General features: G+C 34.7%; 1 pseudogene; it reads right to left on the bottom strand.

Moving 5' to 3' along the window:
- Positions 1–22,054: 22,054 nt before the first annotated feature.
- LOC122748628 lies at positions 22,055–23,585 on the bottom strand (annotated as a pseudogene).
- Between the last annotated feature and the right edge of the window lie 120,594 nt (positions 23,586–144,179).

Raw genomic sequence — 144,179 nt, 5'->3', positions numbered from 1 at the left:
ATTAAGAGGGAAGGGAGAGGCATCCATTAGAGGCACTAGAAGGAAATTGCTTTTTTAAATATAATCACACTTGTCTAATATTAAAGAAACAAACCTCTTCCTTCAGACAATAATATGAGTTTGAAGTACTATGCTCCATTTTATAGAGTCTCAAATGAATCCTCTTAAGTAATCTCATAGGTGACCTTATCAAATTTAACACAAAAGCACATGCTGCTTATTGCTCTTCATTATGGTAATGAAATCAAACAAACAACTCCTAGCACAAAAATTCATTAATATTTATTTCTTAATGATTCACTTTCTTTATTATTTATAAGGCAAACATGCACACATATGCACACACACACACAAACACACACACACACACACACACACACACACACACACACACACACAAGCCTAAGCACTAGAAGAAACAGCCATGCCCTGGGGAGCTTGATATTTACTGGCTTTTATTTTTTTCATCAATCAAAGTGATGGCATAAGCGTTTTAGGCAGTATTTTAAATATTCACCACTATTCTCTAGGCACAGTGAATTCTGTTTGTAGCTTCTATAATTGTTAGGAATACCAGTGACAATCTGATTCCTGCATCCTGCATAAGAATAAATTACTGTTGTCAAATATCTGCCTGAATACTAGAACTGTATGGCAATATATAATTTCATTTAACAATTCTGTAAGTTGTAGATGATATTTTTAGGGGGATTTTAGCATTTTATGAACCTTTATGTAAATAGATACTTAATATCCTTTTCTATTCTCTAAGGGACCTGAGAAAAAATTCATTTGAATTATTTGTTTTCCATATGAAGAAATTGAATCCCAGAAAAAGAAAAGAAGACATCCCTAGAAGCATGTAGTTCCAAGGTTGAAAGATTGATTGTTGATTCCCACCTTAGTGCTGGTGAATGAATACTGGATGGTCACAACATAACACACACACATGCACATGTACATGCATACACACACACATGCACATGAATACTTGAAGTTTTAGAGAAATGCATATACATGGTGGCTAATTACAGTAGTGTTCTGGATCAACAAATATCTTTTAAATAATCACTTATCTAATAATTATCGAAGAGGTTGAAGTAGCTGAATCTATCTGTTTGGGTAAGTCAGTTTCAGGAATACTAGCAACCTCAATTATGGTTTTTAAAAATTATTCTTTCAGGAATAGTCCTAAAGATTAACAACACTGTTTCATTTTCCTTTAGGTGTTGGGAGTGTGAAAAAGGAAAAATGTGCAATGTTGATCTGGCTTTATTTTTACAATCATGAATATTGAAAACATAAAAAGTTGACAGCACAGGATATTTGCCTGAATTTAATAGTCAGGATTGAGGCATAGATAATATTTAACCTGAAGAAGGAAATTTTATATTCAACATGTTATTGGTAGGAAAAAAATGATGAGAGATTTTTTTCTACCTTGCCTCCACTTAGGATAGAGAAAAGGAAAATGGAATAAAGACTCTTGAGTTCCATTGTTGTAAAAGGACAACTTGGGGTGGATGTGGAATTGGGGGCGGTTATCTATGTGTATTCCTTAAGAGAAATGTACACAGAATGTATAAAATTTTATTTTTTGAAGAAAAGAGAATTGAGTAGAGCAACTCAGAACTGTTTCTAAAAGTGAAATTTATTGAGTAGTTTGATAGGGTATGGAAATGAGTTGTTAAAATAATGAATGAGGTCATTGAATGGGACTTTAAGAACATGCCCTTTTAATAGAATAGGTTACACTTCAAATTCGAATTATAAATAGGTAAGGTTAATAAAGGATATTATTTTTTTCCCTCTCTTCATTGCCTACTGAAGAACAAACTCCTTAGGGAATAAGTATCACTTCACAATATGCCTTCAACCTACTTTTCAAATATTATCTCCCATAACTTCTCCATATAAATCTTATGCTCCAAAAAATCTGGACTACTGTTTTCCAAATGTGCCATATTTCTATCTGATCCTTTATTGATTTCTTTGTTCTGTTTAGAGTGTCTTATTCACACAGCTTTACCTGTATAAGTCCTACCAGTGATTAAAAGTAGAGCCAAAATGCTATATCTTGGAGTTGTAATCAGAGGACTGAGTTCCAAATATTATCTTAGTCTGTTTCTCTTTTTTTGGAGGGGGGTGTGTGAAGCAATTGGGGTTGTGACTTGCCCAGGGTCACACAGCTAGTAAGTGTCAAGTGTCTGAGGCTGGGTTTGAACTCAGGTCCTCCTGAATCCACCTAGCTGCCCCTAAATCCATTAACTTTTAAGGGCTTTAGACCACTTCATTAAGACTAAAAGTTGTAAAGAAGGTACTGATACACATTGATAAATGAAGTTCTTTATCAGGAGCTCTCTATATCAATGGAATCATTGGGCCAGTACCTATTCTTATAATCACACTAATTACATTATAAGTAAAATAATAGAAATTCAAAATGTTAGAATCTTTTTAGATGTTTAAGCAATATAAGTGGATTTATAGAAAGGTTATAAGAACATACTATTTATGTGAAAATATATTGAATAAAATTAATTAGAATCTGAACCAACTGTCATGTAATCATTTCAAAACTTAAATATAAGTTCAAGATAGTTGTTACATCAACACATTTATATGAAAGATAGGATAAAGACTCAAAGAATGATGTACAATTGTATGATATGTAGTGACCATACTCCAGAGAATATAATGGTAGATATTTGACCATTTACTTCTTCAAGTTGTATACTATAAGAATCTGAAAAAATTCATGTCATTTCCCAATTGATAGGCATCTACTTTATTTTAAATTCTTAACTATCACAAAAAGTACTGCAATAAATATATGGGAACTTTTTTTTTTTATTATCAATGGCTTCCTTGGGGTATGATCTTAGTAATGGATTTGCTGGTTTAAAGAATATGGGCATTTTAGTCAATTTTTGCATAGTTACAAATTGCTTTCCAAAATGGTTGTACTATTTTACAGTTCTATCAACAATAACTTAGTGTTTCTGTCTTTCCACAACCCCTCCAATATTGACTATTGCCATTTTTAGTCATTGTTTTGCTAATTAGCAATGTGAGAGGTGAAACCTGTATAGTTTTGATTTGAATTTTGATTATTATTAATGATTTGGAGCATTTTTATGTGGTTGTGGACACTTTGTAGTTCTTTTGGGAATTGTTTGTTCATATCATTTCACCCTTTATTTTTTGTAGGATATTGATCTTATATATTAATTGTTTATATATCATGTATACCAAGCCCTTAATAGAAAAATGTGATACAAAGATTTTTCAGATTTCCATCTTCAACCTTGTCTCCTTGTGTACATTTAGAAACAAGTCTTTTTGGTCTCTTTGTTGTCACTCTATTTCTGGTGCTGTTCTTGGCTGCTATGTTTATCTACTTCTCTTTGTGTTTTCTTTTCTTTATTTTGGAGGAGTATCTGAAATGCAAATAATCTCTTCAATTCTGGTTTTCTTTCTAAAATGTGTCCAACTGTTCTTGAACATCCAAACTCTTACTGAAGATACATCATGTGTCCTAAATGTTCAAACTCAGATTTGCAGGGCAGGTCACCCTGGACTGCAACCTGAGTTCCATTGTTCTTCTGAACACATTTCTATTCCTTCCTTTTTTTTTTCTAGTGGGTTCAGAATAATCTTGTATTATTTGAGTATCCTTTCCTTTGTATTTGGAGGACTGTCTTTGGATGACTTGCAAAACTTCTTGTATCTGAATTGAATTATTAAATTTAACCACTCTGTGCCTTGGAATTTGTACCTTTGGTTGTTGTTTTCTGTAGGTGATAGGCTAATTATTTTCACTGGAATTTCATTTTCTATGTTTAGAAGTCATCAGCTCTTCAAGTTCAGCATGTTTTGTTTCTATGTTGAGCATACTTTCTTTTAATATTCTTGTTTTAATTTTTTTTTGCTTCTCTATTCTAAGTTGTTTTTTTCACTTTTGTGTATTTGCATTCCCAATCTTGCCTTTGTAGATTCAGGTTTTGGGGTTTTTTTTGTTGTTGTTGTTGTTGTTTTGTTTATTTATTTTTCTATTCTCCATTATTTTGCTGTGCAGAACATAAATTCTGCTCTCATAATTCTCATTTCCTTTTTAAACCACTCAGGACCAGTATTTTTGGATCATTTTTCTTAAATTCCTCAGGTTCCTCTGTTTCATTGAATATTGAATTATATTTCTTTATTTTACAGTACTTATTCATAGATGTCTGAATTTGTTTACTTGATCTAGACATCACATTTCCTTCTGTTTTTTTTTCTGTTGATTTATTTGTTTATGTTCAACAATTTTGAGTTTTCTTCTTCCTGAAAACTTTGATACTTTCAATCTTTCCCAAACACTCTTCCATGTGTGGTTTCCTTTGGAATTGGACTTCAAAAAAAAATCTCAGCCTCCTTCCACAATGAATATTCATCGTTGGTCAGCCTAGGTCTCTACCCCATCTGACTTTTGGGTAGTCAGAACTGGCTGGAGCTGAATGCTTTGTTCTTTCCCTTAGGCTCAGTGAAATGCTGCACAGCTCCCCAACACTCCTATACATACCTCATGCATACCATCCTGTCATGATGACCTGTCCTACTCTCTTTCTTGTTCAGTGGGCAAAGTTCTAGCGTTAAGTGCCTTTTGTCCAAGGCAATGGTGGTGCAGAATGTTATGGCCTCACTCCTAAATATCTGTGGCCATGCTGGTTTCCAAGGCCCTAGCAGATTCTACAGACTAAAACTGGGGTCTCTATAGCACCGTCAAGAGTGAGAGAACACCAGGGTGCTAATGCAGTGAATAGTGTAGGAAAGGAGGGGTACTGAGTGAGCAAAGAATGGGTCTAGTAGGAATCATTCTTGGGTTTGTTTTTTAAACTCCTTTTGGATTGCACATGTCCTACACCATAGAGACAGCTGAAGTCGCTTTGTTTTTGGTGCATAATTTTTGCTTTCTTAAGGTTTGAAAGGTCATAGCATTCATAGTCTGCCATTTTATGGTCACAATACCAGGAAGTAGAGGAGGAAGATAAGGTGCGTAGGAGATGTCCTTTCTGAGGAAAAGAAGATAGGCTAGTTGACTCTGGAAAGATTAGTAGAAGCCAGATTGCTGAAGGCCTTTAAACATAAAATTGATGATTTTTTTTAAATCAAAGAAGCAAAAGGGAGCCATAAAACATATCTATTGATCTCTCTATCGAGCTTCAAATGGAAAGATGAATTCTTTTTTTTTTTTTTTAGTGAGGCAATTGGGGTTAAGTGACTTGCCCAGGGTCACACAGCTAGTTAGTGTGTGTTAAGTGTCTGCGGCCAGATTTGAACTCAGGTACTCCTGACTCCAGGGCCGGTGCTCTATCCACTGCGCCACCTAGCTGCCCCCGGAAAGACTAATTCTTAGAAGCAGATAAAACCTTTGATTTTATCAACTACAGCATTCAGATTCAATTAAGTAGTAAAATATTACTGCATATATATGTGTATATACAAACCCTTGTACACATATAATATGCACATAGACTAAAATTAAAAAGAAATCGACTTTTTTAAAGTACATGAATTAAATGCAAAACATATTGAACCAAGATGCACCTGTCTGTCTGTCTGATAATTAACTTCATTTCTGCTCTGTAAGAGTTTCTATATGATAGCTAAAGTGAAGAGAACAAGGAAAATAATGAGAGGAGATTGAGGTCAGAGGTTAGTTGAATGAATGATTACCTTCCTTCAGCTTCTATGCTAATTGATTATGCCCTGGGGAATAGTGTCTTTTGAATATTAGGAAATATGTAAAAACCTGAAGAATGGAAGTTTTAAAAGTGTTTTTTCAATCAAAATTACTGACACAAAGATACAAATTCAGTTTTCAAAACCAAGTATTGAGTAGAACTTTGTGGAGTGTTTGTGTATGCTAATTAGTATTTTTTACTTTTATTTTTTTAGTGCATAACTAAGTGTCTTGTAGTTGATAAAATCAGGTTTAAAACCTTTATTTTTCTTCAACAACTAGAATTTCCAATCAAACTTCAATAAGGATAGAAGCAGTTTTCTTTTATAGTTCCCTGTTGCCTGGAAGGTAAAATATATTATTTAATGTCCTATAAAGTCCTTTGCTATCTGACTCTAGCTTGTCCTTTCACAATGTTTTCTCATTAATCCAGGGTACTTAATAGACCTCCTGTTCAAACTGACTTGTTTGTGGTTCTCCATATAAGATATTATATTTCTTCCTTGATGCTTTGCTTTCACTGATACCAATGTTTGGAAGAGAGAGAAAGAGAGAAAGAGAGAGATGAGAATGAGAATTTTTGGTGTCCTTTCAATACCATTAACTGTTTTCTACTTTCTAGTTTCATTTCACTGTTTTGAGAGGATTTTTTTTTTCTTTGTCACAATCACTTGTTATTCTCTCTCTGACTTTCATTTATCTGGTAATTTGCATGTGGACTACACACAGTGACTGTCATGAACAGTCACAGGGCCTGTCAAACTTGTTCTTCTATACTTATGAAGTTCTAAAAGATAGACTTCCTTCTGTTATAAATGTGAATCCATTGGCAAAATGATGCTATCCTTTTGTTAGAGCAACAAAGTTGACATTCATTTTTTGTGCTAAAGATAATGCTATTTTTGATTGTGATGGGTTGACTACAGCAAGGATGTTCACAAATAATGCCAATATGAACCAAGTATCCAGTTGTATTATGACTGGTTTCCAAAACTTCTAATTGTGACATAGGAAATCCAATAATAGTAGTCAGTTGGAGAAGCTAGGTGGTGCAGTGGAAAGAGCACTGACCCTGGAGTCAGGAGTTCAAATACAACCTCAGATACTTACTAGCTGTGTGACCCTGGGCAAGTCACTTAACCTTGAATGCCTCTTAAAACAAAGAAACAAAAATGGTAGTTGTTCTAAGATTGATCAACAAAAATGTATATTGGAGGTAGTATAGAATAGCGTGGATAAAGAATTGGTCTTAATGTCACAATAGTCTAAGCTCAAGTGCTATACCTCATACATATTGTTTGCTATTTAATATTAAAGAAAAACAGGTATTTGTATTATTCAAAAACATCTTCTCATGTCCATATCTCAATTCTAGGGATTTCCCTTGGCTTTCCCCCATAACTGGAATACTCTTCCCTTTCATCTACACTTTGATGGTTTCCTTCAAGATGCAGTTAATATCTTACTAACTACAGGTAGCCTTGATTATTTCCCTCTTAATTCTACTGTCTTTCCTATGTTGCTTATTTCCACTTTATCTTGTATATTGGATTTGTTTGTACAAAATTATTTGCATTTTTCTTCCTATTCATTTATGAGCTCCTTAAAAGTAGGGACTATCTTTTATCTTTCTTTGTATCCCCAAAATTTAACATAGCATCTGACATTAGGAAGTGCTTTATAATTTTTTTATTGACTGACTTACTTCCCTATATCATTAAAACATCCTTAGGAAAAGGTAATAATATATGGCAATATAAATTATTTTATCCATTTCCTGTTTTAAAAGGTGAGGTTGGAAGTAGTTTTGTTGTAGGCTATATCTTCATCTCATTTTCATTCTATTTTCTTATTTCATATTGGTTTTTATGTGACCTTTAACAAGCTCCTGGTCTCACTGTATGTATACACAGTTGATTAAGAAAGTACTCTTATGTTAATAACTAGTTTCTAAATGATTGTTAAGATAGAATTGACTTAGGGACAGCTAGGATAAAGCACTGGCCCTGGATTCAGGAGTACCTTAGTTCAAATCTGGCCTCAGACACTTGACACTTACTAGTTGTGTGACCCTGGGCAAGTCACTTAACCCCCATTGCCCTGCCAAAAAAAAAATGACTTTATCTTGTTTGTGTGGTATGATTTGATGCCCATGATTTCTAGTAGCTTCAAAGTTTTTGGTTTTTTCATTTTGTTTTGTTTTTAAATATAAATTATATATTGGTATGGGAACCTCAATGTATTCTATAATACTCTATCTTTTTTTTTTCATTTCTTAAACCCAGGCTATACTTTTAAACATCCTCTCATATGAAGAATTTTGCATTAAAGCAAACTGGTATTAAATCATATGTTAATTTAATTTTGAACATTTTAAATTCTTGATGGAATTTATTTACCTTTCTATCCCTTGCCTCAGTTGTGTGATGATTAAAAATATGAGAAACATAGTTTCTAAATAATTTAATCATTTTTATGGGAAAGTCTATTGGACATATCAGACCAAAGACCCCTAACGGTGGTAGGGTCATAGTTTATATATCCTTCTAACTGGAGAGGGTCCATCATAGAGCAATCAAATCTAATTGGTTGATGTGATTTGGAGGTGTGTTATATTAAAATGAAGTATGGGATACATGACTTTAGTCAGTCATATCTTGGGAAGAATGACATCAGAGAAAGAATAAGACTCCCCCCACCCAAGTTTGATCAGAGCACAATAGTATCCACCTAGGTGTAGGTATGCAGGCCAAATTTCATTAGCAAAGTCCTTCAGCTATCAAGACAAATTGATCTGTCTCTACCCAAGACTTCTTTAACCTAGATATATCTTACTTTCCAGGAGAACTTACCTTTGGAGTGTTGGGGAGAATAAGGACTAAGAAAGAAAGGGAGATCACTGGGTCCACCAAGATATCACTCACTAATAATTATTTCTCACAATTGTTGGCACATAACCTTCAAATAATTTTAGGGGATCTTTTTGTTTATATTAACCGTGGGCAATGCAATTCAAGGCAATGCAAGGTCATCAATCATTATTGAAGTTCTGACTCCTGTTAGCTTAGACATATGAGAAAACCAAGTCTACCAAATCTTTTATTTGCCTATCCAAGACAAATCTCTGTTATCTTTTCATTTAACTATTTTGTTTATCTTCTCAATTTATTTATAGCAATACTTTGAATATTGTTATGTCTCATTTCCTCAAATAACAGTGCTCTTCAGCTTCATTGGAGAAAGGTTCCATATGTTCAGTACAAACAATTCAGTTAATGTTTAAGAACAATCTAAAAACTGATCCCTGATAGCTATTGCCAAATTTTAATCCAACTTACCACTGTCACTGAAGAAGTAGAAGGGAGATGAATGGAACTGAGCATCATTATTTATTATTTTTTTATTGAATTGCAAAGGCCAAAGGTTTCATTGCCTGGTGTCTACCTTCTTGGTCAGGAGAGACTTTGTATTAAGTTAGGTGGGTCCTTGACAAACATAAATCTTGGTCTTTGGATTTTATTTGAAGACCTTATAACATAGTAAAAGATGATGAAATATAAAGCTTTGTTGGCATAAACTGCAGAAATTCTATCTCCATGACAGAAGTACTGGAAAAGAATTATTATAGGAAAATAATGGACATTATTAATATTATAAAATATTATATTAAGAGGATATTAATAATTACAGTAGTGAAAAGGGAGCTAAATTTAGAGCCGAATGACCAAGATTCAAGTCTAACCTCTTCTACTTATTAACAGTGTGACTTTCATCAATCCACTTAATTTATTCAGCTCTTAGTTATCTTATTTGTAAAATAAAAGGATTAGACTAGAACAGAGATGAAAAATATGTGCATTCTCAACACTCCTGAGGGCACCAAACTAGGTAAAAATGTAACTGGGAAATATTTAACAAAATAAATAAAAATACAATAGAATATAGATAATGTTAATATGTTTTCTAAGTCAATATGATGCCATTCATTTTATTATATGTTGGTTAATGATCTGTTTCTAACTGAGTGTAACATTAGTGGACTAAAAGACCTCTGAGATATCTTCTGAGGAGGTATGGTCATGTGAGCTATAAATTATTCACTTGTATGCCTGCTTTTTAATCTCTGCAAAAATTCTATGGGACTAATTCTTATACACAATTATAGTATACTTGATGAAACAAGGAAAAGGCAATAGTTTTGTGTGTTTTTTTTTTTGGGGGGGGGAAGCTATAGGAGGCCACATTTTTAAAGTCATAAATTAAGTGAAAGCTAAAAACAATACACAATCTCATCATACTTCTTGTTTATTTTATATGTATAATGTATATATATATATATATGTATATAATGTATATATAGACACATATATGTATTCATTTAAAGTATTTACTTAAATGGACAAAACGTCCTTGAAAAGGAATCTTCAAGAATTAATTAATATATAGTTCAATTATTTATATGTTCCCAGATTGCTAGCTCCAACTCTACTGAGAAAGATTAATAATTAGTAGACTAAGTATGTTGTAGTTGGAGAAATAATATTCTTAGTGATTGCATAGTCAAACCAGAATGAGTCACAGATTACTGTATAGATGATTTTTTTCCTCATCAACAAACATTTATTATTTTTTTCCAGTTACATGGTTGTTCAACATTCATTTTCATAAGATTTAGAGTTCCAAATTTTTCTCCCTCCTTCCCTCCCTTTCCTCCCCCCTACACAAGACTGAAACCAGGTTATATGCGTACAATCCACAAGTGCTCTTTTTATCAGTTCTTTCTATGGGGGTGTATAGTAAGCTTCCTCATTAGTCCCTTGGGATTGTCTTGGACCATTGCATTGCTGAGAGTAGTTAAGTCAGTCATAATTGCTCACTGAACAATACTGCTGTCACTATGCACAATGTCCTCTCAGTTCTGCTCACTTCACTATGCATCAGTTCATGAGTCTTTCCAGGTTTTTCTGGGATCATCCTGTTTGTCATTTCCTATAGCACAATACCACTCCACCACAATCATAAAGCACGGCTTCTTCCATTATTCCTCAATTGATGGACATTTCCTTGATTCTCAATTCTTAGCCACCACAAAGAGTTGCTATAATTTTTTTTGGTACAATTTTCCCCCCTTTTCTCTTTTTAATGATTACTATTGTTAACTGTTCCCCTTCGATCCTATTCCCTTCCCTATGATATTTATTCTATTATCCATCTTCTTTCATTCTAACTCTCTTCAAAAGGGATTTGCTTCTGTCTGTCCCCTTCCCCAATTTGTCCTTCCTTCTTTTGCTCCTCTCTCTTTATTCCCTTCCCCTCCTATTTTCCTGCAGGTTTAGAGAGATTACTCCACCCAATTGAGTATGTATGTTATTCCCTAATTCAGCCAATCCTGATGAGATTGAGGTTTTTGAGCAAATTCTGATGAGAGTTAGGCTAATTTACTGCCAAGAATAAATAGATTTTGGGGCAGCTAGATGGCACAGTGGATAAAGAACCAGCCCTGGAGTTAGGAAGATCTGAGTTCAAATTTGTCCTCAGACACTTTTTTTTATTATTATTTTTTTTTTTGCTGGGCAATGGGGGTTAAGTGACTTGCCCAGGGTCACACAGCTAGTAAGTCAAGTGTCTGAGGCCGGATTTGAACTCGGGTACTCCTGAATCCAAGACCGGTGCTTTATCCACTGTGCCACCTAGCCGCCCCCTGTCCTCAGACACTTAACACTTACTGGCTGTGTGACCCTGAGCAAGTCACTTAACACAAATTGCCTCACCAAAAAAAAAAAAAAAAGATTAAATAGATTACTCCACCCAATTGGATGTGTATGTTAATTCATACTTAATTCATATGTGTATGTTAATTCACAATTCAAGAAGATATTTCACATTGCCCTCTACTTTTTATTCATTTGGATTTGCTTTCTTGTGCCTTGGTTTCTCACAAAGTCACTAGCTTCCATTTCTTCAATCCTAATTCTTAGGCAATTATTTTTTGTCAGAAAGCTTTTTTACTTCCTTTTCCATTTCGCCAATTTGGGTTTTCAAGGTGCTGCCTTTGTTCTTATGCCGTTCCTTCATCACCTTCATTTCTCTTTCCATTTTTTCCTCTACCTCTCTAACTTTATCTTCAAAATCCTTCTTGAGGGCCTCTATGGCCTGAGACCAATTCATATCTTTCTGGGAAGTTTTAAACATAGGGGCCCTGGATTTGACATCTTCCTCTGAGGGTGCACCTCAATCTTCCTTGTCACTAAAGAAACTTTCTATGGTCCTCACCTTTCACTGTCTGCTCATCTTGCCTTTCTTTTACTTGACTTTTAGGTCCTCAAAGTGGGGTACTCTTTCCAGGCTTCAGTATCCCAAGCTTCAGAAGTCCCAGGTGGTATGATTTAAGGAGGAGCATGTTCTTCACTTGCCTGGCCTGTTCCCTGGTGTGTTGATGACCCCAGACCAACTTACTTATCAACCAACTTTGTTTGTTGTGGTTGTCAGCACTGAGGAGCCTGTGCCCCTCCCCAACCTGGGCCACTGCTATTCAAGCCTACCTTCTGGTTCCCAGCAGGGATGAAAAACCCAAGTTCTGTCTCAGCACCAGCATAGACCCCTGTAGTCTCCCACCTGCCATGGAATCAGCCCACTCACCAGACTGTGAGCTTAGTTCCAGATGACACTGTTGCTTCAGGTGATTCAGAGGCTTTCAGGGTCTCCTTCTCTGGTGAGGTCTTCCTGGGACTGGATCTGTATCAGAGTCACTGTGGGGTTGGGTTTCACTCCTTTCTCAGCACAGCAGCTCTCTCCTTCCGACCTTCTAAGCTGTTCTTTGTTAGAAGATGATTTCAGCACATTCTTCTGTGGGTTTTGCTGCTCCAGGCATTGTCCTATGGCATTATTTGGATGTTTTTTGCAGTGATCGTGTCATGAGTTCAAGAGCTCGCTGCCTTTCCTCTGTCATCTTGGCTCTGCCCTGGAAGTCCTGATGATTTTGTTTTAAAGAAACCCCTCCCCCCAAACAAACAAACAAACAAACAAACAAAACAGGGTATTGGCTAGGTGTTATAGAGTTAAGACATTGTATAGTCAAGTATTGAACTCCAATTTTTTATATGTAAAAGTCATCTGATCCTCTGTAAGTCATTCCATGTTTCAGTGCTCTAGAGAAGTCTAGGACTACAAGTCACAGGGCAGGTGTAAGCTTGAATTGGTATAGGGAGCTACCTTACCTAAGAGTTCCCTTTATTCATGAAATGATATGTCCAATCCCTACTTGTGGAAACTTTGACAAATCAGTCTAATTGGTATAGGTGTAATGATTCTATTATGGAAAGACTAAGAAACCTTGAAGGTGTCAGTAACTGCTGTAAAAAAAATCAATTGATTATTGATTACATTTGCCTACTTTAAGGAATTATATCTCTATTTAGAACAGAGACATTAGAATATTGAACTAAATTCACTTTTAATTTGATATCCTTTTTTAAAATCTTAAAATCTATTCATTGTAGTGATCTACAATACTGAAACTAGTCAATTTCCAGATGAGGAAATTGAGGCTTGAAGAGATTGAAGATCATAGATATAGTTAGTGTTTCAGTATTATGGATTTAATCAATGGGGATAAGACCAATTGTTTTCATTGCAGCAATGAAGTGGGGTGGTAGATACAGCAGTAGGTTTGGAATGCAGAAGATTTGGATTTAAATCCTGGCTCTGGTGGCTACTAGTTGTTTGGCCCTAGCCAAGTCACTTTACTTCTTTCAGCCTGTTTCCCCATCTATAAAATTAGGATAATAATAATATCAATAACACATACTTTGCAGTGTTTTGAGTGTTTTGTGAGGGTCTAACAAGAAAACATATGTAATATACTTTACAAACCACTATCTAAATGCTAGCTAGTCTTATATCATAAGTAAATTTAATTTTAATTGTCTGACTATCTGTAACTCTCATTTGAGATTTTCTGGGAAAGATACTGGAATGTTTTTCCATTTCCTTTTCCATCTCATTTTATAGATGAGGAACTGTGAGAAAACAGGGTTAAGAGAGACTTGCCCAGAGTCACACAACTAGTAAGGGTCTAAGGCTTGATTTGAATTCAGACCTTCCTGATTCTAAGGCCAGGCTGAAATCTTATTTTGAATATTAGTCACTGTTTTCCTTTAAAAAATTGTTTTAAGAAAGGCTCCATTGATTTCTATTCTTAATATTTTTTAAAAATGTATTTTATCCGAGGCTTTTCCTATATCTACTGAAATAATCTTGTTTTTTATTGTTATTTTTATGGATATGGTAACTTATACTGATAGTTTCCTAATAATGGACCAGTCCTGCATTCTTGGTATAAATCCCACCTGATCATAATGATCTTTATGATATATTGCTGTAATCTCCATGCTAGGAATTTGTTAAAATTTTTTTCATTAATATTTATGAGGGAAATTTGTCTAGTTTTCTTTCTCTGTTTTTCATCTCCCTGGTTTAAGTATTAAAACCATATTTGTGTCATAAAATACATTTTGTAGGACTCCTTTGACTTTTTCAAACAGTTTACATATGTTTGAGAATAATTGTTTCTTAAATATTGGGTAGAATTCACTTGTGAATATATCTGGTCCTGGAGATTTGTTTTCTTGGGGAGCTCCTTGATGGCTTATTCAATTTCTGTTCCTAATATAGGATTATTTAAGTATTGTATTTCCTCTTCTTTTAATTTGAGCAGCTTATTTTTTATTTTAAATTTTTTTTGCAAATGTTCATTGGTTTATCTTAGATTATCAGTTTTAATAGAATATAAATGGACAAAATAACCCCAAATAATCGCTTTGATTTAATTTCCATTGGTGGTACATGCAACTTTTTTTCATTTTTGATATTGATAATTTGCTTTTCTTCTTTCTTTTTTAAAACTAAGTTGACCAATTATTTATATATTTTTATTTTGTTCATAAAACCAGGTCTTAGTTTTATTTATTACTTCATTTAAAAAAAATCCATTTTATCAATCTCCCCTTTGATTCTCAGGATTTTCATCTAGGTTTTTAATGGAGAATTTTAAAATCATTTTGTTGCTAGCTTCTTTTTAGTTGCATTCCCAATTCTCTTTATTTTATTGGTGCATACATGTAGAGATATACAATTTCCCCTAAGTATTGCTTGAGCTACATCCCATAAATTTTTAAATATCATCTCATTTTTGTCATTCTCTTTATTGAGATTATTTGTTATTTTTATGATATGTTTCTTGACTGATTAATTCTTTAGCAGTAGATTGTTTAGTTTCCATTTAACTTTTAATACATGCTTCCACAGCTATTTCTTAAATATAATTTATATTGCAGTATATGAAAAGAGTACATTTAATATTTCTATATTTCTGAATTTGGTTGTGTGCTTTTTATGCCCTAATACATGTTCAATTTTTGTGCAGGTACATTGTTCAAATGAGGAGAAAGCTATACTCCTTTATATTCAAATTAAGTTTTCTCCAGAGGTTTAGCATATCTAATTTTCCTAAGATTTTATTCATTTCCTTGAGTTCTTTTAATTTTTTTAATTGGATTTATTCAGCTTAAAAAGGGGAACATTAAAGTCTCCCATTAGTATAGTCTTAGTGTATATTTCCTCCTACAAAACATTTAACTTTTCCTTTAAGAATTTGGATGCTATTCCCTTTGGTGCATATATGTTTACTATTGATATTACTTAATTTTCTATCATTCATTTTAGCAAAATATAGTTTCCTTGCTCATCCCTTTTATTTAGTTCTTTTATCCCCCCTGTTGCTTCGAAAGAGATGATGATTGTTACCCCTACTTTTTTTACTTCTGGTGAAGCACAATATTTTTTGCTCCAGCCCCTTATTTTAATTCTGTGTTTTTCTTGTAAGCAACTTATTACTGGATTCTGACTTTCCTATCTACTTCTGTTTTATAGATAAGTCTATCACATTTATATTCACAATTTTTAATTAACTGCATTTCCCTCCATCCTCTTTTCTTCTTTATCCTGCTCTCCCTTTTTAAATCCTTTCCCTCCTCTAAAAACTATTTTGCTTCTGACCACTGCTTTCTTTCCTCTTCTACCTTTAGTCACCCCTCCCCCCATATCATTTATTCACTTCTCCTTCTACTTGCCTGTTGAGTAAGATAGTAATGTTCAAATGTTTGCCCCTCCCATCTTTTCTTATACTATAAAATTTTTCTTTGCATACATCTTTTATGTGAAATAATTTTTCCTATTATTCCTCTCCTTTCCCCCTTTTCCCAGATATACATTTTTTGCCTATTTTTAAAATATTAAACCAACAAGATCAACTCTCTCATGTGCTATCTTTCTATGTAGAATCCTAATTTCCCTAATAATGATAAAGTTCTTAGAAGATAGCTGAATCATCTTCCCAAATGTAAACAGTTTAAACTTATTGAGTCCCTTATGATTTTTCTTTCATGTTTATCATTTTATGTTTCTTTTGTGTCATATACTTAAAAGTAAAAATTTTCATTCAGTGATGGTCTTTTCATCAGGAAGCTTTAAAATCCCCCTTTATCCATTTTCCCTTGAATGATGATACTTGCTTTTACTGGGTAGTTTATTTTTCATTGTATTCCCAACTATTTTGATTCTGCAATATCATATTCTAAGTTCTTCTCTCTTTTTATGTAGTTGTTGCTACATTTTGTATGATCTTAACTGTTGTTTCATGGTGTTTAAATGTTTTCTTTCTTGTTACTTGAAATATTTTTTTTCCCTTTGACTTAGGATCTCTGGGATTTGACTATAGTATTAGTAGGACTTTTCATTTTGTGATCACTTTCATGTGGTTATTGATAGATTCTTTATATTTCTATTTTACCTTTTGGTTCAAGGATTTCTGGGCAGTTTTCTTTGATAATTTCTTGAAAGTTGATGTGTAGGAATTTTTTATCATGGCTTTTAAGTAATCTAATAGTTGTTAAATTATTTTTCCTTGTTCAATTTAAAAAAATAATTTGTTTTTTCTAATGAGAATATTCTCTTCTATCTTTTTAGCATTTTTGTGCCTTTTTACAAAAGGCATAATTTTACATAATTTTTTACTTTTGCCTTCCTTTCTTTGCCTACTTTCCCTCTACCACTCCTATTTGATTTTGAGAATAATTTTTAATACTTCTAGGAATTCTTGTTGGGCTTGTATATAATTTACATTTTTTTCCCTTTGAGGCTTTACTTGTAGCATTGCTGACTTCATTGTCTTTTTCTTTTCTTTTTTTTTTAGTTTATTTCTTGATCGTTCCTGTCACCAAAATTGATTTTTATGGTTAGAATTTTGTATTTTTGGCTCATTTTCCCATCCTCTCTCTTGATTTTTAACTTTATGTTAATATTTGACTATGTTCTGAGAGGGGGTGGGGGTGGGGATGGTTGTACGAGAGAGGACTGGTCTTAAACTTCAGAATTTTTTGCACTGCTTTTTCTGATCTATTTCTGGGACTTTCTTAGTTTCTGTTCTTCCAATGTGGTATGATCTGGGGTCACTGCTATCTTGTTCTGCACTTTGGCCATTACCCTGATCCTTGCGATTGCAAGCAATATTGCTCCTTAGGGCCCCTTCTTCCTAGAGGCCAGAAATGATACTCTTCCTCAGGGTCCCTGATTCCTTGGGGGCTGAAGTCATATTGTCCCTCATGTTTTCCACTCCCTCTTAACTGAAATTGCTTCTCTCTGTTCTTGAACTATAACCCTCAAGAAGGTATAGGTGAAGGAGGTGTCAAAGAGCACCTGTCCCTACATCCAATGTTAACATAGGGGTACCATGTAATCTCTTTCTGACCATTTGTCAGCTCCTTTTACTGTATCTGGCTTGAGAAGTCCTGAAGTTGCTGCTGCTTCTGTTGCTACCACCTGGTTCTATTACTGGTGTTACATCTATATGTACTTCAGGCTAGCCTAAATTTCTATGTTACAGATCTGTCTATCCCACCTCCTAAGTTGTTTTGGGGCTTAAATAATTTATCTCTTTGACATTTTTTGGCTCTGAAAGTCTAGATTAAAATTTGAGGCATTATTTTTAAAAGTTGCTTGAGGAGAAATATTGGGATTGTTGAGTACTTCTCTACAATACCATCTTTGCCCTGCCCCTCCACCTGTCATTATTTTAATGGAAAATAGATAACCTATATGCATGTCTCCCTTTCCCCCCTCTTTTCTCCTATATTTTTTTACTAAAATTTCATTGCTTCTCTTTTCTCATCTCTGCCTACTTTGTGATATTTAGATAGGCTGCCATTCATGACTTCCTCACTCCTATTCTTGTCAACATCCCTGCTATTCAAACCCTGTTATTAATAATAAATAACACTAGATTCATATCCATAACAGCTGTTGATGGTACTGATTCAAAAGCCAATTTAGAATTATGATCGTCTCTAAACTCTTTTGAATTTTAACCTGGATCCCAGCATATCTCAATGCTTTATGAAATAAACTGCTAGAAATAAAAAAAAATAGTAATGTTAAACCACATGTAGTAAGTGCTTACATTTACAACATGCTACACTAAAAACAGCAATGGAAACAGCAAAAATAAACATGGTAATAATTCTCTTATTCAAATGTAAACAGGAATAGGATATTCAGAGGCCAAACTGAAAAGAGACACATTAACATGGTACTGAATGATAGTGAAGCAGAATACTCTAAAGTCCTGATTCAACCCTTGATTATGCACGTGCTACCTTATTAAAAGAAAATGTATCCTTTGAATTGGCTTTTTCCCCCTTTATATTTAGATGTTCTTTCACTTATTAGATCATGTTGAACATTTGTTGCAAGAATGCTTAAGATTCTACCTCTAAAGTGAAATAGCCATGTAGGTTCCCAGTTAGAGACACAAAACATCTGTTACATATCTGCTTCATTAGTACTCAAGAGCCAGAACTAGGCTTTTTATCCATCTGGGACATAAATAGTTTGGTACGGTTGGGCTTAGGCAATGTTGAAGATGATGGTTTTGCAGCAAGTGGGATTGGGTACAATCCAACTCTTGCCCCTAGGTATGAACAATAAGACAAGACCATCATGATTATGAAAACCTGGAGCAGTTGACTGCTCTACCAGGTCATTTCAAAGTATAGGACCTCTAGGTAAGTCTTCAGAGTGATCACCATGAGGAGGAAGTAAAGCATTTCAGTTGTTGCACCATGGTTAAAAGATCAGTTTGTCCTGTGGTAGTTATGGCTCTGTAGTAATCCTTGAATCAAACTATTGTTGAAAGGTAGGCATAACAAGAGGGAGTGTCATGTTGAAGAACATTTACTTAAAATTAAAGAATAATGAAACTTTAGCTTTTGAAAGGGACTTTGAGATTATCTAGCCTCAGCATCATTTAACAAATAGAAAAGCTCATTCACATATATACATGCATACCCATACATACATACAGATTGATAGATGATAAATGATAGATAGATAATTATATAGATAAAGATTATTATTTAAAAAGGAAAAGATCATAAAATTCTCATATGGGGACATCTCAGTGTCCTCATCCTTGCCAAATTCTTTTTTGGAATCCTATAATCTTATCATGATGTTACATCCATTCTTATTATAGTATTTTACTTTTGGTTGATCTGTAACTGACAATGCCCTGTAACCCATGGACAAAACACAAAACAAAACAAAATGAAACAAAACAAAAAAACACTTTATATACCCTCAGAAAAGAGGGGAGCTCTGAGATCTCTTCTTAGGGGGGGAGTCTCCACATGATCATGTTATATATTTCTTCTTGGCATAAAATTAAATTGGTTTTATGTTTTTGTCTATCTCTGATCTGGTTTTTCTTGTAGGAGATATCATGTTCTATGATATGGTTAGTAGGAGATTAATACTCTGATCTGTTTTGTAGGAGGATAGGTATGAAAACTGTAGGAGAAATTATAAGATTATAATTTCTCTGATCTGTTTAATAATTTTGTGAGAGATTAAAAATTATTTTCTCTGATCCATTTGTAGAAAACAAGCAGATACAAAAACTATATTTTAACATTCAACAATATGTAAATGTGTATATGCATATATACATACACACATACATGCTGAAAAATACCAAATAAATTAATATAGTTTAGGGGGGAAGGGAAAAAGTGCTTGGGAGCATTAGGAATAGCTTCATAAAGAAGGAAATTGGGATTATGCTAGGGAGGACTTTAACAGTCAAAGAGAGGTGTTTGTCTTTTATGTTAGAGACTCTGGGGAGACACCAGATTTTTTTTTTTTTGGAAGGGAATGATTCAGTGGCAGTGGGATGAACACTTAAATCCATTAGGTTAACTGTGGAAGATAGTATTGTGTGTGTGTGTGTGTGTGTGTGTGTGTGTGTGTGTGTAGGGAAGAATTTGAAGTAGGAAGATTAAGTAGGACTTCACTGCAATAGTCCAGGTGATAGGTGATGAAGGCCTAAGGGTGGTGTTTGTTTGAGCAATGAAATGGGATAGGAGAGATGTTGTAGAGATAGAAAAGGTGAAATTTGACAACTAATTGGATTTATGGGGAGAATAAATGAATAAAAAGTCACAAAAGACTCCAAGGTTGAGAACTTGAATGACAAAAAGGATGCTAATACCCTTTATAGAAGAGGGTTTGGAGAAAAAAAGAATGAGTGATGATTTAGTAATGTTGGATTTGAGATATTTATAGGAAATAGAGATTTAAAGTTCTACTAGGTAGTAGAGATAAGGAACTCAGAGAGTTCAGGCATAGGCTAGGGATCCAGCCATTATCTTTTTTTTTTTTTTTTTTTTTTTTTTTGCGGGGCAATGGGGGTTAAGTGACTTGCCCAGGGTCACACAACTAGTAAGTGTCAAGTGTTTGAGGCTGGATTTGAACTCAGTTACTCCTGAATCCAGGGCCAGTGCTTAATCCACTGCACCACCTAGCCACCCCCAGCCATTATCTTCATAGAGATGATAATTAAACTTTGTGGTTGATAGGGTCTCCAAGTGAGAAAGTTTGGAGAGACAAAGTAAGAAAGCCCAAAAAAGTGCCTCAGGAAAGAGTCTTGGAGAATAGCCATAATTAGGGAGTATGATATAGAAAAAAGATCCAAACAAAGGAAACTGAGCATAGTAGGTCAAATATTAAGTGGAGAACCTCAAAAGGGTAGAGTCACAAAATTTCGGAGGGAACATCTATTCAGCTGAATGTTGCAGGAAGGTCAAGGAACATGAGGAATATGAAAAGGCTATCACATTTGGAAATTAAGTAACTAAATATATATCCAGCAGTGAGTCTTCCTAATTAAGAAACATAATGTTGATTAAAAAATGATTCAGGTGCACAATCTTTTGTATTATTGCTATTGGAATTTGATGTGTCAACTACATACCTTCATGATACTTTAAAATATGATTCTGGCAAATCTAGAGATTTGGATTTTGAGGGAATGCCTTATTTTTTTTTTAAAGAACTCAAAATGTCTGTGAGTAAATCTAATTAAAATTAAAAGTGACTGTTTAGCCTTCAGTTCCTACCAGCAAATGTATTGGTAAACAATTTAAAAATGTGAGAGCTTTGATTTTCCTCTGAGGGCTCCTTATTGCTTTTGGTTACACATTTCCTCCTACTGGTGCTCATATACCCTCAAGGTACTACCATCTGTTCTATGTATCCCTATTTTTCCAACACACAAACCCCCTTGCTTATAAGCATTTCATCTGTACAAAATATTTCCCTTGTTGCTGCCTTTGCTACTGTTGCAGGCCATCCATTTTATTTCTGAGACCCAGTTTCACATTCTATGCAGACCTTGAGTACAACAAAGCTAACACCTTTAGGCAGGCTGAAACTACAGGAGCTATTCCTCTCTTCCATCCATGTGAGTAACACATCTTCTTATTATTTTGGGGAAATGGAGGGCCAATATAGGGATGAGGGAGTAAGTGTTACCAATCCAAGTTATGGAAAAGTTTTATTCTTTTCTCACATTTTACTCTTGACACCACTCCTTTTTAACTATGAATATCATGAGAAGACATGGACAATGTAGAAGCAGTTGTACCTGAAAGCAGTGATCTTTTTAAAAAAAATTATTTATTTTATTAGTAGAATCTTTTATTCATATTCCAATATGTCTCCAGAAAAAAAATTAAAAAAAAATCTTCCCAACTACACACAGGAAGGAGGTTCAAAAGGGAAGGAGTGGGGGAGCACCTGTCCATCCAACCTGGGCCCACCTTCCCCCCCTCTCCCTTGTAGTTTTGGCAGCAACAAGTGGGTGGGGGAATGGCCAAAAAAACAATGGTGAGGGAAATGGTGAAGAAGCCTTGGGGAAGAAGAGGGGAGCAGGGAAGGTCAGTATTGACAGTGTTGAAGATGAGAAGCCATTTCATAACACTTCTTGATCATTCCCGCCATGGATACCTTCCTTCCCCATCAGCAGGACTAGCATCTTGGCGGTCATGGTAACAGTGAGGTTGAACTTCGGAGCACCTCCAGTGCTCTTTGTCTGAAGGTCCATGATGGACTCCTCATCTAGCAGCAGCAAATCCCTAATCACTAAAAATTTCTGGCCCCCCAAGTGTCAGCCCATTCACGAAGAAACTCGACAATCATTGTCAACCAACACACCCACTTTAGCTGGCAAGATATTGGTGAAGGTTTTCCTGGGTACAGAGGCCCAGACCAAGGGCGAGTCCTTATATCCGACTATGGCCGTGTCCAGACAGGTCCCGTTTGCCATGAGGTTGTTGATATAGGCGTTCCAACCGGCCGTAGAGCTGGCAGTCTGGCTCTGCTGCTACTGCAGGCACGGGGTGGCAGAGAGCCCCGAGCACGTGGGGCTGTTGAAAGCAGTGATCTTAAAAGGTTCTTAATGATGGGTTGAGGAGCCAATGCTTTTCTGAAGTATGTTACCTGGTCTGGGAGGTTATCACTGAGGATGTTATAGGATTTTTCCTTGATTGCAGTCTTTTTTGACTTAACAACTAATCTCATTTAGACTAGAAACATTTCTAATTTATCCAGTTATGACATCCATAGGCAAAATTTTAGGCCCATAGTTAAAGCCAAGAGATTTCACATCAGTGTGGATAGACAGAACAGATCAACAACCTGTTGTTATGGAAATTGAACAGGATGAAGAGAACTGACTGGATTGCCTTTTGAAAAGTACAAAGTTCTTTTCATGGTCAAAAACATCCTGTGTAAGCAAAGGCCCATTTGTTTGATACCAACATTTGAGTCACATTTCTAAATATCACTTAGGCATGAGATATGTCAGCAAAGTACTGAAGTATTAATAAAATGGGAAAATAACAAAGAACAGTATATGTCAAGAAATTGTACCATGTAAGGGACTAAAATTCTTGCTGTGATGTCTAAAATCGAATGAATGGTCCCCTTAAATTAGAAGCTTTAGCAAGAGTTTAGACTTTTAATTATTTATTAAAGTGCATTAGAAGTTAGTGAAGAGAGAGAGAGATTGAGAATAGATTCCTTATAGAATGTAAAATCCTAGTTTAGATCTATTCAGTATAGCCAGAGAGGAAAACTTGCCTTTCCCTAACAGCCCACGCGAAGTTCTCCCTATTCTGCTTGCCCCTGCCACCTCTGCCACCAAGCCAAAGTCCAGAACCAAAAGGGGATCTCCACTAAGCAGTTTTTCCTAGAACCTCCTGTGAAACTGGAAACAGGGATGTCCACACACATAGCCCCAAACTAATTGGCTGGTAACACAGATTGACAGGACCCACGGGTGGCAGACATCACTTCCTGACACTGATCTGACCTTCAAAACCCCAGAAAGGCCACTTCCAGATTCCAAAGTCACATGGTCTCTTTTCAGGCCAGAGCTCACAATGTCCCTTACAGCAGGTGCTGTCATTCCAATTCTCACAATCATAAGAAAAGAATGTTGGCTGGTCATGGAGAGAGATAATAGGCAGACATCCAGAATACTCCATTAGTATTTAACAATTTCAGGGAAAGGTGAAGAACATGAATCCCATTTGCAGAAGCAAAGTAGAAAACAGACTAGAGTCTCATAGAAAGGGTAGAACAGGTTGGGTCATGTTCTCTATCAATAGAAGCAACTTTAAAATCAATGAGGTCACAGATCCATCTGAGTATTTGAGTGTTTTGAGTATATTTGTCTCACTAAATGTAATACTAATAGGATAAAAATGAATTTGGCTATTCCACTCAGGTCTGAGCAAGTAACTTTTCAATAACCTATGGCTTACTTTACCTAAGCTTAGCAAGGAAGGCAGAAATTAAACTTAAATGTAATTTTTGCGTATTCTCTAACTAATTCCTCCTTATCTCTTTCAATGCTATGTGGAAATATAGAATTCCATCGGTCTCATTAGATATAAATCATCTTTACCAACCATTTAACCATAATGGCAGATGGTCATAAATTCTGCTTTCTGCGTTTGAGAGCCAGTCAAATTTATTATTTTCACAGTAAGTAATTTTCCTAAAGTATGGTTCTAATCATGTCACACACATAACCTACTCTATATATTCCAATAGCTTCCAATCACCTTCAGTACCAAATATGATATCCTTTGTTTGGCATTCAAAGCCCTTGATTACCTAACCCACCCCAACTTTCCAGCCTTTGTACTCCTCACTCCTTGTCATATCATTGATTCAGTGACTCTGGCTTCCTTGTTTCACAAACAGGATACTTCATTTCTTCATCCTGAGCATTTTTCCTGTACTTTTCCATATTCCTGGAATGCTCTGTCTCTTCTTCACCTCCTAGCTTCCCTGCTTTCCTTTAGGCCCAAATAAAATTTCATTTTCTGCAAAGGTGTCAAATGCTAGCAAAACTCCAAGTGTGGGTATAAATATCTGGTCCACAGGGGGATCTATTTCTTTTTACATTTTGCTTCACTGTTGTATAACACCTCTTAAATGCCTTCCTGCTCTGTTAATTAATTCTGATTTTTTTCTTCATAAAACTTGTTTGCATGTAGTTGTTTTCTTGCTGTTTTCCCCATTAGATTGTGAGTTCCTAGAGGTATATTTTTCCAGTGCTGCCTGGCACATAGTTGTTGCTTAACAAATGCTTATCTATTAACTGGCTGAGATATGGGATTTGTTTCCATTATAGCCATAGGTTAATGCTCTTTACCTAAAGAAAAGCTATTTTGTCTGTTAAGGGAATAAAAGTGGGGGAAAGAAAATGAATACCAAATTATTTATTTACTAGTATTGTTTAATTATGCTAATGCATGCACATTCAAAATGGCCTTTACTAGTATTCTATAATTATAATCTTTCTCCACTAATATATTCCCTTACAGCAACAATTTCATTACATTTCTCAAACATTTATTGAGCACCAACTATGTTCCAGGCAGTCCTGGGGAATACAAACAAAGACAAAACAGAACAGGAAGGCAGAGAATTATTAAAGTTTAGAAAGGTAAGTATGATCCAGGTTGTAGAGGACTTTACATGCCAGGCTGAGGATTTTCCATTGTATCCTAGAGTTAAAGATATTGGAGTAGGTTAGTAATATGGTCAGATTTGTATTTTAAGGATATCAATTTGGCAGCTGTGTTGAGGACATATTGGAGAAGAGAAAGACAAGGCAGGGAGACCAATTAGGAAGCTCTTTGCTATAGTTTAGGTAAATGGTGAAAAGGAATTGAACCACGATAGAGGCTTTGTGGATGGAGACTCAGAATAAGATACATGAAACAGTGTGGTGGTTGAAGTGAAAAAATTTGACATCTAATTAGATATTAGTGTTAGTAAAGTATGATTTCAAGGTTTTTGAGCTTCCATAAATGGAAGGATGGTAGGCCTGTTTAAAGATATGGAGAAGTTGTAGAGAAAAATAGGATGAGACAAATGGGATTCTCTGCAAAATAAATCATTGTGAGAATGAAGGAATTGAAAATTAGCTTAAGGGAAATCAAATATTGTTAAGTTTTTAAGAGGGAGTAGGGTTCCAAATCTAAACATCAGAGGAAATATTATAATTTATAAATACTTGCAAATACATGTATTTTCCTGAGCATTTGTACCAGTGTGTCATTGTTTAAAATTTGCTTCATCTCTTATGTTCACTTGTGTTCATGGCCTTCTTGCTATTGAGAGTAATTTCTTTAATATCTAAAGAATATGCATCTGATCCATGGCTAGAGGTCAGATAAATTAAAGATATACAAAAGAGAAAATCTTTGTGAAATAATAAAATCTAGAAATTTTCAACAGACGACAGATGTTATGAGGTGCCTTCTGTGCAGTTGGCATTATGCCAAGACACAGAGATGCAAAAATAAAAATGACAGTCCGTGCTTCTGAGGGGGTGAAAAGACAAGTACAGAAATAAATCAGATATAAGGTTCAGTATATTAAAGGGAAAGAAAGGCTTAAAGAATCCCTGGCATTTATCTAGCCCTTGAAAGTTCAAAGCAATTTATAGCATTGATTTTATTCAAACTTACTAAGGTAGGTATTATAGGTATTAATATTCACATTTTGCAGATTAAAAAACAACAACAAACAAACCCTGAGGCACAGAGAAATGAAATGGCTACCATAGTTACACAAAGGTAGGAGGATTCAAAGTCTAGTTTTGAACCAAGTCTTTCTGAATTAATTTTTAACATTATACCACCTCTACTACACTAAGGAGAGCTATATGTCACTGTTGATAGATTTGGAATCAAGAAAAATTGACTTCAAAATCTGTCTCAGACTCTTATTAGCTTCTATGACCTTGGGCAAGGAATTTATCCTCTGTTTCCTTATCTGCAAAATGGATGTAGTAGTAACTCTTACCTCAGTGGGTTGATGAGAGGTTCAAAGGAGATCATATATTTAAAACACTTGGCAAACCTTAACATTCTATATGAATGAGTTTTTTTATTATAATTGTTATGAAAAATCTGAGAACAGAACTATCACTTCCAGATGGCATGCATGAAAAGACAATGTTGGAGGTGACAATCAATGCCAAAAATCCATATGCCCTCTGGAAATCACGCCAAGTACATACAATGCAACACTTTCTAGCACTGATGCCCAAGTAAAGACAAGCAAAATTAAATTTAGATTAAAAACTTCAATCTCCTGTAAGCAAATTCTTCTGCAAATGTTTGAAACAATTGAAAAAATACTTTAAACAACAGATTAAATTAGTTTTATGTTAAATTGTATCATTTATGATCAGAAGAGAATAAATCTCTGAAGTTACCATCTGCACTATAAATCCAAATAACCAAATGATCAGCACACTGGGACAAAGCATGGTTTAGTATCAAATAACATGCTTTTATTTGAAGACTGAGAAACATTTCAGTAGGAAAATACTTAGAGAATGTATGTTTCAAGCACAGGAAGAAAACCCGTGTGAATAAGTAAAGGCAAAAGAGGACAAACAATGATTGTCAGATAAATAGTGGTCTAGTGTAACTGGAAGGCAGAGTGTGAAGTAATATGGAACTTTGGAACAAAGCTAGAAAAGTAGGTTTAATACATATCATTGAAAGTCTGAAATAAGACTGCATATTTGTTGTTGTTTCACCAGGCCTGTAATTCCATTGATATAGGGAATTCCCAATGAAGAAAGGACTTCTGTTTATACAGATTGGCATCTAATGCATAATTTATAATCTTCAAGAAATGCTTGGCCGTGGAAAGGTTAAGTGAGAGTCCAAGCCTATTAGTGTGGTAGTAAGAGGCCTGCTTTTATGGGACCTTGAGGGGTTAATGGAACTCCTTTGGACTGCAAGTTCTCAAGGCTGGGTCTTTACTGAACTTTGAAATGACACTGTAGTAAAAATGACTCCTTTATCTATCTTTAGAGTTAACAAAATGAATTACTGGTACAATTAAGAAAGGATTGTCTTCCAGCAGCTCCAAGTCAGTTTCCATTTCAAAGAGACTAAAAAGCACAAGGTAATTAGCATAGTGCCTGGCACATAGTACAAATTTAACAAATATTAATTGATTGAAAGTGTTGACACAGGGAAGATGGTGCAGAGAAGGCAGGGACTCCTATGAGCTCTTACACATTCTCCTCCAAACAACTTTAAATAACCCTTCAAAATGAATTCTGCAGTAGTAGAACTTTAAAAGGACAAGGTAAAACAAATTTCGAGCCCAAAACAACTTAGAAATCCAGTAGGAAGTTCTGTTCACCAGAGTCGGTATGGACAATAGTCTAATGCAGCCAGCACACTAGCAAGCCAGTAGTAGGTCTTGGGGATAACTAAATTGGCAGCAGTGGCTTTGGGAACTCTCAGCCCATAGATAGTAATGGGGTCAGACAACTGGTTGGAAAGAGATTACAGAGTCCCTTTGCTGTTATTAAGTGAAGGACTCTCTTGTATTGCTCATACACAGATCCAGGTCAGTCTTGGGTTGCAGTCCCAGAGCAAGGAGGAACACTAGCACATCAGAGCTGGCAGCTGCATGGGAGCAGGAACCCAATCAAAGTTCCAGTGTGGAAAAGAGTCACTCTCAATCAATGGGACCAAATCTCCAAGAGGCACCAAAGGTAATGTTAATATCCTCCAACTAGTGGTTAACAAATTTTTATTCAGAGAATCCAATACACTATTCACAATAGTCTGCAATTATTTACTGCTTAAGGCTCCATGTAAGAATTTTTAGCATAAACCACTCAGATGTTCATCTTGAACTCCCAAGGGGAAACATTGCTCCAAAGAAAGATACAAAGTCCTAATCAAAGGTTTGATAAAACTAATCAAATTGATTAGTGAGCTTTCTTGATCACTTCCCAATACCTAGAGTACTTAATTTATAAAGTTGTTATGACTAAACTGAGAAAATGAATTAAATTCCTTTAGAAAATTTAAGTCTGATAAATTTTAACTCTCATGGAAATGTCAATATGTAGTATCAATAGGACTTGATAATTGATATGTTCTTCCTAGTACATATAGAGAACTTTACAGGATCTCAGAGTTGGAAAGGGGATTCAAAGGTCACCTATCCAAAAACAAAAACCCCTTCTATACCATGTCTGGACAAATGGTCAGTCAGGCTACAGTTCAAGATCTTCACTATCAAGGAATCCATGACCTCCTGAGATAGCATATTCTACTTCTAAACAGATTTAATTTTCAGAACTTTTTTCTTAAATTGATTTTCTTAAATTAATTAATCTGAATTATTGCAACTTCCATGCATTCCTTCTAATTATATTCTCTGAGACCAGATATTTTCCATCCAAACACTATTCAAATACCTGAAGTTTCTAAGGATGGATTTGAGTGAAAATTAAACTGAATTTGAGGAGGAACAATCACTTAACCTCAGCATTAATTTACTAATTTCTAAATATGGGGATGATACTTCTTGTATGACCTACCTCAAAAATGTGCTTAGTGGGTCAAATGAAATAATATGTATAAAACACTTCAAGTTTTAAGGGGTATGTATACATTGGCTATTGTTGCTTAAAAATGTGATACCCAAAATTGAATGCAGTGCCACAGATGTGATCTGACCATTCTATTCTTACTTCCCTTGTTAGAGAACTGTTTCTATAAATATAGCTCCAAATTAGATTATGGGTTGCAATGTCATAATGCTGACTTCTATTGAACTTGAATTGCCATAAAGTTATCAGATCATTTTCAGGATAATCATTGTCTAGCCACACTTCCCCTATCTTGCATTTTTTGCACTGGCTTTTGAACTCTAGAATTGAACTTTACTTTTATCTATATTATTTTTTCCTTAATTTTATTTGATCTATTGTTTTTATCATGTTTAGACCTTTTTGATTCCCAACTCCAATGTATAAAATATACTTTATTTCCCTGCTACCTACCCCACTCTGCTGGTCTGTATAATCTAATTGGTTAAGCATTTGTTTCTTCTCTTATTCAGTAATATAAGTGTGAAGGACTAAGAGTCAATAACAGGTTTATAGGTCAATCCATTAGTGGATGGGTCCTATAGCACATCTCTCATTCTCCAAGGTTATTCAAGGTTCTCTGACAGTGATGTAGCAAATGTGCATATCATCCCTTTTCCTTACTCTGGGATGTATATAGTATATGTCTGCCTGGTCACCTGAGCTCATAATTCCCTTTTTCAAAACCCTTTAAGACCTTTATGTAACTTCTCCATTCAATTACAAATTCCTTGTCTGACACGTGAGGTTCTCCATAATGTTCTTCCAAACTTTATTTCTAGATTTGTTCACCTTTAAGATTACACATTATATTCACCCCCATGTACTCTGTGGTTAGTGACTCTGGTTTCCTTTATCTTTCTGGATAAGCCCAGCCATCTCCCCAGGCATTTTCACTGGCTATCTTCCATGCTTAGAATTTTCCCCCTTCTCATCTCCATCTCCTAGTTTCTTTGGTTCCCTTAACATTTTAGCTAAAATCTTACTTTGTAGGGAAAACCCCCCCCACAAACTTTTCCCGATCCTCTTTAATGATATTGACATCTGCCTGTTGATTATTTTAAAATTAACCTCGCATAACTTGTTTTTATTTTGTCTTCTCCAAATTACCAAATTTGATGATACGGGTTATCTTTTATGTTTGCATTCCCAAACTTTCTCACAGTACCTGGCACAGAACCAATAATGCTTTTTGAATGACTGATGATTCCCACCAGATTTGATTAGTTCTTCTCTAAACTTGACATTCCACTTCCCACAGCTATATGCTTATTTAAGTTGTTTCAAATGATTGGAATACACTTGCTCTAGGAATTAATCTTCCTTTAAGCCTCATTTTAAAGGCCTTCCAGTCTGTAAGGCCACAAACTTTCTTTTGTTTTCTTATGTATGTTCACACTGCATTTCCCACCAACCCAAGAAAGAACAAGAAAATAAAAATTGTTCTTTGTAAATACAATAAACTTCTATAAAATCATATTTAGGGAAATGATTGGAAATGACCTGTTTTAGGCTGTGTGATTCTGATGTCATTTGACATCTCTAATAAATGCAGTAAGATCCCAAGTTGCAGAGGAGTTGCAAACCTGTACTGATAGATTTCCCTAATTTAGTGAAATCATAGATCCAGTCTCGATTACCCTACCTAAATCTTTTGATGCATTTTGTTTGAATACAACAAAGACCTTGGAGTAAATAATTAAACAAATCCCTTTATAAAGTTTACTCACTGAAAACAAGCCAGTTAGTTTGCAGTTTGTTAACAGAATAGAAGAATGTGTTCTTGAACTTTTTTTTTTCCTTTTTTTTTCTTTTTTTTTGCAGGGCAATGAGGGTTAAGTGACTTGCCCAGTGTCACACAGCTAGTAAGTATAAAGTGTCTGAAGCCGGATTTGAACTCAAGTCCTCTGGAATGCAGGGCCAATGCTTTATCTACTGGGCCACCTAACTGCCCCCATATCCTTTAACTTTGACAGTTTGAACAATAGGAACAGTTCCTGCTCTTGAGTAGAGGTGAGAGATTAGGATTCCTTTACTTTTCTAGACCATCCCTAGGCTCTCACCTGACTAAATCACAATTATGTTGCTCATGTGCCAGGATTTGGGAGTGAAGGGAAATGACAATTATTTCTTTTCTTGGTTTCTTTATTGGCTTGAGTGTACAATTCAGGGTCAAAGGGGTAGGGCTGGGACAAACCACAACTTATGCCCTCACTGGGCAACAATACTACCAAGCTTGTCCCAATTAAAAAACAAAACAAAACATGGCATGTTGGATGGATGAGAGTGGTGTTGACATGGACCTTTGACTTTCTAATTACCTGCCTGCATCAGCCAATCTCATTATTTTTTTGCCTAGACACCTTCCTCAATGATTAGACATCTCAAATTATACAAAACTCATTACCCTTCTCCACCAAATCTTCCCCCTCCCAACTTCTTTATTACTCTTTGAAGACACAACCTTTTCAATCTTCTTATACTTAGTCCTCTTTGCATACTTTCTGATCAGTCTAAATTGATCATTTTGCTACTTCTCAAAGTTGACACTACATTTCTGGACTTTGTGTCTTTTAACTATTTGTCTCCCAGGACTTGCCTCCTTGTTTCTTTAATTTCCTTAAAGACTCAGCTAGGCTGTGCCTCCCCATCCTAAAGGGTAATACTTTCCCTCTGAAATTACCTTCCATTTTATCTTTTCTTACATGCACAATCTTTTTTCTTGTCATCTTTCCATTAGATATTGAACTCGATGCGAGACCATGTTTTTGTCTTTCTCAGTATCCTCAGAATTTAGCACCATCTTGCCTGACATATCATAGGTACTTAATAAAGTCTTGTGAAACCAATTGATTTCCATTTACCCCTTGGTAAATGAGTTCAACTATACATTATTCTTTACTCTTGAGTAATTACTTTCCTTGTGTTATCACCAATTATGCTTTCCCCAATCACAATTCACACTTTTATTCCTGTGTTGCTTAATTGTTGTTGTGGTTTGTCCTTCATTCTTGGAGAGGACCATGACATAAGGGTAATGGCATGACTTGCAGTGAATTGGATTTAAGTGAGGGAGAGCTATGCAAAACACCAACCTAACTCTCTTCTCCAGAGACAACTGAGTTCAGTGGGAAGATATAGATTAGAATGACTGGAGATGGCCTAGATGTTTGAGGCAGTTGGGGTTGTGACTTGCCCAGGGCCACACAACCAGTGTCTGAGGTGAAATTTGAACTCAGGTCCTCCCACCTTCAGGGCCAGTGTTCTATCCACTCCTCCACACTTCAGGAAATCATTATACTACTATTGCTGGTTCAACTACAAATTTATGCTAGCTAATCTAATATGAGCCCTCACTAAAGCAAGACAATCCTCCTCTACTAAGACAAGACTTCCTTCTAATAACTTCCCTGTCCCACTTACCATATCATTTGTTCTAGAACTTTCCTTTTCAATTTAGACCTCACCACTCCTATACTATCTGCTGAAGAATTTACCTTATAATTAACCAGATATTTGAGGGAATTCATCCAGAATTCCCTCTTTCCATTCTGAACTTTCCTTTATTTCACATCTCTTTGATATTGTCACCTCTTCTTTTACTCATCTTTCTTAATGAAATGTCCCTTGATTTCCTGAAGACCAATCCTTCTACATACCTTTCCGTCTTTTTCAGCAGGTTGTTCCCATTATCTCTTTAATCTTCAATCTCACCTTATCTGGTTGCATTTCCTCTGCAGTTTTAAAATGTAACCTTCATGGGGCTGAGGCTGTTTTTCTTTCTTCTTTGTATTCCTAGTGCTACCCAAAGTATCTGTTTCATAGTAAATATGTAATAATTTCTTTTGATTCATTGAGAGATTTGTACTAATATTATTTGTTTGATCATTTATTTGATAAGGTTTCTTTTTGTTTTCATTTTGTCTTTACTTACCTTGTGGTTTTCATGTATTGTTTTTTAGCTCTGCATTTTTTTTTACTCTGCATCAAATTTAGATGTACCTTCCCCCATTACTCTTAATTCTTCATCTTTATTGGTGTATCATACTATACCATTATATTAAATTACCATAATTAGTCCAGAAATTTTCCAAGGGTTGGTCATAAATTTTATTTTGAGTTGTTATGATGAATATCATGTTGCCATGGCGTTTTAATAAGAATCTGCATTTATATAGTACTTTAAGGTTTGTATTTAGCACTTTTCAATGATTCCATCCAATCATCACGCAATCATAGAAGGTTGGTGCTATCATTTTGCCCAATTTATAGATTAAGACATTGAGACAGACAAAGGCTAAGTGACTTCCCCAGAGTTACACAGCTAGGTAGTATATAGGGCTTTATTTATTTATTTTTTGTAAGGCTATGAGGGTTAAGTGACTTACCCAGGGTCACACAGCTAGTAAGTGTCAAGTGTCTGAGGCAAGATTTCAATTCAGGTCCTCCTGCATCCTGTGCCAGTGCTTTATCCACTGGGCAACCTAGCTGCCCCCAAGGCTTTATTTTAATTCAGGTCTTTCCGACTCAATGTTCTGTGCTCTCTCCACCACATTTGAGGAGTCTAACGTATGTCATAGCTTATTTGCCAGTAACTCCTGAGCATGACTTGATTTGTCAATATATAGTTAGAGAAACTGAATGTTATTCCCATAGATTATCAGATATGTGTGAAAATTTTTTTGCTTTTCAGTAATGCATATAGATCTGAGGAAAAATACTTTGAAGTGCTGCACGCAGTATTGTAAGAAGAATATCCCCATTTTGGAAAGACAAACTAAAAAGATGTTGAATAGAAGTTTGTAAAATTATGAAAGAGGTCAAATTAGTTATTACCTTTACAAAGTTGAATTTTGCCATTTGTTAACCCCCATTTGGTTCACAGAGAAAGGTTCTGCAGAGCAAGTGGAGTTTGAACTATATTTTCATATACAGAATATCTATATAGTATCAAGAAAAATTGAGGACTGGGGGAGCTAGGTGGCACAGTAGATAGAGCAGCAGCTCTGGATTCAGGAGGATGTGAGTTCAGATCCAGTATCAGACACTTGACATAACTAGCTGTGTGACCTTGGGCAAGTCACTTAATCCCAATTGCCTCACCCCCCCAAAAAAAATTTAAAAAAAGAAAGATTGAGGACCAATTAGACTGGGTCAAATATATCCAATTGCCTTAGTGGCAGGGCAGTTTATTGTCTTTAGAGAGAAAGAACAGAGATCAATTGACCTGCTAATTCCTTGATGGCTTTGTTGACTTGTAGTGGACTGTTTCTGTTTTCCTTTGTGTTGAGCCTTGCAAAAGAGTTGGGGTCTGGGAAAACCTCGACATAAAGAAGAGGATATGCCTGCTCATTTTATAATGAAATGGATGTTGATTTTTTAAAAAATAGAGTTATTCATAACACTAATGGAAAAATCCACAGATATTTCTCTCTTTCGCATGAATGTGAAAATTCATGAGAACTTGAACTTCACTTTTAAACATAAAAGATTATTCTAATTTACATGATTACCTTCCTCACAGTATATATGTGTGCTGAATTTTTTTAATGGCATAAACTTGATTCTGAGTAAGAGAAGTTGAGATCAAGACTTGCCTCTTATAATATATGACATATGCAAGTAATTTAAATTATCTAGACCTTTTTTCCTCATCTTTAAAATGAAAGGGTTGGGGGCAACTAGGTGGCACAGTGGATAGAGCACAGGCCCTGGATTCAGGAGGACCTGAGTTCAAATCTGGTCTCAGACACTTAAGAATTACTGGCTGTGTGACCCTAGGCAAGTGACTTAACTCCAATTGCCTCACCAAAAAAAAAACAAACAAAAAAACAAAGAAAGGGTTCTACTAGATTGCCCCTAAAGTCTCCTTCTTAACCTAAATTATCTTAAAGAATTGTTTACAGAAGTCCTTTTTAATTCTAGTTTACTTTTATTTTGAAAAATGCTAGTGTCTGATGTAAAATTTTATTTCCTATTTTGTATATTTATTTGAGTATTTGCTTTTGTTCATGACAAGTTAGATTATAATATTCTTAAAAGAAAGGTAAATGTAAACATATGAAGAATATATCCATAATGGATTATGAAAGGATGCTAGAGGTATGTGGATGACATTTGGAGAGTTAAACTTTAGAGGTAAATGTAATTCGAAGGCAATAATGCATTTATATGAAATGTTCTTTAGGGCCACTATCAGAGATCTGTATTTGAGGCTGAAAGAAATACTGTATTATTTTGGAAACTCATCTTTAAGAAATGAAAAAATAAAGAAGTGAAGGAAGAAAAAGCTTGGGCAGTATTATATATGCAGGCTTGGGCAGTATTACATATGCAAGTATGTTTGTATTTCTGTATGTATGTGTGTATTTATGTATGCATTTTTGAGACTAGAATTCCCTCTTTTGCCCAGGCTAAAAGTACTGTGCCTGAATGCACTTCTGAATGGCAGGGAAGGTTTGACCTACTCTATTACCAACTTGAACTAGTCACTTCTTCTTGGGCAGTCTGGTGATATCCTGTTCTTGTTCCATATAAGTGCCAGACTTGGTGGAGACCCCTCTTTGACTTTACCACATTTGTAACTCAGAGCTCCTCAGTTCAAGTGATCCTATAGCTCAGGTTCCTCAGGAGCAAGGCCTAGAGACATGCACCATTGTTCCTAGTTAAGGGGTATTATTTTACATGCATAGATTATAGATTACTTGCAATGCACTTTGTGCCAAGTCAGATACATAGAATATCATGACCCCAGTTGAATTACAACTAAAAATTAAGGAAAAAAATACAGACAGTTTCTACATTGAAACTTCCAAGGAAAGTGAACAACTCTCCAATTACTAGGTAATTGATGTGGCATATCATTTTGATATTTTATCCAACCTTAGTCATTTCAAAGAGGAAATGAAATGAAGGCCTTGGTAAATTATCAATAAGCATTTGTCTTAGTTTATCAGAAAATTAGATTATTTCAGATTTGTTTTGGCCTGTGATAAGTAGAAATAATTTTCTTACTCCACAATCAGCTACATTAACTTTTATTTTGTTCTTACATCATTAGTATTCAGGTGAAAATGCTGCTAATTAGTAGACTAATGTTCAAAGGAACTAGCCCTTGGAAAATAAAAGAAAATTATGCCTTGCTCATGAATGCTGACTTTGATTTATTTTCATAGTGTAAAGTTATTGGTCAGATGGTAATTGAGAGAATGTAGTTTTTGGAAGGGATTTTGGTCACGGACACTTATGCTGTCTTGAATTCTTAATATCCTTGGTAACCATTCTGTCAATTTATTGCATTTAATTCTTGCTTCTGAGGAATGTAACTGTGAGTTTATGATTACCTCAAAGGAAGTTCTTCTAAGAAATAAATGACACTGTCTATCTCCTACACAGTCTCTAAATTTGTAGCCAGTGTTTTTGACTTATTTGCATTAAGTAGGAAGCCAGGTAGAGGCAGCTAGGTGGTACAGTGTATAGAGTACTGGGCCTGAAGTCTGGAAGAACTGAGTTTAAATGTGATTCAGACATCTACTAGCTATGTGACCTCAGACAAATCATTTCAACTCTGCCTGCCTCAGTTTCCTCAAATGTAACAGAATTTTTGTGAGCTTCAGCTTAGGATACTGTCAGGCACATAGTAGGTGTAGAGAATTTTTAGATGGTAAAAGAGAAAAGTTGGTACAAAACAATTGATAAAAATTCTCTCTTAAAATCTGTGACACTTTATCAAGGTAAATATTGAATCTATAGGAAAGGGGGCATGAGGTTAGAGAGTACATCAGGCCAACATGTAACTATTACATTCTCTAGTCCTTTTCTCCTACCAATCAAAGCTTATTAATCACCTACTATATACCAGGCATTATGCTGAGCACTAAATATACCAAAATAAAAACAAACAAAAAAAAACCCCACCAACCCACCAAAAACCAAACAAAACAAAAAATGACAAAAGACAGCCCCTCCCCTCACAGAGTTTACAATCTAATCTATTATTCTCAAGGTATTCAAGAAGTTACCTTTAAGCATGACGTAATTTCTTTACTAGGCTCCTTGTAGAGCTATATTATACAGTCTATCCTTTGTACCCAAAGCCATCAGCTGATGATGAAACCATGTGGGTCATTGATGGGAAAATTAAAGTTGCTTCTTTCCCCATAGGTACAATAGTAGGACACCAATAGGAATAATGGAAATCTAACATCTGTAGCTTTCAAAGCTAGAAGGACTTTCCCCAATTAAAGGGAGAGAATACTCCACTTCTATTCCTTCCTCTCCTTTTTCCCCTCTTCTCCCTTCTTTCCTCATCTCATCTTTTCTTATCTTTTGCTGTCATGTCTTTACCTTGTTTTATCTTTCTTTTTTGAATATACACAATTCATTTTTAAAAAAAATATTTTATTTTATTTATATATTTATGTATTTAATTATGTGTTGTTTATTTATTTATTTGCAGGACAATGAAGGTTAAGTGACTTGCCCAGGGTCACACAGCTAGTGTCAAGTATCTGATGTCGTATTTTAACTCAGGTCCTCGTGAATCCATGGCCAGTGCTTTATCCACTGTGCCACCTAGCTGCTCCACAATTCAATTGTATTAATTTTTATTATTATATTTATTTTTAAACAAATACAAAATGAGAAAAGAAAAGCTTGCCATGTACGCAGTAGAACATAGGAGAAAATCCAATATAAATATTTAAATTTCCATTTCAGGAAAACCTATATAATGAATTCTACACACTGTTTAAAATTTCTCTAGCATCCCTTTGCTTCCTTATTGTTTTTTGTTGTTGTTGTTGTTGTTCTCTCTTGGGTACATTTTATTCTATTTTTACATCCCTTCTCTGTCCTAAAGAAGGCTGTAATTCGGCATGAATACACACACAGACACATATACAAATATATACATATAAACTCATTCACATATATGTAATATTGTACTGTGCTTATTTCCACAGGATAGCATCTTCGGTCACAAATCCAAGTGTTTCCATGCTTTTCAAGTCAAGCAGCTTATCATCCCATTCCAGTGTAATCACATCCTATCTGAGATATTTTCTGTGAAAGTTTTTTTTTCCCAATTTTTACATTTCTTCTAATCCTGGCTACAACAGATTTATTTTTACAAGAAAAAAAGTGATTTAAAGTAAACATAATTATACATTTTATACCTCAACAGTATTTTCACCTTATAGTAGAGTTTAAGGTTTGCTACTGCTGAAACTATTTCCTTTACAACTTTTCCCCCCAGTTTCTTTGACATTCTTGACCTTTTTGTTTTTCTTTCTGGCATAGCCCATGCAGAGGTCCCTGGGTGCACAGCAGGGGGCATGGGCCCCTGGAGCCCTGGTTGTGGTATGCACAGGATGCTCGAGAGTCCCCCGCCCAGCCGCAGGCCTAGTGCAGCTGGTGGATTAGCTTGGTGTGTGGGGGGGTGCAGGGAGCCCCGAGGTTTGAGTGGTGAGAAGGAATATATATATAAAGGGAGAATGCCAAAGGACTAGGAGGAAGGTAGAGGCCAGAAGGTTAAGAGTTTAGAAGAGGAATGGACAGAAAGGGGCTACAAGGATGCTAAGGAGACTGAGGCTACGTAAAGAGAGGAGGAGATGGTACAGGAGGTTTGAGAAACGGGCGGGGGGGGGGGTGCGGTGGAGAGCACAGAAGTGGTCAGCACAGGGTACAGGTTGGAGAAAGTGAAGTTGGAGAAAACAAGGAGGCCAGGGGAATGCTGGAGCACTAGGAGAACACTAGAAGAATGTCTGTTGGTACGCAGGAGGAGGCTAAAAAATTTCCAGGCACAGTAGATGGAAAGAGACATTCCGGAACAAAGTCAGTTTGTATATTTTATTTCCCTGTATTCTTAATTTTAAATTGTATCTCATAAATAAACCCTCTGCTGTTAAAACGGAAGAGGCTTCTAAATCTTTTGCTTATCAATATGGGAGCACTGGGTGGAACTTTATAAATGGCCCATATAAACTGGCCCAGATAGCCAGTGAGTCAAGAGGCCACAGATTAGTACCCCAGTCAGATTAAGCCCCCCAAATTAACCCTAGTCATTTAAAATGTTTTCACATTTGAATGGTGACCCAGATGGGACTTATGGCCCAATTATAATTTTTATAAAATTATATTTTTTCATATACTTATAATTTTTCATATAACTCTTATATAATTTTTCCAGATTAGATTAGCTAATCTTAATTTTTTTTTTTACAATTAGTAACTCTGGAGAGTTAATAACGAAGTTGGAAACCAGGCATCAAAGAGTTAAGATAAAGATAGCAAAGCAAATGGAGGAACCTACTTTAGATGCCCTTCCCAAAGAGTATAGCCATAAAAGTGAGCTATCATTTAGAAGGATAATTAGTGGGATAACATTCCTGAGGTTTGGAGAGATTGGAGATTGCATTGGGGACAAAGTGCAGGATTTAGAGTTGTAAGATAGAAGAAGAGGTGGAAAGACAACAGCTTATGGAAAGTTAAAAGAATTTCAAACCTCATGAATATGGAAGTAAAATACTTATAGGTGATGTAACATCAAGGGTATGAACATCTTTCTATGTAGATGAAGTATATTGGAGGAGTAGCTCTCATGGAAATTAAGTTGATTAATTGGGAGGGTATTTGGAGGGATATTATACACACTCACCCATATATACACACACACACACATATGCACACATGTATACATATACATATGGACGTAGTGAGAATGAAAAACAAAGTGTTTATGATTAAATACAATTGAATTTTGTCAAGCATCTTTTCTGAATATTTTGTTCTAATTATGATTTGTATCATTTTACTTTTGTCGCCTGATTAGTACATATTTTGTTGTTAAAATTATATATAGTGATAGTCTTCCTAATATCGAACCAATCCTGAATTACTGTTAAGGTTGTAGCTTGTTCATAATGCATAATATTTTGGATGTTTCTATACCTTCATTGCTAATAATTTGCTGTCTGTATTTAGAACTTTTGTATCCCTATGAATATAGTATATTATCTAATAAAATGTTATTCCTCTTCCCAATTACTCTTTTAGTTAGGCATCAGGAACATAATTGTCTCATAAATTTTTTAGGATGTTTTCCTTTTCTTATTTCTGAAATTTATGTAATCTTGCACTTGATTTAAAGAAATATTTAATATAATTTGCTCATAAATTCACCTGTACCTCTGAGTTACTGTTGTTTATATTTATTGATTTTTTGTATGTTTATTTAGGAATTAACTTATCATTTGTTCCACAAGATTTTCTATGATACTAGTTTTGAAATTAGTTCAATATTCCATCTTCTGCCAATTCCATATGGGTACTGGTATCAGCCTCCTTGCTTTCTCATTCTTCTTTGACAATCATAAAATTGGAGTTAGCTGCAGCTTTCCAGGACAAAGTTGGTGAGAACCAGAGAGGCTCCACCAGGAATAGATAATTCTTGACACAGGATTCTTGGAAATTCCTTAGCTATGAAGGTTTTCCAAATTGTGGAATAGATCTGGTTCTCACTCTGGTTCAGATGAAACCACTGGCTTGTGGGGGCCAAATTTAATATAGGAGAATTAATTGAGTGGCTCACCATATTATTGGGGTCCCAGAAATAACGAGGGACCTCTAGGTCCAAACTTCCCTCCCCTCTGAACTGCCTTTTTAGATATTTCTCCCAGGCCAATAAGAAAGGAGCCTAACAGCCTCTTTTCCACAAATGAATCAGGTTTTATTAATGGGAATAAAATAAACAGCAAAGGTGAAATTAATAAAATCAAAAACAAGGGAATAGGGAAAAAGAAAATGGATAACCCCCCTAATTCTAACCTAAGTCTATACAATCCCCAAATTTGCTTCGAGTTCAGCTAATTCAAAAGAGCAGGGCTCATATGTGAACTCACCACCTGGGGTCTGTAGCTTCAATAGGAAACAGCTTTGCAGCCAGGGCCCGCAAGACAAAACTGCTAAGAAAGAACCTCTTTCTGCCTGCTCCTGCAGTGCACATCACAGGAAAGAAAGTGACTCCTGAAAGAGACTGAGCTCCCCTCAGTGAGCATTTACTCTCCCTCCCCCAAAAGGGGAGGTCCTTCAACCTGCCTGTAGAGAGTCTTTCTTCTGCTGACATCAGCAGCATACGTCACTCAGGAAAGGCCAGGTGTGGCCCATCCTAATCAGTCTGCCAAATCCCATTATTTTACCACAGGTTTCAGGATTCTGGTTGGGTCTTGTAGGGTCTTAAAGTTTGTATGTACTGCATGGCACTATCTTCCTGAACAGTAACCTATTAGGTTTACATGGCTCTGCCTTGTGTATAAGGTATGGAAGTTAATAGCTAACATCCTACTGTCTTTACCCTTTATTAACTGGGCCTTGTATACTATTTCCATTCACTGCCTGCATGCCCCCATTTTCAGGGCCCATGAGCTTCTGGTTATCTCCTTGTGTAGTCTTAGATAGAATAGAAGAACTTATTATCACTTTTTTCTGTTCTTCTTAATCATTGTTTCATCTGGTGCCTTTTAATTTTTTCTAAACTGTTGAAGTGCCCTTCATAACCCTTCCAAACAAAATTTCCATTTAAAATATATTTTGTACTTTGGGATCATTATCCCAACCCTCACTTGAACTGTTTGGTCAGATGCAAATAGGTTAGCCAGCTATTTCTTTCCTTGGGGTTTTTGCAGCAAAACTGCTGTTTTGTTTTGTTTTGCCTTGGTAGGTTTTATTTTGTAAATCATGAGCTTTCACCAATATTCCTTCCTCATGATTTATCAGTTGATATTAATTAACCAGGTAGCCTTAATTAGCTTTGTGGAATAGGTGTTTTCTAAATTGGTATAGTAAAAATGGTAGGAAGAAGGCATACCCCTGACATAGGGGCACATTCACTTATGACTATGTGAATTCAAGGTTAAAGGGGTTTCTTATTTAGAGAATAGAAGGGAAGGGGAAGGGAATAAAAAATTATATAGCACCTATTATGTGCCAGACACTGTAATAATATCTCATTTGATCTTCACACTAATCCTGGGAGGTAGGTCCCATTATTATAACCATTTTACAATTGAGGAAACTGAGAGAGAGAGAGACAATAATTGCCTCGCCCAGTGTCACACAGATAGTAGGTGTCTGATTTTGAATTTGAATTCATTCCTTCATCCCTGAAGTACATTATCCTCTGTGCAAGCTGCTACCTAAATTAGTAATTCAGCTCCTATTAGCTAGGGTTCTTTAGAAAAGTTTTTAGTCTCCTATTTCATTTAATATCCATATTTTCCTTTGAAAGATTATACATAATTTTGCTGGGTAGTACATTCTTGGTTATAATCCCAGTTCCTTTGCCTTCTGGAAAATCATATTTCAAGTCCTCTAATCTTTTGTAGCTGCCAGGTCTTCCATAATTCTTATTGTTGTTCCTTGATATTTAAATTGTTGCTTTCTGGCTACTTGCAATATTTTCTCATTTACTTGATCTTCTGGAATTTAGCTATGATATTCCTTGGTGTTTTCTTTTTGGGGTTTCTTTCAGGATGTGATTGTTGGATTCTTTCAATGACTAATTTTTCCTCTGATTGAAAGACATTGGGTCAGTTCTCCTTAATAATGACCTAAAATATGCTGTCTAGGCTCTATTTTGATCATGGTCCTCAGGTAAAATGATTATTCTTATATTATCCCTCCTTGATCTATTTTCCAGGTCTGTTGTTTTTCTGAAGAGATATTTTACATTTTCTTCTACTTTTATATTATTTTGATTCTCTTTTACTTCTTCCTGTTTTCTCATTGAGTTATTAGCTTCCATCTGCTCACTTCTGATTCTTTTTTGTTTTTTGTTTTGGGGCAGGGAAATGAGGGTTAAGTGACTTGCCCAGGGTCACACACCTAGTAAGTGTCAAGTATCTGAGCCTGGATTTGACCTCAGATCCTCTTGACTCCAGGGCCAGTGCTTTATCCACTGTGCCACCTAGTGCCCCACCCCTCACTTCTGATTCTTAAGGAATTTTTCTCCTTTACTGATTTTCCAATTTTTTTAAAGACTTTATTTCCTATTTTGAAGTTATTGCCTTTCTCTTATATAGCTCTCATTTCCTTTCCCAGTTTTTCTTCTACCTTTCTTATTTGGTTTATAGAATCCTTTTTGAGCTTTTCTAGGAGGGCTTTTTGGTCTTGAGACCAATTCTTCTTCCCTTTTAAGGCATTGCATGTCAGAGTATTTTCATTGTTGTCTTCCTATGTTTTGATCCTGTCACCATAGTAATGTCAATGGTGACAATTATTTTTTGTTTCTTCTTTATATTTATATTTTTATTTTAGCCTCTTTGGGGCCTTTTATGGCTGAGTTCTGCTCCTGAGGTACAGTGAACACTGTCTGGAGCTTCTTTTGCTGGGGGTCAGGGGCTGAGTCACCAACTCCCTGCTCTGACGAGTCAGTAGCTTGTGGCTTCTTACTGCACTGGAGTGGCACAGTTTAGTTGTCTTGTTGGGTAGCTGATACCCAAGCTTGCAGATTGCCTTCTGTGTTGGAGTTGGAGGCCTCACAACTCGCCTGCTGTGCCAATAGCTTGTTGTGCTAGGACTGTGGGTCCTCAGTTGCTGATCTATGTTTATTCGCCAAGTCACCCTCTCTGCTGAGCTGTGTTCCCCTTTTCCCCTGATGAAATAGACCTTTCCTGAAGTTCTTCTAGGTTATCTTAAGTCAGAAGATTGTTTCACTCTGTTTTTTTGTTTGCTTGTTTGTTTGTTTGTTTGCAGGTTTTACAGCTCCAGAATCTGATGAGAAGCTTAATTTAACCTTGTTTCTGAGGGGAAATTGGGAGAGCTTAGGAAGGTTCCTGATTTTACTCCACCATCTTGGTTCCATGTCTGGAACTGTAGCTGCAGTTCTTTTTTCTTTTTATAATGTATTCATAAAATTTCCCTTAAAGATGATGTGAATTTCTGCTAGGCTCAGAGAACCCTGAAGCTGTTTCACCTAGACTGTTTAGTTTTTCTTAAGCTTCTAATAATGCTGTTAACTACTGTTGATCCAGTTACACTGCTAGGATGTTGAGGTCCACGTCTTCAGGACCTTCAAATTCTGAAAGATCTCTCATTGTTTGTGTATGGGATGTTGGTGAAGGTGACAGTCTTTCCCTTACCCCCATTTCTCTCCCATCTCTCTTTGCCTCCCTTCAGGTGATATCCTCCCAGGATATTGGTTAAAATTATTTTCACTACTAGAGTGTCCTGACACTGGAATGCCTGAGTTTTCAAGCAGATTGCTATTTTATTTATGTCCTGTACAGCATGACTGGCTCACCTCAATGAAAACCAACTAATTTCCTTTATAATGTCATTTCATTCATCATTTATTAAATATATTTTTTAAAAAATTCTGAAGAAAATAAAACAAGCATTTCCATAACTATGTAGAACAGAAAAAAAGAGGATATAATCTGAAACTGTAGATTTATTATGTACAAGGTGCTATTCCTTTTAAATATACAATAAAGTTATCATGTAGCTTTCTTTTTTTCCCCTTTCTCTCCCACTCTAGAGATGACTACTATCAGATGCAAATATGTATATGTGTGTGTTCTTTCTCTAATAGCAAGTAGCATCTTTTTTTATTGGACATTTATAGTTAATTTGTGAATTCATAACAGAATGATTCAGGTTGCTCAATTTTTTTCTTAAAACAATATTGTTGTTACTGTATACAACATTCTCTTACTTCTGCTTATTTTACTCTTTATCGTATTAGGCATCTTTCCATTTTTTTCTAAGATCATTGACCTTATCATTTCTTATAGTAGAAGAGTTTTCCATCATGAACATATACCAAAAAGTTTTAGCCATTCCTCAATTGATGGGTTATTTATTGATTTTTCACTTCTTTGAAATTGATTAAGGGTTTCTTCCCACACTAAGTTAAATTACCTTAATTAATTATTTTATACAGGCATTTATACCTGTTAAAGGTATGAAGGCATAAAGCACCTTAGTTGCATTTTGGTGGATTCATTGATTCCATCATCTTCCACTCTTGCAAATGCCTTTCCATCTGGTCAAATCTGCTGAAGTTTGTATCCTTCTGGTCTTGATTTATGAATCACCAGTTAACTTCATGTTACAATGAGATAGCTGGCATGATTTTAAAATGGATGAAGCCATTATTGCTAAGATAAGAGACTTGTAGAGACAGAGAATCCTATAATATACCCTGTATCAAAAATGAATGATTTTTAGATTCAATAATCACTATTTTTATGATATACCATAACTGCCTTCCCTTTCATTAGATCAGGTAGATGGGCTGATTATATACCTAGATTAAGTGTGTTTTGATATTTAGAACTATGATTTTACATATTCATTTATTATCTGTCAGGTTGAGTAATAGAATTTCCCTACAATGTGGTTCTGTAACATACTTGCCTACATTTGTACCACAAAACTGCAGTTCCCACTACATTTGAAAGCTGTTTGTTTTGACACTGTTAATTGCAGATGCATTCCTAATTTTTGGTCCTAAGACACATTAGAATTTTGGATTTAAATAGTGTTATTACTAGTACATGATCCAGAATTTCATGAGAAGCTGTATCTTGCCACCAATTTTCAGTGTAAAAATAATAACTTCTATTTCAGAAGTGAGGCTTTAAAAATTATATACAGGTACCTACCTTGAGCAAGAAGGAAACATTCTAAAGAAAAATAATTCTCCCCCTCCAAATGAATGGCCTTTCCACATTATAACAGTTGTTTGGCAAGAATTAACTTTATATCCTCTATTGACCAGGCTAGAGTTTAGAGCCTATCAATATACTGGTTAGAAAAATAATGAGACTCCTACGAATTGATTTTCTATGAGGCTTTGTAGGAAAGGGGAAAAAAGTCTTTCATTTTCAAGTAGTTAGATACATGGAAAATGGAAATATTTGTTGTCAAGTCCCTTTGAAATGAAAACACACAGAGCCTTTTTGTGAAGCAAAGATAGTAGATATCTCTGTGCCTGGATTCATTTTGTTACAGCATTCTCAAAGCAGGGGAATACATTCCTTAGGTATTTCCCATCGCTATCATTCTATGATATGTTTTACTAGAACTATTGATAAGTCATTTTGTTTTGGCCCAAACAATAATGGAAGTCATAACCTCATATATATCTGTCTATTGAGTCCATTTAATGCCCATCTTTCATTCAGTCATTAATTGTAACACAGCCTAGTTCTTCCCAAACAAAAGAATATCTTAACATGCCCCAGATTTTCCAAGGCAAAATAATACTTGCCTAAAGAGGGATGCTTATTTAAAATGTTTTATCTTTAATGATGTAAATGCTGTATTTTCATAGACCTTCCTCAGTTTTGAACCTGGGAAGATGGCTTCCACAGAAAACTTTCCAACCTGTCTATAAACCAAAACTAGTTTAAAGGCAAGTCCCCCCCCCTTATTTTTTTTTGATCAGAGATGATATATGGTTCATTAACATTTTTAAGTGATAGAAATATCTTCCTATTCTTCTAGTGAATATAATGGTAACAATAGCAAGAATCTATAAATTAAACTATTGTCAATTTATAAACATTTATTCAGCAGTGTGACTATTATATATTTCATAATTTTTAGTTGCTCTGTATTTGGTTTAAAGAAATAGCATTGAATGTATCTTAAAAGTTATAACAGTATAACACGCAGGGCAGCTAGGTGGTACAGTGGGTAGAGCACTGGCCCTGGAGCCAGGAGGAATTGAGTTCAAATCCAGCTTAAGACACTTAACACTTACTAGCTGTGTGATGCTGGGCAAGTAACTTAACCCCAATTGCCCCACAAAAAAACAAACAAACAAAAAGTTATAGCAAATAGTCAAATCAGAATTTCTTTTTGGAAAGGTTTTGAGCCATGGAATCCCAAAAGTAAATTACTAAAACCAGATATTTGGGTGTTAAGTGAAAATAAAGTGCAGAATAAGGAACAGGGTACCCAAAGTGTCTACTAAATAGTAATAAAATAAAAGCAGTAAGAAATGGATGACTAGAGAATTATGGTGAAGACTTTCATTGGAAAGGAAGTGATGCCACTTTTTTATTTATAATGTGTTTGTAAAAGAAAACAGGTAAAAATCATTTTAGTTTATGAGCCCATATAAATAAATACATAAAGAACATAAGACTTTCATAAAGAGTTATGTTGTTCTCAAATCCAGAAATCTGACACTTTCCCATACAGCATAAGTAATAAGGAATATTTTCTGTCCTTGACCTGACGATGTAACTATTAAAAGACATGTTCCTTCTCAAATGAAAGTGAGCTTCACAGTCACTTCAGACATTGCTCATTTGAAATAAACATTCATTTCTCTCAATCATAAAATACAGGTCATAAGAATTTTCCAGTCCAAAGTAAAATACCCCCTTCTTTTGTATCTATTACTGGTCACAAATAACAGCCCACATACACATGCCTACATAGCCTCTTTTTAAATCAAGATGCAAACGTCTTCAATTATCCTGTCATCTTTGATGCTCCAGGATTTAAACAGCCTGAACAATATTTCATAGCAATATTATTTGAACTGAATACATCTGCAACCATCTTATCACATATATCCTAGGAAAGTACTGGATTTTAGTCTCACCAAATATGCTGTCATGCTTCGATTTTAGAGAAATTCAGCTTGTATTGTCTAGATCTTTATTAGTGTCAATCTGAATTTTAAAAAAATCCTTCAGAATGTATAGCATAAAATTTTAAGGAATTCTTAAGTAGGCTTTCTTTTTTAAAATAGTATTTTATTTTATTTTTTCCAATTACAAGTAAAAATAGTTATTCATTTTTATAACATTTTGAGTTCAAAATTTTTCTCCCTCCCTTTCTTCTGTAAAGAATTAATTGTTAGGGGGCAGCTAGGTGACACAGTGGATAAAGCACCGGCCCTGGATTCAGGAGTACCTGAGTTCAAATCCGGGCTCAGACACTTGACACTTACTAGCTGTGTGACCCTGGGCAAGTCACTTAACCCCCATTGCCCCACAAAAAAAAATTAATTGTTATTTGAGGTTTTTATGACCCCATATATTGACTAGAATTAAAAAAAAAAACCCGGCGTGTAATGGCCTGGGGCTCAGGTGGAGCACCTCTGCAAATGGCACGGTGCTCCATCCACTAGTTGTAGTTGTCACCAAGGTGCTGGCACCTCACATCATCATCACCCACCAAGGCCTACATGGGCCTCAGTGGGCTTTCAGTCATTATAATTTTGCCAGACCCACAACAAAAAACACAAAAAAGTGAAAATAGTATGCTTTGATTTGTATTCAGATGTCGTAGTTCTTTTTCTGGATGTGGACAGCATTTCCAATCAAGAGTCTTTTGGAATTGTCTTGGGTCATAATATTGCTGAGAACATCTAAGTCTATCAATGTTGATCATCACCCAATATTGTTACTGTGTTCAGTGTTCTCTTGGTTCTGCTTACTATACTCAGAATTATTTCATGTAAATCTTTCTAGGTTTTTTTTTCTGAAATCTACAAGTTCATCATTTCCTACAGCACAATAGTATTCCATTCATATAACACAACTTGTTCAGCCATTCTCCAATTGTTGGGCATCCCATCCATTTCTAATTATTTGCCACCACAAAAAGAGAAGCTATAAATATTTTTTCCCTTTTAAAATTAAACTTTGAATAGTGGTATCAATATTTTGAAATGCTAAGGCAGAGTCAGGATGGTGGAAGAAAAGCAGAAACTTGCTTGAGCTCTTCCAAATTTTCCTTCAAACAACATTATTTAATGCTTCAAAACAAATTGTGGGACATCAGAAAAAGAAAATAAGGGTGTGAAACAATTTTCCAGGCCACGATAACTTAGAAAGACTGCAGGAAAGGTCTGTCTCATTTGGGTAAAAGTGAAGTGTCTGGGCAAGTCAGAAAAATGGCTCCTAGCTTGAGGACAGGTGGGCAACTGAGGCCCTTTGGCTCTGGTGAAATAGACCAGTGACACATTATGCCAGCTTATGAGGCCTCCAGGCCCAACACAGCAAGTGAATGTCCAAGCCCAGGAGCCGTAATGCAGCATGTGAGCTACCAGGCCCAAAGACCACAGCAAAGCAAGCCAGTGACCAGAAACCTGGCACATTGACTATGAAACATCACCTGAATCCTGATAAACAGAGCTCAACTTTAAAAGTCACAAAATACACTGGAAAATGAGGAAAACCAGGCTATGAGTGGAAGCTAGGTGGTACAGTAAATAAAGCACTGGCCCTGGAGTCAGGATGACCTGAGTTCAAATCCATTCTCAGACACATGACACTTACTAGCAGTGTGACCCTGGCCAAGTCACTTAACCCTCACTGCCCTGCAAAAACAAAACAAAAATACAAAACAACAACAAAAAACAAACAAACAAACAAGCAAAAAACAGGCCATAATCATAGAAAGGTAATATGGCAACAGAGAAGATCAAAAAACAAACACCAAAGAGGACAACAATGTCAAAATGCCTATGTACAATGCTAGAGAGAGAAATATGAATTGGTCTCAGGTCCAAAAACAATTCTTGGACAACTCAAAAAAAGATTCTAAAAATCAAATAAGAGAAGTAGAAGAAAAATTCAGAAAAGAAATGGTTATGCAACAGAATCATAAAAAAAGAGTCAACAGTTTGGTGAAGAAAAAACAAAATTGGGGAGAAACAATTTTTTAAAAATCTACCAAAGAAAAAAGTTCCTAAAAATAGAATTGTCCAAATGGAAAAGTAGGTACAAAACCTAACTGAAGAAAATAATTCCTTAAAAATAGAATAGGGGAAGAGGAAGCCAATGATATCATGAAGCATCAAGAATCAGTTCATTTTTTTTAAAAGTACAAAATGTATAATATTTCATTGGAAAAAAACAAAAACTGACTTGAAAAATAGATTCAGAAGAGATTATTTAAGAATAATTGGACCACCCGAAAGCCATCATAAAAAAGAGGGTCTAGATATCATCCTTTAAGAAATTATCAAGGAAAACTGCCCTGAAATTCTAGAACAAGAAGGTAAAATAGAAACTGAAAGAATCTACCAATCACCTCCTGAAAGAGATCCCAAAATTAAAACTCCTAAGAATATTATAGACAAATTTCAGAACTCTCTTTTCAAAGATAAATTATTGCAAGCAGCAATAAAATGACAATTCACATATTGTGGAGCCACAGTCAGGATTATACAGGATTTGGCAGCTTCTACATTAACGGATCAGAAGGCTTAGAATCCAATAACCGGGAATGTAAAGAATCTTGGATTATTACCAAAAATCATGTTCCAAGAAAATCTATGTATACTCCTTCAGGGTAAAAAATGGATATTCAATGAAATAGGTAACTTCAAACATACCTGATTTGAAAACTAGAGCTGAACAGAATATTTGGTTTTCAAATAGAAGAATCAGGAGAACCATAAAAGTGTGACCAGGAAAGCATAAACATCCTCTTCAATAAGGTTAAACTGCTTATATCCCTTAATGGGAAGATGATATTTATAATTGTTAAGAACAGCATCATTATTTGGACAGCTAGAAGGAATATACCAAGACATATTGTGGATTTATAAGTTGAATTTGATGGGATAATATTGAAAAGTTAAGGGATGAGAAGGAATATTGTACTTGAAGGAGAGGGAAGGAAGAGGTAGGATAGGGTAAATTATTTCAAATGAAGAGGCACAGATGCCCTATTACAGTAGAGGAAGAGGGGAGTGGGGTTAGCAGTTCTTGAACTGTACTCTTCTTGGATTTGGCTCAAAGAAGGAATAACATACACATTCAGTTGCATATAGAAATCTATTTTATCCTATAGGGAAGTAGAAGGAGAGGGGAGCAATAAAGGGGGGGGGTGGGTTGATAGAAGGGATGGCAATTTGAGGAAGGCAGTGGTGAGAAGAAAAGCAATGGTGATTAGAGAAAGGCTGAAAGAAGAGAGAGAAGGAGAGAGGTATGGATGAAGGGAGGGAGGGGGAGAGAGAGAAAACAAAGGAAAAAATAGGAGAGAAATAAACAGTAATCATAAATGGGAATGGGAATTGGATGAACATACCCATAAAATGGAAGCAGAGAGTAGAATGGATTAAAACTAGGATTCTACAATATGTTATTTACAAGAAACACATTTGAACCTGAGAAATGCAGAGAGCAAAGGTAAAAGGCTAGGGCAAAATGCATTATGCTTAAGCTGAAGTTAAAAAAAAAAAGAGGGGTAACAATCATGATCTCAAACAAAGCAAAAGCCAAAAATATATCTAATTAAAGGATATAAGGAAGGAAACTGCCTCTTGCTAAAAGGTATCATAGACAATGAAGTAATTTGAATATTACACATATGACCCAAATGATATAGTATCCAAATGTTTAAAGGAGATGTGAAATGAGTTACAGGAGGAAATATATAGTAAAACTATATATAGTAAAACTTGGGGATCTCAATTTTTTCATCCCAGAACTAAATAAATCTAATCACTAATTTAAAAAGAGATAAATTAATGAAGTAAATAGAACTTTTGAAAAGTTAGATAGATAGACTTTTGGAGAAAATTAAAAAGGGATAGAAAGCAATATACCTTTTTATCAGTGGTACATGACAGCTACACAAAAATTGATGGTGTATTAAAGCATTAAAAACCTCGTAATCAAATGTAGATAGGCTGAAATAGTTAATATATCCTTTTCATATTATGATGAAATAACAATTGCATTTAATAAGGAACCATAGAAAGATATATTAAAAATTAATTGGAAAGTAAGTAATATAAACCTGAAGAATGTGTGGCTCAAAGCACAAATTATAGAAACAATAATTTCATTAAAGAGAATGACAACAGTAAGACAATCTATCAAAATTTTTGGGATGTAGCCAACACAGTACTTAGGGAAGAATTTTAAATCTCTATGAGCTTACATCAATAAAATAGAGAAAGAGTAGATTGAGTAATTAGGCATGCAACTAAATAACTAGAAAAAGAATGAATTAAAAATCCTCAATTAAACACCAAATTAGAAATCCTGAAAACCAAAGGAGAAACTAATAAAATAAAAAGTAAGAACACCATTTAACTATTAAATAAAACCAAGAGTTTGTTTCATGAAAAAAAAATAGATTAACCAGTGGTTAACTTGATGTAAAAAAAGAAGAAAGAAGAAAACCAAATTGCCAGAATAAAAATGCAAAAAATAACCAACAATGAAGAAGAATTTAAAGAAATAATTAGGAGCCACTTTGTTCAATTGTTTGCCAATAAATCTGACAATCTAAGTAAAATAGATAAATATTTACAAACATGTAAATTCCCCAGATTAACAGAAGAGGAACTGTAACACAACCCCATCTTAGAAAAATAAATTGAACAAATCATCAATGAATTACCTAAGAAAAAATCCCTAGGGTCAGATAGATTCCTAAATGATTTCTACCAAGTATTGAAAGAACAATTAATTCCAATATTATATAAACTATTTAATAAAGGAAATCCTTTTATGACACAAATATGGTACTGGTACTTAAACCAGGAAGAGTAAAAACTGAAGAAAAAAATTATAAAACAATTTATCTAAAAAATACTGATAAAAATTAAATCATATACTATCAATAATTTTATAGCAAAATATTACAAGAAGCATACATTATGACCGGATGGGATTTATACTAGGAATGTAGGGCTGGTTCAGTATTTAGAAAACCATCAGCAAAACTGAACATATCAATAACAGAACCAACAGAAATTATATAATTATTTCAATAGATGGAAAAAAATGACAAAATATAATATCCTTTCCTATTAAAAACAAGGGTCAGCATAAGAATAGAGTTTTCCTTATATATATTTACAGCAAGTGCCTCTGATAAAGGTCTGATCTCTCAAATATATACAGAATTGATTCACATTTATTTATAAGTATATGTCATTTCCCAAATTGATAAATGGTCAAAGGATATGAATAGGAAGTTTGGAGATGAAGAAAACAAATCTATATATAGTCATATAAAAATGTTCCAAATCTGACTTGATTAGAGGAATGCAAATAGACAGAAAAGGACTATAATAAAAGTTCAAGTTGATGTGGGAAAACTGGGACACTAATGCACTGTTGCTGGAGTTGTGAACTGATCCAACCATTCTGGAGAGCAATTTGGAACTATAGCCAAAGGACTATAAATCCTCAAACCCCTTTGATGCAGTAATACTACAACTAGGTCTGTATCCTACAGAGATGGGGGTAGGGGGAGGAACATTTTTTTTTTTTGTCAGTTCACTCTCCTTTATTCCCAACACTGGCAAACTGAAGGACAAATTTCAGCATCCCTTTCCTGCATCCCAAATCCACAAATACAATAGAATGTAGACAACAGTTTCAAATGAACTCTATCCCCTCCAAAGACCATAATCTGTGTACATATCATGCCTCAATTCTCTGGAATGCAGCTTGAGGTTCCTTCCAGGTTTCTTTGTGTCGATCAGACCAAATTAATAAAACAGGATCACTCCTAAGAGTAGTGGTGGCAGTTGGAACCAAAGCTATTATGCCCATAACTTGGGTCCCTTTAAATTGCAAGTATCAACTAGACAAAGTCCTCTTGTGACTGGGGCAAGTGGAAGAGATTCTGAGACATAGAGAAGAGTAGCTCAAGCTCCCAAAGCAAAGCCCCTATTCTGCATCAGATGTGCTACAAGGGTCATCCGGTAAAGTGGGAGGACCCACTTGTAGAAAAATATTTATTATATATGTGTGTGTGTGTGTGTGTGTGTGTATATATATATATATATATATATATATATATATATATATATATATATTTGTGTGTGGTGGCAAAGAATTGAAAATTGAGGGAATGACTATCAATTGGGAAATGGCTGAACAACTTGTAGTATATGATTGTAATGGAATTATTTCTGTGCTGCAAAAATTATGAGCAGGCTGATTTCAGAAAAAGCTAGGAAGACATATGGACTGATGCAAAGTGAAGTGAGCAGAAGCAGCAGTACATTGTACACAGTAACAGGAATACAGGATGAATCTTGATTTTGGCAGATGCTAGCTTTTTATCTTGGGCAATTCATTTAATTTCTCTCTGCCTGAGTTTTCATATATATATAATATTAGACTTCTTTTTAGGATTAGATGAGATAATTAGTGTGTAAAATGTTTTGAACCATAAAATAAAATATCTGCTTTAAATTTCCTCGAACCATAAAAGTAAAAAACCAAAAACCAAAAAAAAAACCCTTCTACTCTTTTTTTCTAGTTTCATTCATTCATTCCACAAGCATTTATTGAATGACTTTTGTGTATAAAACACTGTGCTGAACTGTATATGAAATGCAAGTTATATAGCAATTATTATTAAAAGCCTTACATACATTGAGAAGTATTATAGAAAAAAGCATAGTCTGTGCTTTTATGATTAGAAATGAATAGTAAAGGAGATGAGAAATATGCAAAAAATTAGAATCCAAGGTAGAATGTGAAAGAAGAATAAGAATAAGCAAAGGATCATGGATAGTTTTTATGGAAGAGATAAGCTTCAACCAAGGCCTTGAGACATGGCTTGGGAAGGAAAGGAAGAAAGGTAAAGATTTTAGAAAAGATCAATAAAGGGGCAGCTAGGTGGCGTAGTGGATAGAGCACCAGCCCTGGAGTCAGGAGTACCTGAGTTCAAATCCGACCTCAGACACTTAACACTTACTAGGTGTGTGACCCTGGGCAAGTCACTTAACCCCAATTGCCTCACTAAATTAAAAAAAAAAAAAGAAAAGATCAATATGAACACAGGGAAAGGAACATGTCATGAATATGTCATGAACAAAAAGAAATAGGAAAGCATATGAAGCATGCTTAGTGAATGGTGAGAAGATGTTTGAATGGAACACACTCTGCAAAAAAGGAAGTAGAGAGAGAGAATGGCAGATAGGTTGATGCCAAATATAAAAGGCTTCCAAACCTAGGCTGTGGAATTTGGACATTGTTCTGTAGCCAAATGGACCTATAGAGGTTTTGAAGCAGGGAGAGTATCTCTGTGCTGCAATAATCACAATGCATTGAAACAGAATAAAGAATTGATTTGAGGGGGAAAAAAGTCAAAAGGCAAGGAAACCCATTAGAAAGCTATTGTTTTGGTAATGAGTCATTGAAGTAAAGAAAAGGCAGCAGGACTAGATAGCAGGCAGTTCCGAGACATATTATTAATTCAGAACGGACAAAAATGATGATTAGTTTTGATAATAATGCTGCTCCCTGTTCATAACACCTTATAGTGAAGGAGAAATCCAAAGATGAAAAGAAAGTTTCTTCTCTCTTCTTTCTCTTCTTCTTTCTCTCAGATGCCTTCCGCTATTATTTCCTCCTTCACTCCTGTATCACATAATGAAGGGCCCCTACTTATTACCCAGTCTAGCATCTCTATTTGTTCATATGATCATTCCATCCTGTCTTCTCCAACAGTTTATCCCCTTTACCATCCCAACTCTTTCAATGATTTTCAATCTCTCATTACTGGTTTATTCCTTGCCGCCTAGAAACATGCACCCAAGGATGTCTCCCACATCATGAAAGAAAAAAAAATAACCCTCACTTCATCCTTTTATTCCCACTATAATCCTGTATCTCTTTTGACCTTTGAATCAGAAATCCTCAAAATGCCCATATACAATAGGATCCTCCACTTTCTTCATATTTTCTTATTAACCCCTCATAGCCCAGCTTCCATCCTTATCATTCCAGCAAAACTGCACTCTCCAACATTACTAATGATATCTTAGTTATCAAATACAATGGTCTTTTTTTCTATCCTCATTCTTCTTGACCTCTTTATTCCCTTATCTCCAAGTTTTGGGACACCACTCTCTCTTGGTTTTCACCCTGCAATCTTACCACTCCTTCTTTACTTCTTTTTGCTGAACTCTTTAACTGAACATGTCCTCTAACCACAGAATTTCCCCAGGGTTCTGTCCTTGACCCTCATTTCCCTTTTTTAAGTTTACTTTGATTTGATTTTAATTTTTTTCCAATTACATGTAAAGATATTTTTGAGTTCCAAATTTTTCTTCCATCCTCCCTTCCCTTCCTCCTCCTGAAGCCAGAAAGCAACCTGATATGGATTAGATATTACAATCATGTTAAACATATTTCTATAGTAGTTACTTTATAAGAGAAGAATCAGAACACAAGGAAAAAATGTAAGAAAAAAATAAACAAAAACAAGAACAAAAAAGCAGCAACAAAAGTGGAAATAGTATGTTTCAATCTGCATTCAAACTCCATAGTTCTTTTTCTGAATATGGAGAGCATTTTCCAAAATATGTCTTTTTGCATTGTCTTGGATCATTGTGTTGCTGAGAAGAGTTGAGTTTATCAAAATTAATCTTTACAAAATTTTGTTGAATCTGTGAACAATATTTGCTTGGTTCTGCTCATTTCACTTGACATCACTTAATATCTTTCCTAGTTTTTCAGAAAACTATCTGCTTATCATTTCTTATAGTACAATAGTATTCCATTACGTACATATACCACAACTTGTTTACATTCCCCAATTATTGGTCATACCCTCAATTTCCAATTCTTTGCCACCACAAAAAAGAGCTATAAGTATTTTTGTAGATGTGGGTCCTTTTCTCTTTTTTATGATCTCTTTGGGATATAAAACTAATAGTGTTATCACTGGGTCAAAGGGTAAGCACAGTTTTATAGCCTTATGGGTATGGTTCCAGATTGTTCATAGGAATGGTTTGATCAGTTCATATCTCTACCAGTAGTGCATTAGTGTTCCAATTTTCCCACATCTTCCCTAACATTTATCACTTCCTTTTTATCATATTAGCCCATTGGATAGGTTCAAGGTGGATAGGTGTTACCTCAGCATCATTTTAAGTTACATTTCTCTCATCAGTAGTGATTAAAAACATTTTTTTCATTTGGCTATAGATAGCTTGAATTTATTCATCTGAAAATTTACTTTCATATCCTTTGACCATTTCTCAATTGAGGAATGACATGTATTTTATATATTTGATTCAGTTCTCTCTATATTTTAGATATAAGGCCTTTATTAGAATCTCTGTCTGTAAAAATTGTTTCCCAGCTTTCTGCTCTATTTCTAATTTTGTTTGCATTGGTTTTGTCTGTGCAAAACCTTTTTAATTTAATGTAGTCAAAATGATCCACTCTGCATTTCATAATGTTCTCTATTTCATCTTTGGTCATAAATTCTTCCCCTTTATATAGATCTGACAAGTAAACTATTCCTTCCTTTTCTAATTTGCCTATGGTATAACTCTTTATATTCAGATTATGTACCTATTTTGGCTTTACTTTGCTGTATGGTGTAAGATGTTGGTCTATGCATAGTTTCTACCATACTATTTTCTAGTTTTCCCAGCAGTTTTTGTCAAATAGTGAGTTCTTATCCTGAAGGGTAGAGTCTTTGGGTTTACCAAACAGGACATTGCTATATTTGTTTATTGCTGTGTTTTGTGTTTCTAACCTATTCCACTAATCCCCATCTCTATTTCTTAGGCAGTACCAAATAGTTTTGATGATTGCTCCTTTATCATATGGTTTTAGATGTAGTACAGCTAGGCACCTTTTGTTTCATTATTTTTTATAAATTCCCTTGATATTCTTGATATTTTGTTCTTCCATATGAATTTTGTTATTATTTTTCTAGCTCTATGAAATTATTTTTGGCAGCCTTATTGGTATGGCACAGAATAAGTAAATTAATTTAGGTAGAATTGTCATATTTATTATATGATTCCATAGGGATAGTGGCCTACCCATGAGCAATTTATATTTTTTCATTTGTTTAGATCTGATTTTATTTGTGTGAAAAGTGTTTTGTAATTTTGTTCATATAGTTCCTGGTTTTGCCTTGGCAGGTAGACTTTCAAGTATTTTATATTGTCTACAGTTATTTTAAATGGAATTTCTCTTTCTGTCTCTTGCTGCTTAGCTTTGTTGATCATATATAGAAATTCTGATGATTTATGTGGGTTAATTTTATATCCTGCAACTTTGCTAAAGTTGTTAATTGTTTCAAGTGTTATTTTAATTGATTCTTTAAGGTTCTCTAAGTATACCATCATATCATCTGCAAAGAGTGATAGTTTTGCTTCTTCCTTGATTATTCTAATTCCTTCAATTTCTTTTTTTTATTATCGCTAAGGTTAACATTTCTAGTACAGTTGAATAATAGCGGTGATAATGGACATCCTTGTTTCACCTCTGATCTTATTGGGAATACCTCTAAATTAACCCCTTTGCATGTAATGCTTGCTGATGGTTTATGATAGTGTTTATCATTTTATGGAAAGCTCCATTTATTCATGTACTTTAATAGGAATGGGTAATATATTTTGTAAAAAGCTTTTTCTGCATCTATTGAGATAATCATATGATTTGTTTAGGTTTGTTATTGGCCTTCTTTTCTTAACCCTCTATACTACTTCACTTGGTGATATCATCAGTTCTTGTGGATTTAATTACCATCTCTATACTAATGATTCTAAAATCTACCTTCTTGTTCTGATCTCTCTGCTGATCAACCATTCTTGCATCTCTAATTGCCTTTTAGACAATATTAAAATCAATTTGTCCAAAATATGACTCATGGCTTTTCACTCTAACTCCATCCTCCCACACTCCCTGCCATTCCCTATTACTGTAGAGTGCAACACCATCCTCCTAGTGCCTCAGGGTCACAATCCAGAAGACATCCTCACTACCTCTCATCAGCTGCGTTCGATACTGCTGCCAAGGTCTGACACTTTTAGATTTATTATATTAGCAACCATTTTTAGGGAGTTCGGGGTGCTCTTTGGAGGACAAGAATCAGGGAAAGATTTCTTTAAGGAAAGTTGATAAACACAGCTACTTTATGCTTATTAAACAATTCAAAAATATTTAAGTACATACTATGGAGAAATCACATCAGAGTTTAATTTTATAACACATTTCCTCACAAGGGCCAGATCTGCTTGGTACAGTAAAACTGATGCTGAATTTAGAATCAGAGAATCTGAATTTAAATCCTAACTATTCTTTGAATCCAGCTTGCTACACATAAAACTTTTGTTATATGTGTTATGGGCACCTAGGTGGCACAGTAGATAGAATGTTGGGCCTGGAGTCAGTACTACTCATCTCCTCGAATTCAAATAAGGCCTCAGCCAATTACTGGCTGTGTGACCCTGGACTATCACTTAACCCTATTTGCCTGAGTTTCCTCATCTATAGAATGAGCTGGAGAAGGAAATAGCAAACCATTATAGTATCTTTGCCAAGAAAATAAAAAAATAGGGTCATGAAGAGTGGGGCATGATAGAAAAATGACTGAACTACAACTAAATTAGTTAAATTTCAGAGCCTCCATTTCATCATGTAGGCAATGAAAGGGTTAATATATATGTCTATATATTTCTATATATAAAATTATAATGCTAATAATTCTCACTACCTTTATTTTCCTGATAAGAAAAGTACTTAGGTTAATTAAATGACGCCCAGTGTAATTCAGCTATTAATAGTATTATATAATATATTAATAATAATTAAGCCCCATCAAAGCTTATTTGGTTTTCTATTTATTTGAGGTACAAAGGAAGGTGAAGGTACATGTAGCAGATGAAATGCTACCAAAAATGCTGCAATAGGAGTTCAGGAAATGACTTAGATCTCTAAATTTGTAAATTATCTATATAGAGTTGTGGGGATTAAAATTATCCAACCTACAATAAAAGAGACTGAGACAGAGCTCTGAGCCAATGGCGTTTTATTAAAGCATTTATGGTCCCCTCTACTGAAGTGTACCGCAGGTCTTCCACATGATATGAGATGTAACTTTATTCTAGAGCCTTACTTTTATAAATTTGATCTCATATTTGATACCTGAACACTCACAGAGGGTCACAGGTTGTGTAAAGCATGGGGCATTTCAAATAAGTGGTCATAAAATGTTGCTAAGACACTCATGATGGACAAGAGAGAATGATCTAAAGGTACAAAAATAAGTTGGAGGACTTTCCATGTCATTGATTTACCTCCATCACCCTGGGCTTGGTCACCATAACATGGATAAACAAGGGTGGGGGCCTCTGGTTAGTTTCCTATAATTAGGGCCCATTTCTGGACCCTAATATGCAGAACTTATAATCACTATCCCTATGGAATCATGGCAAACTTATTAATACTGGTTGAAATAGAATATGGGCCCAAATGACTTTTTCACACAGAGCTGAAATCATGGAAGTGGATGCAGTAGGTAGACATGTGTGGACAGAAGAGAATGCTGGATATAGAAACTTTGGGTGTAAAAATATTTATGGAAAAAGAGAATGAGTAACCAGGAAAGAAGAGAGAAGACAATGATACTCACATGAGAAAGGGATATGGCTAGTTTGCTTTTATATTCTTAGCTACCTTTATAATAAGTATATTAAAAAAAAAAACCTTGAGATCATTCATATTAGGGCAACAAAATGTTCAAGGGATTCAAAGATAATACCATGTGAGATTTATATGAGGGAACTAGATATGTTTAGCCTACAAAAAGAGAAGATGGAGGGAGGAGTATGGTATCTGTCTTAAATATCTGAAAATTGAAAAGGCCAAAAAAAGAAGTTTTGAAGTATTCCATAACTTTTTCCCTCTCATCTCAGAGGAATAATATATGCAAGTTACAAAGTAGCAGATTTAGAAATATAAAGGGGAAAAAACCCAACTTTCCCAATATTTCACACTATCCCAAAATAAAATTCCATACTTTTGGAATTTATGATCTCTTTTATTTCATTAGGGACTCAAGAACAACATGTTGGGTGCATCATTGAGGGTTTCCCTGGTCAAATATGATGTTTTTAGAACTAACATCAATTAATCAGTTAACAAGCATTTTTAAGTGCCTTCCATGTGCCTATGAATTTATTGGGCTCTGGGGATATAATGACAAAAGTAAGGCAAGATATGTTTTTTTTTAAGATATGTTTTTGATAAATAAATTGATGGAGATCAATTATGTGTGTATACATATATATTATATATATTATATTTATATAATAGATATTTGTTATTGTATAATAGATATATAATAAATATAATATATTTATAATATTTATATATATTTATTGTATGTATAATACATATATATGTTTATAAAATATTTATAAAAACTTGAAACCTGATGATTTTGAAGAGTAGGAATTAGCAGTTGGTTGGAATCAACAAAGGCTTATAGAAGATGGCAAGAGCTGACTTTTGAAGGAAGCTAAAATTTTAAGAGTGGGAAGTAAAGGTGGAACACATTCCAGATGAAGGGAATAACCCAAACCAAAGGAAATAAGATGGTTTTTCCTGTCAGAAGTGTAGCAAGTAGGTCAGTTTGACTGGACCATAGCAATGTAAAGGTAAGAAAAGAAGGATTTTTCAAGGGTATGAAGAACTTTAATTGGCAGAGGAATTCATATTTTATTCTAGAATGAATAGGCAGTCACTGAAGTTTATTGAACAAGGCAAATACATAAGGCCTGGTGTTTGGGAAAATAACTTTGGTAACTTGCAAAAGGAAGAGAATTGAGGTAAAAAAAGAAAAGAATTAGGTAATTTTTGTAATAGCCCCTAATACAGATTGTATGAGTACAAAGAGGGGAATGGATGTCAGAGACGCTATGCAGATAGAGGTGGCAAAATCTGGCAACCGATTGGAAGTGGGGTATTGAGAATGAGGAGTAAGGGAGCACACAGGTTGTAAACCTGGTGTTCTAAATGTAAAAAAAAATAGTTTCCTTCTCAGAAATAAAGAAGTGAACACGTGGACAAGTAATGGATGGGGGTGGGGGGAGAGATAATTAATTCTGTTTTGGATGTGTTAAGTTAGAAATGCCTATAGGGTTTACTATAGGATACCACGTGATACATGTTTGGAGGTTAAGAAAAAGCCTAGGGCTCTCAAATATAACAATCTGTGATTTATCAGTATACTGATAATGATAATTATATCTGTGGGAGTTATTCAGGTAATTAAGAAAAAAAAACATAAAGGGAGAGGAGAGGAGGGCCCAAGATAGCATGCCTTTCTATTGCAGCTAGTTGGCATAGTGGATATAGGTCTAAAACACAAGTCAGAAAGATATGAGTTCAATTCAAGGCTCAATCACTTGCTAGATATATAACACTAAACAAATTATTGAGCTGCCATCTGCCTTAATCCCCTTATTTATAAAATGGTAATAATAACTGCCTTCCCCAGTTGTTATAGGATAAAATGAGATATTTCTAAAATACTTTACAAATGTTAAAGTACTTTTAAAATGCTAATTATTAGTAGTGTTGCTATATAAATAATTGGCATTTTTATTATAATATTGATAGCCACGATTTATATAGTTCTATAAGGTTTGCAAGGAGCTTTATACAAGTTCACTCATTTGTTCCTCACAACACTCTGGTTTAAAATTGTGTCCTTGTATTAGAAAGATGGGCCACTGTGGGTTAAGTTTTCTTTGACTTTTTTGATTACTACTTCATTTGTTTGAGTTGTTTGTTCTCATAGTTTTCTGGGAGCTGGGCTATACTGCCTCATCCTCCTCACCCACCTTGGCTGATGAGCAATAATTAACTTATAGTAAGTCATTTGACTTGCCTAATATCATGATGTAGTTTGGGTCATAAATGGAATATTGAATTCTGATCTTCCTGGCTTTGAGCGTAGTGCCAACTCCATCCCACATTTGGTTATATGGTACTGTTTCTTTCTGCCAAGAATGGTTATTAAAATAATACTTTTTCCATATCTATGAAAAACAAGGTATCAAAGAATGCTTTGCAGTAATTTTATTCTAAGTTATTTTGCAAAGAGAGCTTCATGTTATTTTTAATTTGCAAACTATTTAATCCCTTGTATATTGGTGAGCTGTGGGATATTTCCTCTGTTTTCCGGTGTTATCTTCTTCATTTCCATGACTGATATTTCTTTTATTTTTAGTGACCCTTTTAAAAAATTTAAAAAATATATTACCATTTCTTTACCTTCTCCCTACTTGCCTGCCCATGAGGAGAATAATCTTTTTTTATTTAGCTTACTTCTGTATAAGTCAAATTTTATGGTCATCAGTCAAACATACTGCAATTTGAAGCACCTAGAAAAATAAAAATTTTGATAAAAATTGACAGAATCTTTATATGTCTTGTCAATGACATGGCAAATGGAGACCTCTGATTTCTATTTGTTTTTTACCTCTTTCTGCCTAGGGCTAGATAGAGTCTATATATATGTAGTCTTCACAAGTCTGATATTTCTACAATGCACCATATAATTGCCAGCATTCCTTACCTTTCTGCAGCATTACTGCTGTATTTCAACAGCTTTTCATTCTTAAAACATAAATCATAATAGCATTCAATAGAGGAGAGCCTGGTTTCAAATCTTTAAACTGTGCTCAATGCACAAAGCATACTGTTATCCTGATTCTTCCTCTGAGCTCTCCAACAGAGGCCAGCTCTCAGTATATCAAGCAATTTCTGGTCTAAGTCTCATGCTGACATATGTATCTTGCCCTGGATCCACTTTCCATCCATTTTATTTACTAAGGCATGTTTTTTTTTTCGTGTGTGTGTGTGTGTGTGTGTGTGTGTGTGTGTGTGTGTGTGAATACAATCTAATCTTTCTACTAGAGAGAAGACATTAGAAGCGGGTTATATTTCAGGGTATCTTTTACTGAAAATAAGTTTCAAAGATATTCTTTACCTCCTCCCCCCCCAACTTTTTAATCTCTTTCTTTCCCTCTCTCTCCCTCTATTGTTTCTTCTTCTTCTTCTTCTTCTTCTTCTTCTTCTTCTTCTTCTTCTTCTTCTTCTTCTTCTTCTTCTTCTCTCTCTTTCTCCTCTCCTTATTCTCATGGCTATTCATAAAGCTCAACTCTAGTGCCTCTGCTAAGTTTTTGCCTCTGGATAGGGAAAGAGAATATTTCCCCCATTAGAAATTTACACTGTGGTGCTATGAAATTTAGTTATTTAATATCTGCGGTAAAATTAGGCCTATAGGAATGATAGTGGGTATGAATCCAAATTATTTAGAGAGGGCAATTTGAACTTCCAATGATTTTTTGAGATATTCTTCATATTTCTTCTTACCACTGAATTCTGGGTCTTCATAAGGGGATATACCAAAAGTTATCTTATTAGGGCCCTGAAAATCAATCCTTCAATTAGGATTCAGTGTAAAACAGTGGAAAGCACACTCAACTTAGAGTCACAAGACTGACTCTAAGGAAGAACATGACTACCACTTATGACCTCTGTGACTTTGAGCATTTGATTTATCTTCATCAGCATTTCCTCATCTGTAAAATGAAAGGTTTCAATCAGATGAAGTCTAGAACTGTTCTACCTCCAGAGTTAAAAATTTCCACTTAACAAATATAAAATATAAGTAACTATTTCATGAAAGACATTGTGGAAGGCATTTAGGATCCAAAGATGACACAGATACATATTGTTCTTAAAGAACATTACAAATCATCAGAATTTGGACAGCAACCCTAACTTCCTTGCAATAGGAAGCATCAGTATGGAAACTTCATCACCAATACAAATGACAACCAATCTCTCATTTAGTAGATAGATAAGTAGCATGGAATGCCCAAGGCAAGGAGAAGTTAAATGAGCTGTATAGTTAGTAAATTCTAAAGGTGTGATTGGAACCTGCATTTTCTTGACCCTACACTCAACACTGTATGCAACATCGCCTTCTTATAATCTAAGAGGGAGGAAAAGAAATGTATACACATTACTGTGATATGTGGACTATTAATGGTGGCAAGTTCAGAATTCAAGCTTGCCAAAATCTTATGTGTATATAAGGAGAAAGAGATCATTTTTGGCTGAATAATTCAGGGAAAGCTTCATGAAGGCAATTGATACCTGAGTTCAGTATTTCAAGAGATGGAGGAGTGTCTGTAATTATTCCAAGATGACAGAGATGCAGGAGAGGGGATTATAGAAGATAATATAATCCAATGTTTTATTTTCCTATATGATTGATATGAGCCTCAGAATGGTCAAATGACTTTAGTATAATCCAGACCCTGTGCTAAGCACTAGGCATACAAAGGGAGAAAAAAAAATCCCTGCCCTCAAGTTTCTTGCATTCTAATGGGAGATACAACATGTAAAAAATTGTACCAACACCATCCTTGGCATTGGTATATAGGCCCCTTGGTAGAAAAGTTTTACTACCTTCTTGTTTGGATCCACTGGGAGAGTTGTCTAGATTGCCTGGGACAGAGACAATCGAAAGAGATTCATTATCTGCTTTGGGAATGGAAGGGTAGTTTCTATCTAAGTTTTGGAGGTTTCTCAATAGAAAAATCATAAATATATATGGTATATGGCTTATGTACCAAGGGTACCTTTTTCATCACAGGTGAATCACCCTGAAAGAAAGACTATAGGATTAGGGCTGGGGTCCTCCTGGGTTCAGGGTGGATGCTGTGTCCACTGTGTCACCTAGCTGCCCCATGATAACATCTTTAGGGTAAAATTGAGGAGTGAGAGGAATGCACTGGGGTAGAGGGAAGGGGAGAGGTAGCATGGGGTGAAATATCATATGAAAGAAACAGGAAAGGACTTATGGAGTGGGGGAAGATATGGGGGAGGAGCAGGGCAGTAAATCAACTTTACACTCATCAGAATAGGCTCAAAGACCTTAATATCATCAGAATTGGCTCAGGAGGGAATAATATACACACTCAATTGGGTGGAGTAATCTATCTAACACTGCAGGAAAAAAGGAGAGGAAGGGGATAAAGAGAGAGGAGCAAAAGAAGGGAAGGCAGATTGAGGGAGGGGGAAGTCAGAAGCAAATCCCTTTTGAAGACTGATAGGGTGAAAGAAGGGGGAGGGGAATAGGATGGAAGGAAACAGTTAACAATAGTAATTGTGAAAAAGAGAAATGGGGAAAATTGTACAAAAACATTTATAGCAACTCTTTGTTGTGGCTAAGATTTGGAAATCAAAGGAATGTCCAGCAAGTTGGGGAATGACTGAAGAAGCGGTGGTATATGATTGTTATCGAATATTATTGTTCTATAAGGAATGACAAGCAGTATGATTTCAGAAAAAACCTAGAAAGACTCATATTAACTGATGCATAGTGAAACGAGCAGAACTGGGAGGATATTCTACCGAGTGAGAGCAGTATTGTTCTATGAGCAATTGTGAATGACTTAACCACTCTCAGCAATACAATGATCAAGACAATCCCAAGGGACCAATGATAAAGCTTACTATCTATTCCCAGAGAAAGAACTGATATTGATTGAACACAGACAAAAAAAGGGACTTGTGGATTGTACATATGTAACTAGTATCAGATTGGTTGCTGTCTTGTGGGGGGGGAGGAAAGGGAGGGAGGGAGAAAATTTTGGAACTATAAATCTTATGAAAATGAATTTTGAAAACTACCTTTACATGTAACTGGAAAAAAGATAAATGTTTGTTCAAAAAGAAAGAAAGAAAGAAAGATTATAGGGGAAATTTAAAGCAGTCAAAAAATAGAACCTGAACTAATCAGATAGATTGATTTTTGTAGGTCTACTGATTGATTTTTCAAAGCTCACAAGTTTTTAGCCATCTTTTATCTCCTTCACAAAAAAGCCAGAAATAATGTACATAATATAGACAAAAATATTCCAGTTTGGGCTGAGAGCATGAGGCTCCTCCCATACTAAGAAACTCACAACAACTCATTTTCCTTCTTCACAACCAACCTGACCAGAATGAACCAGACCCAAGGGACTTGTCCTCTCTGGCTAGTGTCTTTGTAATGTACCACAGTCATTGTTACAAATAAATCAAAAAGTCTTCTCTTCATCAGATTGAACCAGTGACCAAGATCAATGATTGCTCCAAATTGGAGATCAGGCTCCTGCATCACATACTATCAAGTAGACTCCCTAGTCTCTTCCATATGAGCATTGCATAAACTGAGCATGCTGTGAGTGCTAAGTGGAACAGAGAGTTCTATTAAGTAAGTATTTAAGACATATGCATGGAATGGAATTACAATTAAACTATATGGTAAATAAAATAGCTTACTAAATTATTTCTCTGATTGTTTAATGCATTTTAAATGCTATGTATCATTATCTCATCTCATGTTCTCTTTCTTAGTCACTACCTGTCCTGTATCCTCTATTTCTGGAGGCTGATTATCTGGTTAGTGGATCATCTGGGTCCTTTGCATTCCTTCTTTTCCCTTCTAAAATTTTCATTAAAACCTGTCACTGCTCATTAACACCTTCACTAAGGAGGTAAGCAAGGTCGCAAAAAGAGGTCACAGACATCAGGAAGACATATGCAGGATATTTGAACCAGGCGTTGACTCTTTCTATTAGTGTGGCATTTGGCAGCATGGTTAACAGAACAAATTTTGGCAATTGTCTTAAGTTTAGAGATACTCTAAGAGTGATTGGCGATAGAATATTGTTGATTTTTTTTCTATTGAGGCCATTTTCATCTCTATCAATTGAAAGATATCTCTGAAAAAAAATGTTCTCTAATATATGCTCAGCCTTCAGTATGCTACTTCATATGAAAGTATTTTTTTAAATAGCCAAGTATTTGCAGTATGCATTTCAAATACCCTTTTGAATGTAACCAATGTAAGTCACAAGAGATATTGGTTTAGTTATCAGAACAGAGTTTTTCCGTAGGTTTGCAGTTGTGTCCAATACTTAGTGACCCTATTTAGGGTTTTCTTGGCAAAGATTCTGGGGTGGTTTGCCATTTCCTTCACCTCATTTTACAGATGAGGAACCTGAAGCAAATAGGCTAAGTGAGTTGGCTAGGGTTATAGAGCTGTTAGTGTCTGAGGCCACATTTGAATTCAGGAAGATGTGTCTTCCTGACTCCGGGCCCAGCATTCTATCAACTGGGTTACCTAGCTGCCCCCAGAAGAGCATAGATTTAGAGCTCAAATAGCACTTAGTAGTAATTTATTTCAGCTTTCTAATTTTACAGAAGATGACACTGAGGCCTGGAGAGGTAGAGAGACTTTGGACCTACTGGTATAATCAGGTTCTAGACATTGTGATCTTTAAAATCTAACAGTGATGTTTAAAAAATCTAATGTGTGGTCACCTTAAAATAGAAGCTTTAGCACCAGTCTTTGGGCATTAAGCATTTATTAAAGCATATCAAATATTCACATAGAGTTCAGAAAGTTAAGAAAAGTCCTATCTAGGCTAGAGTTCCAGCCTGGTTGGGTTCTTCCTCAAGTCCTCTGCCATGAGCCTGCTTCAGCCATGAAATCCTCTCAAACTGAGTGTGGAAGCTTTTTATAGGTCTGGAGCAGAGGCAGTCTTTACATACTGCTTCAAGCTGATTGGTAGGCATCATCCAAATCCATTGGTTCACTGGACTTAAAGGTAGTCTCGAGTTGAGTTCAAAGCTTCTGAGAGCAATACCTCCTTAAGGGCCAGCCAGGTGTGCTTACAATCTAATTAAGTTGAAGTAGGCTAATCAGCAAAGTCAATCACTCTCACTTAATTTGATCAGTTTAGATTAATTTCCAGGTAGGCCTTTGAGTATCTGCCAAATCCTGTTATTTTCACACAACATAAAGTTTTACATTTTCATCTACTTTTGTATGTATATGTATGTGTGTGTGTGCGTGTTTAAGTTGAAAATCGGGTTAAATATAATAGACCATTTGGGAATTTTAAATTACTCCAATACAGTGAAATATGAATGGGGCAAAGGTCACCTAAGCTACCATAATCAATGAGCCATGTTATTATAGAGTAATTTTATATTGTTAAAAATAATATGATTCCACTGTTGTGTATATATGTATAAACAATATAAAAATATTCCTGACAAGAAATAGCAGGCCACACATTTTATGTTTAACTTCCTACAGGGCCTGACCACTTTACTCCATGGTGTGGTATTTAATTTGAGAGCTTAATTCACAGGTATTACATGACTTGGCTTCTTTTAGTATGAATTTTTAATAGGATTTGAAAGAACCATAAGTATTTCCACTTAATTTTGTTCTTGCCTGAAAAGTATTAGTAAGCAACCCTTCCTATCCATTTGGGATGTTTAATTATATTTTTCTCTTTCATTTTCAATCAATTGTCAGTTAAGCAGCAGGCAAACATTTTCTCTTTAAAGCTTTGTGGTAAGCAGTTCAAATTGAAATCTACAGTACCATAGAATTCCTGATACTTCACAAGCTGAAAAAAGCTTAAGAAATGTTATCCTTGGGCTATTTATATCTGTTGGCAAAGACGATTCAAAGAATATAATTACTCATCCTTCACGTTGATGTGCTGAATAGGAGAAGTCAGTCTCCAAATTATTTTCTTCAGAAAGGTGAAGTCCAAATTGCATGAAGGAAGAATCTTTTGGAAACTCTGTCTACCAAGAATGTCTTTGTGATTAGCCACAAGCCACAGGCTGCCAACCACTTTTAATATAGCAAATGTTAACTCTGTTGATAAAAATGTATAAAACCATAATAAATGTCATTATTTGGTGGTTGAAATATTTTTTAAAACATTAGCCCTGTGGAATAGTTTTGAAACCATTTCCAATATTGTGAATTAATTTGGAATTATCTTCTACCAAATATTTAACAACCTATCTTCAAGTAGGTTTGAATAATCTAATATAATCATACAATCATCCTCCACCCCCCCCCTCCCAGAAAACAAACTACTGGAGTTAAGTTCATAGAGACAGAAAATTGATAAAATAGATAGAATGGTAGACTTTAATTTAGGAAGACTTTATTTCGAATCTTGCCCTAGAAACTTACCAGCTGTGAGACCCTGGAGAGGTCACAGACCTCATTGTCCTAATCCATCAACTGGGGATAGCAATTAGCTCACCAAATTATATTGAAGATTCAGTAAACACCTTTTTCAAATTTTAAATTGCAATATAAATTTTATCATAAATTTAAAGCTAAAAGGAACCTTTGAATTCACGTAGCTAACTTTTAATTTTACAGAAGAAACTGAGTCCTAGAGAGGTTTAATTAATTACCAAGATGAACACAGCTAGTAAAGTTCGGGGAGAGGATTAACAAGCATATAGATTTTTTGGGGGGGAGTAGGCAATGAGGGTTAAGTGACTTGCCCAGGGTCACATATCTAGTGTCAAGTGTCTAAGGCCAGATTTGAACTCTGGTCCTCCTGAATCCAGGACTGATGTTTTATCCACTGCACTACCTAGCTACCCCCTAGATGTTTTTATTTAATTTTAATTTTTTTTTTTTTTAGTGAGGCAATTGGGGTTCAGTGACTTGCCCCGGGTCACACTGCTAGTAAGTGGTAAGTGTCTGAGGCTGGATTTGAACTCAGGTACTCCTGACTCCAGGGCCAGTGCTCTATCCATTGCGCCACCTAGCTGCCCCTAGATGTTTTTATAACAAAGAAATTAGTTAAAAAGACCAGTTGAAATATTTGCTTGATTTGATCAATTGAGTAAAGTATTGTTCTTTTTGTAAATCAAGCATCAGGGTAGACAGACTACCTTGGATATGCTTTGATAGTCATCTCATCTTAACAAGCTCCCAATGAATATAAGTTCAGAATACAGTGCGATATTAGTAACTTCATCTCTTTTATAAATGGAGAATTCCAATGGGGAACCTGAAAAAGAGACTTCAAATGAAGTTAATATATATCTTGGTATCATATGGCTTAAAAGCAATAGTAAGAAGAGAGGAAAAATATTTAAAATATGTGTTAAAATATGGTTAAAGGTAAAAATAAACAGAATAAAGACTTACAGACTATTAAAAACCTTCCACCTAGATAACAAAAATGTTTTTATCCTTTTTATTTTTTATATTGTGTTCATATCTTCAGTTCTAAATATAAATTTTCTTCTCCCTTCCTTAGAAAACAATCCCTTGTAACAGAAAGGAAGGAAAGAAAGAAAGAAAGAAAGAAAGAAAGAAAGAAAGAAAGAAAGAAAGAAAGAAAGAAAGAAAGAAAGAAAGAAAGAAAAAAAAAAGAAAGAAAGAGAAAAAAGCAGGTTAGCAAGACCAACCAAAATTTCAACAGAATTGAATAGTATATGTGTTGTTCTATACCTATAGCATCCTTTCTTTGAAAAGATATAATAGGGGCAGCTAGGTGGCACAGTGGATAAAACACTGGCCCTGGATTAAGGAGGACTGGAGTTCAAATGCAGCCTCAGTCAGACACAATACTTACTACCTGTGTGACTCTGGGATAATCACTTAACCCTTATTGCTCCACCAAAAAAATAGATATAATATATTAAATAAATATAAGAATCTTCTTTTTAAATTTTTTTTGGTTGTGTATGTGTGGGGCAATGAGGCTTAAGTGGCTTACCCAGAGTCACACAGCTAGTAAGTGTCAAGTGTCTAAGGTAGGATTTGAAATCAGGTCCTCCTGAATCCAGGGCTCATGCTTTATCCACTGAGCCAACTAGCTGCCTCTAAGAACAATCTAAGTAAGAAAGGGATGTATAGTTAAACCCATGTCTCCTAGCAAAAACCTTTTAAAAATAAAGAACATCATAAGAAACAAAAGCACTAAAGTAAAACTTCGAGTGACTCTTTTTTATAAAATATTACAGAAGAAAATGAGAACTTAAGCAAGAAACACTGTAAGGGCAAGTCTGAAGATGAGAACTTCCTGATAAGTAACTTCAGAAAGAAACAGTCGAGGAGGGGATGAACCAAGGTGACATAGTGGATTCATCACCCAGCTGAACTCTCCCAATATTAGCCTCCAAACAACTTTAAACTAACATGTTAAGTCAAATTCTGGAGCAGCATAACCAAGAAAAGTCCCAGAGTAAGATATTTTCCCAGCCCAACAACAGAAGAGGAAGGAAAAAGAGGTATATGACACAAGGTGGGGGCTGGCTTAGAGCATACACAGTGGAAATATCAAAATGGGCTTTGGAGGCAGCTGCAGTAGCAGCAGAAACAGTAGGGTTGGGAGCTCTCTGCCTAGAAATGGCAAGGGAATAGAACAACTAGTCAGAAAGAGGTTACCAGGGAAACTAAGCTAGCACTGGGCAAAGGACTTGGTTCTTTTTGTTAACTCCATTTCTTCCTCACATTTCTGGGTAGGAAACCCAGGGCAGAGAGGAGGTATTACAGCTGGAGGGAAACAGATACATTGGTACAGTTCCATGGCAGAGGAATGCTAGTGCTTGTGGCTGTAGGGCAATTAGAAATGTGTGTGTGGGGGTGCAGTGGATAGAGGATGGGGCTTGCAATCAAGAAGACTCATTTTCATTTGTTCAAATCTGGCTTCAAATTCTTCCTAGCTATATGAACCTTGGAAAGTCATTTAACCCTCTTTGCCTCATTACCTCATCTGTAAAATGGGCTGGAGAAGAAAATGGCAAATTATTCCATTATCTTTGCCAAGAAATCCCCAAACAGGGTCATGAAGAGTCAGACATGACTGAAAAATTGACTCAATGATAACCAAAAAAGGAATTTACATAGAACAATGATATGGTTGTAAATCAATTATACTAGAGAAAAAAATGGTAAACCACTCCAGTATCTTTACAAAGACAAAAATACAGAAGCAAGCAAACAAAAAACATAAACCGTATTGACATGATATTTTCCATAGGGTCATAAAAAGTTGCACATGATTAAACAACTAAACAACAAAAACATCAATGATGTTTGGATGTTCTGAAAAAAAAAAGTGTGATAAAGAGGAATGACCTGGGTAAAAGAGGAAAGGAAAGGAAAAATGGAGAAAATTATCTCACATCCAAGAGGAATGTATAGAAGAGCTTTGAGAGTGGTGAAGATAAATGAGTGGTGATGGGCGATTCTTTTTTTATTTATTTTTTAAAATTTATTTTATTTTTTAATTAATAAAGTATTTTATTTTTTTCCCATTACATGTATAGATAGTTCTCAACTTTTGTTCATACAAGCTTTCCAATTTCAGATTTTTCTCCCTCCCTCCCCTCCCTCCCCCCTCCCCTCGACAGCAGGTAATCTGATATAGGTAATATATATATAAATACATATATATATATATGTATATATATGTATATATATGTATATATAAATACATATATATATATACACACATATATAATAACATTAAACATATTTCTGCATTAGTCATGTTGTAAGAGAAAAATCAGAGCAATGACAAAAAACCTCAAAATAGAAAAACATTAGCACCAAAAACAAAAGAAATAGTATGGTTCATTCAGCCATCTACTCCACAGTTTTTTTTTTCCTGGATTTGGAGATCCTCTTCTATCATGAGTTCCCTGGAACTCTTCTGTACCATTGTATTGGTGAGAAGAATATAGTTCATCACAGTAGATCAACACTCAATGTTGATGATACTTTGTATAATATTCTTCTGGCTCTGCTCATCTCACTCATCATCAGCCCATGCAAGACCCTCCAGGTTTCTCTGAAACTCCGCCTGCTCATAATTTCTTACAGCACAATAGTATTCCATTGTATTCATATACCACAACTTGTCCAGCCATTCCCCAGTTGATGGGCATCCCCTTAACTTCCAATTCCTTGCCACCACATAAAGAGCAGCTATAAATATTTTTGTACATGTGGGTCCCTTTCCCCTTTCCATGATTTCTTTGGGCAAAAGACCCAAAAGTGGTATTGCTGGGTCAAAGGGAATGCACAGCTTTATCACCCTTTGGGCATAATACCAAACTGCTCTCCAGAATGCTTGGATCAGTTCACAGTTCCACCAACAATGCATTAGTGTTCCAATTTTTCCACAGCTTCTCCAACATTTATTATTTTCCTTTTTTTGTAATTTTAGCCAATCTGATAGGTGTCAGGTGGTACCTCAGAGTTGTTTTAATTTGCATCTCTCTGATCAATAGTGATTTAGAGCATTTTTTCATATGGGAATAGTTAGCTTTGGTTTCTTCATCAGAAAACTGCCTGTTCATATTCTTTGACCATTTCTCAATTGGGGAATGACTTGGAGATGGGCGATTCTTAACCTTTACTCTCATTGGAGATTGGTTCAAGAAGGGGAAAAAAAATATATATATGTATGTATATACATTTCTATATTTCAATATGTACATATATGCATAAACACATACATACACACATTGAATGGGGTATTGAAATAATCTTATACAGCTGGGAAATCGGAAGGAAATGGGATAAAAGGAAGGGAGAATACAAAAGGGAAGGTGGGCTAAGGGAAGTAGTGATCAGAAACAAATATACTTTTGAGTAGGAAAAGGGTAAAAAAAGAAAGATAAAGAGAATAAAATAAGGTAGGAGGAAATAAACAATAAGGAATCATAACTATGAACGTAAATGGGACAAACTCAGCCATAAAATGGAAGTGGATAGCAGAATGGATTAGAAACCAGAAGTCAACAATATCCTGTTTAAAAGAAACATTCTTGAAACAGAAAGAAACACACAGAGTTAAAATAAAGGGCTGGAGCAATTCTATTATGCTTCAGCAGAAGCAAAAAATACAGGAGTACTTAGCAAGATATCAGACAAATCCAAAGCAAAAATAGATGTTTTATTGATGAAAGTATTTTATTATTTTCCAGTTACATGTAAATACAATTTTCAACATTTCTTTTCTTGGGATTTTAATTTCAATTTTTCCTCCTATTCTCCCTTCCCTCCCCCCTCCCCCAAGACAGAAAGCAATCTGATATATGTTGTATATGTATAATCACATTAAACATTTCTGCATTAGTCATATTGTGAAAGAAGAAGCAGAACACAAGGAGAAAAAATAGCCAAAAAGTAGAAACAGTATGGTTCAATTTGCATTCATAATTCATAATTCATAGGTTTTTTTTCCTGGATGGTGAGAACATTTTCAGTCATGAGTTCTTTGAAATTGTTTTGGATCATTTCACTGATGAGAAGAGCCAAGTATATCAGTTGATCATCACATAATGTTGCTCTTACTGTGTACAATGTTCTCCTGGTTCTGCTCCTCTGTCAGCCTCAGTTCATGTAAATCCTTCCAGGTTTATCTGAAATCCTCCTGTTCATCATTTCTTACAGCACAATGGTATTCTGTTACATTCATATACTTGTTTAGCCATTTCCCAATTGTTGGGCATTCCCTTGATTTCCAATTCTTTGCCACCACAAAGAGAGCTGCTATAAATATGTTTTTACATGTGGGTATTTTTCCCTCTTCTATGATCTCTTTGGGATTCAGACCTAGTAGTTGTATTACTGGGTCAAGGGGTATGAAGAGTCCCATAGCCCTTTGGGCATAATTCCAAATTGCTCTCCAGAATGGTTGGATCAGTTCTCAGATATACCAATGATCCATTAGTGTCCCAATTTTTCCACAGCTTCTCTAACATTTGTTATTTTCCTTTTTTGTCATATTAGCCAATCTGATAGGTGTCAGGTGGTACCTCAACATTGTTTTAATTTGCATTTCTCTAATCAATAGTGATTTAAAGCATTTTCTCATATGGCAATAGATAGTTTTGATTTCTTCATCAGAAAACTGCATGTTCATATGCTTTGACCTTTTCTCAATTGGGGAATGACTTGCATTCTTATAAATTTGAATTAGTTCCTTATATATTTTATAAATGAGGCCTTTATCAGAAATATTGGCTATAAAATTGTTTTCCAGCTTTCTGTCTCCCTTCTAATTTTGGCTGCATTGCTTCCACTTGTACAATTTTTAAAAATTTAATGTAATCAAAATCATTCATCTTGCATTTGATAATATTCTCTATCTCTTGTTTGGATATAAGTTGTTTTCTTCTCCATAGATCTGAGAGGTAAACTACTCCTTCCTCTCCTAATACATCTTCCTTTACATCTAAATGATGTTCCCATTTTGACCTCATTTTGGTATACTGTGTAAGATGTAGATCTATGCTTAGTTTCTGCAATGCTATTTTCCAATTTTCCCAGCACTTTTTGTGAAATACTGGGTTCCTATCCCAGAAGCTGGAGTCTTTGGGTTTATCAAGAAAAAATACATTTAATTAAATATAATCAAGGAAATTATATCTTATCAAAAGGCACAATAGACACAAAACAAGATCAACCTACATGCAGTAAATGTCAGAGCATTCAAATTCTTAAAGGAAAAGTTAAATGAGTTACAAGGAGAAATAGAGAGCAAAACTATAAAAGTGGGGAACCTCAACTTTCCCTCTTAGAACTCAATAAATGTAACCTTAAAATAAATAAAAGAGAAGCTAAGGAGATTAATGGAATTTTAAAAAAGTTAAACATGATAAACCTCTGGAGAAAGCTGAATGGAAAGGGAAAGGAGTATGCCTTATCTCAGCTGTACATAGCACTTTACAAAACTTGACATTGTATTAGGGCATCAAATCTACAAACAAATGCACCATGTTTGGACCAATATGCATTAAAATTTATTCAATAACAGACTTGGAAAGTTTAAAATTAATTTCAACCTTATCCAGTCTAAAGAATGAGTGGGCCAAAGAAGAAATCATAGAAAGACCCAATGATTTCAGTAAAGATGATGACAACAATGAAACAACATACCCAAATTTGTGGTATGCAAAGAAATTCTTCAGGGGAAAAAAACCAGTTGAGGATAGTTGTATACTGGAAATCAGGAGGGCTTTGCTTAGAAGGTTGCCAAACCTCAAATATGAAGTCACAAACCTCCAGGTAGGTAAACATATGAAGAAGTTGACCAAAGTTAAGCAAACTCCCTGGACTTGGTGGAGAGATAGCTTAGGAAACACAAGCTGCAGACTGTGAAAGGAGTCTGATCTTGATATCCCTCCAGCTCTCAATGTAAGGCTGGGTTTAAATTACTAGCCAAGGCTGTGAAAAAAGGCAAGATCATTTTCTAGGCACCCTGAAACTCGGGTTTTACACATTTCTAGTCTCCAATAATCCAGGATAGGGGCTGATAATCTAAACTAGGTTGGGGATGTAAGAATGGAGAGAAGGGATGTAAGGAAGGTTCAAAAATTCTGAGTTTGGGTTTAAGTTATTAAAAGTTAAGCACTCTATATGTGAAAGATGTTGTAGATAAATAAATTGTAGGATTTTAAAGCTGATTGGATATGAGTGTTAATTTTCCTTGTGACAAGAATAGTTTTTAGCTCAATAATAGGACTTAATAAATATTTATTTATTGATTAAATAGATGTCAAGAGAGGATAACACAAGATATGTCAGCAACAATAGAAAAGTTCAGGAGAGGGGATATTTTGAAGGGAGAGGAGATAATGAATACTGTTTTGGACATATTTGTCATGCCTCTAGAATCTAATCTGAGATACCCAATAGGCATCTCCTGTGCCTCACTAGGGCCAAATGTATAAATTTGAGTATTATTTTTAGAGGTGAAATTAAAACCATGGAAGCATTAATACAAATTTTATTGCTTTGCTTTGACTGATGAGATTGGCATGTAGAGTGGTATAAAAGGAAAATTGAAAAGGACGCAGAATAGAATTTGGGGTGGTGGTGGTCACACATAGTTATTTAATGAGTGTAACATTAACAAAAAACTACATTAACCAGAACTGCTAGAAAGGGAGATATAGAAGTAGTCATTTAGGTAGGAAAAGAATCAAGAAAGCACCTTAAGTAAAATCTAGAAAATGTAGAATATTCATGAGCAGAAGGTCATTAACATTTCCAAATGCTACAGAGACAACAAACAGGATGAGGCTGTGGATTTTATTGAAGACAGAAGAACATAAAACAAAACAAAACAAAACAATTCACCCAATATCCATGACATTGTCAAGTGGCTCTACATCAAAAATAGATAGCATTTTATTAGTGAAAATCACATTAAGGATCCTACTGTCTTCTCCATTGATCCACTCTAAGGACTATGATACCTCTCAATTTGACTTCCTGCTGAAGCTTTCTATATGTATTTCCCGCCCCCCCCACTAGAATAAAATGAAAACTTGAAATATCTTCACTTTTCTATTTATATCCCCATGGCTTAGCACAGTTTGTTGCATATAGCCAACATTTAAATAAATATTTTTTGTTCATTCATTGGTTCAGAATTGAAGGAACTTGGAATCATTTTTAAGCAGAAGAATCAGAGAAACATGGCAGATTCCTTTAAATATTTAGAGGATGGCCCTGTGTTGTCTTGAGGAAAGGATCAGTATCAATGGGTGAAAGTTGTAATAAAGAAGATTTAGACTTGTTATTAGGAAAATCTTCCAGAAAAATTGAGTTGTCCAAAAGAAGAATAGACTGTCACAGAAGGTATCAATCTTTCCTTTAACAAGATGTTTTCAAAAGAAGGTTGGTTTAGGACTTTTTACTGGTGTCATAGAGGTGATTCTTAAGCAGGAAGGAATTAGAATAGATCATTTCCAAAGTTTCTTACAACTCTAAGATTCAATGATCTTTTTTTTTCCTTATACTTAAGTGAATCTGTTAGTTTATTGTAGTTACTTCCTCCACTGGTAAAAGTATCAATATTTCCATCCCTCATCATCACTTATTAGTCCTATCAATTTCCATAAATGCTACATAGAAGATCTTTCACATGTAATTGAAACCTTCTACTCATTCTTTTCATATTTAATGATTACTGGTGTTATTGGACTATACAACTTTTATCACAGTATTAAGGAATTTCAGAGCTGGGAAGCACCTCAGAGGTCACTTAGACCATGTTATTTCTGAAAAAAAAAATATGTAACATGTTTTGCTTAATGAACTCCAGTGTAGGGAAACCTTCTACCTCCTGGGTTATTATTCAATTTCACTTTTGTATAACTCTAACAGGAAGTCTTCATTTCCATCAATTCTAAACTCTACTCTTTTCAATTTCTAGTCACTTCAGGTTTGTTTTTTTTCATCTCCTGGATCTAAGGAAACCAACCCTAATCCTGCTTCTACATGACAGCTCTTAAATATTTGAAGGTAGTTGTCATGTTTCTCTGTTTTTCTTTTATTCAGAATAAATATCATAAGTTCTTTCCATCAATCCAGATATGACATTAGCTTAAGAATTTTTAACATGCCTTTTGTTCTCCCCTTCACAGCTTATCAGTGTCCTTAGCAAAATGTAATCCCCAGTGATGGATATAATATTTTAATACATAACGGTCTTATGTCGATTTTTTCAGTCATTTATGTACTATTTGTCTGGATTGATTGAAAGAACCAATGATATTTAATGCAGATACTCAGTTGGATTTAGAAATCAATCTTACTCTACAGGGAAGTAATAGGGGAAAGGGATAAAAAAAGAGGGTTGCTGAGATAAGAGAGGGTGATTTGAAGTGGAGGTGGTCAGAGATAAAACATTTTTGAAAATTGAAAAGGCAAAAGGAGAGATGGTAAACAGAAAAAATAGCATATGATTGTGATTAAGTACTATTTTACGTAAGAAGTGATAAGCAGGATGCTTTAAAAAAAAAAACCAAAATAAAACAAAACAAAAACACCTGAGAATTCTTACATGAACTGATGCAAAGTGACAGGAGCAGAACCAGAACATTGTTCATAGTAACAGCAATATTGTGCAATAAGTATTAGTAAATGAGTTAGGGTTTCTTGGAAATGCAGACAATTCCAAAGGACATTTGATGAAAAATACTGTGTAGCTCCAAAGAAAATCCTGATGGAGTCTGAATGGAGATCAAAGCATGCTATTGTTTATTTGTCTTGTGTGTGCATTTTGTCAGTGTTTTCTTTGACAAAATGACTAATATGAAGATATGTTTCACATGATTGCACAGGTATAATATAACAATTGTTTTCCTTCTCCACTGGGGGAGGGAAGAACAAAGAGGGTGGGAGAGAAAATTGGAATGTCAAGATGTTTTTTTCCCATCTAATTGGGAAAAAAAATTAAATATATCTTTTTAAAAAGTCAAATTGTCTACATGGAATAGTTACTTCTCATTCCACCATTTACCTTTCACTGCATTCATTTTAATAATTATAAGGTAATTCAGAAGTATGTTTGTATATTTCTTTATTAATTACAAACTTACAACTTCTCCCTCTTATTAATTCATTAATCAACTCATACTCTGCATTTTAGTGGGATATTACACATCCATTTGATCATATCATTCATAAATCAAAACTCTTAAACTTCAATGTTAAACATCAGTTACTAGCTATATTATTTATTAACAATGTAATAAGAGAAAAGAACATTTATTTACAATGTGTCAGCTGTGAAAATGATCATAGTTTGAATAACCTTTTACCACTACTGCTATTCTTGCTTATTATTTAATTCTCAATCATAGTCCAACCATTGTTCTCTTTGAAGATACTAATTAATATATTTTCTCAATAATTCTTTTTCTTGTTTCTTCAACAGTTAAAGGTCAAATCCACTTCTCTCAGGAAATAAGTTCTCTTCATCCACTTCAATGCATCTTACTCAGTGTCTATTTCTTATAGTTAAAGGGAGGATTAAAAAAAGAGCTGTCCAAAACTGTAATCAGTCTGTTTTTTGAAAATATTTAAATGGAGGCTGAAAAATCACTATTCAGGTATTTTATATCAACATTCCTTTCATGAATATGTTGAATTACATGGGCTTTGATAGTCCTTTCATTCATCAGATTCTGTGATGGTCATCAATGAATAGGTGTGGTTACTTAAGGGTAAGAGATTTCTCAAATGTGAGATAGGAGCTTGGGTAGAAATTAATATTTCTTATTTTGTAGAATATTCTATATCACAATGCTAGGAGTCATAGACAGTAAGTATCTTTCATTATATATTGTTTGGTATATTCAATGTTTTTTAATGATTCAGATATCAATTTTCTTTTAGTGTTTTTTTCATTTTCATTATGGTTAACTTTTTATAGAATATTTCATATCAAGAACCCATAGCATAGTTCTGAGACCATTACCCAGGTGCCTTGAAACATGTAGGTAGGAATAATCTATACATTATTGATTTAATTTCTTCTGGTGAGCAATAGGTGTCCTATGACTTTGGCAAAGTTAACATATTTGTATTGAATAGCCTCTGGCAAAGGTATTTGTCCAGAGGCCTATGGAGTAGTGCCAAGAATAGTTTGGTATTAATTATTACATAATAAGCATGATGCTTTCATAAAATTATTTGCAAAATGACTAATATGGTAATATTTTCATAATTGTGCATGTATAACCTATATCTGATTGATTACCGCCTCAGGGAGGAGGGTCAGGGAGGAAGGGAAGGAGGGATAGAATTTGGAACTCAAAACTTTAAATAAAAATATTTATTATTTAATAAAAAATTGGCAGTAGATATGCTAGAAGATAATAAAACAAATGGAAGCTGTATGATAGAGTGGAAAGAACACTATTTTTGAAGTCATAAGACTTGGGTTTAGCTGCTTTGACTCAACTTACCATCTGTAGTGCTTTGGACAAATGACTTACACTTATTAGGATTATAGTAGGAAGGAGATTATAGAGCTAGAGCCTTAGGATCCTTAAAGTTAATGCAGACCATGACCATTTATTTTACAGATGAGTGAATAAAGGGAAAGGGGGAACAAGTTACTTATCAAATGTCAAAGAATTAGTAGATTTAGGTGTTGGGGTTTTAAATATATAACTACATGTATGTCTGTCTTCAGAGCCAAGTTCCAGTGACTATGCTTCTAATTAACACTTACTAGCTGTGTGACCCTGGGCAAGTCACTTAACCCCAATTGTCTCACTAAAAAAGAAAGAAAGAAAGAAAGAAAGAAAGAAAGAAAGAAAGAAAGAAAGAAAGAAAGAAAGAAGAAAGAAAGAAAGAAAGAAAGAAAGAAAGAAAGAAAGAAAGAAAGAAAGAAAGAAAGAAAGAAAGAAAGAAAGAAAGAAAGAAAGAAAGAAAAGAGAAGTAAGCTAAGAAAAAGTGATATGCATTCATTTTATATACTTGAAAATATGTAAGACAGATGGTAGTGATGTGCTGAGCAAGATTCACTTCCATATACCCTTTTGTCTAATCTAGATCTTTTCTTCCCCATAAAGTGGGGGGAAATCAATAATTTTTTGTTTGTGCCATGTGATAGAGTTTAAGAATGCTTGTTTCATATAAATTAACTTCAATCATACACGGTAAGTTTTCAAAGAACTGAATTTGTAAACGCTTGGTGCAAATAGGTGGTGCAATGGAGGGATAGCTGGGCCTGGAATCAGAAAGACCTGGGTTCAAATTTGCCCTCAGTCACTTTCTAGCTTTGTGACTCTGGAAAAGCCATTGAGCCCTATTTTCCTCAGTTTCCATATCTGTAAAATGAGTGGAATAAGGAAATGACAAACCATTCCAGTATCTTTGCCAAGAAAAACACAAATGGTTAGACAGCTAGGTGGTGCAGTGAATAGAGCACCAGTCCTGAAGTCAGAAAGACCTGAATTCAAATCTGGCCTCAGACACTTGATACTTACTAGATGTGTTACTCTGGGCAAGTCACTTAACTCCAATTGCCTCAACAAAAGAACAAAACAAAAACAAAAACAACAACAGCAATAATGAAAACAAATGGGATAATGAAGACATGGACATGACTGAAATGACTGAATACATACAAGATTCCTTGAATTAGAATGATTAATAATATTGTTCATTAGTTCAAGTGGAATGAATACTATCTATGGTCTTTTCCAAACCTAAGAATGAAGAAAAGGATGAAAATATTACTTACATCAATTTTTCCTAAAAATTATAAAACTCTGATGAGAATATGTTCACAAAATATATAATTATGCAAGTACAAAACACTGAAAGTCATAATCCTACTGTGACAAAATAGAGTTTGGTTTCAGTCAGTTTATGTTTAGAGTAACATATTGCAAATCCATGGGTGGGGGGATAGCTTCCTCTGAGATAATTTTATTTGTAATCCATAATCCATAACAGGGAACAAATTACATGAAATTTATCAATTTCTAATTGTGTTGTAAATTTAAAATGAGAAATAATTACATTTGAATCTATTTGGAGAATTATCTAAATTTATCATTTCCATTATGTGCACAAAAATAGTATTTTATACTGATTAGCCAAACAATTGATAGTGTTAAATATTAAAATACAATTTCTAGCATAACTTTTTCCCCTTTACATTTATGTCAGGAATTGTGAGATTAACAACCCTTTGCTTACTTGGAACTATTTTTAGAAAAATCATTTAAAATTCATTTTGTATTTATATTTCAGGCATTTTAAAAAATAACAAAATCATATACTTCCTTCAACAAAGAAAAATAAATTAGCAAACACACCCTATACAATGACTGCATGTAGTAGTAGTATATACAACATTATTCCTTAGGAGTTAATCTTCTGCCTCGCTGCCATTAGACAGGAAGTATATGTCACTATTTATTGTTTATATCAATTGCTGTTATTTAATGACTCAGATTTTCATTTCCTTTTCTTAAGTACATTGATTAACTACATGGATTGTTATTTTGATTCTGTTGATTCCCTTTCATCAGTTCTTTTTTTTCCCAGGGGGCAATGGGGGTTAAGTGAAATGCCCAGGGCCACACAGCTAGTAACTGTCAAGTGTCTGAGGCCAGATTTGAACTTAGGTCTTCCCAAATCCAGGGCCGGTGCTCTATCCACTGTGCCACCTAGTTGCCCCCTTTTTTGTCAGTTCTTATACATTTTCATCTGTTTCTCTGAATTCTTCATTTGTTTTTATTTATTGTACAATATTGTTCTATTATACTCCTACACTGTATAATAATTATTTTTGTTTCCCCAATAATTTGTCAGAATTTATTACTAATTTGTTGCCAGTAAAGAATGCTAATATAATAATTGCAATAATTTGGCATCTTATGTATTTTAACCAGATCTCTAGTTTCTTCCACGTAGGGAACTTATCTTGAATAAATTCACACATCTCTTGAAGACTGTCATTTTATCTATGACTTACCTAGGCTTAGTTGTCTGGATAATGGAGAGATTTAGTGGCATCCCCAGGGTAATGTAGTAGTCAAATTTGTAATGGTTGGAACTTGAATCCAAGTCTTCTTTATTTCAAGATCAGTTCTCATCCATTATGTCATGCAAACACATACATACACAATGTACATATTCATATATATGTATATGTCTATATATATCTATACATACAAATTGATAAATTTACACTTATTTATGTGTTAATATCCATCTAGAATCAATCCTTGTCATGTTTTGTTAACAAATATTCTCTGTGGTTCATTTTGAATATAATAATTTAATTACAGTTTCATCCTTCCACTTCTTCCCTTTCATTACCTTGCCCAAGATTTAATTCCTTCTCCTTATTTACGTTGTTATATCTTTTTTTTGGTTTATTTCTTTTATTCTTTACTTTCATACTTTAGACAAGAGTGCAGAATCATTCTTCTGGGAATGTTTGACTCAATTTCCTTTACCAAATGCTTTTTCAGTAAAATGGCTCTTTATTCAGATGTCCGTTCATTTCTCATCATTCAGGTTTCATTTTTTGTCAGTTATTTTGGTGATTTTCCTTTGATGTCCTTGCTATAAATCTGTTTCATAAATGATTTGCCTTTTATTGAAAGTACCACTGTGCTTAGAGACCAGAGCTACAGGAACTATGGTTTGAGGATATGGTCTTCAAGTTTTTTTTTAAATTATCTGGGTCAGGACCCTTCAATTTTGATTTTTTTTGTCATTGTTATAACCATTTTATTGAGGGAAATTATTACATTGATTCATTCAACCACCATTGAATAAGTAGTATGTGTGAAGCATTGTTCTAGATGCAGGGAATACAAATGCAAGAGATGAAATAGGTTTTTGTCATTCTATACCAAAATTCATTTGAATAGTGAAGGAAAGGTTGGGACTTGCATTTTCTCTCACTCTGCTAAATTTCCAACACTTTCCTTTACTTAGAACTATTACTATGTGGAGAGCTTATCTGTAACGATATATTAAATAATGATTACTTTGTAGTTTTAAGTTCCCTAATTTTTAGTTTTAAAAGAATACCATTTAAGTACTGTTGTCATTAAGTTATGTCTTCACAGAGTCTTCTACCTAAACTCTTGAATTTTTTTTCTTCTCTTATTGCTACAGCTAGCATTTATAGTACAATATTGAATGTAGAGTGGTGAAAATGGACATACTTGCTTCACCACCTGATATTTTTGGGTAGGCTCTAGCTTATCCACATTACAGGTAATGCTTGCTAATAGTATCAGATAAATGCCATTTATCATTTTCAGAAAAATATTTTGCCTATGGTTGCTAGTGGTTTTAAGTAGGGATGACTATTGTATTTTGTCAAAACTTTTCTGCATGTATTACAAAAATTATATTATTTCTGTTGAATTTGTTATTGATATAGTCAATTTTGCTGATACTTTTCCTAATATTGAACCAATGCTGTATTTCTGGTATAAGTCCCACTTGGGCATAATGTATTATCCTTGTGGTATATTTCTGTATTCTACTTGCTATTATTTTATTTAAAATTTTTGCATCAATATTCATTAGGAAAATTGGTATATAGTTTTCTTTCTTTGTTTTTATTCTCACTAACATGTAATTTTTAACATACAAGGTGCTTCTTTTAAATATTCTTATTGTAATTTTGTTTTGAAAGTCAATAGAAAAATTCAGTCTGTAATGATCTGGAATAGACTCACAACCTTGGACAAAGCATGGATCACTTCCATAAGGAAAACAAAATGTGACAAAGAATTTAAGTGGTGTCTTATTTAAAACTCCAGGAAACAGTTGTTAAAATGGAGCATGGCTCTTGCTGACTAAGCCAAAATATGACTTTCTTAAATTTGTAATTTTTTATATTCATTAAAAAAATGAGCTCCAAATATTTCTCTCCTCTTTCTCCCTCATTGATTTGCTAGATGGGGATCAGGGGATTCATTTCTGTCAGCTGGCTATAATGTACTTCTGCTACCTATGTGTGAGTTTCTTGTAAAAAATATTTCTCTATTATTTACAATATTGGCTGTTCTGGCCTCATTCTTAGGTATCTTTTACCTCAATTTATGGGGGAACTTACTCTCCTGAGCTTTTCCCAGGATCCAAAACCCTCTATATTAAAATAGAGGGTAGGAAGGGGTGGGACTTAGGGGAAATATAATGAGTTTTGTTTTGTAATTATTGAATTTAAGACATCTCTTGGACATCCAGTTAAAGATGTCTGAAAGGTGGTCAGAGCTGTGAGATTGGAGGTCAGCAGACATTTGGGCAGGAAAGGTAGATTTTAGACATTTTCTTTTATAACTATGTGGAATTGATTGTTATACAAGGTATACAATGTTTAATTAAACTTCTTTTTCAAATGACTTCTAGTTTTGTGGGGACTTTTTAAATTTTTTTTTTAATTTTGGGGAGTTCTTACATAAGAAATCAGACTATCTGGGCTCATACCTTCGAACTGTTCTTTGCTGTCAGTGTAACCTTAGACAAGTCACTTAATCTCTCTAGACCTTTCTAACTTATCTGTAGCATGGTACCTTGAAAAATTAGAGGAGATTTGAATATTATATATTTCATAATTATGGATAGGACAAAATCTACAAATAAAAATTAAAATAAAGATATGTTACAAAATCAATAGGCAATCTTGATTATATAAAATTTTTAAAAATACAAAATTTAAATTAATGTAGTTAGAATAAGTAAAGAAAATAAGGAATAAAAAAAGTATCTTTATGACTTTAAATATGTCTGAGAAAAGCCTGATATCTAACCTCTGATGGGTATTGGAATCAACGAATAAAACTAATGCATTCCATAGTTGAATAAAATAGAAGTTGAGGGAAATCATTAATTATCTAAGTAGATGAAAAATTTTGAAAATCAACCAAAATTTAATAGACTTTGTGTACACTTTGATCCAACTATACCACTGCTAGGCCTAAACCCAAAAAGATTCAAGGAAGAGGAAACAGTCCTTTATGTACAAAAATATTTAAAACAGCATTTTTGTGGTAATGAAAAAAAAAAACAAACCTTGGAAACCAAGGGACTCCATCAACTGAGGCATGACTGAATAATTTGTCATAGAATACTATTATGAATAAGGAATGAGGAAAGAGATAATTTCATACTTACATGGAAAGACACAAAAACACAATGCACAGTGAAGTTGAATAATTCGCATTAATATATTTTAAATGAACACTTTTGAGGACTTTTATAAAGTGGTGATGATCAATGAGGAGAACTAGAACAACAATTTACAAATCAATAACACCCAAAACAAATAACTCTCATCGATACAATGACCATGAAGCATGCTGTCCATTATGGAGAGGTGAAGGATATAGGGTGAGGAAATGGACAAATATGCATATATAGGTATATGTGTGTGTTTGTGTGTTGTGTGATACTTTCATGTGAAAGCTTTTTTTTTTTTTCATTATGCTTTTCCGAACTTCAATTGATTTACTCAATAGCCATTTGTTAAGAAACTTACTAGGTTGGAAGTCTTGTTCTCCTTTGCCAGTGGGCAATCACACATCTTTTTGATTGTCAAACAGAAACTATTCTAGATCCTGTACAAAAGGAAATTGAAATTTCATACTGTGTATTTCTATAATTGCACCTTTAAAAGGATAGATTGAAAAGTCTTGTAAAGAAACCAAGACAAAATTGAACTTTATAGTGTGGAGTTATTTCATCTCACTTTTTCGTTTTGTTTTGTTTTGTGTCTATAGCATGGAATACCCTTGTGTAGGTTAGGTCAGTCCTGAAAGACAAATGTGAGGACATTCTCTTCAACATACAATCTTAACTTTTCTTTCCCTTCATTGGAAAACAAAAAACCATACAAATTCTATTCTAAAAATAAACAAATGAACAAAAAATACTCCTCAAACCCTCGATATCAGATTTTAATCCCCATTATGTATTAATATTAACTATAATCTTATCACCAAATCCAAAGGGTGGTTTTCATAGTTCTTCATCTTTTTGTTATCCATAGAATCTGACAACATTGATTACCCCCTTCTTGATAGTCTCCCTTCCTTGACTCATATGATAATGATTCATCTGTTGTCTCTTTGACGATGATTTTCTATCTCCTTCATATTAAGGCTGCTATTCTTCCTTGCACTTAGTAACACAATGTATCCTCAGCTCTTCTTTCTCATATGTAGTGATTGGAATGACGCCACCTGCTGGAGAATTATAGTAGGAAAGCTCCACCATGAGGAGAAGGCCTCTGAGGGCAAGGCCATGCAGCTTTTCTTTGGTGTCAGGAAGTGACATATGCTTGTGGGAGGAAGAGGGGGCAAGGCTGGCTCTCTCGCTCTCTTTCCTCAGTACTTGGGTGGAGAAGGGAGCTAGAAATGCACTCTCCCTTTAATAGATAGAGGACCCTAGTCCTTTCTCTTTCTTTTCACCAAATTCTTATTATCCTTAATAAAAGCTTAAAAGTCTAACTCTTGCTAAACCTTATAATTTATTGGCAACCACTCATTAGATATTTCAGACAGACTAGTTAGAATTTTAGCCCCATACAGATGGCTGACCACAAAGAGGAAAGCTAAACCTACAATCTTCTGATCATCTGGTTGGGTAAGAAATTTTCCCTACCCTGTCCCTTTAAACTCTAAAGTACTGGCTGTTTTCCCTTTAAATTTTCAAATGGGCCTTTTCAACTCCCTAAGTACCCTATTTCTGATTTTAGTCTGTTTAACCAGACAAATGGGGGATAAGATTATGTTAGTGCTTTGTTTTTGTGGATTTTTTATTTTTATTTTTATTTTTGGTAGAAGAGCCAGCAAGGTGCTCACACAAAGGAATAGAATTATTCCCCCCTCTAGCAACCATGCCTTTTCAGAGAAACCTCTAACTCCTGCAGCTTTTCCAAATTCTAACACTAATTGTTGCTCTAATTTTGCATGCCTGGAGGCAACGACCCAGCCTCTAGAAGCCTTTAATCCCCTAGAAGCAGGGGAAGGGAAAATCAGGCCTGAGTTTGATTCCCAGGCTGTGCACCACATGGGAAAAGTGGTCCCCTCCCCTCCTCTCTTCACCCCACCTCCTCCCCCTCATCTGGCACCACCTCCTACTCCTCCACCCTCCTCAGAGCATGAACAGCTTTGTCTACCTGCATTTGCAGGTTCTACTTAGTTACCAGAGCAGTCAGGCTCAGCCCTTCCCCAGCCTGGCTCTGATTCTGACTCGAACTGCTGTGGTTCTCCCAAACCAACCTTAGAAAGCCCTTTAAATTCCAGATATGCCCGTTTTGTTCATAATTTTGTTAACCTGCTTTTGTCTTTAATTAGTAACCTTATAAATCATTTGTATTATGAAAGGACTGACAGACAATATATAGGGGTTAAAGAAGGCATACTTAAGTTGAATAAACATGACAATCGTCATATTTCAAGAAGACATATTTTGCAGAAATGTATAAGTAAACAGCAAGGTATTAATATGAGTATTGGGGATTTTAGATATCAGAAACAAAAATGTTCTAAATTCACTCAGAGAAATAATATCAGTTCAGAGATTACATAAAGATTTGTATGCTATTACATCTACATTTTGAAATGAACAATACAGGTTTATTTTCATAGAGATTTTCATGCTTTTGAAATTGTGTTTTATATTTAGCTTAAAAAAATAGAATATTTGCAAAAGCTTTTTATAGTCATGTGATCAAGTTTATATTTTGTAATACTCAATGTTAAGTTCATATTCATTTAGATTTCCCTAGTTTGAATTTCATTGTCTTTTATTCTTCCATGTGTATTTTGTTGTATTTGTTTATCTCTATTTTAAAACAATGCGAGATGGTTTTGATTTCATAATACAATGTTAATTCTGGGAGTATTGTGCTCCCATTTTCTGAGTTGTTTGTTTTTCTTATTTTTTTTCTCTCAACTGATTAGATTATTTGATCAAACCCTATAAAGCATTTCCCTGGCAAATTGGTTGCCAAGGTAAGTGTAAATTGATTCTAGAATTATTATTTTTGATAAGCATATTCAAAAAAAAGAAGGAAACATTTGGAAAAGTTTTCTTTTTTCAAAAAAAATAGTTTTCTTTAAGATTGCGTTGTGTTTTAACTCATTTGTATATGTTCTGATTTTTCAACAAAAGTAATTGTATACTTAGTAAAAAAAGGTATCTGAAATTATTGCATAATTATATATTATATTCTGAGTCAAGGTACATTCACATTTTTTGCTATCGTTACTATCCTCAATTTTTAAATCCATATGAGACTTGGATTATGGGAACTTATCCTTTAAGACATTTATTGCCTTCATTCTGAGTTATCAGGTGCCAGTTAGCCAAGATGATATCTGATCACAAGAAGAATAAATGCAAGAGCAGACATTGAACTGTCACATGAGGGGAGACATGCATGAAGTCAAGGTATGGCCCAGGGAACGGCTTTTGACAAATCTTGAGTTTGGTTTAATTTTTTCCCTCACAATATGTACAGATGGCTGGAAGTTTTCATCCCACCCATCTCATTCTACACCTGGCTTCTATGCCTCCCTCCTATATGCCTGATGCCATGGACATCTCAATCCCATGCGTCTGATTAAGTCTGACTCAGTTTCCTCCAATATGTTCGGTAGCATGGACGTATATCCCATCACCTATTTTAAGCCTGGCATGTTGCATGGGTAGTATATATTGTTCAAGTGTGGGAATGCTGATATCCCATCATTTCTCTGTTCTTTTATGGTAACTCCCATAATTATCTCAGGCATTGTGATAAATACAGTGTTGGATTTGACATCTGTTACCAATTATATTAGATTCTTTAATTTCTCAAAATGGCATGAGGATAATTAGGCAGATGATGCAAAAAGTGATGAAACAAAGAAATTTTAAAAAATCAATATCCTAGCAATTGTCTTCTCAATTTACCCTCCACAAAGGGGGACTATAGTAATATTACATTTTAGAGAATGTTTCATTTTTTTATTATATTTTTCATGTGTAACAACTATGATTCTAAATTCCCTTAGACAAGTTTTTGAGAACTCTCATTGTTTGATTTGATTATTGACAAGGCTATTTTAAAGTTATGTTAAGATCAATTTTGTAGGAAATTTTCCTGGCTGATTACCAGCATCCACACATCAACCCCTGAATAGACTTCCATTCCATGACTACACCCAGATGACGTCCCAAGAACCATCTGAGAAAAGACTTTCAAAGACTTTAAATGAACAGTTTTGTTTCATTTTTATTACTTTCTGTTGTTACATACACCATTTTTAATATGTATTCTCCTCAGAGGCCCTCCCTCTGCAAAGCCATTGTCAAAGCATCAGTTCATGAGGAACTGCTCCTCTGGACAAAATTTTTCCCTCCCCTTTTCTATATTGTTATTAACACATTGTTTGCTATCACAGGGTATCATATTCTGTTATTTTTGACTGTTTCATCAAGGAAACACCCCATGTTTCTTGAAAAAACAAAGGGGGTACTGTAATGATTAGAATGACACCACCTGCTGGATACTTAGTGTAGGAAATCTCCACCATGAGGAGAAGGCCTCTGAGGGCAAGGCCATGAAGCTTTTCTTTGGTGTCAGGAAGTGACATTTGCCTGTGGTAGGAAGAGGGGGTGAGGCTGGCTCTCTCACTCTCTTTTTCCTCACGACTCGGGTGGAGAAGGGAGTGAGAAATCCACTCTCCCTTTAATAGATAGAGGAATCTAGGCCTTTCTCTTTCTTTTCACCAAATTCTTATTCTCCTTAATAAATGCTTAAAAGTCTGACTCTTGCTAAAGCTCATAATTTATTGGCAACCACTCAGATATTTTAGACAAACTAGTTAGAATTTTAGCCCCATGCACATATTAAAATAACAGCTCAAATTCATGTAGCACAATAAAGTTTATTAAATGTTTTATATATGTGGTGTGAAAAATTTAATAACTGAGAAAAACAAAGTTTTAATCTTTTCAGCACATCAATTTATGAAGCAATGCATGCCTATTGACAAACAAAGTAGGACCAGACCTCCTCAGCTTGGGCCTTGGCCTCAAATACAGAAAAAAGACATTTATACTCCAAAAGCATTTGGCTGAATAAGGCCAATTAATTAAATATATATATATAGCATTAGGTAATCTGTTTTCTAATTGGATGAAAAAATCACAAACTTTCCAAGGTGGGATGGGGAAAGTGACCAGCTGCAATTCCTTGAAATTTAAAAAAAAAAAAAAGATGTTCTATTCTCCCTCAAGTGTCATGAAAACAAAAACTGATTCATCAGCATGAAGCCAAATTTCAGTTAAGACATATAGGTTGCTAGAGATCTACAATTATGAGAAAACTACTTTGATCTTTGTATCTTACTGGGTTTCTGGTAAACATAACCTAAGTCTATAGGTAAGGATCTCTAAGTCAAAGGTAGGGGTAGTCAAGTTTCCCAGCTATGCAGCCCTAGGTTCAAATAATGCCATAAACTTTTCACCCAGTTCCCACAATCCTCTCAATTTCACTACAGTAGTTTTCTCACGAAACAGAAATTGTACTAAATCTAAAATTGAAAAGAAAGGGGGGAGGGGCAGCTAGGTGTATCAGTGGATAAAGCACGGGCCCTGGATTCAGGAGGATTTGAGTTCAAATCTGGCCTCAGACACTTGACACTTACTAGCTGTGTGACCCTGGGCAAGTCACTTGACCCTCATTGCCCCCCGCCCCTCCCAAAAAAAAGAAAAGAAAGGGGGAAAGGGTAAAAGAAATGAAACAGCTAGCTTCATAATTGAGTCACAAGAGGCATTGTGTGTGGTTCACTCAATTCCCACAATTAACCATTTGGTGTTTTAATCTCAGTTTCCTCATATACAATATCTCATTTGAACTCAACAACATCTTTTTATGGTGGGTATTATTATGCCCCCTTTACAGATATGAAAATTGAGGCTCAGAAAAATGGAGTGACTTTCTCAATACAGCTAGTAAGAGTCTGAGGCGGAATTTGAACCATGTTCTTCCAGACTCCAAGATCAGGACTATATTCACCATACTATAATGTGTACTACTCTATACTCCCCTTGTCCTTAGTCCTTCCTTCCATTAACATGGATTAAACATCTCATTGATTCTCAAGGCCCTATACTATGTTAGATAGCTTTATTTTTTGACATCTGAAATTCAATATGTATGAAATTGAATTCAATACTTCCCCAAAAGCCTACCCCTTTCCCTAACTACTCTATTTTCTTGATATCAACACTAATCTCTAGACAGGCTCTCGAACTTGGAGTTATATTCTACTCTCCCCCCTTCTTTAACCACCGCTTCTCTTTGGAAGCAGTTGCTAATTGTTATCCATTCTATATCCACACTGTCTCTTACACCAAGCCTGATTTGTTCTATTCCCATTATAAACACCATGCTTTAGGTTCTCATCTGCTCTAATCTGTGTTTGTAAAATAGCCCATGAATTAGCCTTCTTGTTTCTAATTTGCATTTCTACCGATCCTTGATATCAAATTCTATATACTCCCTTTATTATTCTACTCAAATCATATCATTATTTTCTAGCCTGAAAAACCAAACCAAACCAAACCAAAACTTTGATGACTCCCTATTACATATCATATAATATTTGAACTCCTTATTCTCACATTTGAAACACTCTTTGCCTTCAGGTAGTAATATTCCAGCATTTTCTCTCAAATCTCTATCTCTATCTCTTTCTCTATCTCTATCTCTATCTCTGTATCTGTAACTATACCTATACCTATACCTATGTTATATATGTTATGTTATAAATATATATATATATATATATATATATATATATATATATGCTGCAAACTTCATTGTTGACTTGTTTTAAGAAACTGCTCCATCCATCCTAAAGTCACCACTACCCTGATAAGTCAGCATCCATCAACACTGAGGCAAAACACTCCACCAGCAAAAGGATCTCAAGGACTCATTAAAGGCTCAGATGATGGTTAGCTTTTTAAAAAAGCAACATAGTATTTTAATTAAGGTATGCATATTATTTTTTTAATATATACATTACTATTGCACACTTAGACTACTATATAGTATGAACATAATTTTTATATGCATTGGGCAACCAAAAACTTCATGTAACTAAAGTGAGTCAATATAAACTTTACTATAGTCATCTGGAAGTGAACCCATAATATCTCAAATTTATTCCTGAATATTGTAAGTTCCTTAAAGATAAAATCACAGTAACACAGAATTTCAGATTTGGATGAAACCTCAGGGGTAATTTCATCAAAATTTTTACCTGAACAAGAATCTGCCTTTAAAATTGACTTCCCAGCCTCTAGTTGAAAGCTCCTAGTGATGAGGATTTTATTTATCTAAGGCATCCTATAGCATTTGTAAATTTTATTTAATAGGATTTTTCATATAAATAAAATTTGTTTTTCTCATTTTGCCATCTAAGATGAATCAAAGCCTTTCTAAGCCCTCTTCCACATAGGTTACTTTCAAATACATCAAGAGATTCTATATTTCTCCACTGTCTTCTTTTCTCCAGGCTAAACATCCCAAATACCTTCAACCAATTATTGTTTTATATGATATTAAGCCCTGTATCAATAACCCTTTTAGAATGTGTTCAATTTTTTCAATATCCTTCCAAAGTGATATGGTTCCAAAGCTTAGCACAAAATTTCATATGTAATCTGATGAGGCAGAGAACATGGAAATGTGATATCACTTTCTTTTTCTGGATTCTATGTCATTCAAAGTAGTTTCAGATAATATGTGTTATTTTTTGGCTGACATGCTACACTATTGACACATACTGAACTTGTAGTCCACTAAGACCTCTATATTTTTAAAAATATGAAATATTGTCTAGTCACACCACCTTCTTCCTTTATTTTTTTTTTTGTATTGAACCACCAAAGTCCACTAAAGGGCCTTATCCACATTGGATATTTAAAATAAGTTTGTTAAAATGAATTGAATACAATATTACAGAACTGAAGTGTTTCAGTTAGTCCCACAAAAGGAAGTGAAGTGTCGATGAAGACTGAATAGCTTTAATTGTGATAGTATCACATCCATTATAAGTGTTTTTATAAAGTCCCTTCTGATAGATTTTAAGGTAGAAAACATTTTACCATAATATCCTATTTATATGTTCATGGTATTCCATTTCCTTTTTATGGTTGTTACTATTTTAATATTTTTGGTACAATATCCCTTTCTTTTGTAAAATAAAAAGAGATTTATTAGGAGAGGAATAAATGGCTGGGAAACAGATCACCTTGGTGGCTGTTTTCCAATATCCCTTAAAAACCCAAAACTGTTTAATTGATTTATGTGATATATGGAGATTCATTGGTTAAAGTAACATTTTATTTTGAGTCCTTTTAAGAGAGAGATTTAGATATTGCTACCCTTGGCATCATCGAAAAGGAAATATTTAATTCAATTTAGCATAATAATATTGGGCACATACAGTGTATTAGTTTGAAAAGCACTTTAAAGACCTTGTCTCTTCTGATACATCAAGAGATTCAATATTTCTCCACTGTCTTCTTTTCTCCAAGCTAAACATCCCCAATACCTTCAATCAATTATTATTTTATATTATATTAAGTCCTATACCAATAACCCTTTTAGAATGTGCCTCATGATATAGGTCAGGGCTTCTTAAACTTTTTTCCACAGTTTGACAACTTTTTGCCTTTGAAATTTGAATGTGAGGCCAGAGAAATAGGTATATAAAATAGGTATACATAACTTTGTGCTGCTTCCAGATTTTTCACAACCCCTGCACATTCAGTTATATTACTGCATAAGGGGTTGGGACCCACAGTTTAAAAAGATTCAATCTAGGCACCACTGATTGTTATTTCTGTGTTATTCATGAGTCTCCTTCTTGGAAAAAAAAATTATCTTTCCCTTGATGTCACAATTAATATCAGAGGACGGATTTGAACTCAGATTCTTCATGATTCTGAGATCCACCAATTTTTCCACTTTATCAGCTTGTGTCCCTGGCATAACTTTAATTCCAATGTCTCTGAGGAATAGAAGTATTCTCTTTCTTTCATGAATGGATTCAGACACTTGAATAAGCACTTTTGCTTAAATTTCTCTTGAGTTGTTATGAATACTGCCAAATTGATAGGTCTAGCATACACATCTTCAGATATATGGTTTGGTGTTCTGCCTATGTGCCCCTGAAAGGTCATAATGTCTAGTCATTCCTACATTTATGATTTAAAATCTGGTTCAAAATAGATAATGATGTTGTTTTGCTTTTTTTGGAATTAATTATACAAAGAGGATCATGGATTTAAATTAGACTTAGGGAGGGACCTTAAGTTAGATGTAAGGAGGGACCTTAGAGATAACATAATCCAACACTGTCATTTTAGTTAGAAGAGCTTATGTGGTTAGTCCAATCACTCAGGAAGTAACTAGCAGATAAGAGATTTGAGCTGAGCTCAATAAACCATAAATCATAAATTCAAGGACTCTGAGACCATTTAATCCTACCACCTCACTTTACATATGAGCAAACCAAGGCTCGGGAAGCTTAAATGACTTGTCCAAAGTCAATAATTGTGACAGGTAGGATTTGAACTTAGTTCTTTTGACTCTAAATCTAATGTCTACTGAACACACCAGCACTTACTCATAAAAAATATTTTGGAAAGCTAAAACAAGAGACATGCCAAAAAAAACATTTTGTAGATAGTCTTAGATCTTCCACTCAATTTACATCATAGCCTGATATTTTGTCATGTTATACATCTGATCCTGGAATTTCAAAGCCAACAGCTATCTTTTGATCTGTTAACAGATCACAAATTCTATAAGGTTCTTTAAAAGTAGAAAAGATTTGAGTATTAATCCAAAAATGACTTTTTCACTATTGTTTGTAAACCAGTTCAGAGATCATCACCAGGAATTTTCTTAGGAGATAATTAAAAGTTTAGTCATAGCATCTCATTAAACTGCCTATTGTTGTATTGAATTTCTATTAGCAGATTATTCCACCCACACTTATGTAATCCCAAAGATATTAGAAGTGAGAATTTTAGATAGCTGGGTGGCAGCACCAAGATGGTGTAGAGAAGGCAGGAAGTTGCCTGAGCTTTCCCGTGTTTCCCTCTAAAACATTAAATCATGCCACTAAACATATTCTGGAACTACAGAACCTACAAAAAGAGAGACACTATCCTCCTACTTGAGATAATTTAGAAGTCTTCAGGAAAGGTCTGTCTCAGCTGAGTGAAAGGGAAGGGCAGCTTAGGACTGCTTGGCTCAGCTGGCAGCTCAGCTTAGCACAGCTAGCCTCAGTGGGCAGCTCAGCACAGAATTGCCAAATGAGCAGCTTGACATTGATGCAACTTGACACAGCTGAGAGTGGGACAGCTGAGAGTGGGGCAGCCGAGAGTGGTGAAGCTGAGAGGACTAAGAAGCTTGAAACAGTCAACCCTGTGCCCCAGAAGCAGACTTCAACTTTATAAGTCTAAAAATAGGCTACAGCATGAGAAAGAAACAAAAAAGGACCCTTACTATTGACAGCTTCTATGGTGAAAGGGAAGAACAAAACTCAAACTCAGATGACTTTGTCAAAATGCCTACAAGTGGAGACTTAAGTGGGAAGATAGTCTTGTCTAAAGGAAAGAAATCCTTCTTTGAAGAGTTCAAAAAGGCTTTGCAAAACCAAATGAAAGAGGTTGAAGAAAAAATGGAAAAAAATAGAGAAATGAGAGTTACATTGCAAAAAGAAGCATAAAAATTGACTTAGGGAAACAAATCCTTTAAAAAATACAAGTGGCCAAATAACAGGAAAAAATAGCCAAAAGGGAGAAAAAATTGGCCAAATGGGTCAAGAAAATGGCCAAATGGAAAAAGAGGTACAAAAACTTACTGAGGAAAACAATGCCTTAAAAATTAAAATTGGGCAGATGGAAGCTGATAACTTCATGAGACACCAAGAATCTATCAAGCAGAAACAAAAGATTGAAAAAATAGAAGAAAATGTGAAATACCTCATTGGAAAAACAACTGATGAGGAAAATAGATCCAAGAGAGATAGTCTGAGAATTAATGGACTGTCTGAAAGCCATGACCACGAAAAGAGTTTAGACACCATATTCCAGAAAATTATCAAGGAGAATTGCCAAGATATTATAGAATCAGAGGATAAAATTGTCATTGAAGGAAATACACTGATGACCTCCTGAAAGAGACCCCAAAAGGAAAACTCCAAGGAATACTGTAGGCAAATTCCAGAATTATCAGGTGAAGGAGAAAATAATCCAAGCAGCCAGAAATAAACCATTTAAATATCATGGAACCACAGCCAGGATTGCTCAGGACCTGGCAGCTTCAACATTAAAAGATATAAGGGCTTGGAATATGATATTCAGGAAGACAAAGGAACTTGGAATTACAATCCATAATCAATTACACAGCAAAACTGAAGATTCTTTTTCAGAGGAAAAGATGGACATTCAAAGAAATAGGAGACTTCCAAGGCTTTCTGAGAAAAAGCCCAGTACAGAACAGAAAATTTGATCTCCAAATGCAAGACTATAGAAATATACAAAGGAAAACAAGGCCAGGGTGGGGGGAGGGTAAAAGGTTGTTCAGTGATGTTAAACTGCTTGCATCCTTATGAGGGAGGGAAGGAAGGGAGGGGTGAGCATTGTTTCAACCTTACTCTCATTAGATTTGGTTCAGGGAGGGAATAAAATACACTCCCATTTGTATAAAAGAACTTAGCTTAGTCTTTAAGGAAACAAAAGGGTAAGGGGATGAAGATGGTATTGATAGAAATGGAGGTCAGAAGCATTGGTGGAGTTGTGGAGGGGGAGAAAGCAGCAAGAAAAAGAAGGGAAGCCAATAAAAGGGAGGGCAGATTGAGGGAGGCAGTTGTCAGAAGCAAAACACTGGTCAAGAGGAATTGGGTGAAAGAAGGGGAAAAAAGAGTGCAAAAAAGGGGAAAAGAGGTTGGAGGGAAATAAACAGTTAATAATCTTACCTGTGAAGGTGAATGGGATGTACTCTCCTATAAAACAGAAGCAAGTAGCAGAGTGGATTAAAAATCAGAATCTGGAGCAGCTAGGTGGCGCAGAGAATAGGGCACCAGCCCTGGAATCAGGAGTACCTGAGTTCAAATCCGGCCCCATACACTTAACACTTACTAGCTGTGTGACTTTGAGCAAGTCACTCAACTGCAATTGCCTCACTAAAAAAAAAAAAAAAATCAGAATCCTACAATATATTGTTTACAAGAAAAACATTTGAAAAAAGAGATACACACAGAGTCAAGGTAAAAGGTTGGAGAAAAACATATTATGCTTCAGGTGACATCAAAAAAGCAGGGGTAACAATCCTTATCTCAGACAAAACAAAGGCAAACAAAGATCTAATTAAAAGAGATAAGGAAGCAAACTACATCTTGCTACAAGGTACTATAGATAATGAAGTAATATCAATACTAAACATGTATGCACCAAGTGGAATAGCATCCAAATTCTTAGGGGAGAATATTAAATGAATTACAAGAGGAAATAGCAAAACTATACTAGTGGGTAATCTGAACCATCCCCTCTCAAGAAACAGATAAATATAACCACAAAATAAATAAGAAAGAAGTTAAAGAGGTTAATAGAATATTAGAAAAGTTAGATATGATAGATATCTGGAGAAAACTGAATGGGAATAGTAAGGTATATGCCTTATTCTTGGCAGCATATGGCACATGCTCAAAAATTGACCATGTGTTAGCACACAGAAACTTCATAGTCAAATGTAGAAAGGCAGAAATAGTAAATTCATCCTTCTCAGATCATGATGCAATACAATTTACATGTAATAAAGAGCCAAGGAAAAGTAGACTGAAAATTAATTGGAAACTATACAGTCTCATCCTAAAGAAGGAGTGGGTCAAACAACAAATTATGGAAACAATCAATAACTTGATCCAAGAGAATGACAATATTGATACAACATACGAAAACCTATGTGATGCAGCCAAAGCAGTGCTTAGGGGGAATTTTATATCTCGCAGTGTTTATATGAAAAAAAAAAAAAGAGAAAGAGAATATCAATGAGTTGGGCATGCAACTACAAAAACTAGAAAACAAATTAAAAATCCCTAACTCAATACTAAATTAGAAATCTTGAAAATCAAAGAGAAATTAATAAAATTGAAACTATAGAATTAATTAATAAAACTAAAAGCTGGTTTTATGAACAAACCAATAAAGAAGATAAACTTTTAGTTCATTTCATTAAAAAAAAGAAAACCAAATTGTCAGTATTAAAAATGAAAGGGGTGATTTCATCACCAATGAAGTGGAAATTAAAGAGATAATGAGGAACTATTTTGTCCAATTATATGCCAATAAATTTGACAATCTAAATAAAATGGATGAATATTTACAAAAATACAAATTGCCCAGGTTAACTGAAGAGGAAGTAAAATCCTTAAATAGGCCCATTTTAGAAAAAGAAATTGAACAAGTCATCAATGAACTCCCTAAGAGAAAATCTCCAGGGCCAGATCGGTTTACAACATTTAAAGAACAATTAATTCCAATATTGTACAAACTATTTGGGAAAATGGTGAAGAAGGAGTTCTACCAAATTCCTTTTATGACACAAATATGATGCTGATACCTAAACCAGGCAGAGCCAAAAGAGAGAAAGAATATTATAGACTAGTTTATCTAATGAATATGGATGCAAAAATATTAAATAAAATATTAGTAAGGAGAGTACAGCAAGTTATCTCCAGGATAATATACTCTGACTGGGGCGGGGGGGTGTGTGTGCAGATTTATACCAGGAATGCAAGGCTGGTTCAACATTAGAAAAATTATTAATATAACTAACCACAAGAATAACAAAACTAACCTAAATCATATGATAATCTCAATAGATATAGAGAAATCATTTGACAAAATACAACACTCATTCCTATTAAAAACACCAAAGAGGCACCCACTAGCTGCACACTAGGGTGCCTCCTTCTCATGAGAAGGAAATAAAAGAGCTTTTGTCACATCACTGCTGAGTTCCTGAGAATTATTGAGAAGAGGATTGTTTTCCATCACAGTGAGGAAACTGAGAGGAAGGGAGTTGTCCAAGGTCACATGGCCACTGTAACCAGAACCTAGACAACCATTTTTCAGGGAATGACATGAAGTCAAGGCTCCGGTTCAAGCCAGATGCCAGCTCATCAGGGATAATTTTTACTTCCGCAATGGGGTCTTTCACTAGTCCTCCTGGTCTGACCAGTGGCTCTGAGCTAGTGAAGGAAAGAACCTAGTGGGGGCTTGTTGCTAAGACCAGAGTCACAGTGTGGCTGAGTTTTCCTTGAGTTTCTTTCCCCCCACCTGAGCCCCAATAAAAACCAAACCCACAAAATACCAAAATAATTGTGGGTTTTCAGAGTGAAAAAGACCAAAAAAACCCCCAAACAAACAAAACAAAACACTAGAGAACAAAGAATAGGTGGAACTTTCCTTAAAATAATAAGCAGTATCTACCTAAACTATCAGTAAACATTATATGTAACTTGGATCAGTTAGAGCACTTCCCAATAATATTAGGGGTGAGACAGGGATGTCCATAATCACCTCTATTATTTAATATTGTACTATAAATGTTAGCTTTATCAGGAAGAGAAGAAAAAGGAATTAAAGGAATTAGAATAGGGAAAGAAGAAACAAAACTTTCACTCTTTGCAGATGATATGATGGTATATTTAGAGAATCCTAAACAATCAACTAAAAAACTTCTGGAAACAATTAACAACTTTAGCAAAGTTGGAGGATATAAACCTACATAAATCATCATCATCTTTTCTATGCATGACCAACAAAGCTCAGCAGCAAGAGATAGAAAGGGAAATTCCATTTAAAGTAACCGTAGACAATATAACATACTTGGGAATCTACCTGCCAAGACAAACCCAGAAACTCTATGAACACAATTACCAAACTTATCACAAAAATAAAATCATATCTATGTATTTGGAAAAAATACCAATTGCTCATGGATAGGCGAAGATAATATAATAATAATGACAATTCTACCTAAAGTAATTTGCCTATTCAGTGCTGTAGCAGGCTACCTAAAAATTATTTTATAGACATAGAAAAAATAATAACAAAATGCATCTGGAAAAACAAAAAGTCAAGAATATCAAGGGAACTAATGAAAAAAATGCACAGGAATATGGGCTAGCCATACCAAATATGAAGCTATACTATAAAGTGGCAGTCATCACAACTATTTGGTACTGGCTAAAAATAGAGTGATGGATCAATGGAATAGGTAAGGCACAGGAGACACAGAAGTAAATGATTATAGTAATCTACTGTTTGATAAACCCAAAGACTCAAGCTTCTGGGAAATTAACTCAGTATTTGACAAAAACTGCTGGGAAAACTGGAAGACAGTATGGAAGAAACCAAGCATAGACCAACATCTTATACCTTATATAAAAGTAAGGTCAAAATGGGTACAAGATTAGACATAAAGGGTGATACCATAGATAAATTAGGAGAGGAAGGAATAGTTTACCTCTCAGACCTATGGAGAGGAAAAAAATTTATGTCCAAACAAGAGATAGAGAAAATTATGAAATACAAGAAGGAAGACTTGAAGCAATGCATCCAAAATTAGAAGGGAGGCAGAAAACTGGGAAACATTTTTTATAGCCAGCATTTCTGATAAAGGCCTTCTTTCTAAAATATATAGGGAACTAAATCAAACTTATAAGAATCCAAGTCATTTCCCAATTGAGAAATGCTCAAAGGATATGACCAGGCAATTTTTTGATGAAATCAAAGCTATCTATTGCCATATGAAAAAATGCTCTAAATCACTATTGATCAGAGAAATGCAAATTAAAACAACTCTGAGGTACCACCTCACGCCTATCAGATTGGCTAATATATCAAAAAAGGAAAATAATAAATGTTGGAGAAGCTGTGGAAAAATTGCAACACTAATTCCTCAAGCTGTGACTTGATCTAACCATTCTGGAGAGCAATTTGGAACTATGCCCAAAGGGCTATGGGACTGTTCATACCCTTTTACCCAGTGGTACCACTGCTAGGTCTGTATCCCCAAGAGACCATAGAAAAGGGTAAAGGACATATACAAAAATATTTATAGCAACTCTCTTTGTGGTGACAAAGAATTGGAAATAAAGGGAATGCCCATCTATAGGGGAGTGGCTAAACAAGTATATGGATGTAATGGAATACTATTGTGCAGTAGAAATGATGAGTAGGAGGAGTTCAGATAAAACTAGAAGGACTTATACAAATTGATGCTGACTGAGGGGAGCAGAACCAAAACATTGCACGCAGTACTGCCACATTGTGTGATGAACAATGGTAATAGTCTTGGATCTTCTCAGCAGTTCAATGATCCAAAACAGTTTCAAAGGACTCATGATAGAAAATGTTCTCAACATCCAGAAAAAATAACTTTGAATTATGAATGCAGATTGAATCACACTGTTTCCACTTTTGGAGTGGCTTTTCCCCTTCTTATTTTAGGTTTTCCCCTTGTGCTCTGATTCTTCTTTCACAGGATGACTAATGTAGAAATATGTTTAATGTGATTGTACATGTACAACCCATATAAGACTGCTTTCTGCCTTGGGGAGGAGGGAAGGAAGGGAGAGTTGGAGAAAAAAATTTGGAACTAAAAATCCTGTGAAAACAAATGTTAAAATGTATCCTTATATGTAACTGGAAAATAATAAAATACTTTTTATAAAGAGAGAATTTTACTTTTTCCATTGAAAGAAAGACTTTTGGGGTCAATTAAAATTTCTTTCCCCCCAAAGTATCACCATTTATCTTATCGGAATTTATCTGAGATGTGTTCTATAAAATGACTAATGAGAAACAATCTCAATGGACTTCTGAAAAGTGTAAGATAAAATCAACAATTAACCATATTTTGGCAGCAATTATTAATGCAGCTCGGAACCTTTTCTCATTTGAGTTCAGTGACTCAACTTAATTCAATGAAATAAAAGCTAGAGTCTTTATCAGTCATTGGGGCTTTTCAGTTATAGTCCATGAATGAAGCAGTAACATGCTATCTTAGTATAATGGCCTTCTCAACTCCTGCTTTTTCAAGCTATATTCACTGATATTATACTATTATAGCACATCATTAAAACTAATTATGGAAGTTCAAGTTACAGCATCAAAGGACTCCCCCCCGAAAGTATATGAGCAGAGATAACAAAGTCACTATTTGTAAAGTATTTAAATATCCAGGTCCACTCTACTTTTACTAGTAAAAATACGCTCCTACTCTAATCCTCCTTCAAATCTTTCAGTGCCTTCATTTACACTCTTGATTGCCAAAAATAGCTAGGTTTCCTTAAAAAAAAAAGGCTTCTTATGAGGCATTAAAAGCTAATAGATTTTTATCATCCTGCTGGTTTTCTGGATACGATTATAATTTTACTTTTTATATCTTTATACAGTAATATGGGGACTGGAGGCCTCTGATGAGATATTCCAATTAGATTAGTACAATAAATACATTGTGATTAAAGGTTATAATTTTTTCCTTTCAAGATAAATGACAATTTTATTGTTTGAAAGGCCACTTCTATTATACTATAATGTATAATACCATTGTTCTTAAAAGTATAATACTCAGATTATAAAAATAAGTAATTATAATGAAGTATAAAATAAAAAAATATATCTGAATGACACTACTTGGAAATTTCCTAGAGAAATAGTTTCCAAATAAGACTGGCAGAAAATCACTCTTTCATATTTAGGAATGTCTAATCCTGTGGTGAGGAGGAATTAATGGGGCATGTGTCCAATGGCTTTCAGTTTAATTACTTATTTTTTACTGTAATAGGTATGTAAATTGGTTCCCCTATACTTTTTTTTAAAACTGATAAGGCTCTGCCAATGGGTTTCTTTTTCTTTTTCTTTTTTCTTTTTAACCTGGCTAACCAAAGGACACAATAGTTCAAAGTAAAATATATTTAGTGAAACAGCATAGTGAAATAAATGACAGTCAATCAATCAATCAATAAGTATGTGTAAAGCAACCATTATATACTAGATATAAGATGGGTCATATTCTCTTCCAGCATAACTCACTATCAGTAGGACAAGGAATATATGCAAGGAACACACGTAACAGGGAACACATGCAAGACAGACCCATACAGGTAGGGGAAATTATGATTCCCCAATAGAAAACCTCTATAGCTTCACAGCTGTTGTTGGCTTCTCTGCAGAACAATTGATATTGTTGTCCCATTTGCCACTTTTTAAATTGTATCTTTATTTGTTTTGTTAACTGGTTCTCATTTACATTTTCATCTGGTTCTGGCTGTACTCCAGAGTTGATGCCTATGCTTTAAGTTATCATCCACAACTTATACTTCAACTTCATCTCTTGTCCTAGGGTTTGGAATGTTGTTGGTGGTGGAATTTTGTTCTTTTTTTTTCTAGTGGTTACATGTAAGAGTAGTTTTCATCATTCAATTTCACAAGATTTAGAGTTCCAAATTGTTCTCCCTCCCTCCTTTTCCTCCCCCCTCCACAAGACTGAAACCAATTTGATATAGGTTATATACGTACAATCCACAAGTGTTCTTTTTATCAGTTCTTTCTCTGGCAGTGGATAGTATGCTTCATCATTAGTCCCTTGGGATTGTCTTGGATCATTGTATTCCTGAGAGTAGTTAAGTCATTCACAATTGCTCATCCAACAATACTGATGTCACTATGCACAATATCTTCCCGATTTTGCTCACTTCACCATACATCAGTTCATGAGTCTTTCCAGGTTTTTCTGGTATCATCCTGTTTGTTATTTCCTATAGCACAATACCATTCCACTACAATCTTATACCACAGCTTCTTCAGTCATTCCTCAATTGATGGACATTCTCTTCATTCTCAATTCTTAGCCAACACAAAGAGTGTCTATAAATATTTTTGTACAATTTCCCCCCCCATTTCTCTTTTTCATGATTACTATTGTTGTGTTTCCCTCCATACTATTCCCTTCCCCATGATATTAACTCTATTATCTATTTTCTTTCACCCTATCTCTCTTCAAAAGGGATTTGCTTCTGTCTGTCCCATCTCCCAATCTTCCCTTCCTTCTTTTGCCCCTCTCTCTTTATCCCTACCACCTCCTATTTTCCTGCAGGGTTAGAAAGATTACTCCACCCAATTAAGTGTGTATGTTATTCCCTCCTTGAGTCAATTCTGATGAGATTGAGGTCTTTGAGCCAATTCTGTGGAGTTTTAGGCTAATTTACTGCCCAGATTAAATAGATTACTCCACCCAATTGGGTGTGTATGTTAATCTGTCCTTTAGGCAACTCTGATGAGTTTAAGGTCTTTGAGCCTTTTCTGATGAGTGTAAAGTTCATTTACTGCCCTGTTCCTCCCTCATCTATACCCCCACTCCATAAGTCTTTTCCTGTTTCTTTCATGTAGGATTTCACCTCTGCCCCTCCCCCTCCCCCAGTGTATTCCCCTCACCCCTCAATTTAACCCTAAAGATGTCATCATGGGGCAGCTAGGTGACCCAGTGGACAAAGCATCCACCATGGACCCAGGGGATCCCAGCCAAAACCCAGCCTTAGATACAATACAGTCACCCACTGCACAACCCCAGGTATGTCACCTAACTCCACTTTTTTATGGTTCTCTAGGGTCTTGTATTTGAAAGGCAAATTTGGCATTCAGTTCAGGTCTTTTCATCACAAATACCTGAAAGTACCCTTTTTCATTGAAGTCTCATTTTTTCCTCTTAAAGATTATACACAGTTTTGTTGGATATGTGATTCTTGGTTGTAAAACCATTTGCACTCTGGAATATCATATTCCATGAACTCTTGTCACTTAATGTAGAAACTGCTAGATCTTGTGCTATCATGACTGGGGCTCCACAGTACTTGAATTCTTTCTTTTTGGCAGCTTGCAATATTTTCTCCTTGACCTGAGAGCTCTGGAATTTGACTATAATATTTCTAGAAGTTTTACTTTTGGGATCTCTTTCAGTAGGTGATTGGTAGATTCTTTCAATTTCTATTTTACCTTCTGCTTGTAGAATATCAGAGCAATTTTCCCTGACAATTTCTTGGAAGATGATGTCTAAGCTCTTTCCTTGATCATGGTTTTCAAGGTTGAACAATAATTTTCAAATTATCTCTCCAGGACCTATTTTCCAGGTCAGCTGTTTTTCCAAGAAGATATTTCAAATTGCCCTCTATTCTTATTCATTTTCCTCTATATTTTTAATTCACTTGAACCTATTTAATAGTAGAGTGCTGAGAGATGTTTGCCTTTCATAGAGAATACAATTGTGATTGAGGGAAATACATATAGATTCATTTCTTCATTAGATTGTTGCTGGCATAACAGATATATTACTATGGTAAGCTACCATTGAATGTCTAGCACATTCTATACTGCATTTGGAAAGATTACCCTTTAGTTTCTTGACAAAACACATTGATATTTGCAGGTTTATCTCTTTTCTTTATGTACATTGAGGGTTTTTTCCCCCTTTTTTTGAAGGACTGACAATGCCCAGGTAGTAGTAATGTATTTTGGTCTGTCTCAATTGTAGCCACTTGCATAGGAAGTGGCTGTTCAGATCTAGAGTCCTCCATCTGCTGCACTAGTTCATCCCAGTGGAGTTATATTAGAGGAAGTATAATTTATTTTCAAAGCTGGAAGACAAACTATATTTTTGGGCTCTCATAGATATAATAATTTCCCCCATGTCAAGTTAAGTGTACTTCATAAAACGTGGAGGCTTAATGTTGGATGACTGGTTAAAGTTTGTGCCCTACTACTGGTAGCTATGTAATCTTGGGTCATTAACTTAACATTTTTAGCCTAGTTTTCCTTATCTAAAAGGGGGGAATTAATACCTGCTCTGTTTCTATCTCACAGGGTAGTTTTAAAGAAAAAAATAATTGAGATTATAGATATGAATGTTGTAGAGGCATTTAGAACCTCTTATTCCTCCTTTAGGATGTATGTTACACAATAGTATTAGTACAGTATTTTAGTCTGAAGTCCTTAGACTTCAAGTAGTATTATAATAGTGCTTGCACTATATCCCATAGCATGGTTATTTAATTCAATAACAATTTATTAGGATGCATTAAGTGCTTATTATGTTCCAAGTATTATTCTAGGTGCTGGGCTAAAAGACAAAACAAAATAATGCAAAAAACAACATACATATGTCTGTAACAAATATGTTTATATACACATAAATGTATACTTTACATATAATATGAATGCATATATATGCATATTCATATTTATATATGTATACATATAAATGGAATGTGGTAATACCTGAAATATCTGTGATTTTAGCCATGTGTTGAACAACTGGCTTAGAAATTTCTTTTCTCAAAACAGATTCACTACCTTTCCATGACTTAATGAAGTGGTCTAAGCCACATAGAAGGTTAAGTGCACATCGGAATCAGGATTTGTGTTCAGGTCTTCCCATTTTTCCACTGTCATATTTCCTTATTCATATGCAGATCATAATCCAGTAGTCTTCTTTATTGCATTGATAATTAAAGGATAAGTTTACATTGTGCTTAACAGTTTATAAAGCATTTTTTATACCAACTCTGTAAGAGAGGTTGTGTTATATTCCTAATTTTATTTCTACATTTATGAATACCTGTGATTTTCTCAATGGAGAGAGTAGAATAGCAATTTGGATGTAATTTAGAGTTAGTCCTTGGGTTGCTTCAACACTGAAAGCAGTGGTTAACTGACTAACACAGGTTCACATTGACAGTATGAGGCAGACTTCAAAGTCTATCTTGACTCCATGGCTGGTTTATATTCACAATGCTATCCTATATCTTCATTTCATAACTGAGAAAATTGAGACTTGCAGAAATTAAATGACTTGCTCAATATCATGTTAGTAAATGACAAAGCTTATGATTAGAATTTGTTTTTCTGATTTTACTATATCATTCTGTCTATGTCAGGGGAAATCAAAGGAAAAATTTTATGGGAATTATGCCAAGTTATGAGGGCAATTAAGGAAATCAAAAGGATGATGTGATTGAGCTACACTTAATATATATGAATGAAATGAATAAAAAAATTAAAAGGTGCCTCTTATCAACAGATTTTAAAAGGCCATAGTCTTTCTTTTTGAAGTTTATAACAGAAATTGACGAGAGTCTAGAGGGTCAGGCTTCTGTTCCAGTTCTACTTCTGATATATACTAGTTCTGTGAATATGGGCAAGTCACTTAACATTTCAGTGGCCATTCTTTAATAGTATCACATTAACAGATTTCAGATATTCAGTTTGGCAGAGGGAGTTTCTACACTGAGAGATCCTTATATCAAAACAATCCTATGTCCAGATTAAAAAGTGAAAAGGAAATTGCCCCTCAACAATTCTTATTTGACTACATTATCTTCTTTTTTAAAAAGTTAATATATATTTCAATCTGTTCATTTGATCACAAGTACCCTTATTTCATTGTTTTGCTTGCAAAACCCAATTGTCTGTATGTCAGCCAATTTAACAGCACAAAGATGGATTGCACTAAATAGACATTCATGATAATTAAAACATGGTGTCATTTGCAGCATGTACAAATACTTGCAAAAGTTTGAGCTGGGGGTACACAACCTACCATTCACCCTTTGTAGAAAAATTACCAGACTCCTTAGAAAATATTGTGTTCTCTATATACTATCTTGTGATTTCAATTCTCCATGAAAGAATGATGAATGAATTATATATAAATCCTCAGTCCTCCTAGTAAATACATAGCATGGTCATTAATTAAAGTGTGACCATTTCAGCTTATAATGTATAGCCTCGACCAAATTGGCAGCTGTTACATATAAACCTGGAAATTACAGTTGTGTGATTACTCTTTATTCTATCAGGTAGTGACCAAAAATAATTAACACTTTCCTCACCAAGTCCAGACAATATTGTAATCCCAAAATGAGAAACCAATTTTAAATGCAGTATCAAATGTTGAGCAAAGTATTTTACTCATTACATTAGACTCTCTCAACAATCTAGATTTTAATGTTTTCTAAATAAAGTGATAATTTATGTATATGTGTTTAGAAGTATGAGAAAGAGTCCCATTGGTATAGCTAGAAGGAATATGGAATTATTAGATTATACATGTATATGTATACATATAGGCAATTGTATATGCATATGTAATTATACATTTTATATGATTATGCATTATTTATAAGCTCAATTATATCATATAATACAATTGAATATAAAAAGCAATTACATCATAAAATGAATGTCTTTTGGTATTCAAATTGGACTTGGTTGTGAAAACCAAGCCTTCATAGAAACTGATTATTCTTTTCTGTAATTATCTTATTATCCAAATTAATATATAGTACACATAAGAAAATATATCATTATCAGGGACAAGACATGTCAACAATGACTTCAGCTCTTTTGGTTAGAGGCTATTGTCTCCCATGCTACTGGGGAATATTTTCTTTATATCAAATAATGTCCCCTCCGTAATCTGTATATCAAAGCCTATGGAGAATCTGGATGACCATTACATCTTGAATAAATGGTTTGGAGATTAGAGCTTTTAAATCAAAGAGATTTTTTAAAAAATTCCTTAATAGTATTTTTTTCCAGTTACATGTATGGATAGTTTTCAACATTCATTTTTATAAGATATTGAATTTCAATTTTTTCTCCCTCCCTTCTCCCCAAGGCAGCAAGCCATCTGATGTAGGTATAATCACATTAAACATATTTCCAGCTTTGCCATAAGATTAGTCAAGTTGTGAAAGAAGAATCAGAACAAAAGGGAAAAACCTCTAGAAAGAAAAAAAGAACAGTAAAAGTAGTATGGTTCAATCTGCATTCAGATTCCACAGTTCTTTTTCTGGATGTGGAGAACATTTCCCTTCATAAGTCCTTTGGAAATGTCTTAGATCATTGTGATGCTGAGAAAAGCAAAGTCTATCACAGCTGATCATCACAAAATGTTCTTGTTATTTTGTACAATGTTCTCTTGGTTCTAATCAATTCACACCAATCAGTCCATTTAAGGCTTTCCAGGTTTCATCTGAAATCTGTCTACTCATAATTTCTTAGAGCAAGATAGTATTTCATTACATTCATATATCATGACTTGTTCAGCCATGTGGGTCCTTTTCCTTTTTTATGATCTCTTTGGGATACAGACATAGTAGTGGTATTATTGCCCTATAACCCTTTGGACCTACTTCTAAATTGGTCTCCAGAATGGTTGGATCAGTTCACAACTCTACCAACAATGCAGTAGTATTCCAATTTTTCTACATCTCCAACATTTATTACTTTCCTTTTTGTGTCATATTACCCAATTGGATAGGTAGGAGGTGGTACCTCAGAGTTGTTTTGATTTGCATTTCTCTAATCAACAGTGATTTAGAATTTTTTCTTATGACAATAGATAGCTTTCATTTCTTCATCTAAAAACTTTCTGTTCATATCTTTTGACCATTTCTCAATTGGTAAATGACTTGTATTCTCATAAATTGGATTCAGTTTGCTACATATTTTAGACATGAGGCCTGTATCAGAAACACCAGCTAAAATAATTGTTTCCCAGCTTTCTGCTTTCCTTCTAAACTTGGCTGCATTGTCTTTGTTTATTACAAAAACCCTTTTTAATTTCTGTAATCAAAATGATCCAATTTGCATTTCATAATACTCTTTTATGTTTGATCATGAATTCCTCTCCTCTCCATAGATGTGAAAGGTAAAACTGTTCCTTCTCCTAATTTGCCTATGGCATCACCCTTTATGTCTAAATCATGTGACTATTTTGACATTATTTGCGTACACAGTATAAATCAAAGAGATTTTTAATCAATAGGGAAAATCACATTGAATTAAAAGGCAAACAAAACAAGAAACAAAACACAAAGAAACTCAAACCCATGAGCAACTATTCCCATAAGTAAGATGTGTATTTTATTTAAGGGAGAGAACAAAAGATGCTTAACTAAACCAGGAAGTGCTATTGAACTCCTTCAATATAGGAGGCTTGGGAAGGTCTCATGTAGTAGCTAGTACTTTAGCTAAACCTTACATTGTAGTTTAAAATGAATACAAAAATACCATGATCCATTCAAAGATTTAGAAACTATTTTATGAGAGAAAATGTATAGATTAGCTGTCAGGAATTTTGATGTTGAACAGGTTAGTACCTTTCTCTAGCTCTAAGTTTCTCCTCTATAAAATGAGAGAACTGAGATCTGCTTAGGTTAACTACATCTATATATGAAACTTTGTGAGTAAATATACTATATATGTGCATGTATTTATACACATTTGCATATATGTCTATAGTTGTTGTTCAGTCATTCAGTCATTTCCAACTCTTAATGTCCTCATGGACTATCATAGCACACCAATACAGTCCTGGATTTTTCTTGACAAAGATACTATATTGGTTTGGCATTTTCTTCTCCTGTGCATTAAGACAATCAGAAGTTGTGACCTGCCCAGTATCACATAACTAGAGTGTGACTGAGGCCACATTAGAACTCAGGTCTTCCTGGGTGCGGAGGCAAGATGGCAGAGAGGAAGCAGCAAGCTGCCTGAGCTCTCCTTCTGTTCCCTCAAAACAAACATTAAATCAAGCCTCTGGACGGATTCTGAAACTACAGAACCTGCAAAGAGACAGAGAGACACAGTCCTCCAACCAGAGATAAGTTAGAAGACTTCAGGAAAAGATCGGTCTGACTCGGGCAAAAGGGAAGCCCAGCGCAGGGCAGCAACCCAGCGCCGAGGGGGTCGGGGCAAGTCATCTGTGGGCCACAGCCGAACAACTGAGGCCCCTGGAACCTGGTTCAAAAATCTGGTGGCCAAGAAGGACAGTGGAAAAACCTACCTGCACCGGCCAAGAGGGTGACGAACGGGTCAGGCTGGATCAGACGCCGGAGTCCAGCGCCTGGCTGGCCGAGCACAATCAGACAGGAAATCCAGGGTAGGGGATCTCCACACACCATAAAGGCCTCAGAGTAAAAACCCGGTCACACAGCACCTATACCCCTGCACAAAAAGCCCAAAACAGGGACCCTGGTGCCCCCAGAGCAGACCTCAACTTAAAAAATAAATAAATAAGCTGCAATAATGAGTAAGAAGCAAAAAAGAGCCCTTTCCATTGAGAGCTTCTGTATCAATAGGGAAGAAGCCAACACAAACTCAGATGAGGACAATAGCCTCAAATTGCCTACATCTGAAGCCTCACGAGGGAAGGTGAATTGGTCTCAAGAACAAAAAGCCTTCCTGGAAGAGCTCAAAAAGGATTTTAAAAATCAATTGAGAGAGGTAGAAGAAAAAATGGGGAGAGAAATGAAAGCAAAACAAGAAAACTATGAAAAAAGAATCAGCAGCTTGGAAAAGGAAGCACATAATTTCACTGAAGAAAACAAAGCCTTAAAAAATTCATCTGGCCAAATGGAAAAAAAGGTACATAATCTCACTGAAGAAAACAATACCTTAAAAAATTTATCTGGCCAAATGGAAAAAAAGGTGCATAATCTCATTGAAGAAAACACTGCCTTAAAAAATTCACTTGGCCAGATGGAAAAAAAGGTGCATAATCACACTGAAGAAAACAATGCCTTAAACATTAAAGTGGGACAGTTGGAAGATAAGGAATCCATGAGACACCAGGAATCAGTCAAGCAGAATAAAAAAAATGAAAAAATAGAAGAAAATGTGAAATACCTCATTGGAAAGACAACTGATCTGGAAAACAGATCGAGGAGAGACAATTTGAGAATCATTGGACTGCCTGAAAGCCATGACCAGAAAAAGAATCTAGACACCATATTCCAGGAAATTATTAAGGAGAACTGCCCTGATATCATAGAATCAGAGGATAAAATCATCATTGAAAGAATCCACCGATCACCTCCTGAAAGAGACCCCAAAAGGAAATCTCCAAGGAATATTGCAGCGAAATTCCAGAATTATCAGGTGAAGGAGAAAATATTCCAAGCCTCCAGAAAGAAGCAATTTAAATATCATGGAGCCACAGTCAGGATTGCTCAGGACCTGGCAGCTTCAACATTAAAACACCGCAAGGCTTGGAATATGATATTCCGGAAGGCAAAGGAGCTTGGATTGCAGCTGAGAATCTATTACCCAGCAAAAATGTGCATTTTCTTTCAGGGGAAAAGATGGACATTTAATGACATTGGGGACTTTCAATCTTTCCTGGTGAAAAGACCAGAACTGAATAGAAAATTCGATCTCAACATACAAAACTCAAGAGAAGTTTAAAAAGGTAAACAAGGGGGAAAAAAAAAGGTTACCCTATTAGGTTAAACTGTTTATATCCCTACACAGGAAAATAAGACTCATAACTCTTAAGAATTGTAAATGTATTTAGGCAGAGAGAAGGGCTTTACATAGAAGGTATAAATATAAATTGTCTTTGATGTGATGATACAAAAGAATTAAGGGGTTAAAAAGGGAGTCTATGGGGAGGAGAGGAAATGGGAGGTGGAATGGGATGAATTATATCATATGAAGTGGTGGAAAAAAAAAACTATTACAATAGAGGGAAAGAAAGGAGGGGGGAACATTGTTTCAACCCTATTCTCATTAGATTTGACTCAAAGAGGGAATAACATATACGTTCACTGGGATAAAGAAACTTAACTCATTCTTTAGGGAAGCAAAAGGGGAAGGGTAAGGGGGGGCTGATAGAAGGGAGGACAAAAGCAAGGGAGAAAAGGGTAAAGAAAAGAGAGGGGGGGTGATAAAAAGGGAGGGCAGATTGGGGGAGGCAGGGGTAAGAAGTAAAATGTCGGTGAGGAGGAATAGGGTGAAAGAAGGGGGGAAAAGTACAAAGGGGGTAAATAGAATGGAGGGGAATAGACAATCAGTAATAATAACTGTGAATGTGAATGGGATGAACTCTGATATAAAACGGAAGCGAATTGCAGAGTGGATTAAAAACCAGAATCCTACAATATGCTGTTTACAAGAAACACATTTGAAGCAGAGAGATACACACAGAGTAAAGCTAAAAGTCTGGAGCAGAATATATTATGCCTCAGCTAAAGTAAAAAAGGCAGGGGTAGCAATCCTTATCTCAGACAAAGCACAGGCAAAAATAGATCTCATTAAAAGAGATAAGGAAGGAAATTACATCTTACTTAAAGGTACTATAGATAATGAAGTAATATCAATATTAAATATGTATGTGCCAAGTGGTATAGCATCCAAGTTCTTAGAGGAGAAGTTAAATGAGTTACAAGAGGAATTAGACAGTAATACTATACTAGTGGGGGATCTGAATCTCCCCCTCTCAGAATTAGATAAATCTAGCCAAAAATAAATAAGAAAGAAGTGAAAGAGGTGAATAGATTACTAGAAAAGTTAGACATGATAGATGTCTGGAGAAAATTGAATGGGGATAGAAAGGAATATACCTTTTTCTCAGTAGTACATGGCACATTTTCAAAAATTGACCATGTATCAGGGCACAAAAACATCATAGTCAAATGTAGAAAGGCAGAAATAGTAAATGCATCCTTATCAGATCATGATGCAATAAAAATTACATGTAAGAAAGAGCCAGGGAAAAGTAGAATGAAAATCAATTGGAAACTAAATAATTTCATTCTAAAGAATGAATGGGCCAAACAAGAAATCATAGAAACAATCAATAACTTTATCCAAGAGAATGACAACAATGAGACAACATACCAAAATCTATGGGATGCAGCTAAAGCAGTGCTTAGGGGAAAATTTATAGGTCTAAATCCTTACATGAATAAAAAAGAGAAAGAGGAGATTAATGAATTGGGCATGCAACTTAAAAAGCTAGAAAAAGAACAAATTAGAAATCCCCAATTAGACACTAAATTAGAGATCCTGAAAATTAAAGGAGAAATCAATAAGATTGAAAGCAAAAAAACTATAGAATTAATCAATAAAACTAAGAGCTGGTTTTATGAAAAAACCAATAAAATAGATAAAATAGTGGTTAATTTGATTAAAAAAAAGAAAGAAGAAAACCAAATTACCAGTATCAAAAATGAAAAGGGTGATGTTACCATCAATGAAGTGGAAATTAAGTCAATAATTAGGAATTATTTTGCCCAACTGTATGCCAATAAATTTGACAATCTAAATGAAATGTATGAATATTTACAAAAAAACAAACTGCCCAGGTTAACAGAAGAAGAAATAAAATCCTTAAATAAACCCATATTAGAAAAAGAAATTGAAATAGCCATTAATGATCTCCCTAAGAAAAAATCCCCAGGGCCAGATGGGTTTACGGGTGAATTTTACCAAACATTTAAAGAACAATTAATTCCAATATTATACAAATTATTTGGAAAAATAGGTGAAGAAGGAGTTCTACCAAATTCGTTTTATGACACAAATATGGTGGTGAAACCAAAACCAGGCAAAGCAAAAACAGAGAAAGAAAATTATAGACCAATTTCCCTAATGAATATTGATGCTAAAATCTTAAATAAGATATGAGCAAGGAGGTTACAGCAAGTGATCACCAGGATAATACACTATGACCAGGTGGGATTTATACCAGGAATGCAGGGCTGGTTCAACATTAGAAAAACTATTAACATAATCAACCACATCAATAAGAAAACCAACCAAAATCATATGATTATCTCAATAGATGCAGAGAAAGCTTTTGACAAAATACAACACCCATTCCTAATAAAAACACTAGAGAGTTTAGGAATAGGTGGAGCTTTCCTTAGAATAATAAACAGTATCTACCTAAAGCCATCAGCAAGTATTATATGCAATGGAGATAAATTAGAGGCCTTCCCAATAAGATCAGGGGTGAAACAGGGATGTCCATTATCACCCCTATTATTTAATATTGTACTAGAAATGTTAGCTTTAGCAATCAGAGAAGAGAAAGGAATTAAAGGAATTAGAATAGGCAAGGAGGAAACAAAACTATCACTCTTTGCAGATGATATGATGTTATACTTAAAGAATCCTAGAGAATCAACTCAAAAATTACTTGAAACAATGAACAACTTTAGCAAAGTAGCAGGATATAAAATAAATCCACATAAATCATCAGCATTTCTATACATGAACAACAAAGTCCAGCTGCAAGAGATAGAAAGAGAAATTCCATTTAAAGTAACGGTAGATAATATAAAATACTTGGGAGTCTACTTGCCAAGACAAACCCAGGAACTCTATGAACACAACTACCAAACACTCTTTACACAAATCTAATCAGATCTAAATAATTGGAAAGATATCAATTGCTCATGGATAGGCAGAGCTAATATAGTAAAAATGACAATACTGCCTAAATTAATTTACTGATTCAGTGCCATACCAATCAGACTACCTAAAAATTATTTTATACAGCTATAAAAAATAATAACAAAATTCATCTGGAAAAACAAAAAATCAAGAATATCCAGGGAAATAATGAAAAAAAATTCACAGGAAGGTGGGTTACTGGTACCAAACCTGGAGCTTTACTATAAAGCGGCAGTCATCAAAACTATCTGGTACTGGCTAAAAAATAGAATGGTAGATCAGTGGAATAGGCTAGGCTCAGGAAATGCAGTAGTAAATGACACTAGTAATGTAGTGTTTGATAAACCCAAAGACTCTAGCTTCTGGGATAGGAACTCAGTATTTGACAAAAACTGCTGGGAAAACTGGCAGATAGTATGGCAGAAATTAGGCATAGACCAACATCTTACACCTTATACTAAAATAAGGTCAAAATGGATACATGATTTAGACATAAGAGGTGATACCATAGGTAAATTAGGAGAGAAAGGAATAGTGTACCTTTCAGATCTTTGGAAAGGAGAACAGTTTTTGACTAAACAAGAGATAGAGTATATTATAAAATGCAAAATGGATGATTTTGATAATATTAAATTAAAAAATTTTTGTACAAACAGAAGCAATGCATCCAAAATTGGAAGGGAGGCAGAAAGCTGGGAAACAATTTTTGAGGCCAGTGCTTCTGATAAAGGCCTCATCTCTAAAATATATAGGGAATTAAATCAAATTTATAAGAATCCAAGTCATTCCCCAATTGAGAAATGGTCAAAGGATATGAACAGGCAGTTTTCTGATGAAGAAACCAAAGCTATCTATTCCCATATGAAAAAATGCTCTAAATCACTATTGATTAGAGAGATGCAAATTAAAACAACTCTGAGGTACCACCTGACACCTATCAGATTGGCCAAAATCACAAAAAAGAAGATAATAAATGTTGGAGAAGCTGTGGGAAAATTGGAACACTAATGCATTGTTGGTGGAACTGTGAACTGATCCAACCATTCTGGAGAGCAATTTGGAATTATGCCCAAAGGGCGATAAAGCTGTGCATACCCTTTGACCCAGCAATTCCACTTTTAGGTCTTTTTCCCAAAGAAATCATGGAAGGGGGAAAGGGACCCACATGTACAAAAATATTTATAGCTGCTCTCTATGTGTTAGCAAGGAATTGGAAGTTGAGGGGGTGCCCATCAATTGGGGAATGGCTGGACGAGTTGTGGTATATGAATGCAATGGAATACTATTGTGCTGTAAGAAATGATGAGCAGGAGGAGTTCAGAGAAACCTGGAAGATCTTGTGTGAGCAGATGATGAGTGAGATGAGTAGAACCAGAAGAACATTGTACACAGTATCATCAACATTGAGTGTTGACCTACTGTGATGGACTATATTCTTCTCACCAATACAATGGTACAGAAGAGTTCCAGGGAACTCATGATAGAAGAGGATCTCCAAATCTAAGGAAAAAAAAAAAGAACTGTGGAGTATAGATGCTGATTGAACCATACTATTTCTTTTGTTTTGGGTGCTGTTTTTTTTTCTATTTTGAGGTTTTGCATCACTGCTCTGATTTTTTCTCTTGTAACAGGATTAATGCAGAAATAGGATTAATGTTATTATGTGTATATATATGTGTGTGTGTGTGTGTGTATATATCTATATCTATATGTACATGTATATAGATATATAGATATATACATATAACCTATATCAGATTGCCTGCTGTCTAGGGGAGTGGGGAGGGAGGGGAGGGAGGGAGAAAAATCTGAAATTGTAAAGCTCGTATAAACAAAAGTTGAGAACTATCTTTACATGTAACGGAAAAAATAAAATACCTTATACATTAAAAAAAAAAAAAGAACTCAGGTCTTCCTGATTACAGGCTCAGCCCTCTCTCTACTGAGCCACCAAGTTGCCTCCATATATGCACATACATATACATATTGGCATGTATACATGTGTGTATGTATGCACGTATGTACATATGTATATATGTGTGGGAGATGAGTTTTGGAGATGATTTGGGTATAGAAATATACAAACATATAGTAATAATTGTACATACTTATTCTTAATAAATATCTTGGTTCATGCTGTAGCTTCTCCTTACTTTTCCATCCACAAGACAATAAAAGCTTCTCCCATGGTGGGGTTATTTGGTTTTCGGACTTTTCATTTTAAAATTATCAAAATTATTTCTTGCACATAGCAGCTGCTTAATTAATTATTGATCAACTGAAGTAAAGTGGTGAAAGATGTTTAGTTCATGTCATTCAAAGACTGTTCTAAGGAACTGGAGTAATGAGCTTGGAGAAAGAACAGTCAAGGGAAACATGTTATCTGTTTTCAGATCCAGTGAGGAGAACTAGGTGCTACAAAGAGGCAAATTCAAGCTTGATATTAAGGAAAAAATATTCCTAAAATATAGCACTGATCAAGAGTGGAATCTGGATCAACTAGGTGGCACAGTGGATAAAGCACTGGTCCTGAATTTAGGAGGACCTGAGTTCAAATCTGGCCTCAGATACTTGACACATACTAGCTGTGTGATCCTGGGCAAGTCACTTAACCCTTATTGCTGCCCCCCCCAAAAAATAATAAAACAACAGAGTGGAATCTGCTCCGTTGAAATGTGGTGGTTTCCCCTCTTCTTGGAAACTTTCACTTACAGAATAAATGTCTACTTGTCAGATGTGTTAAAGTGAAAATTTCTTTTGATATAGGTTGAACTAGATGGCCATTGTTAATTTCATATTGCAAATTTTATGATCTTGTGAATTGAATTGATGTTATATTTATAAGGCATAATTTCATATGAAAATTAAGCCTGTTGGAAATATTTTTAAATGCTTATAGTGGGCATGTTAACTATATACAATAAATCTACCTTTAGAAATTTTCGTTTGGTTAGCTTTAAATACACTTAAATTGGCTCTGCCTCTGTCTCTGTCTGTGTCTTTTTTTGTTTCTCTTTTTGGCTCTCTGTCTCTATTTCTGTGTGTCTATCAGTATCTCTGTTTCTCTTTGTGTCTCTCTGTCTCCATGTCTCTGTGTGTGTCTTTGGCTCTTTCTGTCTCTCCAAGATGGTTACTATGAATCTATGTAACATTGTTATAGGGAACTCCCACTGATAAAACTCATCTGTTAATGCAGATTGGTACCTGCTCTGTAACTGATAGTCTTAGAAAATTGGTGCACTGAGAATTCAAGGATTGCTCACAGCATCACATCCAGAAGTAGGATTCAAATTCAAGTTGATTATGCCACATTATATTTCACATTTTTTTTTTGCAGGGCAATGAGGATTAAGTGACTTGCCCAAGGTCACACAGCTAGTAAGTGTCAAGTGTCTGAGGCCAGATTTGAACTCAGGTCCTTATAAATCCATGGCCAGGGCTTTATCCGCTGTGCCACCTAGCTGCCCCTTATATTTCATATTTTCAGAAGGAAGATACCATTTATTTTGTTTTATTGAAAGATAATAGATATTAGGAATGAAGAAAATAGCAACATCTACATACCATAAAGTTCTAAATATCCAACAATTAATCGGACAAACAAAATGATATTTTCCCCTCCTTTCCCTCAGTAGACTTTTAAATTTCTAACTTAAGTTCACATTGCCATGTTCTAGCAATTACATTCTTGGGCTACAGTATGTTATTATCTTGGAATAACTTCACAGAATATAGAACTCCCATATTGTCAGAGTAAACTTTAATATTCTGTTAATGCTTAACTGTGCTAAAAGCAAGATGTAATTTCACATTAGAAAGCAATACTGAATTCCTGATTTTAACTCAGAGAATATTAAGTATAATCATATCTATTCTACCAAATTATTAATTAAAAGAAGAATCATGGCAAAATGGGGCCCAGAAATTAAAATATTATGTAATAAAACTTTGTAGGAGTTTTATTTTTAATGCTTGTAAGGTTATATCATTTTAATGATATATGTGGGTGAGCAAGCAGAGAGAGGGAGTAGGAGTGGGTGTTTTACATAAATTGCAGCATTGTATGATTCCTAAGAAACTAGACAAAATGAAGATCTTGAATAGTTTAATGACAAAATTCTAATTTGACCCATTCCAAACTTTGTATTAGATGTTCAAGGAACAATAATCACCAGAATTAAATGAACTAACCAAAATTGGTGGTGGGTGGGGGAGAGGCAAAATGAAAAACAGGAAAAAAAAAGGATTTGATCTTTTTCTTATTTCCAAAACGTTCCCATAAAGGATATTCATTTGACAATGTAAATATTTGCCTGTTGGTAAACACTTCTAGTTGAATGGATGAAATTAAAAGGGCAGTTCCTATGAGTCCAGGTATAGAATCAGAACCAGTCTCCTTTGTCTTAAGTAGTTGGTATCAAGCATAATCATTTTCATGAAACAAGCACATCTGATCTGCAATAGAGATTCAAAAATTGATGGCATTCTGGGCTATCTGACAGACACTTTTCTGGGCTTCTTATGAATGGATTGGAATAAGAAATCATCAGATTACATTTTTACTGGATTTTTCTACTGACTGACCTCATCTAGCTATATTTCAACAGTTTTACTGATTCATTTTCTTTAGTTTCTCTGAAAAATTGTAAGATAAAAATTGTAGCTTGGCATAGTTCGGTAATAACTCTAGAGCTATTTTGAAGACCCTTTATAGAATAGGGTGGAATAGAATGAAAATAATAACTATGATTACAAAGACACATGCTACTTTCTAAGAATGCATTACTATATTCTAAATTCTTCCTCAATTTTAAAAATTCTTTGAAGTAATCTGATGAAATTTTTTTCTGTGTTATCATCCATACTCACAGTAACATTTTCAGAGTGCTGAAGTAGAGATTCCAGTTAAAGAGATTGTTGGTAGAATCATATCTTTGTTAACCAGCATTCACTCAGGAAAACACTGAAGGACATGAAACATAGGTATCAAAGAAGTTGTAAGAGTCTTTTGAAGATCACAGATCTCATTCAAAATTTGCCCATTTGATCAATGGAAAAAAAGGCTTTCATGAGTCACTCGGAAAAAAAAAAAAAAACAAAAACATGAATGTTTATGATACAGAGATGGCTAGGTGACACATTGAATAAAGCACTGGGCCTAGAGTTAGGAAGACCTGAATTCAGGTCCTGTTTTGGAAACTTTCCATAGATTCCCCAGGCAAGTCACTAGTCCCTATCTTCCTTAGTTTAAGACGGGACCACCTCTTAAAGAATAACACCTGACTCCCAGTGCCATAAATATCATAAGAAATAATATTTATAAAGTACTTAACCCTGTACCTGGTACCCCAACAGGGTTGTAATTTTTTTAACCCCTAGTAGCGACTCATTTTCTTTTGTTATAGCCACCAGTAGTAGAAAAACAAAGTAGAGGGAAGAACAATTACTTGCCCATATTCTGAACCCCTCCACATGACGCAATAGTATTTAAACCTATTAAAGAAAATAGACATTTCTTTCCTTCCTTCCTTCCTTCCTTCCTTCCTTCCTTCCTTCCTTCCTTCCTTCCTTCCTTCCTTCCTTCCTTCCTTCCTTCCTTCCTTCCTTCCTTCCTATCTTCTTTCTTTCCTTCCTTCCTCATTTCCTTCCCTCACTGCATCCTTCCTCTTCTCCTCCTCTTTCTCTTCCTCCTCCTCCTCCTTTTCCTTGTCCTTTTCCTACTTCTCTTCCTATTCCTCCTCTTCCTCCTTCTCCTCTTTTTTCCTGTTAAGAATGTGAACACCTAGTTTCTTCTCCTGGCTCTTCCATTATCTACATAACCTTGACAAAGTTACTTAACTTCTTTGTTTTCTTTGGTGGAATGAAGGTTGCTTTTTTTTTTTTTTGCTACCTTTTTTGTTTCAAAACAAATCTCTATTTTTGGACATCTCTATTTTCATCACTATATATTATAAGCTATTTTCACCACTATATATTATAAGCTATTTTCACTACTATATTATTCCCAACTTTTTTTGGTTAGATACACACATTCATAGAGCTAAATATCTCTATCTTCATTTTTATATATTATAATATTTTTTATTAAAATTCTAATATTAGTACCTTCTGATTTAGAAAATATACAAAAATATATATTATTACTTTAAAATGAAATAGCATTTTACAGTAGAAAGGATAGTATTTTATATCAGAAGAAATTAGTTTGACTTCTGTCTCTACAATTTACCATGTATCTGAACTTGGGATGTCACTTAGCATCTCTGAGCCTCAGTTTCCTCATCTATAAAAGAGGTTGATCTAGATAAACTCTGAAATCCCTTCTAGATAGAAATCATTAAAATATGATACATATACATGTATATACATATACATATATATAGAGAGAGAGGGAGAGAACTTTTTGTAATTGAAAAGCTGCTTATAATTACTCTTTTAATGAATCACTCCATAAGATTAGAAGGTTTAGAAACAGGAATTCTGGTGGATATAGTAAAAATTTTGAACTAAGCATGGATTATGTGTCTAACTTATTTTGGTATTCAGATTTTAGTGTGAGTGCAAAGTAGTTTTGTAGATGTAATCAATAACCATTTGTAATATTACTCCATGGATACCTAGGGATTTGAAGACCATAGATAGGAGGCTAGTTAGTTTAAAATAAACTAGTAGGAGCAGGTAGGTGGCACAGTGGATAAAGCACTGGCCTTGGATTCAGGAGGACCTGAGTTCAAATCCAGCCTCAGACAATTGACACTTAACTAGCTGTGTGACCCTGGGCAAGTCACTTAACCCTCATTGCCCAGCAAAAAATATGCAAATAAAATAAAATAAACTACTTAAAGTATTCCCAAGATCCCATTTGGTTGTAAAATTCTTGTTAATATATGAGTCATAAGATCCAACTTAAATATTAACACTATTAGCACTATCAACAAAGTTAGATTTAATTAACTAAAATCAAAATACCTTGTTCCACAGGAAAAAAATATACTTCATTTATAAAGTACTAACAACAATAAGATATGGAGAGATGAATCATTTGGACATGTAAGTTACTCTATTAGTTGATGTATCAAGGGAAAGAGCAAACATTCCCTAGTAAAGAAAAAGAAAAAAGCATGGTATTGAATGGGTTGGGCTGGATGAAACTGGAGAGCTCTTGATATGATCTCTGCAATAATAAAGCCAAGACTGATAACTATAGAAAGGAGACAAAAGGTGATGAGACATTAAATGCAAATACTTTTATCATTTTGTCATTCCTCAGAAATTCCAGAGTTTTCTGGTCTCTGCTTTAGAGCTTGCTAGGTGGCACAGTGGATAGAATAAAGGCCCTGGAGTCAAGAGGAGCTGAGTTCAAATCTCACTTCAGACACTTACTACCTGTGTGAACCTGAGCAAGGCACTTTAACCCCAATTTCCTTAAACATCTGGGGCTGTTGCCACTGGACCCAGGTGACTCTGGAGGAGAGAGTGAGGTTGGTGACCTTGCACAGCCCTCCCTTGCCTAAATCCAATTCACTGCATCATGACATTACACTGTTGTCATGATCCTCTTTGAGAATAAAGGACAAACAGTAACAATGACAATATTTGATTTAAATTGTGTGTGTGTGTGTGTGTGTGTGTGTGTATTCTATCTAGTTCAGATTTATTTTGCTAGCTAAGAATTCCAGAAGCAACTCAGACAGATTTTATTTTCAACACTGCTTTACAGATAATAACGTTAACAATTACATTCTATTTGCCCTTCTATTTTCTTTATTGACTTTATTTTTGTCTCATTTCTTTTTTAATGTAGTAAACATTTTTATTTATAGTTTTGAGTTTCAAGTTTTTCCCTTCATTCCTCCCATCCTCCCTCCCTGAGGTGGTGAGCAATCAGATATGCGTTATCCATGTATGACTGTGCAAAACATTACCATATTTGACATTTTGTACAAGAAAACTTGATTAAAAGAAAACAATAAAGGAGAGTGAAAATAGCATTCTTCAGTCTGTTACATCACTATTACTTCCTTCTTTGGAAGGGGGATGGTATGTTTCATCAATAGTCCTTTGGGATTGTGTTGGATCCTTGTTGAGAATAGTCAAGTCAGTCACAGTTCTTCATCAAATAATATTGCTGTCTCTGCACACAATGTTTTCTTGGTTCTGCTCAATTGACTATACATCATTTCATAAATATCTTTCCAGGACTTTGTAAAGTCATCCTGTTTGTAATTTCTTATAGCAAAATATTATTCCATTACCATCATATACCACAGTTTGTTTAGCCATTCCCCAATCGATGGGCCTTCCTTTGATTTCCAATTCTTAGCTACCACAAAAGGAGTTGCTATAAATATTTTTGTATAAATATGTCTTTTTCTCTTTTTGGAGATGTCTTTGGGATATAAACCTAGCAGCAACATTGCTGGATCAAAGGGTATGCACAGTACTATAGCCCTTTAGACATAGTTCCAAATTGCTCTCCAAAATGGTTGGATCCTTTCAGAACTCCACCCACAGTGAATTAGTGTCCCAGTTTTCCCACATCTCCTCCAGCATCCAATATTTTCTGTTTTTGCTTTGTCTTATTTCTCATCAAACTGTACTTTGGTCATGCCTGACATTTGTCATGAAAACAAATAAAAAAGTGCATATATGAGCATATATATGTGTATACACACACATATATATGCATGAATATATGTATATGAATTTATTTATATGTATTATGTATACACATATATAAATGTATCTGTCTGTCTACCTATCTATCTAACTTTTCTTGTTTAGTTTGACTTTGCTAATGTGAAACAATTTTAACATTTTTTGGCATTCAGTATCAGGACAAGAACTATAATGAACTTGTATTTTCTGACTAGTATATTTAATAGATTTTATTCTTAGTTACATAGTCAAGAAGTTCTTAAAATGCCAATAAATATAACTGTAAAGTTGCATTGGTGTTGGTAGTTTGAAACTCACAAAGTATGTTCTTCCTTAAATACAAATAAATTGTTTCCTGTGTTTATGAAATTTTACTTCACAATATAGTAGCAATAATAATGAGACATTGATCCAATTATCCCCTGAAGTCCTTTAATCATTATTGTAATTCCATTGAGAATTCTGAGTTCTCCTAAGAATCACAGGAGAGAAGTGAGGAGAAAGGTAGATTGATTGGAACTGGGCAAATGACTCAATATGGTGGTGGATCAGGATTGTGAATGCAGAAAATATATATGGTGGAGGAAAGTTTTGTTATTGGATAATAAGGTGGTAGCAGTTTTGTGAGTTTATGCCTCTGTGTGGTTATGTTCTATAGGTCTAGTCATCATATGTTAGGAATAGTCAATATTTAGGATAGCTTGTATTACAAAAAGAGCTTTAGAATTACATTTTATTTAAACACATAATCTGATATATACAAAATATAAAACTATATATACTCTATAATAATTTTTCCTGTTATATTTAAAACATTAACATTTAGCACTTTCTCATGAAGTATTTATTATCTCTCTGAACATTAAAGTTAGCTTAATACTTCAGGATCTGCTTTCATTAATCTGAAATAGAATTTTGATTAAAGGAACTTTAGTTAAGTATTTTAGATAACATTGTTGAAACAGTTCTCAAAATCTTTAGATAATAGTTATTAAAACCTTCTCTCCTCAGTCATATTTATTCTGTGTTCTAAAAAAGGAATGAAGACTAATAGACAAGAAGATTATGTGAAGTACACTGGAAAAAAAGCAAATAGTTAAGACTATGGAAAACTGGATTCTATTTCATAATTTGATTATTTTCTATGTGAGAAAACCAATATAATTCAGTGGATAAGTGATTGGTTGGATTTAAGACCTGGATTCAGTTTCCTACACAGATAACTTTTTTATGACCTTATTCTAGTTATTTAATTTCTCTGCTTCAGCTTACTCATTTTGTAATGTGAGTGTAATAATAACTACCTCACAGAGTGATAAAAATCAAATAGGATAGAATATGCAAAATAATATGTGAATATTAAAACACAGTATAAATGTCAGTTATTAGAATTGTGTGATATTGGATATCAGTATATACCATTAGATTTGATACCATAAATTACTGATATTTTTATCTTTTTCACTTGTTATTCAAACAAAACCTGTTTCTCTTCCCCTTCTCTTTGCCCCCCAAAGAAATATATGGTCTCACATTTTTTACTTTGCTAAATTTTAACCCAAGATACATAACCCTGGGAGAGATAGAAGAGAGAAAAATGTATTCAACATTGGAGACCACAAGTTTGGAAGGAGTCTGAGGGTCTTTTTTTTTCTTTTTGCAGGGTAATGAGGGTTAAGTGACTTGCCCAGGAACACACAGCTAGTAAGTGTCAAGTGTCTGAGGTCAGATTTGAATTCAGGTCCTCCTGAATCCAGGGCCAGTGCTTTATCCACTGTGCCAGCTAGCTGCCCCCAAGTCTGAGGGTCTTAATGGAGATAATACCATTCCAGTTCCTTGATGACATGAATAGTAGAAAGAGAAGTGTGTGTATGTGTGTATGAATATAAATAAGGGGATGAGTATGAATATGAGTATGCACATGCATTTGCATATGTGTATATGTGCATGCATTGTATTCTGTGTGTATGTGTATATGTATGTGTGTATATGTGTGTATTTATTTATTTATTGAAGAGATTGAAGGTAAGCAAGATTCAATCTAATGCTAGGAACTGGTGATGAATACCTACAGGCTACATCCAGCCATGTAATATTTTTTCCCCCAGTGCAAATGAGGTAGGCACCATGTATTTCTACAGCAATTGTCTAAACAAGTTATAAGGAAAGAATACAAACTAAATCTTATGCACAGCTTGACTTTTACTGGCAGTTGAAATATCCATGAGCAGATATTTTTTCTTGCCATATCAGGACCCTATCCTTTGTGTAAGTGACACTAGAGAGAGAATTGGAGGTAAGGCTATTTTCCCCCTCTTTGGAAGTATTTAAATTAGGATTGAATTAAGTCCTTGCTTTATGATTTATGTTGTGATTTATGTAAAATGCTTAAATGGTACTATTTTGATTAAATATTTTAAGAAAATTGTGATGATGGTAGAAGCAATTCCACAAGTTGTACCTCAAAGGAAGGAACAGAATTAACTAAAAGATTAAGGTGCTTAGTCAAGTGATTCAACTGACTTATTCAATCACTTAAGCATAGGTACAAACCACAACAGGAAAGAGATATGTAGTGATTGACAACTACTTGCCCTTATATCTTGAAAGAGAGGAACAGACAAGTTAACTGACACTCATAGTACCCCCTGGTACTAATGGTATCTACTACATTAAAAATGGGAATAAAATTAAGGTTTATATCCTTCATTTAACAGTGTCGGGAATAAATTGGGTCTTTTACAGTTAATACTAGATTCTGATATAAACTTGTTGATGCAGATTTTATTTTCATTCACTTTACACTTACTGGTGTAATACAATGTATGTGATAACATTGCGAGTTTTACTTGACTTTAATTAATATGTGCTAAACATATCCTCTTCTGTTTTCATTAAGTGTGAATTTCTGTAGTAAAGAATCATCTTAGAATATATGGAAGTGTTTTCTTTCTTTATTTTTAAATTGATGGGGGTGCTGTGTGGAGTAGGAGGTGATTTTAATTTGATAATCCACAAATTAATTTACTAGGGCAGAGCAGTGAAAAAAAAAAAAAGGGGGTGGGAGGGGAGGGATTAAGACTAAGATATTTGAAGTCCAGGAAATGAGACAAGGTAGTGGTAACTAATAGAAATAGTGTTCAAAAAGCAATCTACCTGGGAGCATGAAAAGAAGAAATAATTGAAAGAAAAATAAATGCTCATGAGAATTGCTTTGTGTTGGGTGACAAATAAAAGGTGAGGAGTTAGAAAGGACACTTAATTTAGAAGCAACAAGTTTTAGTGTCAGTGATTAAAGATAATGGCAGTTTCCTTGGGAGGCTTATACCAAAAGTCCAGAAAAAGTTATTATAAAAAATAGTTAAGGGAAACAGGTATTTTGACTTTGGAGAGTCATTTAACTCCCCTGAGAAATAATTTCCTCTTCCATAATATAAGGAAGTTGGACCACAATGATCCTAACTTTTCTTCTGGTTCTATATTTTTATTTCTTTCTAAGAGATAGTTTCCTTAGTTGGCAGGTTGGCAGTGAAATTCTATAAGTCATAACAGAAAAAGTCAGGCATTGTGGCACATTGTGCCTAGATGAATTCTGTAACTACAGTGAGAATATATATATATATATATATATATATATATATATAACACATATATTCAGCTAAATATATCATTGTTCTGTACATTAGATTTTTATTGAAAATTATGTATTTTGCTATGAATATCATCTTTCAGCATGGAGAAGTTGGGTAAAAGAAGTAAACTCACTAAATGGGGCTTATGAGATATGATTCTTATGAGTATGCATCCACAGAGTATCTTGAACCTGGGACAGTTTTACTTTGGGGCTTCATTTTTGAGAGCAATCACTGTTGAAGTTTGATTTCAACATCTGGTTCGTGTTATAACAACAACACAGTATTTCACTAAGCAAGGGATTTCTAAAGGGCAACAATTAGCAAATGTTCTACTGGCCTTACTGACAATTGTGTTTGCTCACACTTTCATGAAACTGGCATAGATTTCAGTAAAAAGTGCCAGGAAATCCAAGGATGGCTATAATGTCATTTTAAGAAATTCTAAGCTGTTTAAAATACATATGGCTTTAATAGATTTAATCTGGGTGTATCATTTCTGAAATCAGTAATGTGAATTACATATTGCTTTTAAAATGTATATTTTATTATTCAATATTTTAGAAGAGATCCAGTCTTATATAAATTGTTTGAAGTAAAAAAAAATAATTTCTTAATAGGCATACTCAACTTAATAGGTATACTCAAATGTATCTCTGATTTTACTGTTTTGGAAGTCACCTGCAAATATGCACATCAGAACACATGCATTCCCATATAGTTCAACTTTCTTTTCCATTTCTTCTACACAGGGGCCACAGGGGCCCAACTAACATGCATGTAAGGGACCTCCCTCTCTTTCATCACAGATAGCATGACCATTCCCTCTCTTACTTTGTGCTCACAATGTATTAAATTCATATTCTCTTGCTATCTTATGTATCTTTGAGATCTTCTGCTTATGTTCTTCTTTGAAAAATCTTCAGTGTTTCTGTATCTTAGCCAGATCATGCCCACAAACCATTTATTCATTGCTTTCTGTGTGATATTCCTTCTCAATCCATTAAAGACACTTGTATTATATGTCTCATATTATATCAATACAAGTACAATGTTCTAAGAATGATGGTGTAAAAGAACTTATGAATTTATAAAAGAAATGTTTTTCCTAAAATTATTATCTGTTAATACTGTATATTAGCTGTATGTTCAATAAACTTGCTTCTTATTTAATACTATGTTTGAAAATTTTCCATATTTTTAATTGTTACTTTAGATTTTTTTCATTATCAAACATAACATAACATTTTAGAAGTCTTTAATTAAGTGTCTTTTACACTTTGGGGTGAAGGGTCTTTAGAATCTAGCAGTATTTCATATCTTAATCTGATTCAAAATTCCATATTTCAATGGGCAATCAGATGAAACCTGTGTGAACACCCATATCTCTTGAAAAAAGTAGAACATTATTGGAACATTTATATATAATATATTCTTTAGAAAAGATTTTGATAATAGGTTTATAAAAAGTGATGCAAAGAACAAAAACTAATGTCATCTTCAGCATTAACTTTACACTGTCTTTGAAAAAAAGAATCATTGTAACCTCAGTGGAAACTTTTAAAGCTCCATATGACATCTGTTGACTGAGTCTCACTTTATTGGAGTAATAATCTTAAATTTTTTTCTAGGCTTAACACAAGCAGGGGATGAAATGCAATAGAGGGGATTAAAATTGTGGTTGGAGGGAGGAAGATAGGCAAAAGATACACTTTATAGAAGATTTAAGGATTCACTGACATAAAATATTTGGCTATATGGTGATTCTTTAGCCTGCCAACTCCCATCAAGAAATACTAGTGGCTCCTTATTGAATTGAGGATCTAGTATAGATTCTTTTTGGAATTCAAGGCTCTTCACAATCTGACCCCTTCCTGACCTATCAATTTTCATATACTTTAGTCCATCCTCACAATTTGCATTTTAGTCATACTGACCTATTCTCTGTTCCACACATAGAAAACCCCCCACTACCCAGCTCTTTTGTCCTTCATGCCTGAAATGCACTTCCTCCTCATTTCTGCCACTTGGATTTTCTGATTTTCTTTCAGATTCTGCTACTGTTTTCTGAACTAGCTCTGGGGTCAACAACTTTTCAGTTCTTCTAAGTTAGTATAATCTGGGGAGAAATATGATCACTGCTCTCCTGGTTTGTGCTTTGGTTTTTACCCAGGAAAGACCCCTGATACTCTGGCTACAAGTGCTAGCAATTTTCTTTGCCCTTGAACTCTGATCACATCCCCTTGTTCCTCTGCAGCTATAAGTGCTACTCATCCTCTCTGCTTTAGAACTATGACCAGAGGCTCTGTTCCCTTGTTACAGTCCCTGGCCATTCTTCTTTGCCCTGGAACTGTGGCCCAGAACTGCATGTGGGCAATACAGTTGTCAAATGGGACCAAGTTCTGCACTCAGGGCCAGCAAAGGGTCCCCTGTAATATCTTTCTGACCAGTTGTTTAATTTCTGGAATCACAGAACCTAAACCTGCTTCTGCTGTTGCAGCTGCTTCCTATGCCCACCATAGGTATGGCCATTTCATGCTCCCCAGGCCAGAACCTACTCTGGTGTTGCAGACCTCTCCTGTCAAGTTCCCAAGTTGCTTTAAGCTACAAAAATCTCTCACCCTGACAAGGTTTTTGTTTTGTTTTGTTTTGTTTTGTTTGTTTTGTTTTGTTTTCCCTCTATCACTCCAGAATCTGATTTGAAACATTATTTTAAGGTTTTTTTTTCTTTTTTTAGGAAACTGTAGGGAGAGTTCAGTTGAGATGCTGCCTCTGACCTACAATCTTGGTACAAAGAAGTAAATGTCAGGTCTTCCTTACTTCAGGTCAGTACTCTATACACTGTGCCACTTAGCTGCTCCTAAATATTTTACATTTCAAATATGCTCTTTGAGAAGATATTTATATAATGTACATATATACACATACACATATACATACACATGCATATATACACACACACATTTATTTTGTGTGTGTGTGTGTGTGTGCGCATTTCACATGAAATAATAAAATATATTGCCTGGTTCTAAACACAGGGAAACCCTGGATTAAAAAATAGTTTTACTTTAGAATGATAATTTAACAAATTTAGAAATTAAAGAGAAGATGGAATATGTATGTTTCTGATTCAAATTATTTGTTGATAAATATTAGAAATAAGCTACACTAGGAAATATAGATGGTTGAAAATATCCTGCTTACTATCTTTCTTGCTGACATACCTAACATGACCTGACTCAAAGTATGACAAACATCTGGGGGTATGATATGAGTTGTATGGAAAGTTATACAAGACAGCAGTGGGAAAGGTGACACCATCAGAATGACTATGAAAAAATGCTCATCCTTGTAAAGCCAGTGGAACATGCCCAATGTTGGCAGGTAAATGATGATTTGAAAGTCTCTAAAAACTTAATTTAGAATATGGAATATTTCTCCCAGAAGAATAATTTTCTCCAAACTTCATCACATATAAACCATTTAATACACTGTTCGTTAATTGAGATTGCTTAAAAAAAAACCTGTTTGTTACCTTAGAGAAGTATCATCTGGTTGCCATAGTTACTAATATCAAATTGGGGGATCATTTTACCTTGCCTTTATCCCTATGTATTTTTATATAGGATCCTTAGTTGTTCTGTTCAGTTTCTATTTTGAAATTTTAAAATCCTAAAATACATGGTGATTTGGTATTTACACTGAGGGCTCATAAAGTGAGTTAAGTGGAATAAAAACATATGCATTCACATTTCTCTCTACAGAATTTATACAGGATATTCTAAATGTTAAAGAAATACATTTTAAGCACTTTAAAAATTCCAGGTACAGTTTAATGTGAGAATGCATCTATATCCTTGAACATTTCAGTCAGCTGATGCATTTTCTGGTTGCATTGTGATCAGCACTGCGAAATATATAAGATATATTCAAATGTTATTTATTTCTTTTTCTACACACATATGCATATATACATATATGTACATATGTTTTAGTGAATAGCTACATATATACATGTATATGAATGCATGGAACTATTACACATATGTATGTGTATGTCCATGTATTTGTATGTGTATATATTCACTGAAAGCGAATTTAATGGAGCAAAAGAATATCTTTCCATGTAAAGAAGCCAGACGTCCAAAGTTCCTTGTCATATGCTGTTTGCTATTTTCAGAATTGTTTGCCAGCTTTGCACATATGAATCTTGTGTAGCAGCTATCAGGAAAAATAGCAAGGCTAATGAATTGTGAATCCACTAAAAGAATTGAACTAGATTTCATTATATGTTTCACTATAAAAATTCCTAACAGTTATATAAGATGCAAATCTGTCCCATTTATATAACTGGATGCTTGTTTCTACTCCTTTGGGTAAAGGATATATAGAATGAATGACAGAACAATGGTATGGGAAAAATAAATTTTAGGAATAAAATGAATAGTCGTATGGGAATATGAATGATTTGTTCTCATTTTTTGGGGTTCTCTTGTATAAGATATACTTCAATTTTCTCTTTCATCAAAGATTTCTCTTTGTGATACTCATTTTCTATTTTCTCATATTTCCTTTCATATAATCCATACAAAACTTTAGATTAATAGATAAATAATAACAGGAAAGAAACTTAATAGCAGAGAAACAAAAAAATAATATAAAAAATTAAAAATAGAAGGAACCATAGATGTCACAAAGTACAAACCATTCATTTTCTAGAGGCCCTTAAAAATTAGTAACTTGGTCAAGGTCAAACATATATTTCATACTCAAGCAACTTTTATAGTCTTAGTTTCTGATTGACTAGAGAAAAGAAAAAAAAAAGCCATGGCTGAGTTATAAGATAAATAAGGAAAGATACCCTAATTCACCACTAACCTAAGAGTGCTCATTTAAGTTGTTTTTAAATGTCCATTAGAAAGATCTGCTGTAATCCTTCATCTCTTACTGGGTCCATTTCTCCTGAATTATTTTTCCATCATAACTCAGCTACTTCCTCAAGCTGGAAGTTGCCTGTGATTCCATGATCTAGCACTCTTCTAACTCTGAAAGATCTCTTTGGCCCCTTCCTCTAATTAGTCTGTTCCTCCTAGAATCTCCAATCCAGCTATTTTCATTCTTGTATTTGTTTTCAGGCTCTTTAGTTCTGACTCTCAAGACTTCACTCTCTACCAGTATCCCTTATTGATACCACCTGCCTCCCCAAGTCCCCTTTTCAACTTCCATTTATATGTCATCTTCCTTGAATTCAGGGATTGTTTATTTTTCTTCTATTTGTATTGCCAGTGCTTAGGATAGTGTCTACCATATTGGAAGCATTTTACACATATTTGACTTGGTTAGTACTAATTATATTACCTGGAAACACTTAGCTATTCTAAGTTTGCAAAGCAACTTATATACACACTCCCTTTTGTTCTTCAGAATCAACAAACACTTAAGATCCTACTATGTGCTAATTAGTATACTAAGACAAAAATGAGATAGTTTTTGCCCATAATGTGCTTGTGGGCAATCATGGTGTTAAACAATACATATATTAAAACAATATGCAAAGTAAATGAGATACATTTTCAGGAGAGGCCTTAAAATCTTTGAGGGAAACTAGGTATTATAAATTGTAAGGATGTGACAATGAATTTCAAGCATGGAGGACAATTTGTGCAAAATCACAGAGCCAGAATATAAAATGTTGAGAGACAACCAGAAGGTCAGGACCTTCTTTCATGTATTGCTAAATGTTGATGAAATCTTTCATAATATTGCTATATGAATGTAGCAATGCAAAATGATGGAATGTCAAAAAAAAGTGAAGGCCATGGAAAAATGAAATTTAACAAAGAAAATTCAGCAACTTGTCTTATTACTTAAGTCCAGGGCAGGGCATCATTATGAACCCAAAGCAGGAGAGAAACTGCAAAATGTGATAATTTCACTTGAAGGACAAAAGACATTGAAAGCTAAAAGATCTCATTACAAACTATATTTTATATACAAATACATATTTTGAAGCATATGCATATTCACACGCACACATATATGTATATATGTATATTAATGTATGTGCACAGACACACATGTATACACACATAAACACATATACATTCACACTCTTCTCTAGTTACTTTATTTGCTGTCCTTTTGAATGATAATATTCAACAAGGTCTGCAGGAGAGCATATTTGCTCAAGTAAGACCTTCTAGAATGCAAATGAAGGCCATTAATTTATGTATAATTTTTGCCTTTGGTATGATTTAATATTGCAAAACTCAGGAGGTGCTAATAGACAGACATGCAAATTTCTATGGAAATGAAATCAGTGAATTTTACATAACTCTCCATTTGCTGTAGAGGATTGTTTTATCCATCTAAAAGCAGTCTGCAAAATGCTGTCCTAGTAGCATCTTTTTCTGTATTCAGAATGGACTGGGTCCCCTTTGGAGATTCAAATGGAAACATGGCACATTTACTTATGGATAGCTTTGAGCTGGAGAGGAAAGGGGTTGTACAGGATCACAGAATATTAGACCTGGAAAAAACTCTATCTGTCATGTAGTCTATTTTCTTCATTAAACAAGTAAGGCAACTGAGCATACGGAAGATGAGAAAGTAATTTTAATTGTCAAATATCACACATCTAGTAAATAACTGAACTGGAATTCAAAACAAGATCTTCTGAATGAAAATCCAGGGCTTCTTCCAGCATCCCACTTGATACTATTTTTTTTTTGCAGGACAATGAGGGTTAAGTGATTTGCCCTGGGTCACACTGCTAGTAAGTATCAAGTGTATGAGGCCCAATTTGAACTCAGGTCCTCCTGAATCCAAGGTAGGTGCTTTAACATCATACTATTCTCATTCAATAAATAATCAATTATTAAAAATTTGCATATGTCAGATACTGTGATCAGCACTAAGGATGCAAAGACAAAACCAACAAATAACATGTCCAACTTATAAGCAAGCATAAAATACGTATATAGTTCATGTAAAATAATTATGTGATACATCAGCTTAGAATCAGAAGTACCTGTTCTCAGATCTGACCTCAGACACTTACTAGCTGTTTGACCATTGGCAAGTCACAGTTCTTCATCCATAAATTGAAGTAAACCACTACAGTATTTTTGCCAAAAAGACTCCAGAATGGGTTAAAGAAGAGTTGAATTATGACTGATCAACAACAAAATATATAAGGGTTATAGCCTTCTTTTTTAGGGCACCTAGGTTGCCTAGTAGGTAGAATACAAGGCCTGCAGTCAAGAAGATTGATCTTCCTGAGTTCAAATCTAGCTTCAGACACTAATTAGATTGTAAATGTACAAGTCACTTAACCTTATTTGCCTTAGTTTTCTCATCTGTAAAATGAGCTGGTGAAGGAAATGGCAAACCATTTCAGTATCTTTGCCAAGAAAAAAAAATAACAAGAAATGTAATCAAAGAGTCAAACACAACTGAAAAACAATGGAAGACACTTTCTGGGAAGAAGGCATTAGTAACTCAAGAGACCATGGGAGATCTTATTGAAAAATAGTGCTCGAGAGTAACCTGAAAGAAGTTCATGATCCTTTGAAGAAGCGAGGACGAAACATATTTTTTTCCCCAGTGCAAAGGCACAGAGATAGCCAAATACGTTCTGGCAACATTAAGTGACCCATTTGTGAAGAAGAGTAATATGCAATGATCACTCTTTGATTTAATTTAATTTATTTTTCTAATATAAATCATATTATTAGAAGTAGTAATTAGTATAAAGCAGAATGAATGGCTACACAGCATAATAAAGAGCCCGCTTTATTTTTTTATTGATTTTGTTTTCATAAGATGTGTAGTTTCAGATTTTTCTCCCTGTCTCCCTTCCCTCCCCCTCCCCAAGATAGAAAATAATCTGATATAAGTTATATATGTATAATCATATTAAAAATATTTCTGGAACTCATGACTCAATCACCCCCCAAAAAATCCAAATAATGCCAAAGGACAATTCTTGGAGCAGCAAAACCCACAGAAGAATGTGCTGAAATCATCTTCCAAGCAAGGACAGCTTGGAAGCTTGGACGGAGCGAGCTGCTGTACTGAGACAGGAGTGAAAGCCAATCCCACAGTAACCCTGACACTGATAAAGTCCCAGGAAGGCCTTGCCAGACAAAGAGACCCCTCAGACACTCTGAATAAGCTGCAGTGATAGTGTCATCTGGAAATAAGCCCACAGTCTGGTGAGAGGTCTGAGCTCTTGCCAGGGAGAAGATTACACGGGTCTATGCTGCTGCTGAGGCAGAACTTGGGTTTTTCATCCCTGCTGGAAACCAGGAGGTAGGCTTGAGTAGCAGTGGCCCAGTTAGGGGAGAGCGGGGCACTGGCTTTTCAGAGCTGACAACCACAACACACATAGCTGGTAGATTAGCAAGTTGGTCTGGGGTCATCTACAGACCAGGGAACAGGCCAGGCAAGTGAATAACCTGATCCTCCTTAAATCATACCACCTGAGACTGTCTGAAGCTTGGGATAGTGCAGCTTGGAAACAGTGCTCCACTTTAAGGAGATACAAGTCAAGTAAAAGAAAGGCAAGATGAGCAGACAGAGAAAGGTGAGGACCATAGAAAGTTTCTTTAGTGACAAGGAAGATTGAGGTGCACCCTCAGAGGAAGATGTCAAATCCAGGGCCCCTATATTTAAAACTTCCCAGAAAGATATGAATTGGTCTCAGGCCATAGAGGCCCTCAAGAAGGATTTTGAAGATAAAGTTAGAGAGGTAGAGGAAAAAATGGAAAGAGAAATGAAGGTGATGCAGGAACGGCATAAGAACAAAGGCAGCACCTTGAAAAACCAAATTGGCGAAATGGAAAAGGAGGTAAAAAAGCTTTCTGACAAAAAAATAATTGCCTAAGAATTAGGATTGAAGAAATGGAAGCTAGTGACTTTGTGAGAAACCAAGGCACAAGAAAGCAAATCCAAATGAATAAAAAGTAGAGGGCAATGTGAAATATCTTCTTGAATTGTGAATTAACATACACATATGAATTAAGTATGAATTAACATACACATCCAATTGGGTGGAGTAATCTATTTAATCTTTTTTTTTTTTTTTTTTTTTGGTGAGGCAATTTGTGTTAAGTGACTTGCTCAGGGTCACACAGCCAGTAAGTGTTAAGTGTCTGAGGACAGGGGGTGGCTAGGTGGCACAGTGGATAAAGCACTGGTCTTGGATTCGGGAGTACCCGAGTTCAAATCCGGCCTCAGACACTTGACTTACTAGCTGTGTGACCCTGGGCAAGTCACTTAACCCCCATTGCCCAGCAAAAATAAAATAAAATAATAAAAAAAAGTGTCTGAGGACAGATTTGAACTCAGATCTTCCTAACTCCAGGGCTGGTTCTTTATCCACTGTGCCATCTAGCTGCCCCATAATCTATTTATTCTTGGCAGTAAATTAGCCTAACTCTCATCAGAATTTGCTCAAAAACCTCAATCTCATCAGGATTGGCTGAATTAGGGAATAACATACACACTCAATTGGGTGGAGTTATCTCTCTAAACCTGCAGGAAAATAGGAGGGGAAGGAGATAAAAAGAGAGGGGCAAGGGGGCAGCTAGGTAGCTCAGTGGATAAAGTACTGGCCTTGGATTCAGGAGTACCTGAGTTCAAATCCGGCCTCAGACACTTGACACTAGCTGTGTGACCCTGGACAAGTCACTTAACCCTCAATGCCCTGTAAAAAAAAAAAAGAGGGGGGGGTGCAAAAGAAGGAAGGGAAGATTGGGGAGGGGACAGATAGAAACAAATCCCTTTTGAAGAGGGATAGGATAAAAGAAGATGGATAATAGAATAAATATCATGGGGAAGGGAAAAAACAAACCAAAAAAAAAGAAGAAAAAAAGAAAATGAATACTGAAAACTACCCTTACATGTAACTGGAAAAAATAAAATAAATGTTGATTGCAAAGAAAAAAATATTTCTGCATAATTCATGTGAAAGAAGAATCAGAACACAAGGGGAAAAGCTTTAAAAAGGGAAATAAAAACCCATAACAACCAAAAAGTAGAAACAGTATGGTTCAATCTACATTTAGAATCCACAGTTTGTTGTTTTTTTTGTTTGTTTGTTCATTTTTTCTGCATGTGGAGAACATTTTCTGTCATGAATTCTTTGGAATTGTCTTGGATCATTGCACTGCTCGGAAGAGCCAAGTCTATCATAGTTGATCATCACACAATGTTGCTGTGACTATGTACAATGATCTCCTGGTTCTGCTCACTTCAATCAGCATCAGCCCACTTAAGTTTTCCCTGAAATTTGCCTGTTAATTGTTTCTTATAGCAAAATATTATTGTATTACATTCATATACCATAACTTCTTCAGCCATTCCCCAATTGAGGAGTATTCCCTCAATTTCCAATTCTTTGCGACCAAAAATTGAGCAGCTATAATTTTTTTTTTTGGTACATGTGGGTCTTTTATTCCTTTATTAATACATCAAACAATACCAATTAGTATGGGAAACAAATTCCCCTTTTGAATATGAAAAATGATTACTATCATATAGTTTAAGTATTCAGAATATTATAATATTTTTTTTATTTTAAAAGGTTTTTCAATTAATCATAAATGTAATTTGAGGAAACATGATAGGAATAGAGAAAACAGATGTTAACAGCAATATAGAAGTTCATAACAATTTTATATTGGAGTCTGCTCTTTGAAATTTATCTTTCTGGTCTCAACTTCCTATTTCTCCATTTTTATTATTGCTACCTTTCTCCAAAGCCACCTAGTTGTATCCACTATTATATCCACATTTCAGTCCCTCTTTCTTCATCACACATGTTCTGAAAAAAATTTCTTCCACACAGCTCATAACCATTTCCAGCAGAAAGTCTTCTTAAATTCATGATTCTTCTATCCTATCTGCTCTTTCCATTACACTCATATCAAATGTAGGCTACTCCTAGCATCCAACATTATCTGCTCATACTCCCTGAATATAAATACTGAACAGTTCTAGAGAAGTCAGGAACCCATGCTGCATCTACAGTAAATGCATGTTATCAAACTTCAACTGGCAACTCCCTACTACACAGTGAGACTCTCTATTACACAACAAAACTAATTCTTCCTAATTTTCTGTAAATATCAGTCATTCATCCTTCAAGTGAGTCTTCTCACTTTCCATCCTCCTTATGTCAAAAAAAAAAAAATTCGGGGCAGCTAGATGGCACAGTGGATGGAGCACTAGCCCTGGAGTCAGGAGTACCTGAGTTCAAATCTGGCCTCAGACACTTAACACTTACTAGCTGTGTGACCCTGGGCAAGTCACTTAACCCCAATTCCCTCACTAAAAACAAAAACAAAAACAAAAACAAAACCCAACAACAACAACAACAAAAATCATTTTCATAATAGCTTCCTTTGTTCTAGTCTCACAAGTTAAGATAGCCCTCCTTGGCTCCCCCTCCTTACCAAGACTGCCCACTATATTTGTGCTTTAGTACTATATGCTTTGGGCACTACTCATTCATTCCTTTTCTCTACCTTTCTTTCTTTCTTATTTATTTTACCATCTACTGCCTTCTTCCCTGCTAGCAGAAACATGTTCAGATTCCCCTAACCCTAAAAACCAAGAACTAAAATGATTTCCTTAACCCTAGAAACCTGGTAAGAAACAATACTTCTTCCCTTCTCTGATCAACTTTTAGAAAAAAAAAAGATTCTACACGTTAACTCCCAAATAAATCTGAAGTAAACTGCTTCTAAATTCATTTCAACTTCCTGATAAAGCTATCAAATGAAAGAAAATATTTGAATACCTTCATTTATTGAATTTATAATAGCGGCAAAGATTTTCTGGTTTTGTACTTATCACATTTATATTTGTTATTTTTAAAAATAGTATCATTACCCTGAACATGCTTACGCCCTTTCTTTTTGAAGGATGGGCTTTTATGTCATCCAGATGATAAGGTAGTTTATGATTTGAGATCAAAAGTTAAAATACACTTTCAAATCTACTCATAATTAAGGTGGCTGGCATAATGAGTTATACAGAAAGTTATAAACCTCTAGCAATTAAAAAAGCACTGCAATGAACAGGTCCTTTGTTTTAATTAGCTTCCATTTTACATTTTCATTTTGCAAATAAATCTTTACAGCACTGAAATTTGGCTTCAGGTTTTGTTGTCACATACAACACATGTGCTTAAGAGATATGCCCTACCCTTTCCTTCTTTCTCATCTATACACCAGCTAGCTACAGTTTAAAATGTCCAATTACAGCAATTATAATCAATTTGGGATTGGCAGACTTCCAGGAATTTGGTTACCATCATATCACACAGGCAGAAGCTTTAAAATGAAAAAAAAAAATAGGACTACTAAAAAATACACAAAGATTCTGACAAACATGGGACAAATGACTGCCATTCTTTAGTCTGTCTTTCAAAGTCTCACAACCAGAAATAGCAAGGGAAGAATTGTTTGATCTAGTTTTACACACTTTTTTACTTTGATTTTATAGCATATTTCCATATATAAGTGCTTTACATAGTTATATTTCTATATTCTATGAGCACCATACTTCCAAGATTCCATTAGAAAAAATAATGCTTCATTTCACAGTACTAATTTTGATCTTATTGAACAACATTTGCCCATTATTAATTTTTTTATGGATCTAATCATTCATTCACTGGATATACAATTTCCACATATTGAAAAGAGACAGATGCATTTCTTTCAGATGAAAAATTGAATCTTTAAAAAAATCTGATGAAATTTCTATTTAATATACAGAAATAATATAATATTTTTACTAAAATATCTTAGAACTTAGTACATAATGCTATTAATAAAAATTTTGATGAATAATTTTAGGATGGTTTGCTTTCCTTTGATATGAAGTAACTTATTGCATAATGACATACGTCCCATAGAAATGAAACAGGTCACAACAAGAAAAAGGATTATTCAAGTTAATTTTTCAATCCTTTTGCTAGGCAGTTAAACTGTACCTATTTCCTTCCCCACAGTTTTAGTTGTCTGCTTTCTAGTTGGTTTCTAGTTTGTTGACTGGTCTAAGTATTTGGCGTTATGTTGGCTTTTGTATTTTTTTTTTCAGTAAGCAGTTCTACCCTGATAAAGAAAAGAGAGTGGAGTTAGGGAAATAGGGAGGAAAGAAAGAAATAGGAGGTGTTGGGGTACCAGTTGATGACACCATTAACAGATGAAGCAGTGAACAGAATGCCGGACATGAAGGGAAAAAGATAAATATAAAGCATTCATTAAATAATATTCTATAGCTGACAAAAATGAGTTATTTCTTTGCGTTGTCTGTTTTAAGATGATTCTTTATTTTGTTTTAACCTCCCTTGATTTCTGCAAGGCTTTGGGTCAGATATTCTATTATTAATTCTACACATTCAAATTTTATTTTTGGAGCAATTTTCTCTCAAGATTTGTGTAGTTATCTAATTATTAGAGTAACTATGTTTAATACTAGGTGGTGATAACCTTTTGTTGAACAGGCATAAAATCATAGCAAGGACCCTATAGCTATTCTATTCTTAACCGTCACTTTATTTCTGACAAAATTAAGGCCAAAAGAATTTAAATGACTTTTCCTAGGTCAAGGCAAGTTAAATATTATAATCTGAACACATATTCCCTGACACTAAAGAACTGAAGGGGTGTTGTTTTAGAGAGACAAATATTTAGTCAGGTATTTGACCAAGTAAATGTAGTAATGGTATAGCTAAAATTTTGAATTAATATATAAGATCATTAGAATTCCTATAACTTACCTCTGTATAGAAAATACTTACCTTTTCTACTACTAAACTAATTTGATACTTAATATTGCCAAAATAATGATGATGATGATGATGGTGATGGTGATGTTGGTTGTTGTAATGGTGGTAATGATAATGATCATGATCATGATCATGATGGGAAAAATAATTATACAGTTGGAAGGGACCTTAGTGATTATTGAATCCAATCCACTCATTTTACACATGAATAAACAAGGTTATTGAGAGTATAAATATACTAGAGTGAGGGACAATTTAGAAAAAGGGCAGCAAAAGGAAATAACATCAATAGAATACATAGTCTCTGTACAATGACATTGACCTTAGAGATAGGATGCATAAAGAAAACTTAAACATAACAGGTCTCCCAGAAACAAAAACAAAAACAAAACAAAACAAAACAAAACAAAAACATGAGTTATAAAATCTGAATTCCATACTTCAATAAATAATGCCAGAACACTGTCTAGGACTTCTGAATATAGCAAACAAAGTACTAATTGTATTCACAGATCATCTCCTGGAAAAACAAAACAAAACAAAACAAAGAATCATCAAATCATCAAAAACACTCTAGTATACACTCAAATACACAGAGTGGTTAAAGTCAACAATTCTAATGAAAAACAACAATACTACCAGGATCTAGGAGAAAGACTTTTTTTTAAAAATTGAGGCAAT

This window comes from Dromiciops gliroides, chromosome 1 (genome assembly GCF_019393635.1).
Source record: "Dromiciops gliroides isolate mDroGli1 chromosome 1, mDroGli1.pri, whole genome shotgun sequence".
Lineage (NCBI taxonomy): Eukaryota > Metazoa > Chordata > Mammalia > Microbiotheria > Microbiotheriidae > Dromiciops > Dromiciops gliroides.
Note: the sequence above shows the minus strand (reverse complement) of the source record. Positions and strands in the feature narration are given on the sequence as shown.